At 35.4% G+C, this 144,179-nt stretch overlaps 4 protein-coding genes and 1 long non-coding RNA gene across 101 annotated transcripts; 3 read left to right on the plus strand and 2 right to left on the minus strand.

Annotated features, from left to right (window-relative positions):
• Nucleotides 1-2,312: 2,312 nt before the first annotated feature.
• Nucleotides 2,313-37,846, minus strand: LOC105421355 (putative leucine-rich repeat receptor-like protein kinase At2g19210). 50 transcript variants are annotated; one of them, XR_016055753.1, is made up of 16 exons: nucleotides 37,608-37,846; nucleotides 35,992-36,030; nucleotides 29,281-29,349; nucleotides 26,499-26,616; nucleotides 22,644-23,202; nucleotides 21,663-22,156; nucleotides 20,968-21,097; nucleotides 19,334-19,405; nucleotides 8,922-8,993; nucleotides 8,755-8,835; nucleotides 8,475-8,657; nucleotides 4,003-4,223; nucleotides 3,793-3,919; nucleotides 3,545-3,610; nucleotides 3,278-3,467; nucleotides 2,313-3,021 (listed from the first exon to the last, which is right to left on the minus strand). XR_016055753.1 is itself a non-coding variant. In XM_088867110.1 (16 exons), exons 4-16 carry the CDS (start codon nucleotides 26,584-26,586, stop codon nucleotides 2,586-2,588), a joined length of 2,718 nt encoding a protein of 905 aa, XP_088723236.1. In that variant the 5' UTR covers nucleotides 26,587-26,616; nucleotides 29,281-29,349; nucleotides 35,992-36,030; nucleotides 37,608-37,846; the 3' UTR covers nucleotides 2,313-2,585. The 50 variants fall into 50 exon arrangements, 41 of the variants coding, with proteins under 41 accessions (XP_088723236.1, XP_088723234.1, XP_088723230.1 ...); XR_016055751.1 differs by having other exon boundaries at nucleotides 4,003-4,229; XR_016055754.1 differs by having other exon boundaries at nucleotides 26,495-26,616; nucleotides 37,608-37,845.
• Nucleotides 22,284-23,103, plus strand: LOC148781906 (uncharacterized). Its single transcript, XR_016055772.1, has 2 exons — nucleotides 22,284-22,508; nucleotides 22,676-23,103. It is a non-coding gene; the product is annotated as an uncharacterized LOC148781906 (long non-coding RNA).
• A 10,471-nt stretch (nucleotides 37,847-48,317) lies between the features above and the next one.
• Nucleotides 48,318-82,625, minus strand: LOC105421949 (putative leucine-rich repeat receptor-like protein kinase At2g19210). Of its 42 annotated transcripts, none has more exons than XR_016055760.1 (11): nucleotides 82,085-82,381; nucleotides 80,510-80,548; nucleotides 71,135-71,252; nucleotides 67,186-67,744; nucleotides 66,219-66,712; nucleotides 64,694-64,823; nucleotides 63,168-63,239; nucleotides 52,745-52,816; nucleotides 52,578-52,658; nucleotides 52,298-52,480; nucleotides 48,318-48,618 (listed from the first exon to the last, which is right to left on the minus strand). XR_016055760.1 is itself a non-coding variant. In XM_088867181.1 (11 exons), exons 1-11 carry the CDS (start codon nucleotides 82,160-82,162, stop codon nucleotides 48,614-48,616), a joined length of 1,836 nt encoding a protein of 611 aa, XP_088723307.1. In that variant the 5' UTR covers nucleotides 82,163-82,381; the 3' UTR covers nucleotides 48,318-48,613. The 42 variants fall into 42 exon arrangements, 32 of the variants coding, with proteins under 32 accessions (XP_088723307.1, XP_088723320.1, XP_088723319.1 ...); XR_016055764.1 differs by having other exon boundaries at nucleotides 71,135-71,241; nucleotides 82,085-82,278; XM_088867181.1 differs by having other exon boundaries at nucleotides 52,298-52,485.
• Nucleotides 82,626-88,756: 6,131 nt separating this feature from the next.
• On the plus strand, nucleotides 88,757-115,954 carry LOC18443511 (putative leucine-rich repeat receptor-like protein kinase At2g19210). 7 transcript variants are annotated; one of them, XM_088867216.1, is made up of 14 exons: nucleotides 88,757-89,057; nucleotides 91,977-92,077; nucleotides 103,176-103,710; nucleotides 104,331-104,812; nucleotides 105,756-105,891; nucleotides 105,970-106,041; nucleotides 107,177-107,248; nucleotides 107,334-107,414; nucleotides 107,494-107,657; nucleotides 110,025-110,251; nucleotides 110,340-110,466; nucleotides 114,161-114,229; nucleotides 114,300-114,489; nucleotides 115,238-115,954. In XM_088867216.1, exons 2-14 carry the CDS (start codon nucleotides 91,999-92,001, stop codon nucleotides 115,656-115,658), a joined length of 2,655 nt encoding a protein of 884 aa, XP_088723342.1. In that variant the 5' UTR covers nucleotides 88,757-89,057; nucleotides 91,977-91,998; the 3' UTR covers nucleotides 115,659-115,954. The 7 variants fall into 7 exon arrangements, 5 of the variants coding, with proteins under 5 accessions (XP_088723342.1, XP_088723341.1, XP_088723343.1 ...); XM_088867215.1 differs by lacking the exon at nucleotides 88,757-89,057 and adding an exon at nucleotides 89,076-90,070; XM_088867218.1 differs by lacking the exons at nucleotides 88,757-89,057; nucleotides 91,977-92,077 and adding exons at nucleotides 96,010-96,240; nucleotides 96,479-98,787.
• Nucleotides 115,955-137,731: 21,777 nt separating this feature from the next.
• On the plus strand, nucleotides 137,732-143,941 carry LOC105421365 (receptor-like protein kinase At3g21340). The gene is made up of 5 exons (XM_011628513.3): nucleotides 137,732-138,260; nucleotides 138,349-138,475; nucleotides 142,142-142,210; nucleotides 142,281-142,470; nucleotides 143,211-143,941. Exons 1-5 carry the CDS (start codon nucleotides 137,997-137,999, stop codon nucleotides 143,629-143,631), a joined length of 1,071 nt encoding a protein of 356 aa, XP_011626815.1. The 5' UTR covers nucleotides 137,732-137,996; the 3' UTR covers nucleotides 143,632-143,941.
• The last annotated feature ends 238 nt before the right edge of the window (nucleotides 143,942-144,179 follow it).

Consider the following 144,179-nt stretch of genomic DNA (forward strand, 5'->3'; position numbering starts at 1 on the left):
TGTGAGCCTTTTAATAAATCTATTTTTGAGGTGAATTTTAGGACTTCATTTTTAAGAACAAATAATCTCTAACATGGAGATCATGAATATAAAAAAATAAATAATTTTTTATAATTAAAAATAATAGTTCTAGCCAGAAAACATTTGGACCGTTAATTTTCATTATTTTTAAGATGGAACACCGACTTGCATCTATCTTTAAGATGGATGCTTTAAACTTTTTGGACCACATATGTACAGACAGCATGAAATAATTTTCCAAAAAGTAATTACATAACAATTAAATGCATGGACGACGTGGTAGACTTTCTTAGAGGGTTTAAACTCACTTTATGAACTATGTTCAAATCCAGATCAGATCACTTTCATACTTTAAAGGGCAAACAAATCAAATTGATGTGTTTAAAGAAAAAAATAATCAAGTTATTGTGGCGACACAGTTTGTCTCACCACAAAACACTCCAATTAGGTTATCAAAATTCTCCTTTAAAGACAAAGGTTTTCTGAATAAGCCAAAATAGGAAACCCATATAATGATACTATTTACCCTTTGTATAAGGTGGTCACAATTATTCTTGACCTTTGGATGTGAAATTCAGTGGCTATATTTATTTCATTGACCAAACTCAAAGTTCAAAAGAATTTTTCTCGAACTTTGTGACACACCCAAGCTAGCAGATTTCACATGCGATGGTTGTAAGTAATTGAGACCTCCCTGTACCAAAAGTAAATGGTAGCATTGTATACAATCCCGCCAAAAGATCATTATATTACGTAATTTTTGTTTTTTAATAAAAACTTCCATCAATGTTTTGGCCCGAGGGTGGTTACTTGGGTGTGTCCTAATTGACTCATGCAGGTAGTATATATGGCCAAAAAGCCCTAAAAAAAAGAATCATTAAAATAAAAAAAATAAAAATAAATAAAAATGAACAAAAAAAAATAAAATTCCAAATGTGAAAAATATATATTACAAAGATTGATTTACAATTGGAGACATGTTAAAAGAATCCAAAAAAAAAAGAGAAAAATACAAAAATGGGGCATATGACGAGAAAAACTCACAAATCATCGACAAAAACACCCAACTTACATATTAAATACTTATATTTGATTCTACCTTTTGATATAATTTTATAAATTTTTGTTTTTGATTAACCCGAGTTTTACCTCAGTAGTCGGCTCCAAATGGACTTGCCCGAGTTTCGGAGCATGACTTTCATAAAAAGTTTTAAAGTTACCGTTATTATGTTATTTATGTCAATTTTGTGATTGAATATTTCTTCTTTTGAACAGAAACGAAAATAACAAGGTAATAATCTTTGTTTATTAGTTGATCACTAACATTGTGAACTGAAATTCTCCATTCTATATTGAAAATAAAAACAATTGATCATCCTTCCCTACATAATATAAAACCACGCAAAGACAGATGTTTATTTAGCCCTGTTTTTTAAATTCGAATCCGAACATATCATGTCTTTTCCAATGAATAATTTCATGGCACTCTATTTTATTTGACCTCTTCTTTTTTGGTTCCATTTGTTTTATTTAAATTAGAGATTGTATAGGAAAAAGTTTATATAAGGATGCAACCTTATAATGTAGAACTACGGATGCACCTCAAAAATCCATCGAAAACTGTAGTTTTAATGTTGAAAAGCCCTTTGATTGATCATCTTGACATTGAGATGAATGACCATGAAAAATAAAAAGATTTTAAGTCTCAAAAATAGTGTATTTTACAACATATTATCTACACCGTCCATTTTCAAGATTTTCATATGTTTATAGATGGACTTGATTTTAACCATTTTTTAAATTTAAAATTTTGTAATTAGATATAAAAATAGATTTTGAGATAATCTTAAAAATATTTTACATCAAAATTATATACCATGATAAAATTTGAAGGTGCACCTTACTTCTACAGCTATGGATGCATCCGAAACTGCACCCTTACTTTTAATACATGGAGGCTACAATTACTTGTAACTATCCCAAAATTCGAATTTTTTTTTTTTTAAGTTTGAATTGGGTTAATGGAATAAATGTAGCCATCCAATTTTACGTCCAATAGTCAAAATTAATTATGACTACCTTAAACCAAAGATAAATTATACTCACACCTCAAATTTACGCATAGATTGCTACACATGAATAGCTAAACAGGTTGTCACCTATCTTATTGTCACTAAGTTATTTTTTTAATTAGCTAACTCATGCGACATCTAGCCAAAGAGTTGGTTAAAAACCATTCACAAAGTGTTTATTCGATGGAAGAGACGTAATGATAATTGTGAGGAAACGAATTTAGACGAGCAATAATTATTAACAACAAATATAGAACTTGGTCCGCACGATAATCATAATCTTTCTGCATATTATTACATGTAAAAACTTTATAGAATCATGGTGATAGAACCTGAGTAAATGGGGTTGTGCTAAAATTGGAAGGCTATGAAAACTTCAAAATAGCTCATGGCAGACATACATACATAAACGTATAGCGATGCAGTAACATGTAAGAACAAGTAAAACTTGAAAAATGGTTTGTAAGGTTCACATCTCTGTTGGTTTGGTCCCTACCTTGGTGAAGGGTAGAACAGTGAGTCATCCTCAAATTCAATTGCATCACTTGAATTCATTGGCTGTGACCTTGATTGTCTTCTTGAATTTGTCTTGCCTAATCGGGCAAACTCTAGATCCCGGGATCCCTTCAATTCGTTCACAACCTCACTCATTGTAGGTCTCTTTATACCAATTTGTGGGGTGCATGCCATGGCTATCTCTGCAACTTTCCATACAGAATTCATATCATATCCCCCCTGCATCCTTGGGTCAACAACACTTTGGATGTCCCCCTTCACTAGATTGGGAGTTATCCATTGTACAATATGGATTCTTTCCCGAGTTTGCCCATCTATGATTATTGATGGTTGCCCTGATAAAATCTCTAGAAGAACTATCCCAAAGCTATAAACATCACTCTTCTCATTTAGCTTGTTGGTAATGTAGTACCTATCAGATGAGTGGATATTTTCAATCACAAAAGAAAAGAAAATAAATGGCAGGGAAAGTTATGAAAGGTAGTTGTCTTCAGTGGGTTGGTAAGAGAATGGGCTTGAGAAAAACATTACACAATGAGAGAGAATGGAGAAACTCAACATCACAAGGGACAAAATATAAAGAGAGGAAAAAGAAAAAAAGGGCTGCTGTAAATTAATGGATCAGCAACGTTTAGAAATTTGAAGTTTATGAGTGTTCAGTGACATACTCTGGGTCTACATATCCTGGTGTTCCAACAACTGCAGTTGATATGTGAGTATCTACCTCGTTTGGCCAAGCCTTTGATAGCCCAAAGTCTGCCAATTTGGCTTCCATTCTTTCACTTAAGAGGATGTTGGATGTCTTCACATCTCTATGAATTATTGGCGGTTTGCATCCGCAATGCAGATACTCCAATCCTATGATAGAAATCCGGTGATAAATTCATGGAACTAAAATAGATTGTTAAAAAAACTTGCAACCTTTCTATGCATACCTTGTGCAGCACCCAGAGCTATTTTAAGACGTTGCTCCCAGTTCATGATTCTTGAGCTATTCCCATCTGTAAAGAACAGAAAAACATTTTATATTGCCGGAAATTTTATTTCCCCTCAATATTGTTCACCCATTTTTTACTGAAACATTATTTTCAAACATCCATTAATTGGCTTTGCTTGGAATTCATCGTTGATTTTTCAACATCTTAATTGATATTGAAACTTTATGAAAGTTCAGGAACCATACTTGACAGAGTCTCTTGCAGATTTCCGTTGCTCATGTATTCATAGATGAGAATCATGTTGTTGCCATCCTCACAAAATCCTAAGAAGGTGGTTAGGTATTTATGGTGAACTCTCATCAACAATTCAATCTGCGAAACAATTTAAGGTTTCTCAATTTTCAGATTTCACAAACATCCAAACATTTGAAGACAATCATCTCTTCTATACTAACCTCTGCCATGAACTCCTTGAGTCCTTGGCGCGAACTGTCAGACCGTATTTTTACAGCGACTTGACGACCATCTTTGAGGCATCCATGAAAAACAGTCCCATATCCTCCTCTACCGATGGCATTCTGGAAGTTATTTGTTATACTTACGATCTCTGAGTATGTGAACGCTTGGGAACCGCTCATTGTAGATGAAGATCGTAGCTTTCCCTTGCCCACTGTTGCTGCTTCTGATAAGATGAGTACTAAGGAAGATGTAGTTTTGAGAACAGTCTACATATTGAGACAGGGCTATATAGATAAGTTCTCACAGTTTCGTGAGATACTTCATTTTAAAACTCCTTGTCAAGCTGAAAATTCTATTTGATATTTTGAAAAGATTATGATATGCATTTGACCTAAAGTCTTTCTCAAATTTGCAGTCAGTTATTTTCAAAAGCTTCATTTTGCTAAAAGAATATGCTTTGTTTTATGAAAAGACCAAAGTATTTGTCATTTCGGAAATAAGGTATGCCCTTTTGATGTTTCCATATTAGAAAGAACATGATGCCACTCCTTTCATTCCTCATGAATGAACCATTCAGAAAGACTAATTTAATGCTCTTATTCTGATAGGTAAGTACGCTTGTGTCAAGGATCCAAACCTATATGTAAGAGCCTCTAAAAGACTCAAACATTACGACATTAGCTCATTTGCTGGAGCTATTTACATTGTATATGGCAAGTTGAGCAAAGTTAGCCTAAACCTCTCTCTTGAAAACCTAGTTTCTCAAAATTATAATGCCACATAGCTAATTGATTTAGAGAAAGTTTACAATAGGGTACCTGGAAACTTAATTTGGTGGGTGCTGGACAAGAAAGGAGCTTCCAGAGGGTATATTGACATGGTGAGAGGTTTGTACGATGGGGCACTAACTTGTGTGAGGACTAGTGGATAGAGAAGTAAGTTCTCAGTACTAATAGGCCTACATCAGGGATCAGCAATGAACTCATATCTCTTTTGTCTTGGTTATATAAGTTACTAGACGTATACAAAATGAGGTACTATGGTGTATGCTGCTCACGAATGGCATAGTTTTGATTGATGAGACTAGAGGCGACATCAAAGCAAAGTTAGAACTTCTGAGGGAAGCTCTAGAATCTAAAGATTTTAAAGTTAGCCAATCTAAGAATGCAAGGAGTGCAAGTTGAGTAATAATAGGAGTAAAAATGACGAAGTAGTTATGATTAATGGCCAAGAAATAGCGAAAAGAGATTTTCCATATCTGAGGTCAATAATCTAGGAGAATGGAGAAATCGAGGAAGATGTCGCGCGTAGCATTAAAGTTAGGTGGGTGTAGTGGAGAGGTGCATCCGAAGTTTTTATATGATCGTTGTATGCCAGTGAAATTGAAGTGGAGGTTTTACCGGACAATGGTAAGACCAGCCATGCTCTATGGGACGAAATGTTGGGCAGTCTAGAAACAACATACCTACAAGATGAGTGTAGTTGAGATGAAGATGTTGAGATTGATGAGTGGCATGGCAAGAAAGGATAGAAATTCGGTATGAATACATTTGAGGGAATTTACGTGTGGCTTCAATAGGCTATAAGATGAGGGAAAGTATGTTTAGGTGGGTTAGGCATGTGATATGTAAGCTTAATACAGAACCTATTAGATGGTGCAAGTTGGTTCAACTAGAAGGCTCTAGAAGGGCAATGGGAAGGCCTAAAAAGGCATGAATGGAAGTAGTGAGAAAAGATATTGCGACTTATGGTATTCTTGAGAGTGTGACCCTTGATAGAGTAGAATGACAGAACAAGATTCGTGTAGCCGACCCCAAATAGTTGGGATAAGGCTCAAATGATGATACCACATAGCTAATTGATATGTAAAAAATGGTCTCTTATACTATTTTCAAACGCCTATTATGCAAAAGCGCCCCATATTCCTAACTTGAACACTGTGCCTCATTGGATTTCTAGGGCAAGTTCCTTAATGGTGGAATGCCTCTGCTTAACATGTGGGGTCTAGGTTTTAAGTTTGAACTTGATGTCTAGTTGGAGTCCCACAAGCTTGATATTTTCCTTTAATATGGGGAGCGAAGAAGATAGAAAGGAAAAATATAGTAAAGGTACCTCTGTTATTTTGCAAATAGGTATTGTATTAATTTATTTCCCGAAAAGAACTAATAATGTAGAGAATTTGGCTTGAGCCGATCAGCTAAATATTGTTAACATCCAATTGATTAGGTCCTAGCTACTTGATGTATTGACGTGCTCTATTTTCTTGGCGAAGCCTTTGACAAATCACACTCTAGCCACTAAACCAGGAGGCAACCCTGTATATGCCGATTCTGCCTTCTGTTAATGAGTATTTCATTTATATTAATTAAAATTCCAAGCACTTAAAAAAGGAATCAGGAATTGCAAATGCACTTTGTTGTAAGTTCGATGGGTGTAATGTACCTATTTTGTGGACGACCTAGGATTGAAAAAAAGTAATTTTGATTAATCAGCTTGAACTTTCATGGAGTTGATTACATAGGAAAACTAGTGTTAGCTTGGTTTTGAGGCTGCAATATTCGACCTGAAATTTTGGGATGAAAATAGAACCATGTGAGCTAATGCATTTGACACCAATGGACATTTGATATTGTGGTTCCAACTGCAATTTGTCAATTTCTTTAACTGGCCTTTCTTGACATAATGAAGACATTTTGTACATTTCAAAGCTATAAGTTGAGGTGCTCTTTTAGATGATTCGTCACACATTTCAGAGGCACTGAATGGATTAACTGTATGCATTATGTACAAATCCTCTGGAAACTAGGGGATATGGGAAATGATTCCACTTTAGTAAAAGGACTGAATAAAACCCTGGCAAGTGGTCACTGGTGCATCCAAATTTTGGTTCCGAAATATGCAACTGTGTGGATCATGATGCGGACCATAGTACCAAACTTATGATGCTGACCATAGCATTGAAGTGTTGGTTGCGACTATAATCTGATTATGGTTTCATTATTATACCTGTTAGACTCTATATATTTTCCTTGTGCCTCTTTTACATGGCACCATGCAAGTCATCTTTTCCTTTCCTCAATTTTAAGGTCAATTCTTTCCATGTAAAGTTGAAAACCGGATGTTGTTTTATTTATGTACCTCACATTAGGCTACAATGCATTATGAGGAAATACAACACAAATGTTGGTGCTTCCATTCTAGAAACATATCCTGTTCCCTTAACATGTAGTAGACCAGGCTTTTAGATTAATTTCAACCCTTGTCACTCGAGCCAAAATGGTCATACAACAAGGTGCTGTTCTTTCTAAGGTAGGCACGTCCCACCATCTCTAGAAAGTTCAGAAAATCTATTAAATCTCATGATAAAGTAGCAATTCCATTATTAAGGAGATCGAGTCTAAGTTGATGTAGTTAATGGTTTGCAAAGAAGTAGAAGAATCCAGAAGAATCGGTGTTAGTAAGGGTACAAATACTTGTCCTACTGCTGTAAGTCATCAAAACAGAAGAAATAGTCATGAACATTATTATTCAGGTGTATTTATTTTTATGCTATTTATTCAAAGGTAATTATGTAGTTTGTGTACCCCTGTCAGTTCTCTGTGTATGTGTAGTCCTTAAAACTTGTTGAGTCGGTTTTGCCAAGTCAACTCGAATCCGCAACTCAACAAGTCTCGTGCTTTATCATGAGACTCAATTGAATCTTCCATTATATATTGTTAAACAAAGAAAATCGGTCAAGTTGACTGACCATGAGTCGAATTATCTTGCGACTAGGTCAAGTCCTGAGCTGATTCTTATTTTCAACCTTTTTGTGTGTGTGTGTTCACGTGGAAGATTAATCCTTTATTTTAATTAATGAAACTTTTGCAAACCATCTCTGAATCTAACAAGATTGATCGGCCAAAAGCTTGAGGAAATATTTGACTAGCTTCAGGTAAGATTGCTTTTTGTCAAAAATCTTCCAGCTTTTTAGTCATTTGGGATGGTGTTTGGTATGCCTCTGTGAAGGCAATGGGTTCTTGTTTAACATACAAATGGAAGTTGTGGACTATCCCTATGGTGTGTTTGAAATATAATAGGTATGTAGGTAAGAATTTAAGTTATCTCAGAAAAACTATAAACAAAGAAAAAGTGAGAATGGTTCGAATTCATCAAACAGTACAGAGTTTGATAAGGAAACATAATGCGACACCATAAACAATATCCAAGATAAAAGCCATTTGTTAGAACAAATTCAATCACAAGTGATTTTTTCATTTCTTGGAAAACATAGGCTGCTTTTGAGAAACTTAGGTCATAAGAGAGAAAAAGCATCTGCAGTGACTCCCTAGGAATAAAGGAGGTCACATTAAGAGAATAGGTAAGAAAGGGCAGTCCTAGTACTAGTAGTCTGTCAATGCCTTCTTTGCAAATCCATAAGTTCAAATTAGATGGTCAGAACTAAGTGGGTCAATAAATATGAGCTTACCTCGAAGTTTCCTTCTCTTCAATAGCAGCACCATAACCAATAAAGAAACTATGACCAATACTCCTCCAAGAGATGATGCTATTATTACAACCAAAGAAACCTTTTGATGTCTTTTGTGTACGCTCAATTTGCTATCTCCACTCTGAACACATGAATTGGATAAACATAGCCTTGGATTGCCTTCTATACTACATATATAAAGTTTGCAAATCAATCAGTTGGCTAATACCATAAACATCTTGATGAGGGAAAGGAAAAATTTGTTGGATTCATAGCTAACCTCAAAAAAAGGGACCCGCTGTTATTCTTATCTAGTAAAGCCCTTGGAACTGGCCCACTTAAGTTGTTGTCCCTTAAATCGCTGCAAATAGAACTCGATGGGCTTAAAAAACTCTTATTTGTTGTTACATTTGATAATCTAGCTAGAGATATGGTATTCGTACTTACAGTGATACCAGGTTAGGTAGATCAGCTAAAAATTCAGGTATTGCACCGTTAAGGCTATTGTTTGCTAAATTCCTGAACAAGCAGAAACCATGAATAAATAAAAAATCTAAATATCTAGGTAAAGGAATTTAATTTCTTTGTATGTTGTACTTATTCTAGTGTAGTTATGTTGTAAATTTACTTTTAAGTGTCTGAAATGAAAGAACTGAAAGAATAATTGATTCTCCTTAATAAAATACGAAGGGTAAATCACCCTACATTCGAGTCTAGAAAGGACAAGAATATCCCTCCAGGTAGAATGCAACTAAGACTGATCGCCAACCAAATAATTAAAAATATGTTTACAATGCTTTTAACGAACTTCAAACTTGAGCAGCTAAAGAAGCAATGGCAGACGCACTCGCTAAAGAAGCAGCTCGGCAACACAACTAAATGGAAGTAGTGTGTAAATGGGCAAAATTATAAGCCCCTACCATGCAATCCTTTTTAGTCCGCCATTGTAATTGGGAATTTCCATAAGCCCTACTCACTTCCCTCTCCTACTAATCCTTCTTCTTATTTTCGTAGGGCAGGTTTCTTTGTGGTCCTCCTCTCAGGGACCACATTTTTACTGAGGTCCATACTCTATGGACCTCACGGTATTGATGTAACTCACTTGTTATTTAAGGTTAGTTAACTTCCCTACAAAAAAACACAAACTTCAAACTTGGGCGTCCACACATATGATCAACAATTTGTTCACTAAGTACTCATAGTTTTATGTGGTTGGACCACGGGGCCCCTCACGTGTGCGGCCCACTAGGTTTCATGTGGAGCCCACGTGGGCCACACGCCCCTCTTGGTGGGATTCCCAAATATTTCCTGTTTAGATGGGATTTATTTGTGGTATAATATTCTATAAAAAGATTTAGTTAGTTGAAAATATTTCGAAATAATTTTTGTGAAAGATTTAAGGGAATCTAGATTTTGATCATTATTTTATTTTTTAATTATCCATATGTGATAATAGGAAATCTAGAATAATCTAATTACTCTAGATTCTATAGAATGTTTCTAGAAGATAAAGATTACGATGAGACAAAACCTAGATTATTTAGAAGTGGGTATAGGTCAAATCTCAAGAGATAAAGTTCTTAAAGATTCACTCGCGATCATGATGGCTGATCTTGGAGATGAATGGCCTGGATTAAATCTTCTTTCACCTCACATATCTCCTAAAAATCCTAGATAATGTTGAACTCCTAATCTCACTGGAACTCCCTAAGCCCTAGAGGATAAATAAGGGGGATCTCCCTGTCATTCAACGCATCAAATCTCTCCCCTCTCTCTTTCCTCTCCATGTCATTCTCTGTCTCTCATGCTCTCTCTATCTCTCTCTCTCTCTCTCTCTCTCTCTCTTAAAAGGGGCACGCCATGCTCCCTAATTGCCTAGGGAGGTACACCAGCATAAAGAAGAGAGAACAAGAGGGGGCACACTTGCCCTTAGCTTTAGTTTTAGGTGAGGTGCTAATCATGGCATATGTCGCAAGGTTAAAAACGGGGTTTTTTGTGAAACCCTAATTATAACCTTGACTCTCTTGCCATATAAGTTTAAGAAAGGGAGTCCTTGAAGTGCTTCTCATTTCATATTAGTGGATTCAATAGGTTTCAGGATCAAAGTGCATCATTGGTCAGGTGATTGGATGTGGGATGTGCTATGCCTTAAGGGGGCCAACCCTTGGCAAATGTCAATTAGTCTTCCCATATTTATTTAATATTTTTTTACCGTTGTTCTTGTTTTATTTATTTCATAGAATTGCTAAGTTTGTATTCAGTTTAAATAAATTTCATTTTGGCAGTACGTTATTAAGATCCCAGACCATAGAAAGATCTATTCTATACCATTTGTGACACCTGTAAGCAGAATTTCCATCAATTAATAAAAAAATGATTTTTTTTATTTGAATTTAGAGCCTGAAATTCTACATTGCCAATTCTTCTAATGGGATGGATGAGTTGGATTTAATCATCTCTCATCTCATAGATTTTCTAAAATCCTATTGGTCATGATGAGTCATAATTAGATAGGCATTACCTAAAACGAGATTGAGGCCTCTATAAGGAGGGGGACCCCCTTCATTCTATACACAATTTCCAAGCCTCTCTTTCTCTCTTGATTTCTCTCCGTCACACCCCACTCTCACTCTTCTCATCTCTCTTTCTCTCTCTCTCTCTCTCTCTCTCTCTCTCTCTCGTTAGGCGGCACACCACCTGTCAAAAAAGTGTGGGGTGGCACGCCGAACGCTAGTTAGGGTTTTGAAAAGAGAGGGCCACGCCCAATTCTAAAAAAGGGAGGTGCCTTATGTCATGCCATAATTGTTCTAAAAGTTGTTCCAATAAACCTTAATTGTGTTTTATGCTCTCCATAACCCTTGTTTGAGAGATATTGCTTAAAGAAGCTTCTGAATTCAGAAAATTCAGCAAGACCAATACGATTAGAGTACGTCATCAGTCAGAAAACCAGGAGTGAGGTGTACTGAGTCATATGGGATTGACCCTAGGAACATTTGAGTATATCTTCCCAGTTATTAGCTTTTGTTTTTCAGTCATATTTGCATATTATGTTCAATTTTTAGGAATATTATTTGTATTTAATTTGTTAGCGAAAGCTTCGTATTCATTTCTAGCTTGTGTCTATTCAATTTGTCAGTAGGAGAAAAGGTCCTAAGTTGTATTTAGCGTTTTAATTTTCGTTTATAGCAATGTATTATTACACTTGTAAGTGAAATTCAGATTTATTTTCATTGCCTTGAATTCCACATAGCCACTTCTTTTATTGGTATCAGAGATTTCATATTTAGCATAGTTTGGAAGTTTTTCTTTTATTTTTAAGTCAAGAAATATGGCAGGCAAAAATTTTATGGCTAATCTTACTATGTCTAAAATATTTGAAAGGAGGAACTATGTTAGTGGGTAGAGAAAAATTGGCTATGTCCTCTTCGAGGAGGGACTTAGCCAAATGCTTACTAAAAACCCCCCACCTATACCAAGAGGGAATGTTTATGAAAGACAATCTATACTGGATTCTTATGCTCATTGGAGGCCAAAAACACCCTCGCAAAGGATCTCACCTCATGGCCATGAATGATTTGCATGCCCTCGAGCTCTTGCAGGCTGTAAAAGAAGTTCCTGAGAAACTCGAGGCTGATTATAACTCCTTTCCGCACAAGAAAGACACTTGCTATGAAGCAGTATCCGGATCTAAAAATGAATGGAGGAAAATTAGCCAAACACATCCAGCAGCTTAGATTCTAGTACGTGAACTTGAGGTTGCACATATAAAGCCAGATGAAATTATGCAAGTGTGCCGCTTGCTGAATTCTATGCCAAGCTCATGTGAAGCCTTTATTTCAGCCCTCACTGCACAATAGGGTTGGCCCTAGCCCTAACTTGCTCCCCTGAGAGCTGGCCTAGGTCTAGCCATGGCCCTATCATGGCCGGGCCTGGCCTAGACAAGTAAAATTAAATAAAATTAAAGAAGAAAGATTAAAAATAAGGGCCAGGATCGGCAGAACCTTGCCTTGGGGCCACTCGGCCCATTGCCACACCTACTGCACAAGAAAGCACACTAAAGCTGGATGATAAAATCACCAAGCTCAAAGCTAAAGAATAAACGAGGATGACTAGTGATACTCTTGCTGTGAATGAATCCGTGTACTTTTGGTAAATCTAAAACCCAACTCTAGTTCGTTCAAGAAAAAGAAGGGCAAGGGCAAGAATAAGAATAAGAATAATGAGAATCAAAAGGGGGATAACGTGCCTAAGAAAAAGAGGGACTTAAAGAATAGCCAGTGCTATAATGCAAAAAATTGGAGCACATAGCGAAATACTGCAAAGCAACCAAATATGCAAATCCCAAGGGCGATAGGGAGCATGCTTGTGTAGTCCATGAGACTTTGCTAGTGACCCTAAGGAAGAAGGGTCATGGTGTTTTGACTCAGGTCCACTTCAGAAACTTTTAAGCCTGTTGCTCAAGGGGATGAGCATATCTTTATGGGTGGGAACCAGAAAACTGAGATTTTGGGTATTGGAGATTGTCTTTAAATTGAAAACTTGAAAGAGCATGGTCCTAAAGCAAACACTTTATACTCTTGGTATGAGGAAAGGTTTGGTTTTGGTCGTGAGATTGGGTACAGTTGGATACTCGAACATTTTTACTGGCAATAAGGCAGAGTTGAAATTTGGGGATGAAATGGTTATGAATGGTCTTCTGGTAGACGGTTTCTTTTCAATTCCAATAAAGAATTCCATTTCTTATGTCTTGTGTTATAATGATGACGATGCATATTATGGGATATGAGATTGGGGCACATAAATCATAAGGGAATGGAGATATTAAAGAAATAAAGATTATTAAAAAATCTAAATGGAGACTTAATTAGAGTTTGTGAATTTTCTGCTAAAGGAAAGATGTAAAGAAATCATTTTGAAAGCTTAGAGAGCTACTGGAATTTTGAAGTTGTCCATGGTAAAAAGATGTACTTTATTACTTTCATTGATGACCACTCCCGTTTAGGCCATGTGTTCATGTTATGGGAAAAGTCAGAAGCCCTTGACTGTCTCAAAGAATACAAAGGCAGGGTAAAGACCCAAACAAGCTAGAAAATTAAAGTGCTTAGATACGATAAGGGTGGATAGTGTTCCTTGTAATTATTTAAAGAATTTTGTTTTGAGCGTAGTGTTATATACTAATATACTATGATTTACTCTACTTAGGAAAATGGGGTAGTCGAGAGATAGAATAGGACCTTGGTGGAAATGGTGAGGAGCATGATGGAACATGCTACTCTGTCCCTAGATATATCGGGAGAATAGTTTTGACCGCGGGTTACATTCTTAACCGGATTCCCACAAAGGCTTTCCCACTAACTCCTCATGAGATTTTCATTGGTTTTGCTCCGTCCCTTGACCACTTGAGAGTGTGTGGATGCTTTGCCCATGTCATAATACCCCATCAAAATAGGACAAAATTAGAACTCAAAATTGTTAAGTCCATCTTCATAGGATACTAGTTTTACCTATCACATTGTAAGGGGTACTAGTTTTACAATCATGACACAGGGGCTGTCCTAGAAAGTAAGGATGGCCATTTCCTTGAAGAGTTCCTTGAGAGTTATGACACTTGTAAACAAGCTGATTTTTAAGTGATAGTAAATGGCACGAGTCAGTCCTAGGATCTTGAACAACCTCGTCCTAAGAGAAGTAGTGAAATTAGGAGAAAACCTGAATTCTCCACCTAGCTAGGACAATATTAGGAAAGGATTGAAAAAGAATCCCTACATGAACCTTGTTCTTATCAAGAAGCCATAAACTATCATGAAAAGGCACAGTGGGAAGAAGTGATGGAATTAAACTCAATCAAACAAAATCATGTTTTAGTAGTGAACTTACCTCTTGATAGAAAATCCATCGGATGTACGTGGATCTATTAAAAGGAATTGAATTAAGTGGATCTATTAAAAGGAATTGAATTCGGAAGGGAAATTAGAAAAATACTAAGGTAGATCAGTAGCTAAGGGGTTTACCTTGAAAGAAGGAATAAATTATGATGAGACCTTCTCCCCTGTAGCTAAGTTCCCCTCCAGTAGGATCCTTTAGCAGTCCATTGCGACTTCGAACTCCACCAAATGGATGTTAAGGCTGCATTTCAAAATGGGGAGCTAGAAAAAGAAATTTACATGAAACAACTAGAGGGCTTAATAGAAAAGGGAAAAGAAAGCCTAATATGTAAACTTGAGAAATCCCTTTACGGCCTTAAAGAAGCATCAAGGAATTGATATGTTAATTTTTAAAAGACCTTATTGAAAGTTGGCTTTGTGCCTAACCAGGAGAATTATGTCAAGGTCAGTAGAAGTGATGTTGTATTTATCTACTTGTATGTGGATGGCATGTTATTTGCCAGTAATTCGATGAGTATCGTATTGGAAACAAAACCTTTATTCTCATAAGATTTCGATATGAAAGATATTCGAGAGGCATCATATATTTTGGGAATCAAGATCCCTAGAAATAGGAGAGAGAGAACATTTAGTTATCTCAAGAGACCACTATCAGAAAATACTGGAAATATTTGAAATGAATAATTGTCGGCCCATATTAACCCCCCATTGATGGCAAGACCAAGTTAAATCTATACTTGTGTCCCATAAGTTCATAAGAAAAAGAGGACATGCAAAGAATTCTGTACAGAAGTGTAGTTGGGTCATTAATGTAAGCTATCTTAGGGACAAGACCAGACTTATCAGTTGTAATGAGTGTGATTAGCAGGTTCCAGAGTATTTTGGGCATGGACCACTAGAAGGTAATTTAAAAGGTTCTGTGAAATTCAAAGGGAATGATTCTTCATATATTCAGACAAAGACTATCAGGGCGATCTAGATGAGATGAAGTCCACATCTGGGGTGTATCTTCATACATGCCAATGGAGCTGTTTGCTAGTAATCTAAGAAACAAGATGTTGTTGCACTCTTGACTATGGAATCAAAGTATGTAGCTTGTTGTATAGTAGAAAAAGAAGCAGTTTGGTTGAAGAAGTGATCTAATAAAGCGCCCATTTGTAAGAATCACCTTAGATTTGATCTAATAAAGCGCCCATGTGTAAGAATCATCAGTGACAACCAGGCGGCGGTTTGTGTGGCCAAAGATCCATAATTTCTTAAGAAATCAAGGCATATTAAGGCAGACTACTACGACATTCACTACGAGATCCTAGCAGGAGAGATCGAGGTTGTTTATCCCCTGACAGAGGCTTCGTTAAAGATCGTTTGACAAAAGGATTGGTGGCAAATGTATTTGCCAAGCATGTACATGGGATGGGCTTGAAAGAGATTCAGAGGGAGTGATTGCATAGCGTTTAAAGGCTAAGTCGGAGATGTTGGGGTTTTGTGGCCTTTAGACTGCGAAAGCTTGTAAAAAGTGGATTGTACACTTTTGTGAGAGTGTGTATTGGTTGAGTGACCAAGGGTTTGGTGGTGTATGCCCATGGTCATATCTAAAACCCTAGCCCTTTGTGCATGGGGCACTACCGAAAAGGGTTTACAGAGGGACATCCCTTGTTGAGGTTGGAGAGATACCCAAGGATGGATTGTAGGCCAGGAGAGCTGTGTGGTCTCCATTGTGTAGATGTAGGTTTGTGAGAGCGAGGGCTAAATCCTCAATAAACTTCCGCACGATATGTACACATGTCAGCCACTCTACCTCGAAGCAACCCTAAAAAGGGGATACATATACATGTTCATGAAGAGTCCTTTTTGCACTATAGTAATATATGCTTGATTTGCTCTTAAGGGGGGAACATGTAATCCATATTTCTGAACTATGGTTCTACTGTTTGTTGGGCAGCTTTGATGAGCCAATCATGAACCCCTATATGAGACTGTGGGTCATGGGTCTCGTTGGGTTGGTTTGAGAAGGCAGTCTTGGATCATAGTTCTTGGGTCAAGTGGAATGCCCTGATAGTCACTTATCTTGACCCACTAGTACCAACCCAGTTCTAGGTATTTTATTTTCAATGTTAAAAATATGTTCGTGAACTTTAGAAGTTTTTCGCAAGTTTTGAAATTAATTCCAGCAGTTAAATACTGAAAAGGGTGTTTCTAAAATTTTAATTATGTGGAGGGGAACATGGGGGGCCCTTGGATCTAGCCCCACATGTGTACAACAACCCATGGGTGGGGCATGGTGCCACACCTCACACATGAGGTGGCACGCCCCCCTCTGTATTTTTTTCATATTATTTTTTGTTTAAAAATATTGGGTAGTTAAATGAAATAACTTCTGAAAGGTTATTGTGTCCTTATTTTGTGGGAGGTGGTTTTTGATAACTTGTTTGACCAAAATATTTTATTGTTAGACTTCGTACAATTTGAAAAGAGATAAAAGGAGGTTCTAGAAGGTTATGGATTGTTCTTATCTAGACTGACTAGAAGTGGATATGGGTCACATATTCAAGGGATAAGGTTATTAATATTCCTCCCTAAATAATGATAGTTGATTTATGTGATGGATGAGTCAAATTTAATTCTTAGGGATAAGGTTCGTAATATTCCTCCTTAAATCATGATAGCTGATTTATGAGATGCATGAGTCAAACTTAATTCTCTCTCGCATCACAGATTTCCTAAAATCCTAGTGGTTCTGACGAGTCATAATTGGAGACGTAATACCGAAGGGGGGGGGGGGGGGGGGGGGTTGAGGCCTATGTAAGGAGGGGATCCCCTTCATTCTCTACACAATTCCCAAGCCTCTATCTCTCTTGATTTCTCTCTCCCCCAGATCCCACTCTCCTCTTTCATCTCATCTCTCTTGCTCTCTCTCTGCTCTGTCTCTAGGTGGCAAGCCACCCATAAGAACAAGGGGGCGGTACGCATGTCCAGTCCTAGAAAAGGGTGGTGTCTTGTGGCATATGCCTTAATTGTTTTAAAAGGGGTGCCATTAAACCCTAAATGTATTTTATGCTCTCTAAAACCTAGTTTGAGAGTTATTACCCAAGGAAGATTCCTAGCTCACTAAATTCAGCAAGACCGATAGGATTAGAGTGCGCCATCAGTAAGAAAATTGGGTGTGTGGTGTACTAAATTCTATGGGGGTGACCCTAGGCATATTCGATCAAGTCTTCCCAGCGGTTAGCTTTTATTTTTCATTCATATTTGCATATTTTCTTGAATTCTCAGGAACATTATTTGTACCAAATTTGTTAATGGAAATTTGGTATTCATTCCTAGATTGTGTCTATTCAATTTGGCAAAAAAGCAAAGGTCCTAGGTTGCATTTAGGGTTTTAATTGTCATTTAAAACAGTGTATTGTGGCACTTGTAAGTGGAATTCAAAGTTATTTTCATTGCCTTGAGTTTCACATTGCTACTTCTTTAGGAACCTCAAATATTGAGATTTGATCATGAATTTATACTTGACTAGCTAGGAACAAAAATAGTGAATACCAATCATAATTAGTGTCAGAAAAATAAAGTAGAAAGCCCAAAAACCTTAAGAAGACACAAGACACTTAGTTCAGCTCATAGCGACTGCGTCTGAAGGCATGAAAAATAAGATTGTGAGAGTTACATCACTAATCTTGGGGCATAAAAGTAACTTTCTACTCCTTCCCTGTCCAACATCCATTTTAAACAACTCTCCCAAGCAGCCACACCACCGATTACTCATCTCTTTCGTACTGCTAAACAGCTACCTTTGAGTACTAGACATCGAGGCATGGGCAATGAGAAATTAACTTTTTTTAAAAGGAGATACGGTCCAAAACCTCATTGGGAAATTCTTCTCTACAAGAAAGCAGTATGTCTCGCAACTAGAGTCACCATCACATTGTTTCTATCCATCTGAAGCTGCGCTTGTCTCTTTTTTGAATGCCCCACCTTTATGCAAGTAACCCCTACCTCTCTATTGGAAACCCCCCTTTCCCACTTGGTGATCTCAACTAGAGCACACATTTCTTCTCTCATCTCTTATTTGTATGGAAACAATCTGAAGGGATGCACGTTGAAACTAGAGAGGATACACGCCATCTCTAGGTTCCCAATGTGATGGGATCTAGCTTATTAAAAATAATCAAACCAAATCCCTTTCAATAAGGTAGTTCTTGGAAGCGGTGGTTTTGTCTATCACTGCCTCCAACAACCTCCACCTTGATCAAAATCACCATCTCCTTCCTATTGCTAAGCTATTGAGCACAAGTTGTTAGAGATGCGATAAGAATGAGAAGCTTACTCTCTCATAAAGGGTTACTGCCCCGAATATCTCTAAGTAGGAGGTACTAGCACACTGCTTTTCTCCATAGGAGACACTTCTTTTTCTCTACCGGCCCTGCCTCTATGTGTTGGATGCCCCTCTCTCTCCCTAGAATGCACGTTTATATATATATATATGTGTGTGAGAGAAAGAGAGAGAGAAAGAGAGGAAGAGAGAGATTTGGAGGAGCCACCCATGAAACTCCCCTTTCTCAGCAAATCTGTAGGACACTCGCCTTTGAAAAGACGGACCTCACCTCGCCTGAAAAATGGCAATCATTTCCCATTTGGCCTTTTCTAATCGAAAGAGGGGCAAATTGGTTATTGCCCCTCTAGAAAGCCCCAAGTGACGGGGAATAAAGGCATGCTATTGTGTAGTATGATGATAGCTTGAAATGTCTAAATTTAGTTAATTATAAAACATACTATATATAATTTAGTGAGCAATAGAAAGTTTTAATAATGATGAATTTTAATAGGAGTCAATTGTAGTGCTTCCTTAAAATAAATTTTGTAGTTCCTTTTGTAAGGAGATGGCTTGAAACAATTCAGTTCTTTGATCATAAAGATGAATTCAAACAATTTACTTATTTGATTCAGGAGATTTTATTATGTCAGAGTGCTACTCACAGTATTTGGATTTCTTGGAGGTTTCCTAGAGCTCTTAATATTTCCCCCATCAATTCATAGCCTTGAAGGTTCCTGCAAAATGATTAAATGGTTAAGACCCTGGTTGGTGTTTTGGCTTTGTTTGAGGGGCCTATATCCAAATTTGGGATTTTGGATTAGAATCCATGGAAACTTATCTATTTATACTAAAAAATATAAATTTACAAACTCAGATGATATGGACCTTACTTTATAGACAGAATTGAGTCAAATTTCATATTCAAATCTAGAGAGCATGCCCACACATATAAGCACATGGAGGGGACAGAGTAATACAGGAATCATGCTAACCATATGATCGATGTGACCATCTACCCATTCAGATCGACCAATGAGCCACTCTTATGGCATGTTCCTTTCTTTTCACTGGATTGTCAATTTTGTTAATCTCTTCCAAGTTTTTTTCTTTTTTTTTTGGATAGATCTTACATCTAAATAAAGATGATTTGAAACTTTTTGGTGAAAAAAAAAATCCAAAAAATGTTCTACTCCCTCGGGAGTAGACTTCCATTTATTCCGTCATGTAAAACCCCACCTAGGATTAATTTTAGGACCCTAATGTTTGGGGATATAACCTCTTTAAAACATAGATTAATCTAAACTGAAAAAAAAATCCTAATTGCACCCTCTAAGCACAAGAAAAGAGTAATGTTTCAAGATTGAATAGAAACTGGCTTACTTTTAGAGGGTGACATCTAAGTAAGTGATAGAAAAATCAATTTTTTTTTTTTTTTTTTTTTGAAAATAATCATGTAGTGATTCTAAGGAAGTTACCAAAATTTCAGATTGAAAAACTCCTCCCAAATAGGTCATCGGATCTAGAGAGTAGAAGTAAACTATGCTCTCAAGGGAGCAGTAGTATGATCAAAACAAAAAATTCCCCCTAATTAGTTGTTTATCCCTTGGCCTAATTTTTAGAGTTGTAGGCACTTAATATGCGCACACACACACGGAGAGAGAGAGAGAGAGAGAGAGAGAGAGAGAGAGAGAGAGAGAGAGAGAGAGAGAGAGAGAGAGAGAGAGGTTACTTATACTAAATATAGAGAGAGAGAGATTACTTATACTAAATACTGAGTGATGTAAGGAAATTTGAAGAACATCAAAAACAAGATTTTCATGCCAAACACAGGAGAAACGTGGCTTTTCTCCTCACGCCAAGCTAGGGTTCCGGATGTCCAAATTTTTATTTCTCTTTCAATTTCTGTAAATCCCGTAGAATAATCCCCTCTTATATATTATAATCTAATGTTCAAAGACATTAAATGTCTATACAGTAATTAAAATAGCTTAAAATGTCCATACAATAATTAAAATGATCCAAAAAAATCATAATTTAAACACATAGTTTGTAATAACAATTTTATCCTTGTGAATAGTAACCGGTGAATAGGATCCTATGAATAGTACCCCATGACTAGTAACCAACGAATATTATATAAAAATATAAAAGAAATATGAGAATCCCCGAAAGATTTAAAATCCCTACAAATAAATTTTAAAACTAAAATTAAAATATCCACCTTTGAAATTGAACAAAAATAAAAAATAAGAATAATTTTTTCCTGTATCACTGAGGTCAAAGAATGTACACTTACAAAGAAATGATTCTTGGAAATGGTGCATTGCTGCAAATTAACACATCCCAACTGTATCCTTTAGGAAGGCAGGGGTCTCCTAACCAACCCTTCAATGCATATTCTTTCTTGATATCCATTAGAGCATCAACTACATGGTGACAAAAAAATTTATCAACTAATTTTTTTCTCAATAAGAAAAACATGCAAAAATCATGTGGCCCTAGAGTATACACCATGATTTGAAGATGCAGTATATTGCAAGGGCCAGTTTGGAGCAACCATTTTTTTTTTCCTTTTAAATTTAAGGGATGCAGATATAACAGGTCCTTTTCATGAAAACAAGGCCGAAAAAGGGACTTCCTCAAAGTTAGCTAAGGCATCCCTTTGTATGCTTTCATGTAAATGAACAGGTTGCATGGTGCAAAGAAAGTGGGACCTGCCTTGTTGGGGCTGGCTACTGGACCGGTTCCGGACCAGGCCCATGGCCGGTTAGTGCAATCGAACATTGGTAATTGGTGTCGCCTACTGACTCATCATAGTTGGAGGTGGGGTCAAAACTCTTGGTGAAAAAATACCGGACCAGGACTCAAACTCACCATGGTTTCTTTTCGTCAGGATCCAGCTGACTTTGGTCAGCATGAGCCTGAGTCAATGGTTTCAAAGCACTAATGGGTACTACGACGGGGATGATATGTGTGAGACAGAGAGAGTACCATCTTGTTGGTAAGTTGCCAGCAGGGAGAGTGAAAAGACACTATACAGCTCGAACGCATTGAGAATTGGAGGATGGGTGGATCTTCTTGTCTTGTTGATGGATACGCTAAGGCCATTCCTCACTGTATGAATACGGGTTGTGTAAATGCTTATCGTTGTCAAGTACCCTGGATTCACAGGTTTGGCATTCCATGGGTCGTCCTTGCTCCAATATCCATCATCGATGAATATGTTGAATTCTCTCAACTCTGTCTTATTTAGTACTTCTAACTCTGAGAAATGGAAGGCGAAGTAAAAGGCCCCATTGTACAACTGTTCTGCTGTCCAACGGAAATATATGCTCGCATTCAGATCAGAGGGACGAACAGCAGTTTGCATTACTGAGGATGGCGGTTGGAAGTTATTGGGAGACACAGAATTAGAACTATAAATAGGAAACTGATCTTTTAGATGCAGGGTCTGCCAGCAGCGGTCGTACAGGTCCTTCTCATACCTGCATGTGTAGTTTATCTTTGTTAAAGCTGGGGGCATTTGATCGATAAAATGAGTATCTTTTCTTCTTCTCCATTTTTTATTTTTTTTCTTATCTTTTTATTTTTAATATTTAATTTATATTTCAGGTAGATGATCATGGAATTCAAACCTAGATTGTGCCAGAATCTTGGATGGAAAAAATGGTTCTCTTCATTTTGAATGAAACTCTTGCAACTGAAGGGAAAGTATGTTATGCCACATATAAACTGAGTACCCTACGCAATAGAAATGAATCCTTCTTCCGCTCAAGTCTGCCATTGTCAGCTTCAGCAAAATTACAATTCATCTCCTCCTTTCAATGAGAAAGGATGGTATGACATACTATCATTATGCTTCAAGTAAATTATACAATCGCGAAACAAGATTGTATGTTTCGTGATTGTGTAATCTGTTGCATGTACCTTATGGCTTTTTTCTTGTCTAATTTTTTTAGCATAATTCATTACCTGATTGTTGCCGTTTCATTGGGCACCCCCAGGTCCCACCGATAGAAAGTAGTCAAGTAAGTGGAACCACTATCAAAGGAATATGATGAGTACATACTGGTTTCCAGTGGCCGAAGCTCGAGAGCAGATATGAAAGGCGTGCCGGAGCCAATATTCACTAGGCATACTGCTATGGATTCCGTCCTCGCTGTGCTCAAAATCTCTACACTAAGTTGTTGCGTAGGGTCATTCACTCTTATTGTGGCCCAGGGGTTGATACCCAAGTAAAGATAGAACTGTGGATTTGTATTTATATGGTCATAGTTTCCATACATGAACCAGGCTCTGATTAAATACAAAGTGTCTTTAGAAACAGGGAATATATTGTAACAGTTCCTTTTTCCTTCTGGGAACGACCGTACCGTCTGAAACTGCCTTGGAAGAGATGTGTTGTTGAAATTGGGATCCACATTTTTACGCATTCCGGCTTCAACGTATTTTGTATCGTTAGTATAGTGGATGCCAGTAAGGTCATCTTCATAATCATCTTCTAAGCTCCCACAATCTATGCTTATGAACCCTGCAAAAGAAGATTCCCCCTCATGCTATAAAAAAACGGACACGTGTCTGGTGGTCTCACTATATGCCGACAATTGGTGGTCACGGACATGCATGTCGACACTTCTAGAAACGCATACGACTGTCTAATGGCATGTCCCATTTTTTGACCCCTTTTTGTTTTTGAAATTTGGTATTTCTTTGTTTAGAATGTCACTCCTCAATGAATAATCTTTTTTTTTTTAAAACAATAAAAAAGAATAATGTTTTTAAAACAAGTGTTTTAGAAAAATAATAGTAGTTAAGGCAAAAAGTAAAAAGTAGTTGAGGGTGTGAGTGGTGTGATTATATAAATTTATATTAATATATTAGAACCATGTTCAATAGCCATGCCGTAAGGGTGCTTCACTTTGAATTAATAATTAGTTAATAGTTCATAGATTTTTTACATGTTCCTACTAAATCTTATATGCATTGTTCCTATTGAATCCGTGGCGGTCAAAAAAATATATCGTCATTGGTGCCATCTCAGCCGTCCATTCTAAATGGACGGTTGGATAAAGAGAAATATATAAGTTTGATATAGTAAGGAATTATAGAAAGCTTACTCATAAAGGAAAAGCCCCTTATCGAATTATGTACACATAGGTCACCTAATACTTTTTTATTAACTCTATAAACTTCTTTTTTTTTTTTTTTGGGCATTGATACCCTTCTTAACCAAAAGATAAAAATAAAATTTAAGGCCGGTTCAATCCTTGGAGGGCTGGCCTAAACTCAGCCCCAAGAAATTTCCCCAAGGTCGAACGGGCCTTAAAATATTTATTTATTTTTTACTTGGGAGCACTTTTTTTATACAAAATGTCCCAAAAATTTCAACTGGATGTCAATGCAAAACAAAAAAAAAGTAAACAATGTTTATAGTGTGAATATAAAAATATCGAGGGGTACATGTGCAGAAAATTCAAGGCAAGGGGATTTATGTAATTTTCCAATAAATTTACTCCCCATTCTTCTTCTTACTTCTATTTGCTAAGTCTCGTATTGGTAATTCACAAATCTAATGGGAAATACGATAAGAGTTTGCACTGAAAAGCAAAGAAACCTTTTTGAGGTATCACTCTCCAAAATGTTATGTTATGGAGAATTTTCTGATGTTTATTTGTGAACCTTGTGTTTGATAATTAAAATCTTAATTTTCAACAAATAGACCATCCGGAGTTCTTGTTAGAGCACGAACTTATTTGAAGCATTTTTTTTATTTCTAAATAATTCTTTTTAGATTGAACTCAGGGAACTCAGGGATGAGCAAATATGTTGTAAGAGTCAGTAAAATCCTAATGAAAGGGGTTGGGTTGTGGTGCTAGCACCCTCATACCTAGTTACAATGTTGTGGTTTTCAATCCTGCTGATGCCGCCTATTGATACATTCAAAAAGTCAACTCTTTAATCTATTTTAAGAAAACGGGTCTACTGATACCACATACTAATAATATCTTTTAAAAACCAACCCCCTAATCTATCTGAAAAAAATTTGGTAGGGTCTGTTTTCCCCATTGAATTACCCAAAAAAAGAAAGAGAGAGATAGTAAAATCCTCCTGATCATGTTTGTTTGAGAGAGTGGTCAGTGTGTTCCTTAATTCTATATGTTAGTGTCCTCCACAGTCCTCTCTCTCTCTCAAATCGCTGTTTTCTTGTACTGTTTTTTTATATTTATGTTCTTTTCTCTCTCTCAACAAATTTCATAGATACATATTTGTGGAATGCACTTGCTTTTAAAGCTAATGCTAATCCTTTGACTCCGAGCTGACTAGGGCAACACCGAATCTGCTCGGACAATTCCGAATCGGCTTGCCCATTTTAAAACTTTGCACTAGCTTGTGCCAATGAAATTATAAATTTGTGATTATGTTACATACAAAATTAGTTTCATTGAGCTGTACACCAAATAAAAAAAAAACGAAAAATATCCCTGTATTCCCTATTTTTGGTTTTCATATCTCAATAGACCCAAAGATTCAAAATATATCTCCTAACCCCTGACTAACTTTATCCACTTTTAACTATTTTTTTAGCCCTAACAAATATAAAAAAGATATACTTATTTTAAACCCTTTATTTCTTTAGGTGATATATTCTCTTCAAATTTCTCTCTTTCTCTCTCTTCCTTGAGATTCTCCCAAATCCCTTCTCTCTCTCTCTCTCCATTTTCTCCCACTTTCTCTCTCCAGGTCTCTTGCTCTTTCTATCCTGTGTTTCCCCAAATCCCTCTATCTCACACCAACCCCTCTTTATCTCTCTCTGTGTTTCACAACCAACCTCTCTCTCTCCATGTTTTCCAAATAACCTCTCTCTCTCTTTCTCTCTCTCTCTCTCCGGGTTTCCCAACCCTTTTTTGTCCATGTGTTTCCCAACCAATCTCTATCTCTCTCTCTCTCTGTGTTTTCTAACCCCTCTCTATTTCTCCCTGTGTTTCCCAACCAACCTTTCTCTCTCTCTCTCCATGTTTCCCAAATAACCTTTCTCTCTCTCTCTCTCTGTGTGTTTCCTAACCCCTCTCTATCTCTCCCTGTGTTTCCCAACCAACCTCGCTCTCTCTCCATGTTTCCCAAATAACCTCTCTCTCTCTCTCTCCCCGTATTTCCCAACCCTTTTCTCTCCATGTGTTTGCCAACCAACCTCTATCTCTCTCTCTCTCTCTTTCCCAACCCCTCTCTCTCCTTGTGTTTCCCCAACCAACCTCTCTTTATGTGATTGTCCCAACCCTTCTCTCTACCAATTATTGATGCACATTGTTTAAGGTTGCAGCAATGTCCTCAAAAGGTTTGTCATAAGTTAAGCCTATCACCAAGGTATTGAGTAATGGATAGAGAGAGAGGTTGGGAAACACGAAGAGAGAGAGATGGGGTGGGGGCACAAGGAGAGCGCGAGAGGGATTTGGAGAAACATGGGGGAGAGAGATAGTGAGAGACACGAGGGAGAGAAAGAAAAAATGGGGAAATAGAGAGAGAGAAGGGGTTTGGGGAAAGTCATAAAGAGAGATTTAGAAGAAAATCATGTGAAAAGAGAGAAAATATAGAGTTTAGAAATGATGTTTTTTTATATTTGTTTGAGGTAAAGAAAAAGGGTTTAAAAGGGATAAAAGTTAGCTCAAGGGGATAGAAGATATAAAACTTAGAATTTCTGTGACCCAAGATATGTTTCGAAACCTTGAATTTATTAAGATATAAAACTTAAAAATACAAAGTATAGAGATATTTTCCCTAAAACGAACTTCCCCATATACAAATAGCCGTGTAGTTTGAATACATACATACCTCCTTGGCCTTGCCCATGAACTGTGACTATAAAACATAGTACTCCCATGATTTGTAAAGATAAAGTTGCTCCCCTGCTCACCACCATTTTTCTAAAGGTATCGTCCCTTTCAAGAACCTAGTTTTATCAATATATAATGAGCCAAGAATGGATTGCACATAAATAATGATATCTTACAAAATATGGACGTGGCTTTCAGGCATAAATGGTATTTAGTCATTTTTGCTAGTCATCACTAGATATTAAAATAGAATTGCTTACAAAGACACATTTTATCTTTTATATATAAAGGTCACCATCAGTCATACTTATTAAATATCAACTTGGATAGCTTAAGGTGAGTCACAAAGTCTGAGAAATTTTTTTGGAACTTTATGTTTATTTAATGACACTCTTGCAACTACCCACTTTGAAATTTAAGTGATAAGAATGATTGTGACCTCTATATACAACAGATAAATGGTCTTTTTATAGACAATCCCTGATAATATTCAGCTTTAAAAAATAATTAATTGATATTTATCATTTTAAAATTAAGGGAAAAAGATGTAATTGGTCTGGAATGGGCTTGAGGCAGAGGTGGTTTGTGCCAAAATGTGACGTTCTAAATTCCAATTCCCGCTAGGTCCCATGTTACTATCTAAGATCAATTTAAAGAAAAAATTAAACGAAAAAATTATTTTGGAGCTCAAAGAATGCTCCAATTCAATTTACCCTCCAAAAAGATCCATTGAATGTTCATCAAATCCAATATTTTAAGAGTTAAAACTGGTCTTCTTTTTATCTTTGTTTGAAATTGTTCATGAACCAAATGTGATACAAGGAGCACACAATCATTTTTAGCCAATAGATGAAAGTGCATCACAATATTCGATATATATTTTATTATTGACTTTGTGCCCAAACAGTAATAAATCCTCAACTACTTGATTTGAAATATAATGGTCAACGATGATTGTAACTTTCTTGTATAATAGATAAACGGTTTAATTGTAAACATTTCCTTAGAAATTTCGTATCAAAATTTACCAAACTATACCTAAACCATCAACTATTTAATATTTTAAATATTTACCAAAACAAACCTAAAATTTCAAATGTTCTAACTTGTGATTACGTATCTTTTGACAAGAATTGGAAATTCTATAAAAACAACAAAGCTCATTTTGAAATTGTATAAAAAAACACTTGAGATGTTAAAATTTTTTGTGTGCCTTAATAAATTTCCTCGTAAAGATCAACTTATCTAGGTAATCTCCATGGTAAAAACGAAGCACTGAGCTCCTTTGGTTAATTATGTGACTTTAGGCGTGTATTGATACTCCATTTAAAACACCATTTTTTCAAAAAATGTCCGAGTTTTTTAAATTTGTTAAGAATTCCTAGTTTTTCGAAAGATTTTTTAAAACTTACAGTTTTTTAATGGGACTGATATAAATCCGTATTTTATCTTTTTACAAACTTCTCCCTTATAACTTTATTTCTCCATTAACTTAATATTATTAAATTTTAGTTGAAAGATAAGTGTATTAACAATGGGACTAAATTAAAAAACTTAATTTAAAAAAAAAAAAATTGAAAATTTTTATTAATAAGTTTCCTTTAAAAAAGTGTACGAATAAATGCAAGCAATATATTTTCCAAAAAATAAGATATCAGAACTAGTACTCAAAACAACAGATTGGGTGGATTAGTTGGTCTTTGCCCGATCCGATTAGTCCGACCGATTCCGACTAGATCGGCTAATTAGTGCCCCAAATTTTTTGAAAAATACAATTTTGGTAAAAAATCCCAAAAAATTGTAAAAAATATTTAAAATTTACATGTATTGTTATTTTATATCACATAAAAAAAGGAAAAAAATAAATATTATAGGCATAATTGGGTTTCGGAGAACATGATTAGGAACCTGAAGCAATACTGTTTCAGTGATCAATATATAATTAAAATATATTAATATTGCATATTATATATAATATGTAATCAATATATATTATATAATATAAATTACATTAATAAAATAAATTACATTACTAAAATAAATATATAAGTTATATTAATAAAATAAATATAAAATATAAAATATAATATGATATAATATTATAAAATAGGATAATATTTCATCTGAAGTACATTTTTTTTTTTTTTTGGTATTTTGGAATTTAATAAAAAATGGGTGTGGTCTGTATAAGGTTGCAACCTTAAACAATCCAATCAAGGCGCACCTCCAAATTTTATCATAACTTGTAATTTTGGTGTAAAATATTCTTAGGATTATCTGAAAATCTAATTTCATTTCTAATTATAAAATTTTAAACTCCAAAAATGTAAGTAGATATATAAGCGCATGAAAATCTTGAAAATAGACAATCTAGAAGTGTGCTGCAAGATGCACCATTCTGGAACGTAAAATCTCTTTTTTTTTTTTTTTTTTTCATATTAATACCTCTCGATGTCGAGATGATCAATTAGAGGGTTTTTCAACATAAAAACAACATTTTTTGGTGGATTTTTGAGGTGCATATTTAATTCTACATTTTAAGGTTGCAACCTTATGTAAACATTTTCCTTTAAAAATATAGGTGAATTCGAAAATTGTTCGACTCTTTGTGACAATTTTAATAAATTTCCATATCTCTCTCTCTCTCTCTCTCTCTCATATCAGTGTCTATATGTATATCTATGTGCCTCTAGGGGGGTTGGTGATGTCGGTATTAGATTGAAGATCAAATCAGATGAACAGTGAATAAATTTTATATCCTCCAGAATTGAGGGACTTACGGGCTTGGCCCCTTGTTGTGCCTAACTAACTTTGGTGCGTATGAGTCGATTTGCCCAAAGCAGCAAACCCTGCAGTTAGCACATGAAAAAATTGTAATAATATATAAAATTTTAAGTAGAGAAATAGAAGGATAGGGAAAAAAAAAAAAGGAGAAATATATAAAAAATATAATAAGGACAGCTTTGTAGACTCTGCATTGTGGCAGTACACTTATCGGTCGATTTTTAGAACAAATCGCCGATTAGTGCCGATTCGTACCGATTAGTCTTAGTCGGCCGATTAGTGCACTGAAAAAATTTCTTGCATACATGACCGTTGGAATTGGGCCAGATTGGGATCGGCCAGTGACCGATCCCGAGTCAGTCGGCCGATTTTGCAAAAATAGGCTGATCATTTAAACACTGATCAAAACAATCATATATATCAAAATAATATGTAGAGTTAGAAGAAAAGTTTACCAACGAACAAAACAAAATAATTCTTTAAGCCTAGAGTATCCTTATAAGGAGCAAGATAGAAATTCGATGATACTAAAGATTTAGGCGGATGAAAATTCAGCATGAGATTTGAAGTTGCTTAAGCATTTTGTTGCTTTCTTTATGCATAGTAAAATGATTTTATATTTTTATTTTTTGTCTTTTCATTTCTTTGGTGTATACAATACAGTATTTTGGATGGACCACTATTTTACATATTAGGGTCTTTGTTTTTAGTTTTAGTTAACTGCAATCCTTTACTGAGGGTCTATTTTGTTTTTTTTATTTTTCAAACAATAATCTATACCATGGTTTACAATTCTTGTTATTTACTAATGTAGTTCTATATATTTAATATTATTCCTGTTTCATTTTATGCTTCTAATAAATATATGATGTGTTTTGTATTACAACAATAGAATAATTATTGTTGTTGGATTTATTGAAAGTTTAGATAATAAATTGTCAAGTATTATGCTAACAACACTAGGTAAGGCCATAAAATTATTGTTCAATGACTTAATGTATCTATAAAAGAACTGCAAATCATTATTCTATGTAATGCCATCTTTTCATATCCGATTATTTCACTCCATTTTTTTAAGCCAAATTCGAAATATTCACAATTCTATAAGTACTTTTGACTTGATTTTGTCCTCGGACTTTCTAAAATAAAACTGATTTATTACCGATGTTTTGGTTCGTCGATATATTGTTATTCCCTGACTTGCTAACTATGGTATTGACCATACATATGTTTTATGAATGGAAAATGGTTTGATAGGGCTGCAGCCCTATCAAAATAAGTAAAGCCTCACCACATAAAGCATCAAAAATTGCAATTCAAGCATCAAATTTTTTTTACAGCAAGCATCTCAGTTTGAACATTATGTTCGTGAAAATAAAAGTAAAAATTCAAGCTCTAAAAGTAGTGTATCTTGTAACTCTTGTAACAAATAATCTTAGACTATCTATTTCACTCAAAAAATAGGTGTCTAATGTCAACAAGATCTATATCATTTTTTTTAGTTTTAAATTTCATTTTGGTGTAGAAAATCAATTTTAGAGCCACCATGGAGATTTCTATTAACGAAAGTGTTTTTCAAACGAGATTTTAGCATGAGGATTTATTTTGTTTCATAAAGCCTAGGCCTCATAGAAACTTCATCCTTTATGAGAACTTGAGCATGTTATTGTAATATTCTAGACTAGATGACAAACCTGTGCCCACTGTTTTTTATTTTTTGGGTAATTCAGTGGGTAAGATAGGTCAAAAATTGCAATTCAAGCATCAAATTTTTTTTACTTCGATAATCTTAGCTTGAACATTATGTTTGTAAAAATAAAAATAAAAAGTGAAGCTCTAAAAATAGTGTATCTTGTAACAAATAATCTTAGACTATCTATTTCATTCAAAAAATAAGTGTTTAATGATCAACAAGATCTATATCATTTTTTTTTAGTTTCAAATTTTATTTTGGCGTTAAAAATCATTTTTAGAGCCATCATGGAGATTTCTATTGCCAAAAGTGTTTTTCAAACGAGATTTTAGCATGAGGATTTATTTTGTTTCATAAAGCCTAGGCCTCAAAGAAATTTCATCCTTTATGAGAACTTGAGCATGTTATTGTAATATTCTAGACAACGTGACAAACTTGTGCCCACTTTTTTTTATTTTTGGGGTAATTCAGTGGGTAAGATAAGCCCTTACTTGTTTTTTTAAATAGATTAGAAGTTAGATTTTTGAAAGTGTAAGTGGGGTACTGTTAGTGGTAGGAATGGAAACCACAATGTGGTGATTAGGTGTGGGGAAGCTATCACTACGACCCTAGCCCGTGTCCTAATTTTTTTTGGGTGAGTAAGTGGGGAGAGAGTCCTTCCTCTTCGTAGGAATTGAGCTTAGGACGTAGCATTAGAAATCGTCAGGCGCTAACCAATTAAGCCCGGGCTCTTTTCCTAAAGTAAGAATTAGAAATTCGAAAGTGGGAATTAAGGGTGGGACGGTAAGTTGAAGCATCAACCCCCAACACGTTTATGCATAATCAGATTTTCAATAGAAAAGGGACCTTATACTCTAAAGAACTCTATTTAATGGACAAGATTTATATGTGTCGGCCTACCCATCTATTTAAATACATCTTCTTTAAAAGAATCCAGGGGTCGCAATGGACACGGACCCGACCCGGGACCCATGGGGTAGACCTGATCCAGGTCTGGGTATGGGTTCATAAATTGGACTTGGAAGGTCGGGTCCGGGTCTAAATCTTCGACCTGAACACTATTCAGGTCTGGGCCTGATAATATTTTTTGGGTCTCAATATATAAAATTTATTTAAATATAGTTAACTTCATATGTATTCTAATTTTTGGGTCGGGATCCGTCCCGTTGCTACCCCTAAAAAAAGTCTATTTTAGAGATGGATCTTGTCTTCAAATTTTTCTTTTTTCTCTTTTTTTTTTTTGGCAATAATCTCTCTTCAAAATTTTTTCTTTTTTCTCTTTTTTTTTTGGCAATAATCTCTCTTCAAAATTTTAGTGAAAGTGGAAAATCTCAAGAAGCAAGAATCTGAGAAAAAAAAATATATTTTTATACAATTATAACACCAATAATTTTAAATTATGGTTGGGCTAACATTTTCTAACATCCATATTGTGATGGATGTTTAATAGAAGTGCATCCCCTAACGCAAGTTCAAAGCCATTTTAGCAAGACCATAAAAGAGAGCACTGTGTTGAAGCTGGACATATTTTAGACTCAACCAACGATTTAAAAAGCGGATCGATGACCCGGATCAGCCATCTCAAAAACCAATCCGGATCGATGAATTGGCGATCCGGATTGGGAATCGGCTGAATGGGTCGGATTAAAGCTTCAAAAAAATCCGAAAAATTTATTAAAATTTATTATAAATATTGTTTTTTAGGAATCCAATAAGAAATGAGGGTACCACATTATTAACTTTCATTTTTTTCATCAATTTGTGAATATTGAGATGCTCTTTCCCTGTATAAACTTAAGTATTAAATTTGCATCACATAAAAGAAAAATCATAGAATTATCATGGATAAAATATATAATTATACATGGACTATAATAAAGAGTAGACTAAATCAATGAAAGAATGACTATTAAAATCTCGTTTTGGAAAAAAACCCTAATATGCTAAAAAAAACCAAATTATTACAGCCTAACTAACTATAATCCAAAATTATTATAACTTAACTAATTATAGTATTATATACTGAAATTATAATTATTAATTTATATTTTATAATTATTTTATTAGATAAATAATAACAAATTAAAAATATTTTATAATATTATCTAATTTAAAATATATTATTGACAACTGTAAGAAAAATAATACATTACATGATTTATAATGTAAAAATTAATAAATAAAATAAAAGATTTGGTTATCAATGTAAAAATTAATAAAATACGTACAAATTTTAGAAATAACACTTTAATTTATTATATGCCCAAGGGGGAACAAAAATTTGCTCAAGAAGGGATAAACTATTATATGGCTCAAGGGGGGATTCGAACTTGAGATGTCAAAACAAATAACATTAATGATAACCATCATACCTCCTTAGTATATGTATTTAAAATTGCCTATTAAACACAAGTGTGAAAACACTAGGGCATATGTGCACATGCACGCGTGCATATGCGTGTCGCACATGTGGCACATGTGGGAGTGGTGTGTGCCACACGGGTGAAGCGTACACACGTGTGAAGGTGTTTTTGAGGCTAGAATCGCGATGCACACGTGCACGCGTGCGTGTACGTGTCACACGTATGACACTTGTAAAGGTGTTTTTGAGGCTAGAATCGGTGCACGCGTGCATGTGCGTGTGGCACGTGTGGGAGTTGTGTGGCACATTTGAGAGTTGTGTGGCACGTGTCACTACACATGTGTGGGAGTGGTGTGTGTGGCACGTGTCACTACACATGTGTGGGAGTGGTGTGTGTGGCACGTGTCACACGTACACACGTATGGGACTGGTGCGTGTCGCACGCGTGACGCGTACACACGTGTGAAGGCTCTTTTGAGGCTAGAATCGGGAAGGAACCGGCTAGAATGGGGAGGGAACTGCTAGAACTGGGAGGAAACCGGATAGAACACGTGCATGCGTGCATGTGCGTGTCGCACGTATGGCACGTGTGACGCGTACATACGTGTGATGTGTACATACGTGTGAAGGCTCTTTTGAGGCTAGAACTGGGATGGTCACACGTACACACGTGTGGGAGTAGTGTGTGTCGCACGCGTGACGCGTACACACGTATGAAGGCTCTTTTGAGGCTAGAACCGAGAGGGATCCGGCTAGAATGGGGAGGGAACTGTTAGAACAGGGAGGGAATCGGACAAAACCGGGTGGGAACCGATGGTTCTCCCCTAGAACCGGGCAGTTCCCGATTTTGTGCTGGAATCGGCACGGGCTGTGCCCAATGGTTTAAAAAGGCGGATCGGTGACCCCGATCGGGCACCTCAAAAACTGATCTGGATCGACGAATTGACGATCCGAATCGGGAATCAGTCAGATTAAAGCTTCAAAAAAATCCGAAAAAATTATTAAAATTCATTATAAATATTGTTTTTTAGGAATTCAATAAGAAATGAGGGCACTCCATTAAGAATTTTCATTTCTTTGCATGAATATGCAAATATTGATATGTTCTTTCCCTGCATGAACTACTATTTACCATTTAATTTACATCACACAAAAGGATAAACATAGAATTATCATGGAATAAGTATATCAACATACATGGACTACAATAAAGCATACAATTAGTAACATACAATCTAAAAATAAAATAACAGACGACGTCGTTTTTCTTCTTGGTCACGCTGATACTATTGATTGAATTCGTTTGACAAGATAATATAATTGTCATACATGCCACGATTTTTTTACAATGATATTCACTTTAATTCTTCACGATAATACAATTTAACAACATGTGTTTTTTGCGTTCAAAATTTTAAAAATTGAAAATACATTTTTAATGCAAAACTACATTAAAAATATAATACAGTTTTGCATTAGAAATATAATAACATGTATGTTTTTGCATAAATATTCTATCAACATGAAATTTTTTCAATAAAAATTTTAACAATAAAAATTAAAAATATGGTTTAATACCTCATGATCATCAAAACCTGGTCACCATTTTCACATCTTTTCGGAAAATCACGATTTTTCAAAAAAAATCGATCATGTACTAAAAAAAAAAAACAATTCTTCACAGAGCCACCTAACATCATTCATTCCAACTCAAAAATGCATTAACAACAAATTAAAAAAATACAGTTTTGCATTAAAAATATAGCAACATGCATTTTTTTGCATAAATAATCTATCAACATACAATTTTTTCAACAAAAACTTTAACAATAAAAATTAAAAATATGGTTTAATACCTCATGATAATCAAAACCTTGTCACGATTTTCACATCTTTTAGGAAAATCATCATATTTCAAAAAATTCGATCATAGATAAAAAAAAAAAAAAAAAAAGTACAGCAAACTTAAACAATAAAAATTAAAATTATGGTTTAATACCTCATGATAATCAAAACCTTGTCACAATTTTCACATCTTTTCAGAAAATCACAAATTTTCAAAAAATTCTATCATGGATTACAAAAAAAAAAAAATCTGTTTTTCACAGAGCCACCTTACATTGGCCATTTCAACTCAAAAATCCACCTCCAAACGAATAAATTACATCCAATTGAGTACATATTTTGATAAACAACACTATAAGGAATCAAAACCCTAAATTATGAATATATTATCATCAATAAATCAAATCAAATCGATTAAATTGAGCAAAAAAAAAGAAAAACTCAGTTCTTTACAGACAACAGTCATTGAATCTAAAAAATGAAGCTCAAATTGAATAAATCAGATCAAATTGAATACATTTGGTTATAAACAAGACTATAACGATTCAAAACCCTAGAAATCTATCGTGAACAATAGATCGAAAGGCGGAAAAAAAAGAAAAAACAACATAATTTTTTTTTTCACAGACATCATTGTGTTCTTCTAAACCTCAGGCTGTAATTGAGTAAATTAAATAAAATTGAATATGGTAAATGATAAAAGACACGATAAAGATTTAAAACCCTATAAATTTAACTGATTATTTTCAAAATATGGATTGAAATTGATCAAATGGCGGAAAAAAAAAAAAAACGCCGAGTTCTTACCTGGTTTCGTGAACCCATGGCTTCAATCTCCAAATTAATCTGTTTTTCTCAAAGATAATAAAAAATTCATATTAGAAATTTCTAGTGAACACATTTACAATCAATATGCCTCAAACTTTTATCAGATTCATGGCCTATTTGACATGAAACAAAATGAAAAGCAGAAACCCTAAGACCCGCAACTTTTATGATCCAAAAATTTGAAATTTTTCCACCATTTAATGCATGAAAAACCTGAAAAAAGCTGCATAATGCCTGAATATTCGATCACATGGCAAAAAAAGAAAAAAAATGATAAAAATAAGGCAAAATTTGAAGAAACCCGTGAAGAACACTGTACAGCCCGTGTTCTTCACGAGACTCGCCGATTCGGTATGATGAATTGGCGATTCACTATACAGAATCGCCCGGTTCTCTATGAAATCGGGCGATTCCGTGTAAAATACCAGAACCGGCATGGACTGTGCCGATTCCCAAGTCGAACTGGGTGAGTCCGTTTCGACTCGGTATTTTTTAAAACACTGGCTATGCCGATTCTCGAGTTGAACCGGGCGAGTCCGGTTCGACTCGCCGATTTTTAAATCATTGGACTCAACAATGAGGCGATCCAAACCCAACTCTTCTCAACGAGTCTTGCTTAAAGGGCATTAAAAAGTTATAAAAAAAAAGGAGAGGAAAAAGGCAAAAGAAGTCATGATGGAAGAAAAGAAGAATGATATAGGTATTAATTAGCAGACAACAACTTGATCTAGCTAAAGATAAGACCGAAATTGATGCTTAACTGGATTATTTTGATATAAAAAAAGTTGAAATTGAATATTTAGATTGAAAAAAATCAAATAGGAGCAACAAAAAGTCAAAATATGCAGAACTCCAACCATGTGAAAGGCAAATAATCATTAAGATCGACCCCAAAACTAAAAAAAAATGGAAAGCCCTAGAATTTTCTGGTCAGGCTTTAAAACATAGAGATCTGAAGAATGCCGAGAAGGTTTCGATTGAAAATTCAGTTGGACAGTCTCAAATAGGCTTATGAATCTTGAAGAGCCAGCATAATCACCTAGGACACAAACTGGGGCTTAAATACCTTCAAATGAGCTCCGAAAATGAAACATAATAGACTGTTTTTTTCGGCATATGAGAAGGAAACCGTCGGACTCAGCAAGTTCTTCAAGATTTGTGGTCAGCTGAATCCAACATTAAAACTGGCCGGTTCACATGACAATGAACCAGCCACTTGACAGTAAAGTCCCAAATCTATGGATTCTAGGTAACTCGGGCGAGTCCCGAACCAGATCCCTTGTCTTTTAAGCACCGACAAAGAGAAAAGAAAAAGAAAGAAGTGAAGGAAATGGGGAAGGGGATTAGGCAGTCAATATAGAAAAAACTTAATCAAAAAATAAAAAAAGCTACACTTTACATATACACACAAAGAGGGATGGATGGGGATGAAAATCAATATTTATGTACAAATAAGCGAGAAAAATGAAATAGAATAATCTATATAACATACATGATCATCATCCCAACTTTATACAATTATTTGAGATCGACTACAAAAACATCAACAATACAATAAATTTAATGCTGAGAGAAAAAGGTCTCTAGTGAAATACCAGGAGTATCTTAGAGCTCTGATTCACAAATTGGCCATTGAAGAATATATATTCAAAACCATTAACACATATGGTCATCAACTCTTAGCCATTCCATGAAGTTAGTTCTTCCCGAACCAAAGTATTTCATTCTTCAAACAAAACCCATTTTTCCACAAGAATCAATGAAGAGAGAGAGAGAAGTGATTGGGACAGAGAGATAAAGGATGGGTGGCCACAGCTAGCTTATATGTCGTCTAGGGTCTTTGCATAGAGAGAGACTTTAATGCATATTTGTGGAGAGAGAGAGTGTTCGGGTAGCTTTCACCTCCGTATGAGCCTATTAAATTAAATTTTGATAGAAGTTCACTTCGACAAGCTGGTTTTGGAGGGGTGTTTAGAAACTCGCATGGGGACCATGTGGAAGAGATTTGGCAAACTCGGCAGAGATTGAAGCGGCTCTCCAAAGTATGCGTAGAATACTTCAACATTTTAGGAATGTCCCATGTATTATTGAGGGTGATTCTTTGAATATAATCAATTGGTATAAGAGAGAGTCTAGATCACCTTGATGTTTAAGATGCAAATTGATTGACACTGCAGACATGTCCAACCAACTCACGGTAACTTTCCAGTATGCGTACCGAGAGGCATATTCGATGGTTGATGGTCTTGCAAACAGACGAATAGAGATGGATGAGATTCTGATTTCAATGAACTTATTTATCTGATTCTCTTCCTTTTATTCGTTTCTTTTTTTCTCTTTCCACATTGTATATGTATTTTTCGTTTTCATTAATAAAATAATTATACTCTTGTCAAAAAAAAAAAAAAAATCATATAGGTAGGGGTGAGAATTTTATGAATCGGGATTCGGATTTGAAAATATACATGGGATCCGAATTTGGATCCTGATCCAATTGGATCTAAAATATGTGGATCTAGATCCAAATCCAAAAATCATACATGGAATTTGGATATGATTCAAATAAGAAAACTATACATGAGATCTAGATCAGGTCTTCTAAAAGTTTAAAAAATTTATATATATTATATATAAATTAAAAAATATATACTTATATATAGATATATATATATTTTAAAAAGGAAAATTGTTTCATGCTGGCCGGACCGCATTTCTACAATATACGTTCAAGAGGTATAAATCATCCATTTTAAAGATAGATGCAAATAGGTGGTCCATCTAAAAATAAATACAACTAACGGTCCAAATAATTTCTTAATATAATTATCATTTTTAGTTTTGATTTTTTTTTTCTCTTCATATTCATGATCTCCTTGCTAAAGATTATATATTGTCTAAAAATTAGAATCACATTATATTTAAAAAATATAATTATTACCAAGCCCGTATTTCTATATTATACGGGCTGGCAGTATAGAAATTGTATCCTTTTAAAAATCGGACTAGATTGGATTGACCTGTACCCAGATCCAATCTGAATTATTATTTAGATATAAGTTTTGGATCCAAATCCAAATTTTGGATACAAATCTTGGATCCTCCGGAGAGGTACGCATCATGACTTCGAGTCATTGCCACGAGTCTTATAGAGCAAGAACTGCCCACCTGAAGAAAGAAAATCGCAATAATGACATTGCTCTCTCTCTCTCTCTCTTTCTTGCCTATAGGTTCTTGTCATTGTTGCCCCTCTTAGGTGGGAATTAGTCGGGTCTAAATTGGCTCAAACAGTAATTTATTTTAGTAGTATAAGGTTGACACCTTATACAATTTTTTTTTTTATCAAAAAAAAAAAAGTTTCCATAAGGCTGCAACTTTTTACTATAGAAGTAAGGTGCGCCTCAAAAATCTAGTAGAAAAGAGTGTTATGAAGTTGTAAAAGCTTATGATCCATCATTTGATATCTAGATGATTCAATACAAGGAAAAAAAAAAAGTAAATCCTAAAAATAGTGCATCTTGTAAGAAATTATATGTACAATTTCAAGATTACCAAGTATTTATAGACCTACTTAATTTGCACTTTCAAAATTTTAAATTTTATAATTAAGATTGAACATAAATTTTCAAATCATCATAAAGCTTCCAATACTAGGACTATTTCTTCCCATAAAAATTAATAGGGCCTTAGATAATATGAGGGTGGGCACCTTATAAAAAATTTCCTCTATATTCCCTCTATTTTAATAAAATAGCCTTCTTAGGAATGAAAAACAAAACATGCAAGATGCCAATATTGATTGACGTACATAATAAAACAAAAAAAAAACAAAAAAAAAAAGAAGCTTGACTTTGATCATATTGTTGACTTAGATGGGCAATATATGAACAGCTGGCGTGATTTTGATCCTATTATTCATTTGAGTCGTCACGAAATTCACTTTTGACTTGACTCCTGTTATTGACTTGGATTACAACCCTTGTATCAAGCCTCACCGTGTACATCGATTTATCGAATATTACGCCCAGGTCCATTCACCGGCCCGCAGTTTTGTTTATTTATATTTTGGGATAGAAACTATCTCAAAATTTTTAGATAGAAAACTTTTTAACCATATAAAATTTCAAATTTTTAGAGAGAGAAATTCTCTCAAATATTTAAAGAGGAACTATATCAAAGTTAAAAGTTTAAGACAATTTTTTCTCTAAAAATATTAAGTTTATCTCTCTAAAAAATTTTAAGTAGTTTTTTTCTTTAAAATTTGGAATAGTTTCTCTCTATAAAATTTTGATAAAAATTTTATAATGGCAAATGTTTTTATTTGTATTGTTGCATACTGAATATGTGTAACGTAATTTTCACATAAAAATATTTTGCAAGAAAATATATCATGCTTACCAAATATGTCCTAAATAGTGTAAACCCAAATTACGCAAATAGATGACCCAAATGGGAGATTTTGTATAATCGGGGTATTATCTACAAGCTATCAGAACGGTCATTTATCAATAACTAGGTTTTGGCATAATCAGGATTTACATAATCATGTTATTATCCAAAGCATGATTTTATTTACCTAGGATCCAAACGAGCCCACAAGTGGCTTTTAATATTTACTTATGCGTCGTGAATCCACTAATAGAACCAATGACCGTGGAGCATCAATAGATTGAGCTAGGTGCTGCTCCATCAACAAAGAATATGTTTAAGAGAAAAAAGGTCTTTAATGATGAATTTTATTGCTTTTGGCTTAATTCATATTGAACCACTACAACCAAGGCGTAAGATTCTGAAAAATATGGACTTATATTTAATGCCCAGTACTATTTCAACTATGTACATATGTTTCCTATATATTGAATTACATGTGCTTCGATACATATTGACTGCTTGATATATCTTCTCGGAGCTGCCCAAATGAACTAGTAAGTATCCCCATTACTAATAATGAAGTTCTAGAGTACGAGTCAGTATCCGAGCATGAGCTAAAGATCCAACATGATGATAACGACACCCTTAGAGAGCCCACACAGATCAATACACTCGCAAGTAGACTTACTTGTGGGACAAGATTTCGATACTATCAAAAAACTATGTGATTACTTAGTTGACTATGTTATATATCAAAATTTTGTTATGAAATATTTAAAAAATGATCAAGAACGAGTTATTGTGATGGAAAAAGCTGTAGCTGGCATGTGCAATGCTCAATGGTCAGATCCATGAAAACTTTAGGGTGAGAAAATCGATGAATAGGCACACTTGTGAAGAACTAATGGATAGGCTTATCAGCCAATGGCACAAACCCAATGGGTGGCAAAAAGGATTAGAGCTCAACTAAATGACTAGATAAGTCTCACACCTAAAGATTTTGCAAATTATGTTTAGCACAATTGCGGTGCTCCATTATCTTGCTTGATATTCTTTCTTTTATATATCCACACGTATATCTTCAAGAGTATGTGAACAATTATATGATTTACTATTTGTCAACACAACATATTTAGGTGGTTTTTGAGGTGCAACTTGCTTTTATGATAGAAAAAATATACAAAGAGACTTTTACTTTTAGTACAAGAATGTCACAATCCTTCATGTCTATCATATTTCAAATTTGATGGTTGTAAGAGTATCACTGACTAGACTCAAAGTTCAAATATAAATAAAATCTTGAACTCCTTGACAACTCCAATTCCAATTTGATATATAATGACTAATAATAATTGCGACCTCGCTGTAATAAAGACAAATAGTGTCATTGTATATGATGTCTTTGTACTATATGCCTTTATAGTAAGAAAAAGTTTATATAAGATGCTAGCCTTATACAATAAAATTAAGGTGCACCTCAAGAATCCACCCAAAAATGTTGATTGGATGTTGAAAAACCTCACAATTGATCATCTTGGCTACAAGAAGTCATAAAAATAGTGCAGCACGTAACATATTATCTAGATTGTCTATTTTCAAAAATTTTGAGCATTTATAGATTTTTTCTATTTAACCTTTCTTGGTGCTATAACTTCTATAATTGGATATTTTAATAGATTTTTAGGCCATTGTATGTACTTATTGCACCCGAACTGCATCTTTTAGCAAGATTTAGAGGTGCACCTTATTTTGATTAATTTATATTTCAGACCTTATATAAACCACACCCTTTTTTATAGCATAGGTTGATGTCTCATGTAAACTTTTGGGAAAGTATATAAAGAGACTGTTTATTTTTGGTACAAGATGGTCACAATTAAATTTTTTTTTAATTCATGATCTCTATTTTAGAGATTACATGAATTTAAAAATTAAGTCTTAAAATCCATCTCCAAAATAAATTTATAAAGATGCCCACATTTCTACATATGCCGGCTTGGCCGCATAGAAACCGGGTCCTATCTAAAAAGTGCCAAGATTATATACTATTGTGGGTCAATTTCGTCTATTTTACTCTCCCGGATAAATCTTTATCCTGTAGTTTTAAAACTCAAGAATCCAAAGAGGTAACCTCCTCAACCTAGTAGCAATCACACCAAAAAAATTTGACATTCACTTTGTGATGGGCCCTTATGCATGGAATGCAGCGAGAGAGAGAGAGAGAGAGAGAGAGAGAGAGAGAGAGATGGGCCTTATGCATGGAATGCAAAGAGACATCGGTCAACTTACGCGGTCCAGCAAGGAACACGAAAAACACCCAAAGTCTAGAAGTCTTAAAATGTAGGTTCCATATACTTACAAAGAAATTTGTGGAAATCATTGGCCTTGACTTACCACCTCACTATCTTACAAAGTCTAGCACAGAGTTGCTCTCCACAAATTACCTGATGAGTTCTTTATGAGAAACATGTCATATTTTTCAAGCTCGCAATAAAGTCACTACCAATAACAGTTTTTCAAAAAAGATGCCATTCATTATTAAAGATTTACAAGATTTTTGTTAATTTTGCCAGCTATAGGTTTTAAAAAGGACACGGTTTCTATGAGTCCACGGACACACGTGTAGAAATGCATACCCTTTAATATTTTTTTTTTGGAAATGGAATTATTTAATCCTAATTTTTAGGAAATATATAATCTTTAACATATAAATTATAAATCTGTAAAAATAATTAAATTTTTGAAAACTAAAAATGATATTTTTTGGATAAAATATTTGAACCTTTGATTTTACTTTTCTTTAGATGACTATCATTTATAGTGTAAATCTACACTTTCTTTGGTAGATGGTGTAGATCTCCAAGCCCGCATAGTAACAAGTGCGGGCTTGGATGCACCAAACAATTATCTTTTTTAAAATAGGAAAGTGTATATATAAGATGTCAAAATTATACTATAGAAGTGAGATGCACCTCAAAAACCCATTATAAAAGGTTTTCACCAATGTTATAGAACTCTTCAATTCATCATTCCAGCTCGAGATGTATAGATACGAAAGAAAAAAGAAAAAGAAAAATAAAAAAAAGATTTCAAAACTTTAAAGTAGTGCATCTTGTAACATATTAGATAAGACTATGTAATTTCAAAATTTTCAAGTGTTCATAGATCGGCACCACTTTTTGAGCTTTAAAAATAATAATTAGGGGTGCAAATAGATTTTCAAGCCTTCTAAAAGTTTCGGCCAGTAGGGTTTGGAGGTGAACTTTGTCTGTTTAAAGCGGGCGCCTCATGTAAACCATAGCCTTTAAAATATGACTCATCACTTTTGAGTTTTGAGAGAGGACAAGTATATCATACTCCAAGAAAGCATGATATGTGGTACTGTCAAGGCGAACTGACACTACATTTTGATGATGGGCAGTGGAGATTAGTTGCACTCGGGTGTATGAACCATTACCAACTAGGGCGGGAAATGCGCTGGCCATGGCCAGACACGGCTTAAAAAAATTAGGGCCTAGGCCACAAAATATGGACAAAAAGGTGGCTGAGGACCGGGCGGGATGGGGCCGTGCTTGGGCTAAGGTCAAGACAAAGCTGGCCTGCCCCAATGGGAACTAGGGCCCATCCTTGGACCGGACCATCGATAGCCCTAGGACCAACGTTTACTAACATCCATGCTCCTCCATAATCCCCATGGGCCATGGATAAACTCATTATTAAAGTATGACATACTCACACACTTCACCTTTAAGAAGTTTTCTTTAACACTAGGTAAAAAGTTTTAATGCTGTTTGTCATGTCACTTGACCATACAATCACAAAATAACTTTAAGAAAGCTATATAATACAATTATTTATTTTTTATATAAAAAGGTCATAATCACTCTAGACTATTAGATGGGAAATTAAGAAGTTATGTAAATTAGGAAGTTATGTACTTCACCAGGCTCAAAGTCTAAAAGCATTTATTGAGACCCCAAATTATTTGTTTTTTTTCGATGGTAGCGGTTAACTTGATTTTTTTGTATTAAAAGTAAATAGTCTTATATTAATACAATCCCACAGCTAAAACGCCACATTTCTTAATTTCTTGTGAGCTTGCAAATTCCCCCCACACCCCTTCCCTCCCTCTCTCACCTGTCTAATGTGCGTGTCTATATGCATTGGATAGTCCAGTATACACTCATTGAGTTGCAAAAGTGCAAGGGATTTGAGACCTATGCCATGTTTTGTAATTTTGTTTTTTATTTGGGGTAGATTTTGTCCATTCAGCTTTCTGCCTGTTATAAATAAGTAAAGTGCCATACCACATTTTATTGCTATCATCATTCATAGAAGAACTCTTAGCAAAAGAATAATTGTTTGCCTCAGTTACGAGGAATTTGGTATTAGATTTGTTGAACCAACCAGTTTTGGCCGGTTCTCTTATAGATTTAGCCCGTTTTATTAGATAACATGTCATAACTGGCACCATTTAATTTTTTTATTTTTGCTTTAATTTTTTCAAATTGCCGTTCCATTGAATCAAATCGAAAATCTAGATGGATGATCCAGGTCGCCGATCTAATTTTTGAAACCTTCGAAAATCTAGATGGGTGATCCAAGTCGCCGATCTTATTTTTGAAACCTTTGTTGAAATGAGTTAGTTGGGATATGAAGTGTTAGATACACGAGGCGGCATCTACTTATAAAAGCATATTGGGCTCCTTCCCATAATATAGGAATCGTTTTGATAAACAAATAGGCCAAAATGCTCCTTTTCTTTCAAGGACATTTAGGTCATTTTACTTTATTATAAATTATTCTTTTAGTTGCCCCTTTTAAGGAGTAGGTATGTAGTAAATTTCATGTCAAAATAACTTACACAAATAATAATAATAATATTGTGTTTGATATTTTCACTAAAGCTTTCAAGCTGTCCACTTAGATAGGATGATTGAGAATGGTAGTTTGCTTCATATGTGCGTGGTACCAGTTATATAGTGTTCCCAAACAAAATATGGGGTGATACATTTTTAAAATAATTAAATGTAAATAATTAATAATTATATATCATATAAACTTACAAAATATTTAGGAATATGCACGACTATGAAAATTTACTAAGAAAATAAAATTTAAAACTCCTTATTAAAGTTCTAAATTTCATAAGACTTGTTGGCACTCGGAATGGACATAATTGGACTTAGAACTTGTTTATACATGCTGTAAAATTGGATTTGAGTATTTTCTTTCTCACTAAGAAGAGAATGTATTTTATTTTTTTCTTTTAGAAGTTAGAAAGAAGAGTACATATTCTAATAATTGTGAAAGAGAGAAATATGATAGATTTTCCTCTTTTTATTTTTTTTTGACAAATGTTCAAAACTTTTATTGATGACTAAGTAAAAGAGATTACATCAGAGGAGATCTAAAGTGAAGGCAACGAAGGACCTCCCTTAGCCAAAGAGTCAGCTAGCGAGTTTGCTTCTCGATAAACATGAGAGAAGAAAAAAGAGAATGGTTCGACCAGATCCATGATTTTCAACCAAAGATTTTGCTCTATTTTTATTTATTTATTTAGCAATATGTTCGTAAACTTTTAGTTTATTCAACCTGAAGAATGAGGAGAACTTCAATTGCTCATCACTTTTCTTTTTTTAAAAAAGCATTGATAAATAAGCTAAAAAGTCAGGATCCGGTTTCTATCCGATCAAGCCCGCATACGAAAAAATGTGAGCCTTTTAATAAATCTATTTTTGAGGTGAATTTTAGGACTTAATTTTTAAGAACAAATAATCTCTAACATGGAGATCATGAATATGAAAAAATAAATAATTTTTTATAATTAAAAATAATAGTTCTAGCCAGAAAACATTTGGACCGTTAATTTTCATTATTTTTAAGATGGAACACCAACTTGCTCATCTATCTTTAAAGATAGATGCTTTAAACTTTTTGGACCACATATGTACAGCCTGCATGAAATAATTTTCCAAAAAGTAATTACATAACAATTAAATGCATGGATGACGTGGTAGACTTTCTTAGAGGGTTTAAACTCACTTTATGAACTATGTTCAAATCCAGATCAGATCACTTTCAAACTTTAAAGGGCAAACAAATCAAATTGATGTGTTTAAAGAAAAAAATAATCAAGTTATTGTGGCGACACAGTTTGTCTCACCACAAAACACTCCAATTAGGTTATCAAAATTCTCCTTTAAAGACAAAGGTTTTTTGAATAAGCCAAAATAGGGAACCCATATAATGATACTATTTACCCTTCGTATAAGGGTCACAATTATTTTTGACCTTTGGATGTGAAATTCAGTGGCTATATTTATTTCATTGACCAAACTCAAAGTTCAAAAGAAATTTTTTCGAACTTTGTGACACACCCAAACTAGCAGATTCCGCATGCGATGGTTGTAAGTAATTGAGACCTCCCTGTACCAAAAGTAAATGGTAGCATTGTATACAATCCCTCCAAAATATCATTATATTACGTAATTTTTGTTTTTTAATAAAAACTTCCATCAATGTTCTGGCCCGAGGCTGGTTACTTGGGTGTGTCCTAATTGACTCATGCAGGTAGTATATATGGCCAAAAAGCCCTAAAAAAAAGAATCATTAAAAATAAAATAAAAATAAAAAATAAAAATGAACAAAAAAAAATAAAATTCCAAATGTGAAATATATATATTACAAAGATTGATTTACAATTGGAGACATGTTAAAAGAATCCAAAAAAAAAAGAGAAAAATACAAAAATGGGGCATATGACCCGAAAAACTCACAAATCATCGACAAAAAAACCCAACTTACATATTAAATACTTATATTTGATTCTACCTTTTGATATAATTTTATAAATTTTTTGTTTTTGATTAACCCGAGTTTTACCTCAGTAGTTGGCTCCAAATGGAGTTGCCCGAGTTTCGGAGCATGACTTGCATAAAAAGTTTTAAAGTTACCGTTACTATGATATTTATGTCAATTTTGTGATTGAATATTTCTTCTTTTGAAGAGAAACGAAAAAAACAAGGTAATAATCTTGGTTTATTAGTTGATCACTAACATTGTGAACTGAAATTCTCCATTATATTGAAAATAAATACAATTGATCATCCTTCCCTACATAATATAAACCCACGCAAAGACAGATGTTTATTTAGCCCTGTTTTTTAAATTCGAATCCGAACATATCATGTCTTTTCCAATGAATAATTTTATGGCACTCTATTTTATTTGACCTCTTCTTTTTTGGTTCTATTTTTTGGGCAGTCTAGAAACAACATACCCACAAGATGAGTGTAGTTGAGATGAAGATGTTGAGATTGATGAGTGGCATGGCAAGAAAGGATAGAAATTCGGTATGAATACAATTGAGGGAATTTAGGTGCGGCTTCAATAGGCTATAAGATGAGGGAAAGTATGTTTAGGTGGGTTAGGCATGTGATATGTAAGCTTAATACAGAACCTATTAGATGGTGCAAGTTGGTTCAACTAGAAGGCTCTAGAAGGGCAATGGGAAGGCCTAAAAAGGCATGAATGGAAGTAGTGAGAAAAGATATGGCGAATTATGGTATTCTTGAGAGTGTGACCCTTGATAGAGTTGAATGACAGAACAAGATTCGTGTAGCCGACCCCAAATAATTGGAATAAGGCTCAGATGATGATACCACATAGCTAATTGATATGTAAAAAATGGTCTCTTATACTATTTTCAAACGCCTATTTTGCAAAAGCGCCCCATATTCCTAACTTGAACACTGTGCCTCATTGGATTTCTAGGGCAAGTTCCTTAATGGTGGAATGCCTCTGCTTAACATGTGGGGTCTAGGTTTTAAGTTTGAACTTGATGTCTAGTTGGAGTCCCACAAGCTTGATATTTTCCTTTAATATGGGGAGCGAAGAAGATAGAAAGGAAAAAGATAGTAAAGGTACCTCTGTTATTTTGCAAATAGGTATTGTATTAATTTATTTCCCGAAAAGAACTAATAATGTAGAGAATTTTGCTTGAGCCGATCGGCTAAATATTCTTAACATCCAATTGATTAGGTCCTATGTCACACCCCAAGAATTTACAATACTGATATTCCTGAGATGTGGCAGTCAAAACATATATATACATCTCTTTTTAGGACAAATTTACAATGACGAATTTTTAAAAAGTAACAAAAGAAAGTTTAAACACAACTTCAATATCTTCCCAAAGTTGATCCTGACGAGCACTCAAATGAAACCGCAGTTATCCTGAAAAATGTTTATCATAGTTTGATGAGTTTGGCTACTCAGTAAGTGATCATCATAATTCTAAAAATAATCATCATTGAAAGATATCAATATTTTCCAAAATGAGATCTATTAACAGAAATGCATCAACAGTTTCACTTTCAATAAATGCATAATTATATATAATCCAAGTAATTGAAATGCTTATAACACTTTTAACGGCAGTGCATAATTCAAAGGATTTCAAAAAATACCCTACTGGAGTCCCAAGTAGGTCACCTATATACCCCATCAGCGTCCTGATGGGTCCACTTAATCCCTATCGGCGTCCCAGATAGGTCCACTTAATCCCTGTAGGTCCACTTATACCTCACCGGCGTACCAGATGAGTCCACTTAATCTCTACCGGCGTCCCAGATAGGTCCACTTATACCTCACCGGCGAACCGGATGAGTCCACTTGCATACTTAAATTATTTCTAAATCTCTTTAAACATTCGAAAGCAGCAATATCATGTACTCAACATATCACTGAAATCATTAATATGAATTTCACTTAAACCATTAATAACAGTCACTCTCTATAACATTTCAACCAATCAAATATTTTGGGCTCAAATTTAGAAAGGTAGCAGTTTGTAACGGCATTCTAGCATAATTGCCAATTTAATATGTAGAGAAAAACTCTTATAGAAATTCAAGAATACATATCACAATTTATGGGATATCAATCCACAAATAAACATTTCACAACAATACTATAATCAATTGCAAAAATGTCAATTTTTAAATAATAAGGCAGTCATTTGCACATGAATTTTACAATGTCTAAATATTCAAAACAGTAGAAAGAAATATCACAATTTTACTAAAAGCAGAAATATCACATTTATTTCTAACAATAGACAAGAAAAATAAATAAATTTATTTTTCATAATTTACAGCATTCAAAATTTCTAACATAGATAAAATATCACAATTTTTATTAAACAGATTATTTTTCAGGAAGATGATGTCACTTACTCACAAATATTTGAGAGGGAGCTTCCGATAAAAATTCGGCTCGAGAGAGGAGTTCACTATGTTTCGACCAAAGAAAAAATCTCAAAAGTTTTCTAAGGTAGGAGTCTTCACCTCTTTGAATTTAAATTCTACTAACATACTATTTTACTTTTTTATTACGTTACAGGTGTGAGCATTAATTTACGCTTTAAACACCTCAAGCTTTTATTACGTTACAGGTGTGAGCGTTAGTTTACGCTTTAAACACCTAAAGCCCACGTCCTTTAGTGGACGTGGCAAGAGCAAGGAAACACAAAGCTTTTAAACGAAAAGCTTTGAAAAGTAGCGATGGTCCCTAAACACCATCATGTTCAAACGAATCAACATGTATTAAAAGTTTATTTATTTATTTTTTTTTGTTTTTTTTTTTTTTTTTGAAAGTTTAGGATTGTTACATCCTACCTACTTGATGTAGTGACGTGCACTATTTTCTTAGCGAAGCCTTTGACAAATCACACTCTAGCCACTAAACCAGGAGGCAACCCTGTATCTGCCGATTCTGCCTTCTGTTAATGAGTATTTCATTTTTATGAATTAAAATTCCAAGCACTTAAAAAAGGAATCAGGAATTGCAAATGCACTTTGTTGTAAGTTCGATGGGTGTGATGTACCCTTTTTGTGGACGACCTAGAATTGAAAAAAAGTAATTTTGATTAATCAGCTTGAACTTCCATGGAGTTGATTACATAGGAAAACTAGTGTTAGCTTGGTTTTGAGGCTGCAATATTCGACCTGAAATTTTGGGATGAAAATAGAACCATGTGAGCTTATGCATTTGACACCAATGGACATTTGATATTGTGGTTCCAACTGCAATTTGTCAATTTCTTTAACTGGCCTTTCTTGACATAATGAAGACAGTTTGTACATTTCAAAGCTATAAGTTGAGGTGCTCTTTTAGATGATTCGTCACACATTTCAGAGGTACTGAATGGATTAACTGTATGCATTATGTACAAATCCTCTGGAAACTAGGGGATATGGGAAATGATTCCACTTTAGTAAAAGGACTGAATAAAACCCTGGCAGGTGGTCACTGGTGCATCCAAATTTTGGTTCCGAAATATGCAACTGTGTGGATCATGATGCGGACCATAGTACCAAACTTATGATGCTGACCATATCATTGAAGTGTTGGTTGTGACTATAATCTGATTATGGTTTCATTATTATACCTGTTAGACTCTATATATTTTCCTTGTGCCTCTTTTACATGGCACCATGCAAGTCATCTTTTCCTTTCCTCAATTTTAAGGTCAATTCTTTCCATGTAAAGTTTAAAACCGGATGTTGTTTTATTTATGTACCTCACATTAGGCTACAATGCATTATGAGGAAATACAACACAAATGTTGGTGCTTCCATTCTAGAAACATATCCTGTTCCCTTAACATGTAGTAGACCAGGCTTTTAGATTAATTTCAACCCTTGTCACTCGAGCCAAAATGGTCATACAACAAGGTGCTGTTCTTTCTAAGGTAGGCACTTCCCACCATCTCTAGAAAGTTCAGAAAATCTATTAAATCTCATGATAAAGTAGCAATTCCATTATTAAGGAGATCGAGTCTAAGTTGATGTAGTTAATGGTTTGCAAAGAAGTAGAAGAATCCAGAAGAATCGGTGTTAGTAAGGGTACAAATACTTGTCCTAGTGCTGTAAGTCATCAAAACAGAAGAAATAGTCATGAACATTATTATTCAGGTGTATTTATTTTTATGCTATTTATTCAAAGGTAATTATGTAGTTTGTGTACCCCTGTCAGTTCTCTGTGTATGTGTAGTCCTTAAAACTTGTTGAGTCGGTTTTGCCAAGTCAACTCGAATCCGCAACTCAACAAGTCTCGTGCTTTATCATGAGACTCAATTGAATCTTCCATTATATATTGTTAAACAAAGAAAATCGGTCTAGTTGACTGACCATGAGTCGAATTATCTTGCGACTAGGTCAAGTCCTGAGCTGATTCTTATTTTCAACCTTTTTGTGTGTGTGTGTTCACGTGGAAGATTAATCCTTTATTTTAATTAATGAAACTTTTGCAAACCATCTCTGAATCTAACAAGATTGATCGGCCAAAAGCTTGAGGACATATTTGACTAGCTTCAGGTAAGATTGGTTTTTGTCAAAAATCTTCCAGCTTTTTAGTCATTTGGGATGGTGTTTGGTATGCCTCTGTGAAGGCAATGGGTTCTTGTTTAACATACAAATGGAAGTTGTGGACTATCCCTATGGTGTGTTTGAAATATAATAGCTATGTGTAGGTAAGAATTTAAGTTATCTCAGAAAAACTATAAACAAAGAAAAAGTGAGAATGGTTCGAATTCATCAAACAGTACAGAGTTTGATAAGGAAACATAATGCGACACCATAAACAATATCCAAGATAAAAGCCATTTGTTAGAACAAATTCAATCACAAGTGATTTTTTCATTTCTTGGAAAACATAGGCTGCTTTTGAGAAACTTAGGTCATAAGAGAGAAAAAGCATCTGCAGTGACTCCCTAGGAATAAAGGAGGTCACATTAAGAGAATAAGTAAGAAAGGGCAGTCCTAGTACTAGTAGTCTGTCAATGCCTTCTTTGCAAATCCATAAGTTCAAATTAGATGGTCAGAACTAAGTGGGTCAATAAATATGAGCTTACCTCGAAGTTTCCTTCTCTTCAATAGCAGCACCATAACCAATAAAGAAACTATGACCAATACTCCTCCAAGAGATGATGCTATTATTACAACCAAAGAAACCTTTTGATGTCTTTTGTGTACGCTCAATTTGCTATCTCCACTCTGATCACATGAATTGGATAAACATAGCCTTGGATTGCCTTCTATACTACATATATAAAGTTTGCAAATCAATCAGTTGGCTAATACCATAAACATATTGATGAGGGAAAGGAAAAATTTGTTGGATTCATAGCTAACCTCAAAAAAAGGGACCCGCTGTTATTCTTATCTAGTAAAGCCCTTGGAACTGGCCCACTTAAGTTGTTGTCCCTTAAATCGCTGCAAATAGAACTCGATGGGCTTAAAAAAATCTTATTTGTTGTTACATTTGATAATCTAGCTAGAGATATGGTATTCGTACTTACAGTGATACCAAGTTAGGTAGATCAGCTAAAAATTCAGGTATTGCACCGTTAAGGCTATTGTTTGCTAAATTCCTGAACAAGCAGAAACCATGAATAAATAAAAAATCTAAATATCTAGGTAAAGAAATTTAATTTCTTTGTATTTTGTACTTATTCTAGTGTAGTTATGTTGTAAATTTACTTTAAGTGTCTGAAATGAAAGAACTGAAAGAATAATTGATTCTCCTTAATAAAATACGAGGGGTAAATCACCCTACATTCGAGTCTAGAAAGGACAAGAATATCCCTCCAGGTAGAATGCAACTAAGACTGATCGCCAACCAAATAATTAAAAATATGTTTACAATGCTTTTAACGAACTTCAAACTTGAGCAGCTAAAGAAGCAATGGCAGACGCACTCGCTAAAGAAGCAGCTCGGCAACACAACTAAATGGAAGTAGTGTGTAAATGGGCAAAATTATAAGCCCCTACCATGCAATCCTTTTTAGTCCGCCATTGTAATTGGGCATTCCCATAAGCCCTACTCACTTCCATCTCCTACTAATCCTTCTTCTTATTTTCGTAGGGCAGGTTTCTTTGTGGTCCTCCTCTCAGGGACCACATTTTTACCGAGGTCCATACTCTATGGACCTCACGGTATTGATGTAACTCACTTGTTATTTAAGGTTAGTTAACTTCCCTACAAAAAAACACAAACTTCAAACTTGAGCGTCCACACATATGATCAACAATTTGTTCACTAAGTACTCATAGTTTTATGTGGTTGGACCACGTGCCCCTCACTTGTGCGGCCCACTAGGTTTCATGTGGAGCCCACGTGGGCCACACGCCCCTCTTGGTGGGATTCCCAAATATTTCCTATTTAAATGGGATTTATTTGTGATATAATATTCTATAAAAAGATTTTGTTAGTTGAAAATATTTCGAAATAATTTTCGTGAAAGATTTAAGGGGATCTAGATTTTGATCATTATTTTATTTTTTAATTATCCATATGTGATAATAGGAAATCTAGAATAATCTAATTACTCTAGATTCTATAGAATGTTTCTAGAAGATAAAGATTACGATGAGACAAAACCTAGATTATTTAGAAGTGGGTATAGGTCAAATCTCAAGAGATAAGGTTCTTAAAGATTCACTCGCGATCATGATGGCTGATCTTGGAGATGAATGGCATGGATTAAATCTTCTTTCACCTCACATATCTCCTAAAAATCCTAGATAATGTTGAACTCCTAGTCTCACTGGAACTCCCTAAGCCCTAGAGGATAAATAAGGGGGATCTCCCCGTCATTCAACGCAACAAATCTCTCCCCTCTCTCTTTCCTCTCCATGTCATTCTCTGTCTCTCATGCTCTCTCTATCTCTCTCTCTCTCTCTCTCTTAAAAGGGGCACGCCATGCTCCCTAATTGCCTAGGGAGGTACACCAGCATAAAGAAGAGAGAACAAGAGGGGGCACACTTGCTCTTAGCTTTAGTTTTAGGTGAGGTGCTAATCATGGCATATGTCGCAAGGTTAAAAACGAGGTTTTTTGTGAAACCCTAATTATAACCTTGACTCTCTTGCCATATAAGTTTAAGAAAGGGAGTCCTTGAAGTGCTTCTCATTTCATATCGGTGGATTCAGTAGGTTTCAGGATCAAAGTGCATCGTTGGAGGTGATTGGATGTGGGATGTGCTATGCCTTAAGGGGGCCAACCCTTGGCAAATGTCAATTAGTCTTCCCATATTTATTTAATATTTTTTTACCGTTGTTCTTGTTTTATTTATTTCATAGAATTGCTAAGTTTGTATTCAGTTTAAATAAATTTCATTTTGGCTGTACGTTATTAAGATCGTAGACCATAGAAAGATCTATTCTATACCATTTGTGACACCTGTAAGCAGAATTTCCATCAATTAATAAAAAACTGATTTTTTTTATTTGAATTTAGAGCCTGAAATTCTACATTGCCAATTCTTCTAATGGGATGGATGAGTTGGATTTAATCATCTCTCATCTCATAGATTTTCTAAAATCCTATTGGTCATGATGAGTCATAATTGGATAGGCATTACCTAAAACGGGATTGAGGCCTCTATAAGGAGGGGGACCCCCTTCATTCTATACACAATTTCCAATCCTCTCTTTCTCTCTTGATTTCTCTCCGTCACACCCCACTCTCACTCTTCTCATCTCTCTTTCTCTCTCTCTCTCTCTCTCTCTCTCTCTCTCTCTCTCTCTCTCTCTCTCTCTCTCTCTCTCTCTCTCTCTCGTTAGGCGGCACACCACCTGTCAAAAAAATGTGGGGTGGCACACCGAACGCTAGTTAGGGTTTTGAAAAGAGAGGGCCAGGCCCAATTCTAAAAAAGGGAGGTGCCTTATGTCATGCCATAATTGTTCTAAAAGTTGTTCCAATAAACCTTAATTGTGTTTTATGCTCTCCATAACCCTTGTTTGAGAGATATTGCTTAAAGAAGCTTCTGAATTCAAAAAATTCAGCAAGACCAATACGATTAGAGTACGTCATCAGTCAGAAAACCAAGAGTGAGGTGTACTGAGTCATATGGGATTGACCCTAGGAACATTTGAGTATATCTTCTCAGTTATTAGCTTTTGTTTTTCAGTCATATTTGCATATTATCTTCAATTTTTAGGATTATTATTTGTATTTAATTTGTTAGTGAAAGCTTCGTATTCATTTCTAGCTTGTGTCTATTCAATTTGTCAGTAGGAGCAAAGGTCCTAAGTTGTATTTAGCGTTTTAATTTTCGTTTATAGCAATGTATTATTACACTTGTAAGTGAAATTCAGATTTATTTTCATTGCCTTGAATTCCACATAGCCACTTCTTTTATTGGTATCAGAGATTTCATATTTAGCATAGTTTGGAAGTTTTTCTTTTATTTTTAAGTCAAGAAATATGGCAGGCAAAAATTTTATGGCTAATCTTACTATGTCTAAAATATTTGAAAGGAGGAACTATGTTAGTGGGTAGAGAAAAATTGGCTATGTCCTCTTCGAGGAGGGACTTAGCCAAATGCTTACTAAGAACCCCCCACCTATATCAAGAGGGAATGTTTATGAAAGACAATCTATACTGGATTCTTATGCTCATTGGAGGCCAAAAACACCCTCGCAAAGGATCTCACCTCATGGCCATGAATGATTTTCATGCCCTCGAGCTCTTGCAGGCTGTAAAAGAAGTTCCTGAGAAACTCAAGGCTGATTATTTAACTCCTTTCCGCACAAGAAAGACACTTGCTATGAAGCAGTATCTGGATGAGGTTGCACATATAAAGCCAGATGAAATTATGCAAGTGTGCCACTTGCTGAATTCTATGCCAAGCTCATGTGAAGCCTTTATTTCAGCCCTCACTGCACAATAGGGTTGGCCCTAGCCCTAACTTGCTCCCCTGAGAGCTGGCTTAGGTCTAGCCATGGCCCTATCATGGCCGGGCTTGGCCTAGACAAGTAAAATTAAATAAAATTAAAGAAGAAAGATTAAAAATAAAGGCCGGGATCGGCCGAACCTTGCCTTGGGGCCACTCGGCCCATTGCCACATCTACTGCACAAGAAAGCACACTAAAGCTGGATGATAAAATCACCAAGCTCAAAGCTAAAGAATAAAGGAGGATGACTCGTGATACTCTTGCTGTGAATGAATCCGTGTACTTTTGGTAAATCTAAAACCCAACTCTAGTTCGTTCAAGAAAAAGAAGGGCAAGGGCAAGAATAAGAATAAGAATAATGAGAATCAAAAGGGGGATAACGTGCCTAAGAAAAAGAGGGACTTAAAGAATAGCCAGTACTATAATGCAAAAAATTGGGGCACATAGCGAAATACTGCAAAGCAACCAAATATGCAAATCCCAAGGGCGATAGGGAGCATGCTTGTGTAGTCCATGAGACTTTGCTAGTGACCCTAAGGAAGAAAGGTCATGGTGTTTTGACTCAGGTCCACTTCAGAAACTTTTAAGCCTGTTGCTCAAGGGGATGAGCATATCTTTATGGGTGGGAACCAGAAAACTGAGATTTTGGGTATTGGAGATTATGTCTTTAAATTGAAAAGTTGAAAGAGCATGGTCCTAAAGCAAACACTTTATACTCTTGGTATGAGGAAAGGTTTGGTTTTGGTCGTGAGATTGGGTACAGTTGGATACTCGATCATTTTTACTGGCAACAAGGCGGAGTTGAAATTTGGGGATGAAATGGTTATGAATGGTCTTCTGGTAGACGGTTTCTTTTCAATTCCAATAAAGAATTCCATTTCTTATGTCTTGTGTTATAATGATGACGATGCATATTATGGGATATGAGATTGGGGCACATAAATCATAAGGGAATGGAGATATTAAAGAAATAAAGATTATTAAAAAATCTAAATGGAGACTTAATTAGAGTTTGTGAATTTTTTGCTAAAGGAAAGATGTAAAGAAATCATTTTGAAAGCTTAGAGAGCTACTGGAATTTTGAAGTTGTCCATGGTAAAAAGATGTACTTTATTACTTTCATTGATGATCACTCCCGTTTAGGCCATGTGTTCATGTTATGGGACAAGTCAGAAGCCCTAGACTGTCTCAAAGAATACAAAGGCAGGGTAAAGACCCAAACAAGCTAGAAAATTAAAGTGCTTAGATACGATAAAGGGTGGATAATGTTCCTTGTAATTATTTAAAGAATTTTGTTTTGAGCGTAGTGTTATATACTAATATACTATGATTTACTCTACTTAGGAAAATGGGGTAGTCGAGAGATAGAATAAGACGTTGGTGGAAATGGTAAGGAGCATGATGGAACATGCTACTTTGTCCCTAGATATATCAGGAGAAATAGTTTTAACCGCGGGTTACATTCTTAACCGGATTCCCACAAAGGCTGTCCCACTAACTCCTCATGAGATTTTCATTGGTTTTGCTCCGTCCCTTGACCACTTGAGAGTGTGTGGATGCTTTGCCCATGTCATAATACCCCACCAAAATAGGACAAAATTAGAACTCAAAATTGTTAAGTCCATCTTCATAGGATACTGGTTTTACCTATCTCATTGTAAGGGGTACTAGTTTTACAATCATGACACAGGGGCTGTCCTAGAAAGTAAGGATGCCCATTTCCTTGAAGAGTTCCTTGAGAGTTATGACACTTGTAAACAAGCTGATTTTTAAGTGATAGTAAATGGCACGAGTCAGTCCCAGGATCTCGAACAACCTCGTCCTAGGAGAAGTAGTGAAATTAGGAGAAAACCTGAATTCTTCACCTAGCTAGGACAATATTAGGAAAGGATTGAAAAAGAATCCCTACATGAACCTTGTTCCTATCAAGAAGCCATAAACTATCATGAAAAGGCACAGTGGGAAGAAGTGATGATTGATGAATTAAACTCAATCAAACAAAATCATGTTTTAGTAGTGAACTTACCTCTTGATAGAAAATCCATCGGATGTACGTGGATCTATTAAAAGGAATTGAATTAAGTGGATCTATTAAAAGGAATTGAATTCGGAAGGGAAATTAGAAAAATACTAAGGTAGATCGGTAGCTAAGGGGTTTACCTTGAAAGAAGGAATAAATTATGACGAGACCTTCTCCCCTGTAGCTAAGTTCCCCTCCAGTAGGATCCTTTAGCAGTCCATTGTGACTTCGAACTCCACCAAATGGATGTTAAGGCTGCATTTCAAAATGGGGAGCTAGAAGAAGAAATTTACATGAAGCAACTAGAGGGCTTCATAGAAAAGGGAAAAGAAAACCTAGTATGTAAACTTGAAAAATCCCTTTACGGCCTTAAAGAAGCATCAAGGAATTGATATGTTAATTTTTAAAAGACCTTATTGAAAGTTGGCTTTGTGCCTAACCAGGAGAATTATGTCAAGGTCAGTAGAAGTGATGTTGTATTTATCTACTTGTATGTGGATGGCATGTTATTTGCCAGTAATTCGATGAGTATCGTATTGGAAACAAAACCTTTATTCTCATAAGATTTCGATATGAAAGATATTCGAGAGGCATCATATATTTTGGGAATCAAGATCCCTAGAAATAGGAGAGAGAGAACATTTAGTTATCTCAAGAGAGCACTATAAGAAAATACTGGAAATATTTGAAATGAATAATTGTCGACCCATATTAACCCCCCATTGATGGCAAGACCAAGTTAAATCTATACTTGTGTCCCATAAGTTCAGAAGAAAAAGAGGACATGCAAAGAATCCTGTACAGAAGTGTAGTTGGGTCATTAATGTAAGCTATCTTAGGGACAAGACCAGACTTATCAGTTGCAATGAGTGTGATTAGCAGGTTCCAGAGTATTTTGGGCATGGACCACTAGAAGGCAATTTAAAAGGTTCTGTGAAATTCAAAGGGAATGGTTCTTCATATATTCACCTATGGAAGATGCTCAAACATACAAACACAAGGATATTCAGACATAGACTATCAGGGCGATCTAGATGAGATGAAGTCCACATCTGGGGTGTATCTTCATACATGTCAATGGAGTTGTTTGCTAGTAATCTAAGAAACAGGATGTTGTTGCACTCTTGACTATGGAATCAGAGTATGTAGCTTATTGTATAGTAGAAAAAGAAGTAGTTTGGTTGAAGAAGTGATCTAATAAAGCGCCCATTTGTAAGAATCACCGTAGATTTGATCTAATAAAGCGCCCATGTGTAAGAATCATCAGTGACAACCAAGCGGCGGTTTGTGTGGCCAAAGATCCATAATTTCATAAGAAATCAAGGCATATTAAGGCAGACTACTACGACATTCACTACGAGATCCTAGCAGGAGAGATCGAGGTTGTTTATCCCCTGACAGAGGCTTTGTTAACAGATCCTTTGACAAAAGGATTGGTGGCAAATGTATTTGCCAAGCATGTACATGGGATGGGCTTGAAAGAAATTCAGAGGGAGTGATTGCATAGCGTTTAAAGGCTAAGTCGGAGATTTTGGGGTTTTGTGGCCTTTAGACTGCGAAAGCTTTTAAAAAGTGGATTGTACACTTTTGTGAGAGTGTGTGTTGGTTGAGTGACCAAGGGTTTGATGGTGTATGCCCATGGTCATATCTAAAACCCTAGCCCCTTGTGCATGGGGCACTACCGAAAAGGGTTTACAGAGGGACATCCCTTGTTGAGGTTGGAGAGATACCCAGGGATGGATTGTAGGCCAGGAGAGCTGTGTGGTCTCCATTGTGTAGATGTAGGTTTGTGAGAGCGAGGGCTAAATCCTCAATAAACTTCCGCACGATATGTACACATGTCAGCCACTCTACCTCGAAGCAACCCTAAAAAGGGGATACATATACATGTTCATGAAGAGTCCTTTTTGCACTATAGTAATATATGCTTGACTTGCTCTTAAGGGGGGGACATGAATCCATATTTCTGAACTATGGTTCTACTGTTTGTTGGGCAGCTTTGATGAGCCAATCATGAATCCCTATATGAGACTGTGGGTCATGGGTCTCGTTGGGTTGGTTTGAGAAGGCAGTCTTGGATCATAGTTCTTGGGTCAAGTGGAATGCCCTGATAGTCACTTATCTTGACCCACTAGTACCAACCCAGTTCTAGGTATTTTATTTTCAATGTTAAAAATATGTTCGTGAACTTTAGAAGTTTTTCGCAATTTTTGAAATTAATTCCAGCAGTTAAATACTGAAAAGGGTGTTTCTAAAATTTTAATTATGTGGAGGGGAACATGTGGGGCCCTTGGATCTAGCCCCACATGTGTACAACAACCCATGGGTGGGGCATGGTGCCACACCTCACACATGAGGTGGCACGCCCCCCTCTGTATTTTTTTCATATTATTTTTTGTTTAAAAATATTGGGTAGTTAAATGAAATAACTTTTGAAAGGTTATTGTGTCCTTATTTTGTGGGAGGTGGTTTTTGATAACTTGTTTGACCAAAATATTTTATTGTTAGACTTCGTACAATTTGAAAAGAGATAAAAGGAGGTTCTAGAAGGTTATGGATTGTTCTTATCTAGACTGACTAGAAGTGGATATGGGTCACATATTCAAGGGATAAGGTTATTAATATTCCTCCTTAAATAATGATAGTTGATTTATGTGATGGATGAGTCAAATTTAATTCTCAGGGATAAGGTTCGTAATACTCCTCCTTAAATCATGATAGCTGATTTATGAGATGCATGAGTCAAACTTAATTCTCTCTCGCATCACAGATTTCCTAAAATCCTAGTGGTTCTGACGAGTCATAATTGGAGAAGTAATACCGAGGGGGGGGGGGGGTTGAGGCCTATGTAAGGAGGGGATGCCCTTCATTCTCTACACAATTCCCAAGCCTCTATCTCTCTTGATTTCTCTCTCCTCCATATCCCACTCTCCTCTTTCATCTCATCTCTCTAGCTCTCTCTCTTCTCTTTCTCTAGGTGGCAAGCCACCCATAAGAACAAGGGGGCGGTACGCATGCCCAGTCCTAGAAAAAGGTGGTGTCTTGTGGCATATGCCTTAATTGTTTTAAAAGGGGTGCCATTAAACCCTAAATGTATTTTATGCTCTCTAAAACCTAGTTTGAGAGTTATTGCCTAAGGAAGGTTCCTAGCTCAGAAAATTCAGCAAGACCGATAGGATTAGAGTGCGCCATCAGTAAGAAAATTGGGTGTGGTGTACTAAATTCTATGGGGGTGACCCTAGGCATATTCGAGCAAGTCTTCCCAGCTGTTAGCTTTTATTTTTCATTCATATTTGCATATTTTCTTGAATTCTCAGGAACATTATTTGTACCAAATTTGTTAATGGAAATTTGGTATTCATTCCTAGATTGTGTCTATTCAATTTGGCAAAAAAGCAAAGGTCCTAGGTTGCATTTAGGGTTTTAATTGTCATTTACAACAGTGTATTGTGGCACTTGTAAGTGGAATTCAAATTTATTTTCATTGCCTTGAGTTTCACATTGCTACTTCTTTAGGAACCTCAAATATTGAGATTTGATCATGAATTTATACTTGACTAGCTAGGAACAAAAATAGTGAATACCAATCATAATTAGTGTCAGAAAAATAAAGTAGAAAGCCCAAAAACCTTAAGAAGACACAAGACACTTAGTTCAGCTCATAGCGACTGCGTCTGAAGGCATGAAAAATAAGATTGTGAGAGTTACATCACTAATCTTGGGGCATAAAAGTAACTTTCTACTCCTTCCCTGTCCAACATCCATTTTAAACAACTCTCCCAAGCAGCCACACCACCGATTACTCATCTCTTTCGTACTGCTAAACAGCTACCTTTGAGTACTAGACATCGAGGCATGGGCAATGAGAAATTAACTTTTTTTAAAAGGAGATACGGTCCAAAACCTCATTGGGAAATTCTTCTCTACAAGAAAGCAGTATGTCTCGCAACTAGAGTCACCATCACATTGTTTCTATCCATCTGAAGCTGCGCTTGTCTCTTTTTTGAGTGCCCCACCTTTATGCAAGTAACCCCTACCTCTCTATTAGAAACCCCCTTTTCCCACTTGGTGATCTCAACTAGAGCACACATTTCTTCTCTCATCTCTTATTTGTATGGAAACAATCTGAAGGGATGCACGTTGAAACTAGAGAGGATACACGCCATCTCTAGGTTCCCAATGTGATGGGATCTAGCTTATTAAAAATAATCAAACCAAATCCCTTTCAATAAGGTAGTTCTTGGAAGCGGTGGTTTTGTCTATCACTGCCTCCAACAACCTCCACCTTGATCAAAATCACCATCTCCTTCCTATTGCTAAGCTATTGAGCACAAGTTGTTAGAGATGCGATAAGAATGAGAAGCTTACTCTCTCATAAAGGGTTACTGCCCCGAATATCTCTAAGTAGGAGGTACTAGTACACTGCTTTTCTCCATAGGAGACACTTCTTTTTCTCAACCGGCCCTGCCTCTATGTGTTGGATGCCCCTCTCTCTCCCTAGAATGCACGTTTATATATATATATATATATATGTGTGTGAGAGAAAGAGAGAGAGAGAAAGAGAGCAAGAGAGAGATTTGGAGGAGCCACCCATGAAACTCCCCTTTCTCAGCAAATCTGTAGGACACTCGCCTTTGACAAGACGGACCTCACCTCGCCTGAAAAATGGCAATCATTTCCCATTTGGCCTTTTCTAATAGAAAGAGGGGCAAATTGGTTATTGCCCCTCTAGAAAGCCCCAAGTGACGGGGAATAAAGGCATGCTATTGTGTAGTATGATGATAGCTTGAAATGTCTAAATTTAGTTAATTATAAAACATACTATATATAATTCAGTGAGCAATAGAAAGTTTTAATAATGATGAATTTTAATAGGAGTCAATAGTAGTGCTTTCTTAAAATAAATTTTGTAGTTCCTTTTGTAAGGAGATGGCTTGAAACAATTCAGTTCTTTGATCATAAAGATGAATTCAAACAATTTACTTATTTGATTCAGGAGATTTTATTATGTCAGAGTGCTACTCACAGTATTTGGATTTCTTGGAGGTTTCCTAGAGCTCTTAATATTTCCCCCATCAATTCATAGCCTTTAAGGTTCCTGCAAAATGATTAAATGGTTAAGACCCTGGTTGGTGTTTTGGCTTTGTTTGAGGGGCCCATATCCAAATTTGGGATTTTGGATTAGAATCCATGGAAACTTATCTATTTAAAATAAAAAATATAAATTTACAAACTCAGATGATATGGACATTACTTTATAGACAAAATTGAGTCAAATTTCATATTCAAATCTAGAGAGCATGCCCACACATATAAGCACATGGAGGGGACAGAGTCATACAGGAATCATGCTAACCATATGATCGATGTGACCATCTACCCATTCAGATCGACCAATGAGCCACTCTTATGGTATGTTCCTTTTCTTTTCACTGTATTGTCAATTTTGTTAATCTCTTCCAAGTTTTTTTCTTTTTTTTTTTGGATAGATCTTACATCTAAATAAAGATGATTTGAAACTTTTTGGTGAAAATAAAAATCCAAAAAATGTTCTACTCCCTAAGGAGTAGACTTCCATTTAAAACCCCACCTAGGATTAATTTTAGGACCCTAATGTTTGGGGATATAACCTCTTTAAAACATAGATTAATTTAAACTGAAACAGAATTCCTAATTGCACCCTCTAAGCACAAGAAAAAAGTAATTGAATAGAAACTGGCTTACTTTTGGAGGGTGAGATCTAAGTGTTAGAAAAGTCATTTTTTTTTTTTGAGAATAATCATGTAGTGATTCTAAGGAAGTTACTTTGATTGAAAACTCCTCCCAAATAGGTCATCGGGGAGAGTTGAAGTAAACTATGCTTTCAAGGGAGCAGTAGTATGATCAAAACAAAAAATTCCCCCTAATTAGTTGTTTATCCCTTGGCCTAATTTCTAGAGTTGTAGGCACTTAATATGCGCACACGCATGCGCAGAGAGAGAGAGAGAGAGAGAGAGAGAGAGAGAGAGAGATTACTTATACTAAATACTGAGTGATGTAAGGTAATTTGAAGAACATCAAAAACAAGATTATCATGCCAAACACAGGAGAAACGTGGCTTTTCTCCTCACGCCAAGCTAGGGTTCCGAATGTCCAAATTTTTATTTCTCTTTCAATTTCTGAAAATCCCGTAGAATAACCCCCTCTTATATATTATAATTTAATGTTCAAAGATATTAAATGTCCATACAATAATTATAATGACTTAAAATGTCCATACAATAATTAAAATGATCCAAAAAAATCAAAATTTAAACACATAGTTTGTAATAACAATTTTATCCTTGTGAATAGTAACCGGTGAATAGGATCCTATGAATAGTACCCCATGACTAGTAACCAATGAATATTATATAAAAATATAAAAAAAATCTGAGAATCCCCTAAAGATTTAAAAACCCTAAAAATAAACTCTAAAATTAAAATTAAAATATCCACCTTTGAAATTGAACAAATATAAAAAATAAGAATAATTTTTTCATGTATCACTGAGGTCAAAGAATGTACACTTACAAGGAAATGATTCTTGGAAATGGTGCATTGCTGCAACTTAACACATCCCAACTGTATCCTTTAGGAAGGCACGGGTCTCCTAACCAACCCTTCAATGCATATTCTCTCTTGATGTCCATTAGAGCATCAACTACATGGTGTCAAAAAATTTAATCAACTAATTTTTTTCTCAATAAGAAAAACATGCAAAAATCATGTGGCCCTAGAGTACACCATGATTTGAAGATGCAGTATATTGCAAGGGCCAGTTTGGAGCAACCATTTTTTTTTCCTTTTAAATTTAAGGGATGCAGATATAACAGGTCCTTTTCATGAAAACAAGGCCGAAAAAGGGACTTCCTCAAAGTTAGCTAGAGCATCCCTTTGTATGCTTTCATGTAAATGAACAGGTTGCATGGTGCAAAGAAAGTGGGACCTGCCAATGTGCGCAGCCATTTATCAATGGCTCCAAACAGCAGACTAAGTCGACACCATCCTGCCGATTGATCCAATGATGGGCAAGGTGCTTCAACTGAAGCAACGGTGGCTAGCCGCACCTGAACATTCCTCCTCATTATCATGAATATCATCGTTCAAGTGGATTTAAGTTTAGGACCGAGCACTATTAAGGGTCATGTATGACAATTGTAGATTAGAGAAATGGAGTTACTGGTGAGTAAGTGATAAAAGGGGGTATTGTTCATGAATGAGGGACAAAGGGACATTTTCCAAAGTAGAGGAGATATTTACTTTCCCTTTTAAGCAGAGACGAGAAATGGGGTTTATGCTGAATAGCTAGAGCAGACAAAACAACTATATATCAGGACAGAGAAATAAAATGACCCCTTTTTTAAGTAATTGGCACTGTTTTGCACACCGTTCCGGTCAGCCCAGACCTGGCCACTGGCCGTGGCCGGTTTTGGTGGTCAACCGGCTCAACCACCCTTATTTTAAATTAAATTAAAAAAAATTGAAAAAAATAAGAAATTTGTTTGTAATAGATTTGTTAATGTTTTCTATTGTTTCAAAAAAGATTGGGAAGTATTTTGGGCATGAATATTTATTTATACATTTTTCCATTTTTTTTGGATTATTTCTAAAATGCCCCAGGCTGCGAATTGATTTTTCAAAATCTATTGTTTTACTACTTTTTTAATCTCATTTGGATGTATTTCGTTTAATTATAATTTAAACATACTTTTCATAGTTTTTGGGATCTTTCGAGATTTTTTTTAGAATTTTTTCAACCCTTTTTAGCCCGGTTGGGGCCGACCTTTTTGGGGCTGGCTACTGGACCGGTTCCGGACCAGGCCCATGGCCGGGTAGTGCAATCGAACATTGGTAATTGGTGTCGCCTACTGACTCATCATAGTTGGAGGTGGGGTCAAAACTCTTGGTGAAAAAATACCGGACCAGGACTCAAACTCACCATGGTTTCTTTTCGTCAGGATCCAGCTGACTTTGGTCAGCATGAGCCTGAGTCAATGGTTTCAAAGCACTAATGGGTACTACGACGGGGATGATATGTGTGAGACAGAGAGAGTACCATCTTGTTGGTAAGTTGCCAGCAGGGAGAGTGAAAAGACACTATACAGCTCGAACGCATTGAGAATTGGAGGATGGGTGGATCTTCTTGTCTTGTTGATGGATACGCTAAGGCCATTCCTCACTGTATGAATACGGGTTGTGTAAATGCTTATCGTTGTCAAGTACCCTGGATTCACAGGTTTGGCATTCCATGGGTCGTCCTTGCTCCAATATCCATCATCGATGAATATGTTGAATTCTCTCAACTCTGTCTTATTTAGTACTTCTAACTCTGAGAAATGGAAGGCGAAGTAAAAGGCCCCATTGTACAACTGTTCTGCTGTCCAACGGAAATATATGCTCGCATTCAGATCAGAGGGACGAACAGCAGTTTGCATTACTGAGGATGGCGGTTGGAAGTTATTGGGAGACACAGAATTAGAACTATAAATAGGAAACTGATCTTTTAGATGCAGGGTCTGCCAGCAGCGGTCGTACAGGTCCTTCTCATACCTGCATGTGTAGTTTATCTTTGTTAAAGCTGGGGGCATTTGATCGATAAAATGAGTATCTTTTCTTCTTCTCCATTTTTTATTTTTTTTCTTATCTTTTTATTTTTAATATTTAATTTATATTTCAGGTAGATGATCATGGAATTCAAACCTAGATTGTGCCAGAATCTTGGATGGAAAAAATGGTTCTCTTCATTTTGAATGAAACTCTTGCAACTGAAGGGAAAGTATGTTATGCCACATATAAACTGAGTACCCTACGCAATAGAAATGAATCCTTCTTCCGCTCAAGTCTGCCATTGTCAGCTTCAGCAAAATTACAATTCATCTCCTCCTTTCATATGACATACTATCATTATGCTTCAAGTAAATTATACAATCGCGAAACAAGATTGTATGTTTCGTGATTGTGTAATCTGTTGCATGTACCTTATGGCCTTTCTCTTGTCTAACTTTTTTAGCATAATTCATTACCTGATTGTTGCCGTTTCATTGGGCGCCCCCAGGTCCCACCGATAGAAAGTCGTCAAGTAAGTGGAACCACTATCAAAGGAATATGATGAGTACATACTGGTTTCCAGTGGCCGAAGCTCAAGAGCCGATATGAAAGGCGTGCCGAAGCCAATATTCACTAGGCATACTGCTATGGATTCCGTCCTCGCTGTGCTCAAAATCTCTACACTAAGTTGTTGCCTAGGGTCATTCACTTTTATTGTGGCCCAGGGGTTGATACCCAAGTAAAGATAGAACTGTGGATTTGTATTTATATGGTCATAGTTCCCATACATGAACCAGGCTCTGATTAAATACAAACTGTTCTTAGAAACAGGGAATATATTGTAACAGTTCCTTTTTCCCACTGGGAACGACCGTACCGTCTGAAACTGCCTTGGAAGAGATGTGTTGTTGAAATTGGGATCCACATTTTTAGGCATTCCGGCGTCAACATAAATCGTATCGTTAGTATAGTGGATGCCAGTAAGGTCATCTTCATAATCATCCTCTGAGCTCCCACAATCTATGCTTATGAACCCTGCAAAAGAAGATTCCCCCTCATGCTATAAAAAAACGGACACGTGTCTGGTGGTCTCACTATATGCCGACAATTGGTGGTCACGGACATGCATGTCGACACTTCTTGAAACGCATACGACTGTCTAATGGTATTTCTTTGTTTAGAATGTCACTCCTCAATGAATAATCTTTTTTTTTAAAAAACAATAAAAAGGAAGAATGTTTTTAAAACAAGTGTCTTAGAAAAATAAAAGTAGTTAAGGCAAAAAGTAAAAGTAGTTGAGGGTGTGAGTGGTGTGATTATATAATTTTATATTAATATATTAGGACCATGTTCAATAGCCATGCCGTAAGGGTGCTTAATTTTGAATTAATAATTAATTAATAGTTCATAGATTTTTTGCGTGTTCCTACTAAGTCTTATATGCATTGTTCCTACTAAATCCGTGGCGGTCAAAAAAATATATGGCGTCTAATATTTTCCAATGGGAGTTTTTTTTATTTTTATTTTTATTTTTTATTTTTATTTTACAGGTACGAGTTTAAGAGAGGAGTGGTCACATGTCAAAATGTTTTGTATAACAAAAAAAAATAATTAAAAGTGTAGAGGCGTGATATCGTCATTGGTGCCATCTCAGCCTTTCATTCTAAATGGATGGTTGGATAAAGAGAAATATATAAGTTTGATATAGTAAGGAATTATAGAAAGCTTGCGCATAAAGGAAAAGCCCCTTATCAAATTATGTACACATAGGTCACCCAATACTTTTTTATTAACTCTATAAACTTTTTTTTTTTTTGTTGGGCATTGATACCCTTCTTAACCAAAAGATAAAAATAAAATTTAAGTCCGGTTCAATCCTTGGAGGGCTGGCCTAAACTCGACCGCAAGAAATTTCCCCAAGGTCGAACGGGCCTTAAAATATTTATTTATTTTTTACTTGGGGGCATTTTTTTATACAAAATGTCCTAAAAATTTCACCTGGATGTCAATGCAAAACAAAAAAAAAAGTAAACAATGTTTATAGTGTGAATAAAAAAAGTATCGAGGGGTATATGTGCAGAAATTCAAGGCAAGGGGATTTATGTAATTTTCCAATAAATTTACTCCCCATTCTTCTTCTTACTTCTATTTGCTAAGTCTCGTATTGGTAATTCACAAATCTAATGGGAAATACGATAAGAGTTTGCACTGAAAAGAAAAGAAAGCTTTTTGAGGTATCACTCTCCAAAATGTTATGTTATGGGGCATTTTCTGATGTTTATTTATTAACCTTGTGATTGATAATTAAAATCTTAATTTTCAACAGATAGACCATCCGGAGTTCTTGTTAGAGCACGAACTTATTTGAAACATTTTTTTTTATTTCTAAATAATTCATTTTAGATTGAACTCAGGGAACTAAGGGATGAGCAAATATGTTGTAAGAGTCAGTAAAATCCTAATGAAAGGGGTTGGGTTGTAGTGCTAGCACCCTCATACCTAGTTACAATGTTGTGGTTTTCAATCCTGCTGATGCCGCCTATTGATACCTTCAAAAAGTCAACTCTTTAATCTAGTTTAAAAAACGGGTCTACTGATACCACATACTAATAATACTTTTAAAAAACCAACCCCCTAATCTTTCTGAAAAAAAATTGGTAGGGGTCTGCTTTCCCCATTGAATTACCCAAAAAAAGAAAGAGAGAGAGTAAAATCCTCCTGACCTTGTCTGTTTGAGAGAGTGGTCAGTGTGTTCCTTAATTCTATATGTTAGTGTCCTCCACAGTCCTCTCTCTCTCAAATCGCCGTTTTCTTGTATTGTTTTTTCATATTTATGTTCTTGTCTCTCTCTCAACAAATTTCATAGATACATATTTGTGGAATGCACTTGCTTTTCGAGCTAATGCTAATCCTCTGGCTCCAAGCTGACTAGGGCAACTCCGAATCTGCTCGGATAATTCCGAATCGGCTCGCCCTTTTAAAACTTTGCACTAGCTTGTGCCAATGAAATTATAAATTTGTGATTATGTTACATACAAAATTAGTTTCATTGAGCTGTACACCAAAAAAAAAAAAAACGAAAGTATCCATGCATTCCTTATTTTTGGTTTTCATATCTCAATAGACCAAAAGATTCAAAATATATCTCCTAACCCTTATTAACTTTACCCACTTTTAACTATTTTTTTAGTCTTAACAAATATAAAAAAGATATACTTATTTTAAACCCTTCATTTCTTTAGGTGATATATTCCCTCCAAATTCCTCTCTTTCTCTCTCTTCCTTGAGATTCTCTCAAATCCCTTCTCTCTCTCTCCATTTTCTCCCACTTTCTCTCTCCAGGTCTCTTGCTCTCTCTATCCTGTGTTTCCCCAAATCTCTCTATCTCACACCAACCCCTCTTTATCACTCCTTGTGTTTCACAACCAACCTCTCTCTCTCTCCATGTTTTCCAAATAACCTCTCTCTCTCTTTCTCTCTCTCTCTCTGGGTTTCCCAACCCTTTTTTGTCCATGTGTTTCCCAACCAATCTCTATCTCTCTCTCTGTTTTCTAACCCCTCTCTATCTCTCCCTGTGTTTCCCAACCAACCTCTCTCTCTCTCTCCATGTTTCCCAAATAACCTTTCTCTCTCTCTCTGTGTATTTTTCCTAACCCCTCTCTATCTCTCCCTGTGTTTCCCAACCAACCTCGCTCTCTCTCCATGTTTCCCAAATAACCTCTCTCTCTCTCTCTCCCCGTATTTCCCAACCCTTTTCTCTCCATGTGTTTGCCAACCAACCTCTATCTCTCTCTCTCTCTCTCTCTCTTTCCCAACCCCTCTCTCTCCTTGTGTTTCCCCAACCAACCTCTTTTTCTGTGATTGTCCCAACCCTTCTCTCTACCAATTATTGACGCACATTGTTTAAGGTGTCAGCAATGTCCTCAAAAGGTTTGTCATAAGTTAAGCCTATCACCAAGGTATTGAGTAATGGATAGAGAGAGAGAGGTTGGAAAACACGAAGAGAGAGAGATGGGGTGGGGCACAAGGAGAGCGAGAGAGGGATTTGGAGAAACATGGGGGAGAGAGATAGTGAGAGACACGAGGGAGAGAAAGAGAAAATGGGGAAATAGAGAGAGAGAAGGGGTTTGGGGAAAGTCATAGAGAGAGATTTAGGAGAAAATCATGTGAAAAGAGAGAAAAGATAGAGTTTAGAAATGATGTCTTTTTATATTTGTTTGAAGTAAAAAAAAAGGGTTTAAAAGGGATAAAAGTTAGCTCAAAGGGATAGAAGATATAAAACTTAGAATTTCTATGACCCAAGATATGTTTTGAAACCTTGAGTTTATTAAGATATAAAACTTAAAAATAGAAAGTATGGAGATATTTTCCCTAAAACGAACTTCCCCATATACAAATAGCTGTGTAGTTTGAATAGATACATACCTCCTTGGCCTTGCCCATGAACTGTGACTATAAAACATAGTACTCCCATGATTTGTAAAGATAAAGTTGCTCCCCTGCTCACCACCATTTTTCTAAAGGTATCGTCCCTTTCAAGAAACTAGTTTTATCAATATATAATGAGCCAAGAATGGATTGCTCAGGAATAATGATATCTTACAAAATATGGACGTGGCTTTCAGGCATAAATGGTATTTAGTCATTTTTGCTAATCATCACTAAATAACAAACTAGAATTGCTTACAAAGACACATTTTATCTTTTATACATAAAGGTCACAATCAGTCATACTTATTAAATTTCAACTTGGATAGCTTAGGGTGAGTCACAAAGTCTGTGAATTTTTTTTAGAACTTTATGTTTATTCAATGACACTCTTGCAACTACCCACTTTGAAATTTAAGTGACAAGAATGATTGTGACCTCTATATACAACAGATAAATGATCTTTTTATAGACAATCCCTGATAAAATTCAGCTTTAAAAAATGATTAATTGATATTTATCATTTTAAAATTAAGGGAAAAAGATGTAATTGGTCTGGAATGGGCTTGAGGCAGAGGTGGTTTGTGCCAAAATGTGACGTTCTAAATTCCAATTCCCGCTAGGTCCCATGTTACTATCTAAGATCAATTTAAAGAAAAAATTAAATGAAAAAATTATTTTGGAGCTCAAAGAATGCTCCAATTCAATTTACCCTCCAAAAAGATCCATTGAATGTTCATCAAATCCAATATTTTAAGTTAAAACTGGTCTTCTTTTTATCTTTGTTTGAAATTGTTCATGAACCAAATGTGATACAAGGAGCACAAAATCACTTTTAGCCAATAGATGAAAGTGCATCACAATATTCGATATATAATTTATTATTGACTTTGTGCCCAAACAGTAATAAATCCTCAACTACTTGATTTGAAATATAACGGTCACCGATGATTGTAACTTTCTTGTATAATAGATAAATGGTTTCATTGTAAACATTTCCTTAGAAATTTCGTATCAAAATTTACCAAACTATACCTAAACCATCAACTATTTAATATTTTAAATATTTACCAAAACAAACCTAAAATTTCAACTGTTCTAACTTGTGATTACGTATCTTTTGACAAGGAATTGGAAATTCTATAAAAACAACAAAGCTCATTTTGAAATTGTATAAAAAAACACCTGAGATGTTAAAATTTTTTGTGTGCCTTAATAAAATTTCCTCGTAAAGATCGACTTATCTAGGTAATCTCCACAGTAAAAACGAAGCACTGAGCTCCTTTGGTTAATTATGTGACTTTAGGCGTGTATTGATACTCCATTTAAAACACCATTTTTTCAAAAAATGTCCGAGTTTTTTAAATTTGTTAAGAATTCCTAGTTTTTCAAAAGATTTGTGAAAAATTACAGTTTTTTAGTGGGACTGATATAAATCCGTATTTTATCTTTTTACAAACTTCTCCCTTATAACTTTATTTCTCCATTAACTTAATATTATTAAATTTTAGTTGAAAGATAAGTGTATTAACAATGGGACTAAATTAAAAAACTTAATTTTAAAAAAAAAAATTGAAAATTTTTATTAATAAGTTTCCTTTAAAAAAGTGTACGAATAAATACAAGCAATATATTTTCCAGAAAATAAGATATCAGAACTAGTACTCAAAACAACTGATTGGGTGGATTAGTTGGTCTTTGCCCGATCCGATTAGTTCGACCGATTCCGACTAGATCGGTTGATTAGTGCCCCAAATTTTTTGAAAAATACAATATTGGTAAAAAATCCCAAAAAATTGTAAAAAATATTTAAAATTTACATGTATTGTTATTTTATATCACATAAAAAAAGGAAAAAAATAAATATTATAAGCATAATTGGGTTTCGGAGAACATGATTAGGAACCTGAAGCAATACTTTTTCAGTGATCAATATATAATTAAAATATATTAATATTGTATATTATTTATAATATGTAATCAATATATATTATATAATATAAATTACATTAATAAAATAAATTACATTACTAAAATAAATATATAAATTATATTAATAAAATAAATATAAAATAGAATATGATATAATATTGTAAAATAGTATCGTATTTCATCTGAAGACCATTTTTTTTTTTTTTTTGGTATTTTGGAATTTAATAAAAAATGGGTGTGGTCTGTATAAGGTTGCAACCTTAAACAATCCAATCAAGGCGCACCTCCAAATTTTATCATAACATGTAATTTTGGTGTAAAATATTCTTAAGATTATCTGAAAATCTAATTTCATTTCTAATTATAAAATTTTGAACTCCAAAAATGTAAGTAGATATATAAGCACATGAAAATCTTGAAAATAGACAATCTAGAAATGTGTTGCAAGATGCACTCTGGAACGTAAAATCTCTTCTTTTTTTTTTCATATTCATACCTCTCGATGTCGAGATGATCAATTAGAGGGTTTTCAACATTAAAACAACATTTTTTGGCGGATTTTTGAGGTGCATATTTAATTCTACATTTTAAGGTTGCAACCTTATGTAAACATTTTCCCTTAAAAATATAGGTGAAATAGAAATGTGTTCAACTTTAATAAATTTCCATATCTCTCTCTCTTTCTCTCTCTCTCTCTCTCTCTCTCTCTCTCTCATATATGTGTCTATATGTATATCTATGTGCCTCTAGGGGGGTTGGTGATGTCGGTATTAGATTGAAGATCAAATCAGATAAACAGTGAATAAATTTTATTTCCTCCCGAATTGAGGGACTTACGGGCTTGGCCCCTTGTCGTGCCTAACTAACTTTGGTGCGTATGAGTCGATTTGCCCAAAGCAGCAAACCCTCCAGTTAGCACATGAAAAAATTGTAATAATACATAAATTTTAAGTAGAGAAATAGAAGGATAGGGGGAAAAAAAAGGAGAAATATATAAAAAATATAACAAGGACAGCTTTGTAGACTCTGCATTGTGGCACTACACTTATCGGTCGATTTTTAGAACAAATCGCCGATTAGTGTCGATTCGTACCGATTAGTCTAATTAGCCGGCCGATTAGTGCACTGAAAAAATTTCTTGCATACATGACCGTTGGAATTGGGCCAGATTGGGTTCGGCCAGTGACCGATCCCGAGTCAGTCGGCCGATTTTGCAAAAATAGGCTGATCATTTAAACACTGATCAAAACAATCATATATATCAAAATAATATGTAGAGTTAGAAGAAAAGTATAGCAACGAACAAAAAAAAAAATTTCTTTAAGCCTAGAGTATCCTTATAAGGAGCAAGATAGAAATTCGATGATACTAAAGATTTAGGCGGATGAAAATTCAGCATGAGATTTGCAGTTGCTTGAGCATTTTGTTGCTTTCTTCATGCATAGTGAAGTGATTTTATATTTTTATTTTTTGTCTTTTCATTTCATTGGTGTATACAATACAGTATTTTGGATGGACCACTATTTTACATATTAGGGTCTTTGTTTTTAGTTTTAGTTAACTGCAATCCTTTACTGAAGGTCTATTTTGTTTTTTTATATTTTTCAAACAATAATCTATACCTTGGTTTACAATTCTTGTTATTTACTAATGTAGTTCTATATATTTAATATTATTCCTGTTTCATTTTATGCTTCTAATAAATATATGATGTGTTTTGTATTACAACAATAGAATAATTATTGTTGTTGGATTTATTGAAAGTTTAGAAAATAAATTGTCAAGTATTATGGTAACAACACTAGGTAAGGCCATAAAATTATAGTTCAATGACTTAATGTATCTATAAAAGAACTGCAAATCATTATTCTATGTAATGTCATCTTTTCATATCTGATTATTTCACTCCATTTTTTTAAGTCAAATTCGAAATATTCACAATTCTATAAGTACTTTTGACTTGATTTTTTCCTCGGACTTTCTAAAATAAAACTGATTTATTACCGATGTTTTGGTTCGTCGATATATTGTTATTCCCTGACTTGCTAACTATGGTATTGACTATACATATGTTTTATGAATGGAAAATGGTTTGATAGGGCTGCAGCCCTATCAAAATAAGTAAAGACTCACCACATAAAGCATCAAAAATTGCAATTCAAGCATCAAATTTTTTTTACATCAATCATCTCAGTTTGAACATTATGTTGGTGAAAATAAAAGTAAAAATTCAAGCTCTAAAAGTAGTGTATCTTGTAACTCTTGTAACAAATAATCTTAGACTATCTATTTCACTCAAAAAATAGGTGTCTAATGATCAACAAGATCTATATCAGTTTTTTTAGTTTTAAATTTTATTTTGGTGGAGAAAATCAATTTTAGAGCCACCATGGAGATTTCTATTGACGAAAGTGTTTTTCAAATGAGATTTTAGCATGAGGATTTATTTTGTTTCATAAAGCCTAGGCCTCATAGAAACTTCATCCTTTATGAGAACTTGAGCATGTTATTGTAATATTCTAGACTAGGTGACAAACCTGTGCCCACTGTTTTTTATTTTTTGGGTAATTTAGTGGGTAAGATAGGTCAAAAATTGCAATTCAAGTATCAAATTTTTTTTACTTCGATAATCTTAGCTTGAACATTATGTTTGTAAAAATAAAAATAAAAATTGAAGCTATAAAAATAGTGTATCTTGTAACAAATAATCTTAGACTATCTATTTCATTCAAAAAATAAGTATTTAATGATCAACAAGATCTATATCATTTTTTTTTAGTTTCAAATTTTATTTTGGCGTTGAAAGTCATTTTTAGAGCCATCATGGAGATTTCTATTGCCGAAAGTGTTTTTCAAACGAGATTTTAGCATGAGGATTTATTTTGTTTCATAAAGCCTAGGCCTCAAAGAAATTTCATCCTTTATGAGAACTTGAGCATGTTATTGTAATATTCTAGACAACGTGTCAAACCTGTGCCCACTTTTTTTTATTTTTGGGGTAATTCAGTGGGTAAGATAAGCCCTTACCTGTTTTTTTAAATAGATTAGGAGTTAGATTTTTGAAAGTGTAAGTGGGGTAGTGTTAGTGGTAGGAATGGAAAACACAATGTGGTGATTAGGTGTGAGGAAGCTGTCACTACGACCCTAGCCCGTGTCCTAATTTTTTTTGGTTGAGTAAGTGGGGAGAGAGTCCTTCCTCTTCGTAGGAATTGAGCTTAGGACGTAGCATTAGAAATCGTCAGGCGCTAACCGATTAAGCCCGAGCTCTTTTCCTAAAGTAAGAATTAGAAATTCGAAAGTGGGAATTAAGGGTGGGACGTTATGTTGAAGCATCAACCCCCAACACGTTTATGCATAATCAGATTTTCAATAGAAAAGGGACCTTATACTCTAAAGAACTCCTCTATTTAATGGACAAGATTTATATGTGTCGGCTACCCATCTATTTAAATACATCTTCTTTAAAAAAATCCAGGGGTCGCAATGGACCCGGACCCGACCTGGGACCCATGGGGTAGACCTGATCCAGGTTTGGGTATGGGTTCATAAATTGGACTTGACAGGTCGGGTCCGGGTCTAAATCTTCGACCTGAACACTATTCAGGTCTGGGTTTGATAATATTTTTTGGGTCTCAATATATAAAATTTATTTAAATATAGTTAACTTCATATGTATTCTAATTTTTGGGTCGGGATCCGACCTGTTGCTACCCCTAAAAAAAGTCTATTTTAGAGATGGATCTTGTCTTCAAATTTTTCTTTTTTCTCTTTTTTTTTTTGGAAATAATCTCTCTTCAAAATTTTAGTGAAAGTGGAAAATCTCAAGAAGCAATAATCTGAGAAAAAAAAAAATATTTTTATACAATTATAACACCAATAATTTTAAATTATGGTGGGGCTAACATTTTCTAACATCCATATTGTAATGGATGTTTAATAGAAGTGCATCCCCTAACGCAAGTTCAAAGCCATTTTAGCAAGACCATAAAAGAGAGCCGTGGGTTGAAGCTGGATTTATTTTAGACTCAACCAATGATTTAAAAAGCGGATCAATGACTCGGATCGGGCATCTCAAAAACCAATCCGGATCGGTGAATTGACGATTCGGATTGGAAATCGGCTGAATGGGTCGGATTAAAGCTTCAAAAAAATCCAAAAAATTTATTAAAATTCATTATAAATATTGTTTTTTAGGAATTCAATAAGAAATGAGGGTACTACATTATTAACTTTCATTTTTTTCATCAATTTGTGAATATTGAGTTGCTCTTTCCTTGTATAAACTTAAGGATTAAATTTGCATCACATAAAAGAAAAATCATAGAATTATCATGGATAAAATATATAATTATACATGGACTATAATAAAGAGTAGACTAAATCAATGAAAGAATGACTATTAAAATCTCGTTTTGACAAAAAACCCTAATATGCTAAAAAAAACCAAATTATTATAGTCTAACTAACTATAATTCAAAATTATTATAACTTAACTAATTATAGTATTATATACTGAAATTATAATTATTAGTTTATATTTTATAATTATTTTATTAGATAAATAATAACAAATTAAAAATATTTTATAATATTATCTAATTTAAAATATATTATTGACAACTGTAAGAAAAATAATACATTACATGATTTATAATGTAAAAATTAATAAATAAAATAAAAGATTTGGTTATCAATGTAAAAATTAATAAAATACGTACAAATTTTAAAAATAACACTTTAATCTATTATATGCCCAAGGGGGAACAAAAATTTGCTCAATAAGGGATAAACTATTATATGGCTCAAAGGGGGATTCGAACTTGAGATGTCAAAACAAATGACTTTAATGATAAGCATCATACTTCCTTAGTATATGTATTTAAAATTGCCTATTAAACACAAGTGTGAAAACACTTGGGCATATGTGCACATGCACGCGTGCATATGCGTGTCGCACATGTAGCACATGTGGGAGTGGTGTGTGTCACATGGGTGACGCGTACACACGTGTGAAGGTGTTTTTGAGGCTAGAATCGCGGTGCACACGTGCATGCGTGCATGTACGTGTCACACGTATGACACTTGTAAAGGTGTTTTTGAGGCTAGAATCGGTGCACGCGTGCATGTGCGTGTGGCACGTGTGGGAGTTGTGTGGCACATTTGAGAGTTGTGTGGCACGTGTCACTACACATGTGTGGGAGTGGTGTGTGTGGCACGTGTCACATGTACACAAGTATGGGAGTGGTGCGTGTCGCACGCGTGAGGCGTACACACGTGTGAAGGCTCTTTTGAGGCTAGACTCGAAAAGGAACCGGCTAGAATGGGGAGGGAACTGCTAGAACTGGGAGGAAACCGGATAGAGCACGTACACTTGTGCATGTGCGTGTCGCACGTATGGCACGTGTGACGCGTACATACGTGTGAAGGCTCTTTTGAGGCTAGAATTGGGATGGTCGCACGTACACACGTGTGGGAGTAGTGTGTGTCGCACGCGTGACGCGTACACACGTATGAAGGCTCTTTTGAGGCTAGAACCGAGAGGAAACCGGCTAGAATGGGGAGGGAACTGCTAGAACCGGGAGGGAATCGGACAAAACCAGGTGGGATCCGATGGTTCTCCCCTAAAACCGGGTAGTTCCTGGTTTTGTGCTGGAATCGGCAAGGGCTGTGCCCAATGGTTTAAAAAGCGGATCGGTGACCCGGATCGGGCACCTCAAAAACTGATATGGATAGACGAATTGGCGATTCGAATCGGGAATCGGTCAGATTAAGGCTTCAAAAAAATCCGAAAAAATTATTAAAATTCATTATAAATATTGTTTTTTAAGAATTCAATAAGAAATGAGGGCACTCCATTAAGAACTTTCATTTCTTTGCATGAATATGCAAATATTGATATGTTCTTTCCCTGCATGAACTACTATTTACCATTTAATTTACATCACACAAAAGGATAAACATAGAATTATCATGGAATAAGTATATCAACATACATGGACTACAATAAAGCATACAATTAGTAACATACAATCTAAAAATAAAATAACAGACGACGTCGTTCTTCTTCTTGGTCACACTGGTACCATTGATTGAATTCGTTTGACAAGATAATATAATTGTCATACATGCCACAATTTTTTTACAATGATATTCACTTTAATTCCTCACGATAATACAATTTAACAACATGTATTTTTTGCGTTCAAAATTTTAAAAATTGAAAATACATTTTTAATGCAAAACTACATTAAAAATATAATACAGTTTTGCATTAGAAATATAATAACATGTATGTTTTTGCATAAATATTCTATCAACATGAAATTTTTTCAAAAAAAACTTTAACAATAAAAATTAAAAATATGGTTTAATACCTCATGATAATCAAAACCTGGTCACCATTTTCACATCTTTACGGAAAATCATGATTTTTCAAAAAAAATTGATCAAGTACTAAAAAAAAAAACAACTCTTCACAGAGTTACCTAACATCAGTCATTCCAACTCAAAAAAGCATTAACAACAAATTAAAAAAATACAGTTTTGCATTAAAAATATAACAACATGCATTTTTTTGCACAAATAATCTATCAACATACAATTTTTTCAACAAAAAATTTAACAATAAAAATTAAAAATATGGTTTAATACCTCATGATAATCAAAACCTGGTCACGATTTTCACATCTTTTAGGAAAATCATCATTTTTCAAAAAATTCGATCATAGATAAAAAAAAAAAAAGTATAGCAAACTCAAACAATAAAAATTAAAATTATGGTTTAATACCTCATGATAATCAAAACCTTGTCACAATTTTCACATCTTTTTAGAAAATCACAAATTTTCAAAAAATTCTATCATGGATTACAAAAAAAAAAAAAATCTGTTTTTCACAGAGCCACCTTACATTGGCCATTTCAACTAAAAAATCCACCTCCAAACGAATAAATTACATCCAATTGAGTACATATTTTGATAAACAACACTATAAGGAATCAAAACCCTAAATTATGAATATATTATCATCAATAAATCAAATCAAATCGATTAAATTGAGCAAAAAAAAAGAAAAACTCAGTTCTTTACAGACAACAGTGATTGAATCTAAAAAATGAAGCTCAAATTGAATAAATCAGATCAAATTGAATACATTTGGTTATAAACAAGACTATAACGATTCAAAACCCTAGAAATCTATCGTGAACAATAGATCGAAAGGCGGAAAAAAAAGAAAAAACAACATAATTTTTTTTTTCACAAACATCATTGTGTTCTTCTAAACCTCAGGCTGTAATTGAGTAAATTAAATAAAATTGAATATGGTTAATGATAAAAGACACAATAAAGATTTAAAACCCTATAAATTTAACTGATTATTTTCAAAATATGGATTGAAATTGATCAAATGGCGAAAAAAAAAAAAACGCAGAGTTCTTACCTGGTTTCGTGAACCCATGGCTTCAATCTCCAAATTAATCTGTTTTTCTCAAAGATAATCACAAATTCATAACAGAAATTTCTAGTGAACACATTTACAATCAATATGCCTCAAACTTTTATCAGATTCATGGCCTATTTGACATGAAACAAAATGAAAAGCGGAAACCCTAAAACCCGCAACTTTTATGATCCCAAAATTTGAAATTTTTCCACCATTTAATGCATGAAAAACCTGAAAAAAGCTGCATAATGCTTGAATATTCGATCACATGGCAAAAAAAAGAAGAAAAATGATAAAAATAAGGCAAAATTTGAAGAAACTCGTGAAGAACACTGTACAACCCGTGTTCTTCACGAGACTCGCCGATTCGGTACGATGAATTGGCGATTCACTATACAGAATCGTCCGGTTCTCTATGAAATCGGGCGATTCCGTGTAAAATACCAGAACCGGCATGGACTGTGCCGATTCCCAAGTCGAACCGGGTGAATCCGTTTCGACTCGGCGTTTTTTAAAACACTGGCTATGCCGATTCTCGAGTTGAACAATGAGGCGATCCAAACCCGACTCTTCTCAACGAGTCTTGCTTAAAGGCATTAAAAAGTTATAAAAAAAAAGGAGAGGAAAAAGGCAAAAGAAGTCATGATGGAAGAAAAGAAGAATGATATAGGTATTAATTAGCAGACAACAACTTGATCTAGCTAAAGATAAGACCGAAATTGATGCTTAACTGGATTATTTTGATATAAAAAAAGTTGAAATTGAATATTTAGATTGAAAAAAATCAAATAGGAGCAACAAAAAGTCAAAATATGCAGAACTCCAACCATGTGAAAGGCAAATAATCATTAAGATCGACCCCAAAACTAAAAAAAAATAGAAAGCCCTAGAATTTTCTGGTCAGGCTTTAAAACATAGAGATCTGAAGAATGCCGAGAAGGTTTCGACTGAAAATTCAGTTGGACAGTCTCAAATAGGCTTATGAATCTTGAAGAGCCAGCATAATCACCTAGGACACAAACTGGGCCTTAAATACCTTCATATGAGCTCCGAAAATGAAAGACAATAGACTGTTTTTTTCGGCATATGAGAAGGAAACCGACGGACTCAGCAAGTTCTTCAAGATTTGTGGTCAGCTGAATCCAACATTAAAATTGGCCGGTTCACATGACAATGAACCAGCCACTTGACAGTAAAGTCCCAAATCTATGGATTCTAGGTAACTCGGGCGAGTCCCGAACCAGGTCCCTTGTTTTTTAAGCACCGACAAAGAGAAAAGAAAAAGAAAGAAGTGAAAGAAATGGGGAAGGGGGAAGGGGGCTAGGCAGGCAATATAGAAAAAACTTAATCAAAAAATAAAAAAAACTACACTTTACATATACACACAAAGAGGGATGGATGGGGATGAAAATCAATATTTATGTACAAATAAGCGAGAAAAATGAAATAGAATAATCTATATAACATACATGATCATCATCCCAGCTTTATACAATTATTTGAGATCGATTACAAAAACATCAACAATACAATAAATTTAATGCTGAGAGAAAAAGGTCTCTAGTGAAATACCAGGAGTATCTTAGAGCTCTGATTCACAAATTGGCCATTGAAGAATATATATTCAAAACCATTAACACATATGGTCATCAACTCTTAGCCATTCCATGAAGTTAGTTCTTCCCGAACCAAAGTATTTCATTCTTCAAACAAAACCCTTTTTTCCACAAGAGTCAATGAAGAGAGAGAGAGAAGTGATTGGGACAGAGAGATAAAGGATGGGTGGCCACAGCTAGCTTATATGTCGTCTAGGGTCTTTGCATAGAGAGAGACTTTAATGCATATTTGTGGAGAGAGAGAGTGTTCGGGTAGCTTTCACCTCCGTATGAGCCTATTAAATTAAATTTTGATAGAAGTTCACTTCGACAAGCTGGTTTTGGAGGGGTGTTTAGAAACTCGCATGGGGACCATGTGGAAGAGATTTGGCAAACTCGGCAGAGATTGAAGCGGCTCTCCAAAGTATGGCTCTCCAAAGTATGCGTAGAATACTTCAACATTTTAGGAATGTTTCATGTATTATTGAGGGTGATTCTTTGAATATAATCAATTGGTATAAGAGAGAGTCTAGATCACCTTGATGTTTAAGATGCAAAATGATTGACATTGCAGACATGTCCAACCAGCTCACGGTAACTTTCCAGCATGCGTACCGAGAGGCAAATTCGATGGTTGATGGTCTTGCAAACAGACAAATAGAGATGGATGAGATTCTGATTTCAATGAACTTATTTATCTGACTCTCTTCCTTTTATTCGTTTCTTTTTTTCTCTTTCCACATTGTATATGTATTTTTTCGTTTTCATTAATAAAATAATTATACCCTTGTCAAAAAAAAAAAAAAAATCATATAGGTAGGGGTGAGAATTTTATGAATCGGGATTCGGATTTGAAAATATACATGGGATCTGAATTTGGATCCTGATCCAATTGGATCTAAAATATTTGGATCTAGATCCAAATCCAAAAATCATACATGGAATTTGGATATGATTCAAATAAGAAAACTATACATGAGATCTAGATCAGGTCTTCTAAAAGTTTAAAAAATTTATATATATCATATATAAATTAAAAAATATATACTTATATATAGATATATATATATATTTTAAAAAGGAAAATTGTTTCATGAGGGCCGGACCGCATTTCTACAATACGTTCAAGAGGTATAAAGCATCCATTTTAAAGATAGATGCAAATAGGTGGTCCATCTAAAAATAAGTACAACTAACGGTCCAAATAATTTCTTAATATAATTATCATTTCTAGTTTTGATTTTTTTTTTCTCTTCATATTCATGATCTCCTTGCTAAAGATTATATATTCTCTAAAAATTAGAATCACATTATATTTAAAAAATATAATTATTACCAAGCCCGTATTTCTATATTATGCGGGCTGGTAGTATAGAAACCGTATCCTTTTAAAAATCGGACTAGATTGGATTGACGTGTACCAGGATCCAATCTGAATTATTATTTAGATATAAGTTTTGGATCCAAATCTTGGATCCTTTGAGAGGTACGCATCATGACTTGGAGTCATTGCCACGAGTCTTATAGAGCAAGAACTGCCCACCTGAAGAAAGAAAATCGCAATAATGACATTGCTCTCTCTCTCTCTCTCTCTTTCTTGCCTATAGGATCTTGTCATTGTTGCCCCTCTTAGGTGGGAATTAGTCGGGTCTAAATTGGCTCAAACGGCAATTTATTTTAGTAGTATAAGGTTGACACCTTATATAATTTTTTTTTTTATCAAAAAAAAAAAAGTTTACATAAGGCTACAACTTTTTACTATAGAAGTAAGGTGCGCCTCAAAAATCTAGTAGAAAAGAGTGTTATGAAGTTGTAAAAGCTTATGATCCATCATTTGATATCTAGCTGATTCAATACAAGGAAAAAAAAAAAAGTAAATCCTAAAAATAGTGCATCTTGTAAGAAATTATATGTACAATTTCAAGATTACCAAGTATTTATAGGCCTACTTAATTTGCACTTTCAAAATTTTAAATTTTATAATTAAGATTGACCATAAATTTTCAAATCATCATAAAGCTTCCAATACTAGGACTATTTCTTCCCATAAAAATTAATAGGGCCTTAGATAATATGAGGGTGGGCACCTTATAAAAAATTTCCTCTATATTCCCTCTATTTTAATAAAATAGCCTTCTTAGGAATGAAAAACAAAACATGCAAGATGCCAATATTGATTGACGTACATAATAAAAAACAAAAAAAACAAAAAAAAAAAGAAGCTTGACTTTGACCATATTGTTGATTTAGATGGGCAATATATGAACAGCTGGCGTGATTTTGATCCTATTATTCACTTGAGTCGTCACGAAATTCACTTTTGACTTGACTCCTGTTATTGACTTGGATGACAACCCTTGTATCAAGCCTCACCGTGTACATCGATTTATCGAATATTACGCCCAGGTCCATTCACCGGCCCGCAGTTTTGTTTATTTATATTTTGGGATAGAAACTATCTTAAAATTTTTAGATAAAAAACTTTTTAACCATATAAAATTTCAAATTTTTAGAGAGAGAAATTCTCTCAAATATTTAAAGAGGAACTATATCAAAGTTAAAAGTTTAAGACAATTTTCTCTTTAAAAATATTAAGTTTATCTCTCTAAAAAATTTTAAGTAGTTTTTTTCTTTAAAATTTGGAATAGTTTCTCTCTATAAAATTTTGATAAAAATTTTATAATGGCAAATGTTTTTATTTGTATTGTTGCATACTGAATATGTGTAACGTAATTTTCACATAAAAATATTTTGCAAGAAAATATATCATGCTTACCAAATATGTCCTAAATAGTGTAAACCCAAGTTACGCAAATAAATGACCCAAATGGGAGATTTTGTATAACCGGGGTATTATCTACAAGCTATCAAAACGGTCATTTATCAATAACTAGGTTTTGGCATAATCAGGATTTACATAACCATGTTATTATCCAAAGCATGATTTTATTTACCTAGGATCCAAACGAGCCCACAAGTGGCTTTTAATATTTACTTATGCGTCGTGAATCCACTAATAGAACCGCATCAATAGATTGAGCTAGGTGCTGCTCCATCAACAAAGAATATGTTTAAGAGAAAAAAGGTCTTTAATGATGAATTTTATTGCTTTTGGCTTAATTCATATAGAACCACTACAACCAAGGCGTTAGATTCTGAAAAATATGGACTTATATTTAATGCGATTCTGAAAAATATGGACTTATATTTAACGCCCAATACTATTTCAACTATGTACATATGTTCAGAGATGCCCAAATGAACTAGTGAGTATCCCCATTATTAATAATGAAGTTCTAGAGTACGAGTCAGATCCACGAAAACTTTAGGGTGAGAAAATCGATGAATAGGCACACTTGTGAAGAACTAATGGATAGGCTTATCAGCCAATGGCACAAACCCAATGGGTGGCAAAAAGGATTAGAGCTCAACTAAATGACTAGATAAGTCTCACACCTAAAGATTTTGCAAATTATGTTTAGCACAATTGCGGTGCTCCATTATCTTACTTGATATTCTTTCTTTTATATATCCACACGTATATCTTCAAGAGTATGTGAACAATTATATGATTTACTATTGTCAAAACAACATATTTAGGTGGTTTTTGAGGTGCAACTTGCTTTTATGATAGAAAAAATATACAAAGAGACTTTTACTTTTAGTACAAGAATGTCACAATCCTTCATGTCTATCATATTTCAAATTTGATGGCGGTAAGAGTATCACTGACTAGACTCAAAGTTCAAATATAAATAAAATCTTGAACTTCTTGACAACTCCAATTCCAATTTGATATATAATGACTAATAATAATTGTGACCTCGTTGTAACAAAGACAAATAGTCTCATAGTATATAATGTCTTTGTACTATATGCCTTTATAGTAAGAAAAAGTTTATATAAGATGCTAGCCTCATACAATAAAATTAAGGTGCACCTCAAGAATCCACCCAAAAATGTTGATTGGATGTTGAAAAACCTCACAATTGATCATCTTGGCTACAAGAAGTCATAAAAATAGTGCAGCACATAACATATTATCTAGATTGTCTATTTTCAAAAATTTTGAGCATTTATAGATTTTTTCTATTTAACCTTTCTTGGTGCTATAACTTCTATAATTGGATATTTTAATAGATTTTTAGGCCATTGTATGTACTTATTGCACCCGAATTGCATCTTTTAGCAAGATTTAGAGGTGCACCTTATTTTGATTAATTTATATTTCAGACCTTATATAAACCACACCCTTTTTTATAGCATAGGTTGATGTCTCATGTAAACTTTTGGGAAAGTATATAAAGAGACTGTTTACTTTTGGTACAAGATGGTCATAATTAATTTTTTTTTTAATTCATGATCTCTATTTTAGAGATTACATGTCCTTAAAAATTAAGTTTTAAAATCCATCTCCAAAATAAATTTATAAAGACGCCCACATTTCTACATATGCGGGCTTGGCCTCATAGAAACCGGGTCCTATCTAAAAAGTGCCAAGATTATATACTATTGTGGGTCAATTTCGTCTATTTTACTCTCCCGGATAAATCTTTATCCTGTAGTTTTAAAACTCAAGAATCCAAAGAGGTAACCTCCTCAACCTAGTAGCAATCACACCAAAAAAAATTGACATCCACCTTGTGATGGGCCTTATGCATGGAATGGAGAGAGAGAGAGAGAGAGAGAGAGAGAGAGAGAGAGAGAGAGGTGGGCCTTATGCATGGAATGCAAAGAGACATCGGTCAACTTACGCGGTCCAGCAAGGAACACGAAAAACACCCAAAGTCTAAAAGTCTTAAAATGTAGGTAGAGATGGGCCTTATGCATGGAATGCAAAGAGACATCGGTCAACTTACGCGGTCCAGCAAGGAACACGAAAAACACCCAAAGTCTAAAAGTCTTAAAATGTAGGTTCCATATACTTACAAAGAAATTTGTGGAAATCATTGGCCTTGACGTACCACCTCACTATCTTACAAAGTCTAGCACAGAGTTGCTCTCCACAAATTTCCTGATGAGTTCTTTTTGAGAAACATGTCATATTTTTCAAGCTCGCAATAAAGTCACTACCAATAACAGTTTTTCAAAAAAGATGCCATTCATTATTAAAGATTTACAAGATTTTTGTTAATTTTGCCAGGTTTTAAAAAGGACACGGTTTCTATGAGTCTACGGACACACGTGTAGAAATGCAGACCCTTTAATATATTTTTTTTGGAAATGGAATTATTTAATCCTAATTTTTAGGAAATATATAATCTTTAACATATAAATTATAAATCTGTAAAAATAATTAAATTTTTGAAAACTAAAAATGATATTTTTTGGATAAAATATTTGAACCTTTGATTTTACTTTTCTTTAGATGACTATTATTTATAGTGTAAATCTACACTTTCTTTGGTAGATGGTGTAGATCTCCAAGCCTGCATAGTAACAAGTGCGGGCTTGGATGCACCAAACAATTATCTTTTTTAAAATAGGAAAGTGTATATATAAGATGTCAAAATTATACTATAGAAGTGAGATGCACCTCAAAAACCCATTATAAAAGGTTTTCACCAATGTTATAAAACTCTTCAATTCATCATTCCAGCTCGAGATGTATAGATACGAAAGAAAAAAGAAAAAAAAAAAGAAGAAAAAGATTTCAAAACTTTAAAGTAGTGCATCTTGTAACATATTAGATAAGACCATCTAATTTCAAAATTTTAAAGTGTTCATAGATCGGCACCACTTTTCGAGCTTTAAAAATAGTAATTAGGGGTGCAAATAGATTTTCAAGCCTTCTAAAAGTTTCGCCCCGTAGGGTTTGGAGGTGAACTTGGTCTGTTTAAAGCGGGCGCCTCATGTAAACCATAGCCTTTAAAATATGACTCATCACTTTTGAGTTTTGAGAGAGGACAAGTATATCATACTACAAGAAAGCATGATATGTGGTCCTGTCAAGGCGAACTGACACTACATTTTGATGATGGGCAGTGGAGATTAGTTGCACTCGGGTGCATGAACCATTACCAACTAGGGCCGGAAATGGGCTGGCCATGGCCAGACACGGCTTAAAAAAATTAGGGCCTAGGCCACAAAATATGGACAAAAAGGTGGCCGAGGACCGGGCGGGATGGGGCCGTGCTTGGGCTAAGGTCAAGACAAAGCTGGCCTGCCCCAATGGGAACTAGGGCCCATCCTTGGACCAGACCATCGATAGCCCTAGGACCAACGTTTACTAACATCCATGCTCCTCCATAATCCCCATGGGCCATGGATAAACTCATTATTAAAGTATGACATACTCACACACTTCACCTTTAAGAAGTTTTCTTTAACACTAGGTAAAAAGTTTTAATGCTGTTTGTCATGTCACTTGACCATACAATCACAAAATAACTTTAAAAAAGCTATATAATACTATTATTTATTTTTTATATAAAAAGGTCATAATCACTCTAGCCTATTAGATGGGAAATTAGGAAGTTATGTAAATTAGGAAGTTATGTACTTCACCAGGCTCAAAGTCTAAAAGCATTTATTGAGATCCCAAATTATTTGTTTTTCTTCGATGGTAGCGGTTAATTTGATTTTTTTGTATTAAAAAGTAAATAGTCTTATATTAATACAATCCCACAGCTAAAGCGCCACATTTCTTAATTTCTTGTGAGCTTGCAAATTCCCCCCACACCCCTTCCCTCCCTCTCTCACCTGTCTAATGTGCGTGTCTATATGCATTGGATAGTCCAGTATACACTCATTGAGTTGCCAAAGTGCAAGGGATTTGAGACCTATGCCATGTTTTGTAATTTTGTTTTTTATTTGGGGTAGATTTTGTCCATTCAGCTTTCTGCCTGTTATAAATAAGTAAAGTGCGATACCACATTTTATTGCTATCATCATTCATAGAAGAACTCTTAACAAAAGAATAATTGTTTGCCTCAGTTACGAGGAATTTGGTATGTACCTTTTAATTTATGTTTCTCAGATCATTTCTCAGTTTTATTAAATATTTCTTGTTAAACTTCTCTCTCTCTCTTAACTCCGAGAAAAAAAGGACCTGTTTACTTCTATGTCGAGGCGCCTGATATGTACTTTTTAATTTATGTTTCTTATAACATTTCCCAATTTCATTGTATATTTCTTCTTTGAGTCCTCTCTCTCTCATGTTTCAGTGAGGTGGAATTTGTGCGCAGTAATGTGGTTTGTATACTAACGTCCACTTTTAAATAGGGTTGAAATATGTTATTTTAGTATTAAAATTTTTTGTGATCTTTTGAAAATTTATTTTCATATCTAATCATAAAATTTAAAGGGTTAAAAATAGTATAGATCCAGCAGATCTATAAAAACTTGATAATCTTGAAAATTGATAGTCTACAAAAATGCATTACAAGATGTACTATTTCCAATACTTGAAATCAATTTTTTCCTATGTCCATATATCTTGAAATCGAGATGATCGATTTCAGGATTTTTGCATATCAAAACAACGTTTTTAAAAAATTTTGAGGTGCGCCTTAATTTGATTGTTTAGGGCCTCACCCAGATATAAATTTTTTCCTTACTTATTTTGTTTCTTTTAAATGACAAGAATGGTTTCTAATAATGTACGGGGAAATACCCAAGGCGTCTTTCTAGCCCTATATTATATGGGTATGTTAAAAGGGTTATTTTGGTTTTTTATATTTGGAAAAAAAAAATTCTCAAAAATTTCAAGAGTCGATTGAGTACTCACCGGAAATAGAGAGAGAGAGAGAGAGAAATATGTAGGAAAGATAAATAATTAGGGTGAAGAGGATTTATTTATGGATAAATAAATTCTTCATCTTTTCAATTGGAAGATCTCTTTCACTAAAATGAGGTGAAAACGGAGACGACCGATTTCTCTTCAATTTGGACATGATCCATGGAAAATGATAATAGATGGAAGAATCTCCAGGAAATTATTTTTCAAGGAACAAAACAGTCCGTAAGTATTTTAGTTACATTATCGAACGATAAGAATTACATTACTTTTACTTTATGACCAACCGATTCTAATCTTCTTGTAAAACAAAACTTACATTCATATGTAGCAATTGGGACATTCTTGATTGTTTAAAAGAAAAATATCACTTTTACTATTGACAAGTCGCAACTCTCAATAGATCCAACAAATCAAATAAAGTTATTAGCACGTTTAATCCACGTGAAAATGTTTTTTAGAAAATCTTTTCACATGAAAAATTCTCTCATGCAGTTTAGTGTGGGAATATTTTCATATCAATTGATTTTGCTGCATCTTTTCACACCAATTAAAAACTAATTGATATTAAAATATTCTTGCATTTAACCACATAAGAGAATTTTTTCATATAAATTTTTTTTCTAAAAAATATTTTCACACCAACCAAATGTGTGTTGTTTTATTTTTCTCTATTGGTCAAGTCAACTTGCCTTGCAAGAAAAAGTATGAAAAGAGAATCTCTTGTAGCAAATTGGACGTCTCAGTGTTGATCCATAGGGGTGGTTGACTTATATCCTTGTAATTCTTTTGAAAAATCAATGCCACTACCTAAAGAGAGCATGTATTGCATCATGTTTGCAGCTGAAAAGTTAGATATAGAATAGTTTTTCAATATTGATTTAAATAAAAACTAAATGTATTTTTTATTTTTTCTTAAAATGTAAAGTCATGCAGTATTATCTCTACAACTGCTTAATTTTATTTAATTAGTTATTTCAAGGGGGTATGAACCCAGATCCACACTCTCATAACCAGTTCGGTCCCTCTAATTAGAATCTGGATCGGTAATCCCGGCTGAAAATCACTGGGTTTTACAACACTGAGAAAATTATTCGATGTGTAAGAGGAGTGAACTGTTGAACTACACCCCTGAATGCATCAAACATTTGCTTGAGTCTCATTTACCAGAAAAAAAAAAAACTCTTTATAAAAAGGCAAAATGAATGGTGCAAAATATATCAAATTTTATATTTTATTTTTTCATATTTATGTATCGAGATTATCCACTCGTAATTGGATCCAAAGGCTCTCTGGCTCACTTGACAAAACTGGATCCTTCAGTAAAATCCTACATAGCATTTTTAATTATTCTGTGAATTGTATTGCTTATGTAATAGCATGGCTAATCCTCACCCACATTGGAGGGAGGAGAGATCTTAGAGGATTTCTTCAAATGATTGGATAATCTACAAAAATTACCCTTATATTTTGTTTGAAAAGAATGATCACATGTAAAAGTATTTGTGTTAGTCCCACTTTTGCTATTATGTTATTGTTTGATAAATAAGTAAAGAGCGCGAAGCTTTGCTCCTGCAAGAGCATACTATGCATCTACTCCAGACCTACTTGGGAGGATTTGTCCAGTCCGAAATTTTGGAAACCATCTAAGAATTGCTAGATGATTATTTTCAAAAAAAAAAAAAATGAATTTCAGGTTTTTTGTGTCTTAGATTTTGCCCTTGAAAAATTAGATGGTCTCTATTCAATCATGTGAGTTCAATTGGGATTTGTTTTTTATTCCGTTAGTATAAGGGTTGAAGATGTTACATTCACAAAATTTGGGGTACTACAATTACTCCTATATTGGATTTTACTAGAGGGAGAAAAAAAAGAGTATACTCCTGCAATAAAAGTAAAATTGAAGTATTATCTATTTTATCTTAGAGTAGATTTGATATTATTTTAAACGATCCACTATTTTTTGACATTGTTTTAAAAGATCAATCAAATTTACATTGTCCAACTAAAATTGACCGTATAAAAAATGATAATCTTGCTTCTACAAAAAAGTCGCCACCTTATAGAAACTGCACATTGACTTCTCTCTATGCACATTGACTCATTTTGGTAAATTGTACAAACTACGCAGGTCCACTATCATTGGATATCGGATGGCACATCGGGAAGTAATTTTATTTGGACAATTCTTGGGCTTGCTAAGATTAGCCATCTTGGTTTATGGGCAACAAGGTATACTGAACGATTCTTTAATTACATATTATACTTCGGATTGAGATATGGTGAAATCCTATGGTTAAAAGATTAATGATCTGGATTGGAACCTCCAATCCAGATCCTATAAAATATCGAGAATCGAGCCGTTCCCTCGTGAACTCGCCGGTTTATGCTAGTTCTCGAACAGAACCAGCCAATATCGAAAATCAGCCCATGAATTGGCTCGTTCATACTAGTTCTCTGACAGAACCACCCGCCGGTCCTGTCAATGCACTGGCTCACATTTGTTTTTTAATTTGTTGAACCAACCGGTTTTGGGTGGTTCTCTTATAGATTTAGCCGGTTTTATTAGATAACATGACATAACCGGCCCCATTTTATTTTTGTTTTAATTTTTTCAAATTGCCGTTTCATGGAACCAAATCGAAAATCTAGATGGGTGATCCATGTCGCCGATCTAATTTTTGAAACCTTCGAAAATCTAGATGGGTGATCCAAGTCGCCGATCTAATTTTTGAAACCTTGTTGAAATGAGTTGGTTGGCATATGAAGTGTTAGATACACGAGGCGGCATCTACATATAAAAGCATATTGGGCTCCTTCCCATAATATAGGAATGGTTTTGATAAACAAATAGGCCAAAATGCTCCTTATCTTTCAAGGACATTTAGGTCATTTTACTTTATTATAAATTATTCTTTTAGTTGCCCCCTTTTAAGGAGTAGGTATGTAGTAAATTTCATGTCAAAATAACTTACACAAATAATAATAATAATATTGTGTTTGATATTTTCACTAAAGCTTTCAAGCTGTCCACTTAGATAGGATGATTGAGAATGGTAGTTAGCTTCATATGTGCGTGGTACCAGTTATAAAGTGTTCCCAAACAAAATATGGGGTGATACATTTTTAAAATAATTAAATGTAAATAATTAATAATTATATATCATATAAAATTACAAAATATTTAGGAATATGCACGACTGTGAAAATTTACTAAGAAAATAAAATTTAAAACTCCTTATTAAAGTTCTAAATTTCATAAGACTTGTTGGCACTCGGAATGGACATAATTGGATTTAGAACTTGTTTATGTATGCTGTAAAATTGGATTTGAGCATTTTCTTTCTCACTAGGAAGAGTATGTATTTTATTTTTTTATTTTAGAAGTTAGAAAGAAGAGTACATATTCTAATCATTGTGAAAGAGAGAAATATGATAGATTTTGCTCTTTTTATTTTGTTTGGACAAATGTTCCAAACTTTTATTGATGACTAATTAAAAGAGATTACATCAGAGGAGATCTAAAGTGACGGCAACGAAGCACCTCCTTTAGCCAAAGAGTTAGCTAGCGAGTTTGCTTCTCGATAAACATGAGAGAAGAAAAAAGAAAATGGTTCGACCAGATCCATGATTTTCAACCAAAGATTTTACTCTATTTTTATTTATTTATTTAGCAATATGTTCGTAAACTTTTAGTTTATTCAACCTGGAGAATGAGGAGAACTTCAATTGCTCATCAATTTTCTTTTTTTGAAAAAGCATTGATAAATAAGCTAAAAATTCAAGATCCGGTTTCTATCCGATCAACCCTACATATGAAGAAATGTGGGCCTTTTAATAAATCTATTTTTGAGGTGAATTTTAAGACTTAATTTTTAAGAACAAATAATCTCTAACATGGAGATCATGAATATGAAAAAATAAATAATTTTTAAAAATTAAAAATAATAGTTCTAGCTAGAAAACAATTGGACTGTTAATTTCCATTATTTTTAAGATGGAACACCCACTTGCATCTATCTTTAAGATGGATGCTTTACAGTTTTTGGACCGCATATGTACAGACTGCATGAAATAATTTTCCAAAAGGTAATTACATAAGAATTAAATGCATGGATGACGTGGTAGACTTTCTTAAAGGGTTTAAACTCACTTTATGAACTATGTTAAAATCCAGATCAGATCACTTTCAAACTGTAAAGGGTAAACAAATCAAATTGATGTGTTTAACGAATAAAATAATCAAGTTAATGTGGCGACACAGGTTGTCTTATCAAAAAACACTCTAATTAGGTTATCAAAATTCTCCTTTAAAGACAAAGGTTTTTTGAATAAGCCAAAATAGAGAACGTATATAATGATACTATTTACCCTTCGTATAAAGTGGTCACAATTATTCTTGACCATTGGATATGAAATTCAGTGGCTACATTTATTTTATTGACCAAGCTCAAAGTTCAAAAGAAATTTTTTCGAACTTTGTGACACACCCAAGCTAGCAGATTTCACATGCGACGGTTGTAAGTAATTGAGACCTCCCTGTACTAAAGGTAAATGGTATCATTGTATATAATCCCGCTAAAATATCATTATATTACGTAATTTTTGTTTTTTTAAAAAAAACTTCCATCAATGTTCTGGCCTGAGGCTATTTACTTGGATGAGTCCTAATTGACTCATGAGGGGTAGTATACATGGCCAAAAAACCCTAAAAAAAAAGAATCATTAAAAATAAAATAAAAAAATAAAAATGAACAAAAACAACATAAAATTTCAAATGTGAAAAATATATATTACAAAGATTGATTTACAATTGGAGACATGTTAAAAGAATCCAAAAAAAAAGGAGAAAAATACAAAAATGGGGCATATGACCAGAAAAACTCACAAATCATCGACAAAAACACCCAACTTACATATAAAATACTTATATTTGATTCTACCATTTGATATAATTTTATAAATTTTTTGTTTTTGATTAACCCGAGTTTTACCTCAGTAGTCGGCTCCAAATGGACTTGCCCGAGTTTTGAAGCATGACTTTCATAAAAAGTTTTAAAGTTACCGTTACTATGTTATTTATGTCAATTTTGTGATTGAATATTTCTTCTTTTGAACAGAAACGAAAAAAACAAGGTAATAATCTTTGTTTACTAGTTGATCACTAACATTGTGAAGTGAAATTCTCCATTCTATATTGAAAATAAATACAATTGATCATCCTTCCCAACATAATATAAACCCACGCAAAGACAGATGTTTATTTAGCCCTGTTTTTTAAATTCGAATCCGAACATATCATGTCTTTTCGAATGAATAATTTTATGGCACTCTATTTTATTTGACCTTTTCCTTTTTGGCTCCATTTATTTTATTTAAATTAGAGATTGTCTAGGAAAAAGTTTATATAAGGATGCAATCTTATAATGTAGAACTATGGATGCACTTCAAAATTCCATGGGAAACTATGGTTTTAATGTTGAAAAGCCGTTTGATTGATCATCTCGACATTGAGATGCATGACCATGAAAAATAAAAAGATTTTAAGTCTAAAAAATAGTGTATTTTACAACATATTATCTACACCATCCATTTTCAAGATTTTAATATATTTATAGATCTACTTGATTTTAATTATTTTTTAAATTTAAAATTTTATATAAAAATAGATTTTTAGATAATCCTAAGAACATTTTACATCAAAATTATATACCATGATAAAATTTGAAGGTGCACCTTACTTCTACAGCTATGGATGCATCCGTATGCCAACTGCACCCTTACTTTTAATATAAGGAGGTTACAATTACTTGTAACAATCCCAAAATTCGAAATTTTTTTTTTTAAAGTTTGAATTTGGTTCATATAATAAAATGTAGCCATCCACTTTTACGTCCAATGGTCAAAATTAATTATGACTATCTTAAACCAAAGATAAATTATACTCACGCCTCAAATTTACTCATAGATTGCTACACATGAATAGCTAAACAGGTTGTCACCTATCTTATTGTCATTAAATTATTTTTTTAATTAGTTAACTCATGCGACATCAAGCCAAAAATAAAAAATGGGATAAGGCCCACACATTTGATTAAATTTTTAAAGGACTTGCCGATCCTTAGGAATTTGTTTGATAGATAAGGAGGGTTTAGCGTGTCCGTAACCACATGTGTACCACTAAGAAAGAGGTATCAGTTACTTTAATTTTGATATCATCAGTAGATGGCAGTCCTACATCGAAGTCCTCGTAAGGCCTCAGATTGGGGGTTTTAGTAAACCTACCATCGTTTTTTAGGCAGTAGTTTTCGCAGTAGTATTGGTGGATGGTAATGAAGAATGGAGTCGAGTGATGGTTTCCGGAAAATTCTTTTTATATGTATTTTTATCATAAGGTAATTTCTACATACCACGAAAATTGATAGTAAATAATTTCCTTGCTGGTTGGTCGTAGCCCGATTTTGGGTGCACCACGTATATTGTGCATTGATAGTGCTTTAATTTTTGTTTGTGGAGTATGATTGTGCTACGAGAGTTTCTATTTTACTTTCTCTTGATTTCATTGTATTCAAATTTACTACCCCATATATTTGATTCTTGGGTGTACGGATTTTCATGGAATCGATATGTTAGGTGAAAGGTGAGCTGGTTTCGAGGTGTTAGATTTGTTGTAGTGAGGTATTCACTACAACAAGGGTTGATCAACATAGTCTCGGTTACCAAGAAATAATATCAGAGCTCAAGGGAAGTGTTTAGTGATTTAAAAAAATTCGAGAGAAGTTTGGTGGAAGAAATGATTCCGAACTATGGAAAATAAAAGTTCATGATATATTGGTAAAACAAGGTTTTTATAAGGCACTACAGGGAATATCTAGGAAACAAAAAAAAAATAAGGATGATGATTGGGAAGAATTGGATAGGAAAGCCCTTGCCACAATTCACGTTTGTTTAGTGAATGAGATACTATTTTTTATAGTAGGTGAAAAGGCGGCTGCCGATTTATGGGCAAAGCTAGAAAGCTTGTACCAAACTAAATCCCTCACAAAGAAAATTGTATTTTTTGAGGATGAGAGATGTATGAAAGTATCGAAACACTTGAGTGACAACATTATTTTTCAACTCAAGAGTATCAAGGTCAGGATGGATGAGAAAGATAAGTTGGTAACATTGCTATGTTCATTACCAGAATCTTCTGATAATAAACAATTTAGAATCCCTCAAATTAGATTTTGTTTGTAGTGCTCTACTTGCCAATGAACTTCGAAAGAAGGTATCGATGGATGATTCAATGGGCTCAAGAATGGATGTACTTCTAGTAAGAGGCCGGTTGGATGAACGGGTTGGTTCATAAAGAGATTCCTCAAGCACTCGATCAAATTCAAGGCGGTCTTGTGACAAAGGTTGTTGGTTTTATAGCAAGCCCGGGTACATGAATAAAAATTTTTGGCAAAGAAAAATGACGAATTCCTCAAAGGGTTCATGTTTGGGAATGGAATGGCAAGGTGGGAATGGAACGGCAAGGTGAAGCCAAGAATGAGGCTCATCAATATCCGGTTTTGTTGAAGAAGAGGTGTTGATGGTGGAATGTAATCCCATGTGCTATCAAAGCTGAATACTTGATAGTGGAGCCACACATTATATGTGCACGCATAGATCGTGGTTTGATGCATACGAGCCATGTGAGAGTGGTTTGGCGTTAATGGGAAATAATTCAATGAGTAAAACAATCGCAATGGGTTTGATTCGCATAAAGATGTATGATGGAATGGTTCGAACTCTTGAAAATGTGGGACCTGTGCCGGATTTAAAGAAGAGTTTGATTTCACTTTCTTATTGAGATATAGAATGCTTCAAATTTACTAGGCAAGGTGGAGTGCTCAAAGTTTCAAAAGGGGCTCTGGTTATTATGGAGTCCAGGAAAGAAACTTGCATAAATTATTGGGGAATACAATTGTAAGTGAAAAGATAAATTTGATTGTAGAAGAAGAAGAAGCTTGGCAAGAGGTTCGTAGTTTGGCAATGAAAGATCTTGGTGGCGTAAAGTAAGGTCTTAATGAGATAATCGGCAAGGTAGAAAAATTGAAGATTTGAGGCTTTCACAAGAGGGTGTGAAGTTAGAAGTACCTCATGAATTTCCTTTGGGCCAATGTTCAAAATTTAGTGAAGTACCGATGTGACTAGTGTTGTATATTACTTTAGTGTTAATTTTGATCATTTCCATGGTTTGTATAAGATTTGTTATTTCACTTGTTTGTGATTTTCTTGATTGGCTTGTGTTTTAGCCTAGGAAGAAAATTTTGGAATAAAGTGAAATGGATACTTTACAATTTGAGAAGTACGGACAAGTATTGCCAAGGTTCTGAACACAAACAAGGCCCTGTGGGAGAGACTTATGTAAGGGATCTCGAAAACATGAGATCACACTCCTGTTGTGCTTGTAGGTGTGTAGGAAATGATTCACCTAGAGTATGTGTGAAGGTGAGATGGCCTCAAGAACTTAAGAATGGAAGTGTTGAAGGTGGAGTTTGAATGAGAAGCACAAGCATGAAAGAAGATGAGCAATGCATGCTCATAGAGGTTGTTGGGCTAGAGAGCTTGCAGCATTGGCTAAGTTTTCTAAGTTCTTCAAGAAAGAAATAACTGGATACTGTTGGCAAGGTAAGGATGTGATTTTGCATCAAGGTTTGACCTATGGCATTTCTCTCAATGACAAAGGCTATTTTCGTCACATAACATATGACTTTTATAGAAGTTTCATTGTATAGTGAGAGAAAGGTGAGGTTTTTGAGTGGGAGGCTGTTGTTGAGAGAAAGAAGATCAGTTTTGGGGAAGAATAGATATTTGAGGTCTAGGCAAACCCTAGTTTCATAGTGGCCTTGTAGTGGACCGGATTTCATCGGCGTTTCTTCGTAGGGATGGTGTTGGCCGACGGTAATGAAGAAGTGAGTCGATTGATGGTTTTTTTGTGGTATGAAAATTTCATTTTGTGCTTTTTCTCTTCCATTGTAAGGCAATCTCTACATACCCCAAAACTTGTAATTCTTCCATTGATAGTGACTAATTTTCTTGCTGGTTGCTTGTGGCTATAGCCCGATTTTGGGTGAACCACGTATATTGTATATTGATGGTGCTTTGATTTTGCTTTTTGTGTATGGTTGTGCCATTAGAGCTTCTATTTTACTTTCTCTTGATTTGATAATATTCAAATATACTACAACATATATTTGATTCTTGAGAGTATGGATTTTATTGTAATCAATTTACCAGTGAAAGGTGAGTTGGTTTTGAGGTGTTAGATCTGTTGTAGTGGGGGGTTCAGCACAACAAGGGGTGATCAAGGTAGTCTCAGTTCCCAATAGTGGTGCACACTTTATTAGATTGGTTACCATTGCCATGTTTGAAACTGGTTGTGTCGCTAGGTCCACTCTAGCCACCATGATCCATGTCACCACATGCAGTGCTCAAGAGGATGGCTAAATCCAGCCTTACCGCATAAATGTGGTACTTGTGGTGCTCATGCCAATTACTGAACTTCCTCTTCCTTGCCCCACTTGGACTAACTAGATGTTCCATTGCATCACCACTCATCATTGGTCATGAGAGTCTTTATTTAATTCCACTGAATTGCTGGTAAGGTTCCTTCTACTATCGGTCTCTACAACCCTCACCTCTATGATTCTTAGCTTAGGCTCCTCCCAAACCCCAATGCTAGTTTCTACCGATTGTAGTGTATTTATTAGTTGCATTGAGCAATCTTATACAGAGGTCTCATCCTCCTCAACTAGTTGAACTTGAGGGGCTGCTTTTGTGGGTAGCTCCTCAAGGGTTATTCCTCACAAAGGAAACAGCTTGAGAAGGCCTTCCAAGGTACCTCTCCTTCTTTGTATACCCCTTCTCAGGTCTAGCCCATGCATTGCAGCTCTCTTACTGTTGGACCTTTAAGGCTCACCCCACCCCATGGATCATTTCCATATCACCACGAGAAATATAGTCTACCATTCTCTTAGCGACCACCATATTAGTGGTCAAGTCTCACATAGCTTGCACCCTCAACAAGATCAGCACAACCTTGAAACCCAGAAACAAACTTGAACAATCAATCCTCCTCATCATGGCATGAATGTCCAACATGAGAGATGAAAACTTCTTCATGTCCCTCCTCATTGATCCATTTGTCAAAGCTTTTTTGGTGGTTGCATTGCTTGGCAAAAAAAAAAACAATCCTCGAACTCTTATTTCAAGGCCTCCCAAATGCTTACCTTGTGCCTTGAAGTTTGCATGACCTGCATCCTAAACTAGAGTTTAGCATCTCCATTGAGCAGTGTATCAAAAAGCGCTAGGCGGCACCTAGACGGTCGGGGGGTCCGAGCTGCTCAGCGCCTAGGCGAGTGCCCAAATCTTGGGCGGCCCAGTAGAATTTTTTTTTTTTGGATTTTCTCTCCCTAAAATAGCCTCTAATGGGTTCTAAGTTTCAAATGAACCTAAAACCCACAATTTTACCGCTTTAGTATTAAAAAAATGACCAAAAAATACCCTCAAGGAGCTGCATTTCTGCCTTGGGTAGGGCGCAAGCCTTGGGTGGCCGCCTAGGTGGGTTTAGGTGGGCGTCTAAGGATATCCACTTAGGTGGACGCCCAAGCATTGGGCGGTCTGCTTTTTAAAACAGTGCCATTGAGGTATGTGGTATATTTGCTCACACAATATCCATTATGGGCACGAGCAATCTCAAAATGCGGCTCCATGTCCCATAAGAAGTTCTCCAATATTTTGGAGTTTATCACCCCTTCAAACACCCCAGGATCATGCACCCTCATGCTTTGAGCTTCTTGACAAGATCCATGCATCCTTGCAAGGCCGAAAGACACGCTTGAAAGGAGTCTATGAAAGTTTGAGGTCATTTACGTACCCTCACATATGAGCATCACAAGCTCCACATCTTTCCTCAAGGTTAGCCTCCAAGATGCCATTATGAGCAATCACGGTGGTGCATTTCTACCTAACCTAGCATCTTGGACTCCTTGGGTTGTCTTGTTCCAACTACTCCTCAAGGTGACTTAAGGCATTGCTGAATTTCGGATAAGACACCATCAGTCATGGTTTCCACACCACTCTTATACCAATTTACAAAAGGCTAACTTTTCACTTATCCAACCTGTGCAATGCCAAGCGAAAGCCAAAACTCGACTAAGGCCAACCATCCACAAATACACATAAAGAGGAACAAAGTCAGACAAGCACACAAGGTATTTAACAAGTATGGAAAAGGGTTGTAGTTTGCTCTTATAGCCCCATACCTTGCTCATATACAGTGAATAGATACCGGCAAGGTCTACACAAGGGGTTTATATAACCCTACAAATTCATCCACACACTCGTCCATCACTTACATGACAATTATAGCTCACGCCACTATAACTACCTACCACCATGTATGTAACATTAGCCCAAATCACACCATCAATGGCCTATGGATCATGACTTGTTAAGGGGGAGGGTGTTGCTGGTCTAGTCAACTGACTCAACAATTCCACTGCCATCTGTACATGCCAATTCAATATGCATGATCATTACATGGCTATTAATAGCCAAACACACCCACTACATCTGCACTTACACTTTCATGGCTAATAGCCATCACACGGGCCCATGTCCCGGGTAGTTATATAATTTGAATTCAAATCACAAACTTGACCACTATTGGTCAAAAGACTTGTCTATCCTGGGTGCATGGTCAGTCACGCCTCTTGCACATGGGTCACGCTCATGTCCCATCAAGTCATGCTGGGTTGGCACTCGAAGCCTCAAGCTCTTGGTCTTGGTGGTCGAAGAAGTCCCACCAACTTAGCCACCTATTCATGCCATCTTGCCCAAGGTCTCGTACAAGGGTCTTTTCCGCTTGCCCATATGTATGCATGCGACTATGCCCCGCTATGCATCAGCCTCACCTCCCATCAAAGGTTGATCAAGGCTGAAGGTACTCTTCTCATATAGATCTTTCACTTAGCCAATATGAATGATGCTAAGAAAGTGTTCTGACACTAAACATTTAGTTGGTAATTGACATTAAAATATGCATAATGACAAGCTAAAAATAGTGGCTGGTGGAACTAGCCTCCGACATTAAAGGGCCAGTTTGAATGGTCCTTTTTTCACTCATAGGCCCTGTTCTGGTCATATGTTAGTCATGCTAGATTTTTTTTTTGGGTAAGTAGTCATGCCAGATGTTGTTTCCTGAATAGAATAAAAACAGAATGTTGTGGAATACAGTCTGGTCCTATCCATGGCGGGCTCCTATTCCAAAGAAAATTGTTTGTCTAGAAAAAGTCACACAGCACCAAAAAATGTTGGTAAGGTGCAAAAAAAAATGTTTTTCCTCTCTTCATGATTAATACTAAGAATGGATACCACTTACTAATAACTTTGTGGTACATCAATCGAGTTCTTAACGAGTTGATTATTTTGAAATGAAGAAAGATTTCGCGTTCATGTGAAATCATTGTCAACACATGTTACCCTGACCAAGGACACGGTTAGGACTCGCAACAGGTTAAGGCCTAGGCCAGGCCAGCCTTGGCCTGGTTGGGAGGCATGAGGCCTTGACCCGGCTTGGGCCTATGATAGGTTAACTGCTTACACCCTTTTGGCAGGCTTGGACCAGTTGAGACCAGGCCAGTTCTATTATTTATGGCTGGGCAAGGCTGAGCTAGGAGGCCTAGACATGAACTGCCTGGTCCAGACCTTGGGCTAGAAACATCTAGCCTGAGCCTGGCTCTCGAGCCACATGGGCTAATCCAGGCGTGGGACGAGCCAAATTTGATAATCAAGACTTCGGTGAATTCTTCATCTAAAATTGTTGGGCATATTTGCCGATGCCTCTGATCAGTTTAAAGGCAAAAAAGGAATGATTTGGAATAAAAAATTGCTCCATATCATTTCCTTTGAAATATTGACTCTGAACCGTCTATGTGAGAGATGATCATATGTAAGGTTTTAGGAGCTCAAATCGATGTTTTCTTTTAAATTATATGTTTTATGGCAAGGTGAGTCAAAGATGATATGAAAATTTTGAAATAACAAAATTCCCAATATGTCTTGGCCGAGAGACTGCCTGTATGTGGTGGATCCCACTGGAGACCCAACAATCCTAAAACTTAATGTTCAATGAAAAAGGTTTATACGCTCTGCATGAGTCTTTCAATCATTAAGTCTGTACATAAACTTATGACTAAATGTTTTCTGGGCAATATCTAAATCAAAATGAGCTCCTTCAAAATCTTTATCACAAATTAGTTTAAGTAATTCTAACAGTTTCTATCTAATTCTTTCACAGGATTCATAAGCATAGATTGTGGCTATGTGGAACAGGATTACATGGATCCAAACACCATGATCACTTACACATCTGATGCCAAATACATTGATACCGGGGAATCCGTGAGAAACTTAAATTCTGCCCTGTCATCGCAATATCAATCACTACGAAGATTTACACAGGGAAAAAGGAATTGTTACAATGTGACTAGCCTCGCATCTAATCGCAAATATCTGATAAGAGCATCCTTCGTGCATGGAAACTACGATTCCAGTTTCCAGATACCCAAATTTGACCTTTACTTAGGGGTGGACCTCTGGTACAGTGTGAGCTTCCAGAGTTTCTCTGATCAAGTTTGGGCAGAGATTATCAGCTTGATTAAGTCAGATCACGTGGTGGTATGTTTGGTGAATACCGGCCATGGAACACCTTTCATAAATGTGTTAGAGCTTCGGCCATTGCCTAGCTTCATGTATACTATTGTTAATGGCTCATGGTCTCTCACAACTTTACATCGGATCGATGCAGGAAGCCTCTCAACTGTTACTCTAAGGTTAGCAATGGCTTCTTTGAAACCAAGCATTCCAAAATGTGGCCCTCAAAGGAGACCCAAGAGTGGACCGAATCTGGATCCATGTCTGGGCCTCTCTTCTAAACCCAATGGGTCAGGTCTAGGTCTAGATCGACCCAACCTGACCCCATACATAGTGTGTGTAGTGTGTGTGAGAGAGAGATACTATATTATTATAATAATAATTATTACAATAATTATTAGATGATCATCATCATCCAAGCCTTATCACAATTATTTGAGGTGGGCTAGATGATCTTGTTCTTCCATTCTTCTCTACCAAAGGCCGTACCCTCAATAAGACCAAAAATCACCATATCTCAATTATTTATGGTAGTATATATGCAAATACATAATCGTATATCATCATTTGATATACATAAATATTAAACTACATAAGGTTATAACTATTATAATGATTATTTCATTAACATAATGTAACTCGAACTTGGTCAGGTTTGGGTTCTTTGGAACTCACACCTTGCTGAACTCGGATAGGGGGATTGGACCTGGCCTCGTCAGGGTTCGTGCCCAGGTTTCCAATGTATATTCGGGTTGGGACAAGACACAGGGAGGACTTATGCTGACTTTGTTTGGAATAGGTACGGATCAGACCCCTACGATCGATTTTGGGTTCCCTACACCTTCAAAGACTGGATTGCCCTTAACACTTCCTCGACCATCATTATCAACCAAAATAATCAGTTCCAACCGCCGCTTGCGGTCATGCAAACAGCAGCACAATCCTCAAACAGAAGCACCGGCATAAATATCAGTTGGGAGCCACCCACATGGGCCCCTGATGCTCTCTTCTACTTTAACTTCTATTTCGCTTTAACACAGGTCGTTGCCAACTCTACTCGAGTGTTGACCATTTTCCTCAATGGAGAACGGTGGGGCGAGCCACTTAACCTCCTGTCTCCCACCATGCACTGGTCGGGTACATTGAATCCTGAAAGACGTTCTCAAAAGTATGAGGTTGACATCAGAGCATACACATTTTCTGATCTCCCACCCATCATCAATGCGTTCGAAATCTACATGGCGAATGCACCCTCTTCATCGGCAACCGAAGCTCAAGACGGTATGTATTCGTGCACATGATGTGGATGGATGCGCAAATGGAGAGAGAGAGAGAGAGAGAGAGAGAGAGAGAGAGAGATTCTTACCTTTTTCTGGGATGGGTTAACTCAAACACTTTCTTAAATATGGGTTAACTCAACACTTTCCTAAGGAAAAGCATTACATATGTTCACCATAATAGCATGGTCAGAGGATTTACCACTGTCCAATCTATAGGTAGAAAGAAAAAAGAAGATACAACTGAATTAGTGACATGTTTGATAGTACTAACTCTCCCAGATGAGTTAAGTGGATGGTCATAAACAATATGAGAGCTTAGTAGTGTACACAGTTATTAGATTGATCTGGGATTTGGAGGGAGCATGAAAGAATACACTAAAAGAGGAAGCGTAAGTTGTATGCTGTAAGATACACAGGCAGGCCTCTGCTATTCATTCTCAAACCAGATGGTGGAGGTGAACTATATATCAGAAAGATATGAAATAACTAGTTTGGTGGATGCCTGTATTATGGTTTAACTCCACCATACATTTTAAGAAATAGTTATGAATCTGTGAGAGGACACATTGTGCATGTTATATTTTCCCTAGACTAAATTGCATACCTCTGAACTCCGACTTATCCAGGGATGATAATGCGAACTATGGGCAGTTAAAAGACATGGTTTAAAAGGTCCCACATTGTCTGTGCTCATTGTTCAAAATCCCTTCATGGCTATGTGCCAAGTGAAGAAACTTACTCAGAAAAACATGAAGGTAAAAGATAAATATTAAAATGCATAACTTGAATAACTCTTTCCAAGATACAGGTAAAGAAAGAAGGTAAACAGTCTTATCTCATTGTGTACAAACCCATAAATTCACAATAAAAGAGATTAACATGAGCCAAGCTATGGCCTGGAACCATTCCCTTCACTGAACTGACTTAATTGTGGAACCTTTCAGTTGCAGCACTTTTGGATATTAAAGATAAACTCGGATTGAAGAACAAGAGTTGGGTTGGAGATCCTTGTCTTCCACAAGAGTACCAGTGGGATTCTTTGACTTGCAACCAAGAACAAAACCCAAGAGTTATATCACTGTATGCAAGCCTTTGTATAACTAATGTTTTGGTGCTCATATAAACAATAAATGACAAGCTAAGGAGCTTTCTCTGCAGGGATCTTTCAGCAAGCAGACTAGAAGGAGAAATACCGGCTTCCATCGCGGACCTCTCTGTACTTGAATCTTTGTAGGTTCTTACTTTTTCAGTCCGTTTAGATGCACCTGCATTCATGTGTATGAGAAACTTATGATATTATGGCCCTCCTAAAGTAATTTTAAACCACAATAGTCCTTAGATAAATTTGCTTATAAACCGAGAAAAAGAAGTGGTATTACCACATGGTCCAAATTTTGGTCATATTATATTGAGTTCCTACTTTTGACATTTTCTAATTCTATTTTACCACCAGTTGTATCAAATTTCGAACAGCCCAAGACACACACATACACACACAGACAACCAAAAAAAAAGAACAAGAAGCTGTATTTCTGCAGTTCGAAAATCCTACTCTCGAACACCTAAAACACAAAAAATCTGACGTGTTTGGGAGGTTTGAAAGTCAAACTTTCAAACTGCTTAAAAAAAAAAAAAAAAAAGCAAAAAAACTGGTGTTGGGAATTAGAAAGTCCAACTTTTGAGTTCGAAAGTCAAACTGATGGGTATTAAGTAGAGATACTTCCCATGCAGACTCCACAAACCAATTTTGACTTGACTCACATAGTTGTCTACTTTAGGAAAACATTTAAGATCCAACTGAATCAAATAAATAACGACCAACCAGTAAAAGGTCACACTTCAAATTCTTGTGTGTTTATCTAAATACCCAACTAACTTGAATAACTAAATACAGCATAATTCACCAGTTATTTATTTATTTTTATCTATTATTTATTGATATATATATATATATATATATATATATATATATATATATTTATGTAATTTTGGGGGATAAATCAGTGGGGATTACAAGCCCCTACCCATTTTGGAAAGAATCAACTTTTTAAAAGTCTTAGTGAGAATGGAGGCCAAGACGTTAACTGGGCCTCAGGTGGTACAACGACCACGACCTCAGCCCCATTCTCATAATTCACCATTTTTGGTCCAGATAAAACTTTAATTATAGACTGGCATCATACGTCAATAGCAGTCAAGCCGTGGATCTTCTCATTTCAGAAAGTATGATGGCACCTTTGGCCAGCTTCATAAATTGGGGCAGTTAGAGGCATTCCCTTAAAGACGGTCACTTAAGAAATATGGTTCAGTGCTTCATTTTTTTTGAACATGTAGTTTCTTAAGTTTTGGGTTGTTATTGATCCAGGAACTTTTCAAACAATAAGCTGACAGGCACCATTCCAGAAAGTTTAGCTGATCTGACAGAACTAAAGTCCCTGTAAGTATAAATCCAGTCTAGCATGCGTATAAGAAATGGGGAAGAAAAGCGAATTTCATTGGCATGTACATGGTTTCATTGACAGGGATTTGTCACAAAACAATCTTAGTGGGCAGGTGCCAATGGCATTGATAGAAAAGAATACCAGTGGAGCACTTGTATTAAGGTTAGCACTGATATTCTCTATATTGTTTTTCTCTTGGTAATTCTCTTCAACTAATTGTTTTGGTTTTTGATGCATTTAGAATTCATGAGAATTCCAACCTTTCAATAACCAACTCATATCAGCCTCCTAGACAAACGAAAAGTAAGAAGACCGTGGCTATTTTGGTAATATCTGTTGCTTCAGCAGTCAGCTTGCTCTTCGCCTTGGTTGTCGGGTTAATAGTGAAGAAAATAAAAGTACTCGGTGAGCTTCAGTTCAATCCAAGATGTAATCTAATATGATACAACTAGCATCAAAATGCCAAAGGACAAAAAAAAAAAAAAAAGAAAAAAAAAAAGAAAGCAGGAATAACACCTCAAAATTTTGCAGCTTGATTTCAGTTCTCTAAAAATCTAGGCATTTAGCCCATTTGTTTAAATTCCTAGCATTTTTCTAAAATCAGAACTACATACTCTTTCTATGAATTATGCCATTTATTTTAGGTTTTTTCTCTAAAAATGACCGGCACAAACCAAACGTAATCCTCTTAACCACCAAATCACAAAGAATATATATTAAGATATGTATACTGTCATTTCAACTTCTCTGCCAAACTATCTTCGAATTGATCCATGACAGATGTAAAAGCACAATTGCCTTTGTTCACAAGAGTTCATCTGTACTGTATCTAAGAGTCGAAAGATGCCATCCACAATCACTTGACAGCATAGTTCAGTGGTCAATGCTGTTCCATTTCTCTTCTGAAGAGCCACTGTAGATCTACATCTTACGAGATAGATTTAGCTACTTGACTGAAACAAAGAAGCACATGGAGACTTCATTTTCAACAATAATAATAATTAGTGCATCAAATTGTCATGCCATGCCAATTCAACTTTTAGCCAAACAGACCTATCACTGATAAAGCGAGTGGTGACTGTACGCTTTTATCCCTAAAATAGGCCACAACCGTCCAGAAACTTGAAAATGAAAAAGCAACTGACTACTAAGTTGTCTAGAGCAACTCAATTGGCAAGTAAGTTGCCTGGGCTTGGATGGCACCTAATAAATCAACACCCCATACATCATTTGTCTTGAGTATCAAACGGTTAGGGAACCCCAACTTTTGCTTTCAGCCTCAGATATCAGACTTGGTTTGTAGGGCATAAGGCTGACATGGGTGTTTCAATCATTTAAGATTTATCTAATACAAGTTGAATAATTCTGAAAGCCTAAAGACTTTTCTGTATATTGTAAAATATACAGAAAAGTTTGGTAGTTTTTTCTAGATGGAGGATGACTCTTATGGCTAGTTTCATGACCTGCAGCTAGCAGGCTTCCAAATAAATGGTTTTTTTTTTTTTTTTTCTGAATGTTCCAAATAAATGGATTTATTTTTCACTAAGCTTCCAATAAATGTTCCTTAATATTTTTTACCATAACTTAGTTCCTCCTACAGCCAACCCCAAATAATTACAAAATCGCTCTGACGATGATGAACTTATTTCCTCCTACAGGCTCCAAAGATTTATGCATGTAGGATTCCTCTTCCTGTATCTTAAAACCTATAATTAAAGATTTCCATCTGCAATATAAAATCCAAAAATCGACTTTAGAGTTGATACAGTTTTGGACATAAGTGCACCACAGCTCCAGTACTTGATACCGCCATTTAGAAGCAAAAGTGTTTGCTGGATAAAACATGAAGGGGAATAGATCACACCCATATTGGGATTGAGTTTTGCCAAAATTGAAAGTTGGACGTTGCATCCCTAACAAAAATTCAACAGTACGTGATTAAAAGTGAACTCCCATTTTAATTAGTAAATTGTGAACAAGTCCAAGCTCTTTAATTTTCTCCTAGAAGTCTTTAATTGTTTTTCAACATTCCAATTTCTTCAGAAACCCTTTCTGAGTTCTAAGTTCCAGGTTGAAATGTCTCATGCAAATTTCTTGAACTATTGTTGGGTCCTTTTTCCAAATAGGAAGCATCTATGCAGCCCAAGCTACCTCAAACCAGGCCTGAAATTTCAATGACACAACCCCGAAACCATACCACTACTAAGCCAACTGTGTATTAGGTAGAGGATAGTCCAAGATTAAGTGTACTTGATTATATTTTAAAAAGAGAAACAGATGTGAAGTCTTAAAGTAAGCAATGGGAATTCATTTTTCCAGAAACCATTATAGAAACCTACTCAGACCTCTTTTCTAGATGAACCAAAAATAGACATTTCGACTTTTGGATCTTTTGGGCCTGTGTGGCCCCAGGTTTTGTTTCCTGTACAACCTACATCTTCCCATTTAGATAATAATTCCATTCTCCGTTTCATATTTTGTGTAAGGTGAAAACATTTTTAATTTTGAAACTCTCGGGTGTATAATTTTTCTCAAAATTAGTTGTTATTTAATCTCCAGAAAAGGCAATTTTGTGATCATTTCTAAATATAGTAAAATTGTAAAAACATGCATCAGGGAAACTGGTTTTGACTGCATCTTCGAAAGCACTTTAAATGAGACCTGCCTGAAAGTTTAATGTGGAAATTTTTCCAACGATGGTAGGGTAAATGTCTGATCAGATCCATATATAGTTTATGGTATACATATTTTTTTCCTACACCATTGAATCAGGAGAAGAGAAGTTGTGTAACAAAGAAAGGGATGACACACCAAAACCAGATGCCACCAGAGCATTTACACATGCAGAAATTGTAAAAATCACCAATGACTTTGAAAAGGTCATTGGCAAAGGAGGCTACGGGCCTGTTTTCTATGGATGCCTAGAAAATGGCCATGAAGTTGCTGTGAAGTTACTGTCCCAGGAATCACAGCAAGGATATAAGGAATTCCTTGCAGAGGTTCGTATAGACAAAACAAACTAAATACCATTTGTATACTTGTGTATAAATTTACTAAGGATATATGCATTTGGACTTGGTCAAGCAGGTTAAACTGTTGATAAGAATTCATCACAAGTACTTAGTCTCTTTCATAGGATTCTGTGACGAAGGCCCAGAAAAGATTCTGGTCTATGAGTACATGTCAAAAGGGAATCTGAAAGAGATTTTGTCAGGTACAATTCCCAAGCCATCAGAATATTTTTCATTTTCATCTACAATGTTAGTTTTCCCCTTTGAATAATTTGTGACATTTCCACCAATGATTAAAATGTTAAGTTTTATTATAAGCAGTGTTCTAAAACTCAGGCGAGTCAACTTAGACTCAGCCGCTTGAGTTACTCAGACTGGTCAAGGTGCCATGTCCGAATAGGAGCTGTCACACACATTCAATTCGTACATGTTGATACTATAACTTGTACAAACTCATCCAAGTCTCTAACAGACGAGCAACACTGTACAGATGACTCGGACTTGTGGTCCTCCCGAGTCCTAAGTCTGAGCCTTGTTTTGAACATTGATTATAAGTCCCTCTTCCAAGTGCATGAGTAGGATAAAAAAAACATTCTAGTCATTTTTATTACGCCTATTGTACATGTAGAAACAGATAGATGAAAGCAACCGAACCGCTGGATGTCCTTACATAAATGGAACAGTTTGTTAGTTGTTATGCCTCTAGTACTCCATACAATAATACCCTAAATAAATAAACTGAAAATAAAAACGAGTGCAAGACATTAATCTTTAGCAAAATCTACTTATGACGCTTTAAAAGCAACCATATAATGAGTATGGCTCTCTGTGGATAGTCCTATTTTGAGATCATCCTCATATTGAACTTAATTGATAAATAGTGACATTTGATTTCTTGTAACTAGACCTCTCTGGAGTACCATGGAACTCTGGATTTGAGGATCGGTATAACAGACTTTTATTTTCAGAAGAATATAGCTAACTACTGAGAAACCACTATTTTTTGTCACCCCGATAAATTTATTTCTCTCCAAGGAAATATAATGTGACATTTTGGATGGCCCTTCATTTGGGTTTCATGCTAAATATCCCAATCTGCATTTGTAAAGCAAGTAAGAGATGGTACAGTTGACATGGGAAACCAGAATCCACTTTTCAGAGTGATGCGTGATTGCTTAAGATGAGAAATCACAAGATCATGAGTAAATAAAAGTCACTAGATCATGAGTAAATCAGTATCTATGAGGTAGGGAATGTAACTCATAGAAAATGTCAACCCCCCCCCCCCACACTTAGGAACTCCAGCGTGAATCTAGTTATGGATGTTATTTCAGCAGGACAAGAGACAGGGTTGAGATCCCGTGACCCATGCTTATTAAGTAAATCTAGCACACTCTGGAAATACATACAATTACCAAGGAGTCCAATATATATGAAGAAAACAAAAGGACAAAAGGATTCCTGGAAGTACGTACAATACCAAAGAGACCACTTGATGCAAATGAAACAAGAATGGAGAAATGGATAATCTTGAAGTGCACAATGAATGTTTTTCTTAACAAATCAAGGACACTCTGTCACGAGCAAATACTTGAGAGGCAGATTCATATTGAAGATATCTATAGGAGGGCAGCAGGATCATGTCAATGATATCTAAGAGCACCACCTTAACTTGAAATATCCTTGCAATAATATGAATGCACATGTCTCCACGTAGCCTTACAACATTGTCAATGTTGGACCATTCTACATCATTAAACTCACCTTGTCAAGAGTAATTTGAAGAGAGAATGCTAGATAAATGAAGCATAGAGAACAATGTTTCAAAAGCGCTAGGTAGGTCCTAGGCGGCCGGCCTGGGGGGTCCAGTCTTCCCAGCTTCTAGGCGGGCACCCAAGTCGAATCGAATCAAAAAAGGATGCCCATTTGAATGAAAAAAGGATATATAATATAAAAAATAAAAATTAGGTATTTAGGTCACTTTGAGTTTGATTAATCAATCTTCAAACTTCCACCTCAAAGATGCTTCTAATTACTCAAAATTTTCTAAAAAACCCCCAATAGATTTATAAAACATAAAAAAATTAAATCTAATATCAATGGGTGATGTTTTGATCAATTTTTGTCAACTTTGAGAAACCCTTCGATCCTAAAGAAATCAGTTTATCTCTCTAAAATGGGCTCCAATAAGTTTTAGGCTTCAAATGAACTTAAAACCGTCCTTCTAACCCTTTATATTTAAAAAAAAAAAACAATACAAAAAAAAAATTTCCGCCTTTGGGCGGGATGCTGGCTTAGGCGGGTTCCGTACCGCCTAGGCAGGGCGCAGGCCCCGGCCACAATGGGCTTGGCGCTGGGTGCCTGCCTAGGTGGATTTTGTACCGCCTAAGCGGACGTCCAGGGACTACCTCTCATATTAGCCTCCTAGGCCTGGGCGCATCGCCCAGGCCTTCTGGACCTCCTAGGCGCTGGCCGGTCCGCTTTTTGAATCACTGAATTAGATAATAATAAAGTAAATATGTTACAAATGGCAGAGCATGCCATGGCACAGACATACAAGAAAAGGATTTAAATACAGAATAAAATGCATACAATACATAGAAATAACAAATTGAAGGAATATGCTATATAAAGAGGAAGTAATTCAAATAAGATATATAAAACAAAAAGTATGGAAAAAGCAATATAAGGACCATACATATTTCAACTAAGAATTATCTGATTTTGCCAATAGTTCTGTCAAGAGGTTCCCAAACTCCATCTACTTCCATAATGGTCATGACCAGTGTTCGCAAAACCGAATCAGAACGGTTTATTGAACATGGGGCTAGAAGCAATTTAACCGGCCTAACTGATAAACCGGCCGATTCAACCGTTCTAACCAGGCAAGTTACGGGTGGCCAAAAATTGTTGAAAAAAGTAAAAAAGATGCAAAAAAAATCTACTAAAATATGAATAGCATATAAAGAATGATTAGAACAATGAAGTAGAAAATTAATGAAAAAATGGATTTTAAAAGAGAGTTAACATAACGTAAAATATTACAAAATGTATTACAAATCAAAGTCCTTATTTTTTGGATTTTATAGACATTTTTTTGAATTTTTATTTTTAAAATAGCGGCTGATCTAACTAGGCGGTTACCGGTTTGATCGGGTGGTTTTTCAAACAATGGTCATGAAACATATATTAAAGAAAATAAATTGTTCAAGCCATGAATATGAGAAACTTCACACAAAAATCTAATGAAGAATCTAGAAGAAGTTAAGGGCAACATTTTCTGGAACTTTGGTCAATTCTCTACAAGACTAAGAATCATTCAAGCAACACTTGAAGAGTTATTGATAATATGGGAGGCGCTTTTGTCCCTTTTAGATGAGATTGGAAAGGACCGAAAGCAGAAGGGAAAGTAATTAACATCACTAAAATAGGATGTAGATTAATCAAGGATATGGAGAACTTAGTTATTCCTGAAAACTACCAAAGACCACCAGCTGAAAAGAACTGTAGTATTTGGTGTCCAAATAAATAGAATTATTAAAAGAATTTCATGTGCACAAGTGGTAAGAATATCCTAGAACATATATTAGATTTCATCAAGCAACTCACAATTGGAACATAAACTTGTGAAAATTACCTTGCATTGATCACATGGTTGGAAAGACTAACTCACAGACACAAACATTGTGCTACTATACTGTTACAGTATTCAACAAATATATTATTGTAACTCAAGAAGCTACATAAAAAATTTGACACAAAAACAACCTTGAAGAAGTGAAATTCTATCCGATCTGTGTGTATTCTTTTCATAAGTAGCCTCAATGTGCTTGAGCATTACAAGATTCATTTAGAGTAGGAATGAAAGGAACTTGAAGTGTTTGCCATGTCATGCAGATAAAAACAGAAATTCAGTATCCTTAAATTGGGAACAGCGTCTTCGAATAGCTCTGAGTGTTGCACAAGGTAATGCATATCAAATATTTCCTTTTTCTGATATTGATTTCAATTTCTCAACAAGTATTTTGTGTTGTAGGATTGGAGTATCTTCATTGTGGATGCAAACCACCAATCATTCATAGAGATGTCAAGACCGTCAACATCCTCTTAAATGAAAACCTAGAAGCCAAAGTAGCAGATTTTGGGCTGTCAAGATTAGGGCCAACTGAGGATGACACTCACATATGGACTATTGCCGCGGGCACCCCTGGATATGTGGATCCTGAGTATGTTACTGATCACCGTATAGCAGAAAAGCAAAAAAACATTATACACAACCATCATCCACAGAAGTCTTTCTATGTTTTCGATTTCTTGCTCTTTTCGTTCCTACTTTTCTTTACTTCCACCCAGAAATGAAGGGCCAGACCTCTATTTCCTTTCCAGCTTACTGTTTGCCATTTGAAGGATGCATTTTTCACCCATTTTTGTCCAACCGAATTATTTATCTAATTTGGGGAAGATATATGGCCATGAATTCTCTGTGGAAGTTCTTTTAAATAAATGTCATGCTTCTTTGATTCTCTTCAAATAGTCAACAGAACTAAAAGGAAAGATGAAATTTTCCAGTGTATGGGTTGGGCCTCTACACACATTCCTACATGGAAGTAACCAACTAGTTGAAGGAACCTATCTTTTTTATGCTGTTCATTTAAACCAGAAGCCACAAGAGATTTTTTTCCACAAATAACTTGTACTTTTATGTGTGCGTATGGCGAGAAGGTTGAGAGGGACTACAGATAGTTTGATTGTCCTTTGCTTCCCTTCCAATATCTTGCCAATGCAGGTATAGATAGTTTCTAAGAAGACTGATCTACATAGTAAACTAATATCTTTTCTTCTCTTAATACAATGTTGACAGTTTCAAAAATAATAATGATAATATTAATCTCTTTTATTGAGAATATATTGTTTTCATGACAAAGTATTTCCATGGGTCATTATTTAAGTATGTATTAACTCCATTAACTGCAGGTACAACATCACGAACAAGCTCACTGAGAAGAGCGATGTCTATAGCTTTGGGATAGTTCTTTTGGAGCTTATATCAGGCCAGCCTGCAATAATTTTGGATGAAGAGAGACTACATATAGTACACTGGGTAACTCCCAAGATTAAAACAGGTGACATTGTTAGTGTGGTTGATCCGAGGTTGCAGGGGGAATATGACATTAATTCAATGTGGAAAGCCGTTGAGATAGCATTGGCATGTACACCAGAGACAGCCGTTAGGCGGCCAACGATAAGTGATGTTATCGGTGAACTGAGAGGATGTGTAGAGCTTGAGTCATCGTGTCGCAGGAGAACTTCAAGAACAGAATACCACACATCAAGCCCCATAACTGCTTCAATAAATATGGAGAAGGAACCAGGATTTGATCCTTCACCAAGGTAGTCAGCTTCAACAGTTTTCGCATGCATGTCGGAAGCCATTATAGGACAGTCAACATCTGCCAAGGTTCTCAAAGCAATTAGATACGTTGAGCAAGCCTTTTATTTCATTCTTAAATTTTATGTACTTCTGCTCACTCAACATTGAATGTGGCCCGTGATTCTCTTATGCCTTCAGTCTACTCTTCTTTGGTTTTACGAGGTAGACTAGCCTGTAATTCTCCATTATTGGGTGTAATTCTCGACTATTGAGTGTAATTCTGCAACTTGATGATATTTATTTTCCTGTTTTCTTTTAAACCAGTTTGATAAAATGCTCCATCTAGATAACTACTATAAGGGAAGGCATTGTTGTTGTGCATATAGTTGTGGCTGTAGTTTTGAGGGATGAGGACAGCCTTTTATTGACAATCAAACAGCCCATAGAATTTGAATATTTCCCAATTATAATTCAAACAAATCAATCAAACACCCCCATACAGCAAACGTCAATTCCTGAAATTATAATTAGGAAAAATCAAATAAAAATTTCCAATTTTTTCTATCAAACAAACCCTTAATTTTGCTCTCAAATCCACATGAAAGGGTGAGGAATTAAATACAATTTATTAAATAAAATTTTTTTAAGACCCTTTTATTGAGAAATTTTTTAAAGTCTAATTGTTTAGATTATCCACTATATTTTTGGATATTACCTACTAACAAAATTTGGGTTTTTTTTTTTTTGTTCTTATGGATAATATTTACTCTCTCTTTCTAGAAATTGATGCAAACTTTTGGAAAATGGCGCCAAAATTCTATAAATAATTACCCCATCAATAACCAAGATAAATATGCAATTTTAACACTAACGAACCTATAGTCCTATATCAAATGGGACTTGCAATTTGGTTTGAACCCCTTACTCATATGTAAGTTAGGCTCTCTCTGGTTTTCTTTCTCATCTGAACTTTTGAGGGGAGATTGCTAGAGGTCCCCTGGTTTCTTAATATATATTCCTTCTTAATTCATTCAAGAGATGGCTTTTCAATCATTCACTGCTATTCTTAACATTCAAAATAAAAAAATTTGGTTGCTTAATTGAGTTTGCGATCTTTTAAAAGCACCCAGGGGAAAAACATCATTTATCAACTTTTGCTTATTAGTTTTTTGGTTTTCTTTCTTTCATTTAGGCCATTTTGATCGTTCACCTTGTTTTAGTGATTCTTAATTATTTAGAGTTTTTTATTTAATTTATACCATGCTTTAAAGTCTCTTGCCACAACTCTTTCTTGTCTCTTTCGGGTCATGTATTAAGAAGGGTAGATTCCTATTTCCTTGTGTTGTTTAGTTTGATTATTTGTTTTTCCTCTTTTTACACATATTTACTCAGAAAAAGGAATACATTAGTCATGTTCATTGGTTTCCTAATCCTTAGTTCTTATGTTTTCTCCTCTTTGCTTTTTTTATTTTTTTTTATTTTTTATTTTTTTTGTGATTATTTAGTTTTCATGTAAGTTTTTTCCTTTTTGACTGCTCTCACTATTCTCTAAGAGCTTCACTAGAATGACCATCCATCCTCAAAGAAGGACGGTGGAGATGAACCATAGCTTCAATTGAACTTCATCTAATCACTAATGCAATGGTTGATCTACACCTTTTTTTTTTTGACCAATGTTAATACTTTTATTAATACTATGAAAATAAAATTACATCATCAGAGATAAAAAGAGAAGATAAAAAGGCACCCCCCTTAGCCAAGTTGTCGGCCACCGAGTTCCTTTGCGATAAACATGAGTGAAGAAGACCGTAATAGTTGAAGACAAATCCATAATCCTTAGCCAGAGTGGTCGTAACTTCTAAGGAATGAGTTGTTCCGTATTATACGACTTCATCACGTTATGATAATCCCCTTCTATCCAACATGTATGGCTATAATTTCTCTCTCTAAAAATTTTCAATCCTTGATAAAGCGCACTTAATTTAGCAAAAAAATTTCGTTGCATACCCTATTGGCCCAGTATAGAAAAGAAGAGTATACAGTCTCTCAGAATACCACCAATCCCAACAATTCCGGGATTACCAAGAGAACTTCCATCAAAGTTGAGTTTTACCATATCAGCATGAGGCGCCATCCATAAACTTTTTGGTATACTCCTAATGGCACCCATATGAAAAAGGTTGTTGAGGTTAGTAAATACATCAATCTTCGTCACACCCCACCCTACTTTTGACACCGAGAGCCACGACCATATAGATAACTTAATAGAATGAATCAGACCATCCAGAGATAGAGAAACTCCTTTAAAGGTCATCATGTTTCTTTCATTCCAAACTTCCCAGAGGATAACTCCTTTTACAATCTTCCACAAAGTTTTGCCTACCTCCGGCAGATGTGGTAATAAAAGTTGAGTAACAACACCCTCAACTGTCATTGGTAGGGCCAACCTAATATATTCACCACACCAAACAACCAATACCAAATTTGGGTTGTGAAAGGGCAATGTAATAAAAGATGCGCACCATACTCCCCATCAGCTTTATCTAACAAATAGACATTTGGTAAAATCTTACCCCTTTTAATCAGATTATCAATTGTTAAAATCTTATTCATAGATACTAACCAGATAAAAATTTACACTTAATGAGGAATAGGTCTTTTCCAAATTTACACAATCTAAGGGCAAGACCATCTCCAATGATCATGAAAGAGAAGATTGTAGCAAGATTTAACCGTAAAGATGCCATCACTCTCCACCTCCCATACCATCTGATCCACTGCATCTGGCGAAATGTCGACCGTTTCCAGTAAATCCATCAATGCAACTACATTTGGTGACATATAAACTATTTTCAGTAAATCCATCAATGCACACCATTGAGCAAAGAGTGTGGTATTTAGCCTCACATACGGTAAAGGAATATGCCAAGATAAAGAATCACCTCTTCTCTCCACCAACTCACAGACCTTACTATTGGGTCTCAAAATCATCCTGAATAGATCTAGGAAGAGAGACTTAAGGGGATAATCTCCCAACCACTTATGATGTCAAAAGGAGATTTGGTCACCACACCCTATAGACCATCTAAAATAACCAGCAATCATGGACTTGTAAGAAACAATATTTCTCCACATTTGAGTATTATCTCTCCTCCTACCTCCCCCAAGCCATACTTCCGATCTAACCCATATTTAGCAAAGATGACTTGGAACCATAACTGATCTTTTAAGTGAAGACTCCTCCACCACCATTTACACAAAAGAGCTTGATTAACCATTCTAAAGCTTCTAATATCAAGGCCCCCTTCCTTCCTAGGCGTACACACCCTATCCCATCTCAAAAGATTGAACTTCCGCTGATTATTATTAGAGCCACACAGGAAGTCTGTCATCATTTTCTCAATCTTTTTGGCAACCGAGGCAAGCATATTAATAAGCGACATCTGAAACACCAGAAGGTTTGCCAAGCAAGATCTTAGAAGCGTCACCCTTCTCCCAAGAATTAAATACTTGGGTTTCCACATATCCAATTTACATTGAATTCTCTCAATCACCCTATGCCAAACAGCTATAGAAAATCTTGAATAAGAAATTGGTAATCCAATGTACAGAATGGGGAAAGAGCCCACTTTACAACCCACCACACTTGCTAAAGTCGCAAGCAATGCCTGAGGGCAATTAATACCAACAAAGGAGGATTTATGGAAGTTCACTTTAATCCTAATTGTAACTTCACAGATTTCAAAAAATAAAGCAATATTCTTAATGTGTAGGGGATCCACATCACAAAAAATAATAGTGTCATAAGTATATTGTAAATGAGAGACAACCATACTTGATTTGCAATAGAAAACCTTGAAAAATATCCCATCCTTTCCACTCTGTTCAACATCAAACTGAAACATTCAACATAAATGGTAAAGAGGAAAGGCGAGAGGGCATCCTCTTGGCGCAAGCCTCTAGAAGCCTGAAAGAAGCCAATTGTGCTACCCTTGAAAAGCACTGAGAAATGGCTAGACGAAAGGCAACCAAACATCCACTTTAAGAAAAAATACCAGCCTTTTTACTAAGGACCCTCGAGTGAATACACTCTTGTGCAATGAGAACACTATCCGTAATTTGACGATCCTTAATAAAGGTAGATTGGGTGTTCGAGATTAGAGCAGATAGTACACTCTTCAAACGTTGTGCCAACATTTTTGTAATAATTTTGTTAAAGCTGGTTAAAATAGACTGATAGGGCGAATATCTGACGAATTAGAAATCAAATATTTCTTTGGAATTAGGGCTAGAAAGGTCGAGCGTAACCCTTTGAAAATCTCACCTCGAATCAAGAAAGCCCTAACAACATCCAGCAACTTACCATTTACCAAATCCCAAAATTTATGAAAGAAACCAAGAGGGAAACCATCCGGACCTGGAGCTTTATCCCTTGGCATAGCGAAAATCGTCTTTTACAATTCTTCCATAGAAATATCTCTTTCCAAGAAATTTTTTGCTTCATCCGAGAGAACTTTGAAAGGGACTCTATTAAAGGATGGTGAAAGAGTGGCCTCTTTGAAGAAAGCCTTCTTAAAATGGTCAATAACGACCCCTTGCATAGCAACCATATCATCAGAAGCAACACCAGGAATAGACAGACCCGAAATATCATTTTGTCTTTTTCTAACACTGGCAAAGCATGGAAAAATTTGGTGTTAAGATCTCCCTCCTTAAGCCACTTCGATCTAGACCTTTGTCTTCAATATATTTCCTCTGATCTCCTTAGATCCTCCAAATCTTTAATCTTCACTCCCTTCTCCAATACCAATTGCTCTGATAAAACATCATTAGTTTGAACATTAGAATCTAGCAATTTAATCTTAGAAAGTACACCATCTATTTTGGCCTTAATATCGAACTTATGTACTCTCTTTCAATCAATCAACTTATGTTTAACATTCGAAAGTTTTTTGTGTAACTAAAAATCCATGGTACCCTCCACTATAGTATTGGTCCACATTCCTTTAATCAACTCGACAACATCTTTCTCCATCAGCTACCTAACATCCAACCTAAAAGGTATTGGTCCACCATTTAATCAACCAGTAGTCAATAATAAAGGGCAATGGTCCGAGGATACCCTGGGAAGAGCTTTGGCCCAAGCTAGGGGTACACTTCCAACCATTTCGACGCAACAAAAAATCTATCTAATTTAGACATAGCTAAATTAGTTATGTTATTATTGAATCAAGTAAATTTGGAGCCAATGATAGGGACATCAACCAAAGAATTATATTCAATAAAGCTATTGAACATCCGCATCGAAGAATTGATAGGAGTACTAGAAAGACATTCATCTGGCCATCGGATCCAATTGAAGTCCCCACCAACATAATTGAATTACCGAATGTAAATTATTTAGGAAAAGTTCTTTTAAGGCCGGCATGCAAAGCCCATGCACATTCAAAAGACCCCAAGAAAAACCACTGTTTGGGCCAGTAAAACCCAAAATGAAAAAGTTGTTTTTGACAACAACTTCGAAATTAACAAGAACCAAAGATCCCATAGGACCCATAAGTCCCCTGAACTACCAACAGTATCAATACCAAAAAAGCAATTGCACCATAACCCCACACCTCATGAGCCCCAGAGACAGTGGGGCTTGGAAGCTTAGTTTCTTGCAACAATAAAACAAAATTTAGAAACCAAAAACCTGACATCTCTTTTTCTATTCGGATGTCCCAACCCCCTAACATTCCAAGAACTAAAATTCATTTAAAGACAAAATTAAGGTTAGAAGAGGAATCTGGTCCATCATGCCCATTATGAAGCATCACATCATCATTAAAAACCTCCTCGTCAGACAAGGATGAAGAAGAATCCATCATCTTATCATTCTGCTCACCAAACACCATAGCGTGTCCTTGTGAACCTAGCACTGTTACTTTTCCCCATGCCTGAAGCCTAGCAGAGGATTGCACCCCTTTCCTCGTCTCACTAACTTTTTTCACACAGTCACCTACTTCGTCTCTAATAGGCGTGTCAAAAACATTGGGAACATCCCAAAAATCTTTAGGAAGCCTTCCACTGATCATATCTCTCATAACCACTCTTCGCGATTTTCGGCGCTCCTTAATCTCTTTCATTACCTCACAAAGAGGCACATTTTCCATTCCCATATCCTTTACTAGCTCACAAACCATAGAGGCCTCAGCCTCAGCCTCTCTTCTACCTTGGTGCCATCTACCGACTTGCAAGGAATAGTTGACAGTGGGGGTTGGCAACCAACCCTTCCACCTTCTTGAACTTCAGAGGAGACGAACTTCATCATCCCCTTAGAACTTTCAGCATAAGCATATTCCGACAGCCAAATAGAAAAACCATCCAGAGGGCAGAGAACATCTGGCACTACCATAGCAAGTGGCATAGGAGTCTCTACTTCTTCATCAGTAGCTAGCCCAAGTGTTGTCAACATGGGAACCTGTGGAGCTTCATTGGTAGGAGAAACTGCTGGTTCTTCAACATAATCAAGAATCATGATCTCGTCAGGGTCAATCATCAACAAATCAAACCTGGACCTAGAAGCACTAGACTCTTTCAATGATGCCCTGCGAGCCGGAATAGAATACATACTTCTTCTCAGCCAAAACAGTAGCAGACCACACCAAAAGCGTTGGATTTGAGAATCAACAGCAACCGTTTGTAATAGACGAAGGTACTAAAAAACCACAAGGTAGCACCATGATGTAGAATCCCTCCTATTTTGAATCAAGAAAGAAGAGATGGACATGGAAGGTTTCCTCACGGTCTGGTCAATCAAATGTAGGGATGCCATGTTTACTGAGAGATCATTCTGGAAGATTCGGGTACTCTGCGGGTCTTCTTTGGGACACGGAGCAGCCATCTCTCCCATTTTAACATCTTCCTTGGAAAACGACAACACCATCTCACCCATATTTACACTGTACCTGGGGGTATTGGGTGCACCCGCTAGACTACTAACTCTACCGATAACGTAGGGAGAAGTTTTATCCGCGTGGGGGGAGATAAGTTCATCCATGACAATTGTCGAAGAAGATGGCACTCGTGCGAGGAATTTGCTGAAAAAACCTACCGTCGAATCAGGGAAACGGCCAATCGAGATCCACTGCTTGGTGATCTTGGGAAGTTTAGAATTTTTTAAATTCCTAGCATTACGCTAACTTTTCTCTGTTGATCTACACCATTAGTCATTAAAGATCAATGGAGGAGAACCCACCCATACGAGTAATACCATACGCACCCCATGTAGATAGAGAGGGGGAAAAAAACTCGAAGAGAATAATATTTCATAAATTATGTAGGGCAAATATGCAAATACTTTTTTCTGTTACAAGAAAGATGAAAAAAAGAAGAATTAGTAAAATGTTTATATATACTAGTTCATTGGCATTACGCCTAACTTTTCTCTGTTGATCTATACCATTAGTCATTAAAGATCAATGGAGGCGAACCCACCCGTACGAGTAATACCATACACACCCCATGTTGATGGAGAGGGGAAAAAAAACTCAAAGAGAATAATATTTCATAAATTATATACGGAAAATATGCAAATAGTTTTTTGTGTTATCAAGAAAGAAGAACTTACCAAAAAAAAAACCACAAAAAAGAAGAATTAGTAAAACCTTTATAAAGAAAAGAGATATTAAGGGGATGTTCCAAGTTTTGAAGCTTTCATATTTTTTTGGATTAGGGTAGAGCTAAGACTAAGATTCAAATTTCACTATACAAAGGGTATCAAGAGACAATGATAAACAAAAAAACAGAAGTGTATCAACTATCAAGAATATGATCCATATATTTATAATCGTTGGATTAGAAATAAGAAACAATCCGGTGTAGGAAAAAACGAACTGGAACATTGAACTGGATATGGGGCTGGAAGCGGTTCAACCAGCCTAACCGGACAAGTCCCAGACAGTTTATGCAAAATCAAACAGGAACGGTTAACTAGACATGGGCCCGAAAGCGGTTTAACAGCCTAACCAGTAAACCGGCCGATTCAACCATTCTAACCGGTCAAGTGCCGAGTGGTCAAAAAATTGTTGAATAAATAAAAAAGTCTAATAAAATAGAGAAGCATATAAAGAACAATTAAAACAACACAAATTCAAATGAAGTAAAAAATTAACAAAAAAATGGATTTTAACAAATTGATTTGTACCTAGGGGTATTTTTAAATTTTTTTGAAAAAGATAGGAAACTATAAAAGTGATTATTAATGACAAAATTTTTTTTTAATCCTTACCATAATGTAAAGAATATTAAAAAATGTATTACAAACCAAAATTTTTATTTTTTGGGAATTTGTATATATTTTTATTTTTTATTTTTAAATACCGGTTGATCACCAAAATTGCCCAAAACTCGAACCGGCCAATGGCCGGTTCCGATCTAGCCGGTTCCGATCTAACAGGTGGTTAGCGATTAGATAAACCAGTTTTTCCAATAGTGATCCCAAGCGGTCAAAAAAGTATTAAGAAAATAAAAACAGTACAAAAAAACTAATAAAATATGAAAAATATATTTAGAGCAGGACTAAACAAAATACATCCAAATGAAGTTGAAAATTAATGGGAAAAAATAGATTTAAATAACTTATTTGTGCCCAGGGGTATTTTTGAAAATTTTAAAAATATGGGAAAATGTTAAAAATAAGTGTCCAATATGATTTCCAATCTTAGCCAAAATAATGAAAAATATTAAAAAATATATTACAAATAAAATTTCTTATTTTTAGGACTTTATATAATTTTTTAAAATTAATTTACGAACAAAATTTCTTATTTTTAGGATTTTATATAATTTTTTTAAATTTTTTTTAAGTACCTGGCCGGTTTACCAAAACCGATCGAAACCAAAACCGACCGTGCGATCTAACCAGGCGGTTACAATTTGAACGGCTTGATTTTTCCTACTCTAAAATAATCTGAATAGGACGAGAAAAGCAGTATGTATAACGAAGTTTTCATTTTAATTCATTGCCTATTCTTAGTTAGGGATCCTATTTCTTTTTCATTGTGCTGGATTTGAATGATTTTATACTTTCTTTCTCTAAGGCTAGAGAGTAACATTAAGGTGTTCACATTCACTCTCATCTCAGCCCAACTGCTTCAACTTCAACCATCAGAACTTTCTTTAGGATTGATATTTCCTCTCTAATTATCTGAAGCTGTTTGAATTGGCACTCATCTCAGCCCTAGGAATGTGTTTGAATTGGCCCTCATCTCAGCCCTAGGGGAGTAAGATGAAGGTGTTTGAATTGACACTCATCTCAGCCCTAGGAAAGTGTTTGAATTGACCTTCATCTCAGCCTTAGGGAGTGAGATGAAGGTGTTTGAACTTTCTTTAGGATTTATACTTTCTCTGAGGGAAGAACATCATTGGTTGAACTTTCTTTATGATTTATGCTTTGTGTTTGAATTGACCCTCATCATGCTCAGCTGCTTCAAATTCAACCATCAGAGCTGCATTGGTTGAACTTAGGATTTATACTTTCTCTATTTATACTTTGAACTTTCTTTAGGATTTATACTTTCTCAAGGGAATAACATGAAGGTGTTTGAATTATGTTGGGCTCACCTAATAGAGCTATCTCCCATGAATGCGTATGCGCGCAACGGAATGCTGATATATAGGACACAATAATATGCCAAAATTGATGTGTATGTGTATGAGTGGAAAAAACATGCAAATAAAACAAATAAATTATTGGCACCAAGATTTTCTATGGTTCACCTTTTCAAACCACGTTCATGGGAGAAAGAGACGAATTCATTATTAATTCAACAGTTACAATAGTCTTTAAAGAAATAAATTTATTGGGCTCACTACTTTCTTCTAGAGACTTTTCTCTCTAAGTTTTCTTCTCTGATGTTCTTTTCTCTCTCAATGTTTTTTTTCTTTCTAGAAACTTTCTTTCTCTTTAAAAGAAAACGTTCTATCTTTTTCTCTTTTTCTTCTCCTCTCTCTTTTCTCTCTCAACAGAGAAATGTTTAAGAAGATGATCACTGGTCCTCTTCATTTTCTTCCTCAAAGGTAACTCCCTCTTTTTTTCTTCTCTCTCTCTGAGAATGATAATTTTCTCTCTCTTCTTCTTCTCTAAGAAAATGATAACTCTCTCTTCGAGAATGATAATTTTCTCTCTTCTTCTTCTTCTTCTCTGTAAAAGAAAGTTTCATATATCTCTGAAACACCAAGAAGAGTTTGCTCAAAGAAATGACCCAAGAAAGGTGCGCCCCAAATAAATGGCCCAAGAGAAGTGGCTTTGGTAAAAATCCCAAGAGCAAACACAACCCACCCACGTGAAGGCATTTTATGGGGGCATTTTATGGTATATCATCTCTTTTTAAGATAGATAAAGATAGAATCTTCAACCACCTTATTTATCATTATCTTATCTCATGTAGCGATCGCATGAGGATATCACTTTAGAGACAAGCCTTCAACCTCTTGTTGGGTGTACTTTAGTCTTATACAAAGACTAAATATATCCCAATGAACACATGATAAAGATTTGAATACGAATGATTACTAGATAAATTATCAATATACTTTTCTTTGAAAGTATATTGCTTAGTACCCATATAAAACTAAGTACGTTCTAAACAAACGTTTGATTAAAGACATATCATGAAGACGGTAAAGAACAGATGGTTATAAATAAGCAAGACTCTTAATGGCGTCCCCCAAACGTACCCTCGACAATATTTATGATGGCTTAAGCCATCACCATATCAATCGGCAGTCTCAAGCTGCCCAAGGACGGCTTAACCCATCACCATCAATCGGCAATATCAAACTGCCAAGGGATGGCTTAATCCATCACCATATCAATCGGCAGTCTCAAGCTGCCAAGGATGGCTGAACCCATCACCATCAATCGGTAGTATCAAACTGTCAAGGGATGGCTTAACCCATCACCATATCAATCGGCAGTCTCAGGTTGCCTGAGGATAGCTTAACACATCACCATATCAATCGGCAATCTCAAGTTACCCGAGGATAGCTTAACAGATTACCATATCAATCGGCAGTCTCAAGTTGCTCGGGAATGGCTTAACCCGTCACCATATCAATCTGCAGTCTCAAGCTTCCTAGGGATTGTATACCCATCATTATATCAATCGACAGGCTCAAGCTTCCTAGGGATAGGGATGGCTTAACTCAACACCATATCAATCAGTAGTCTTAAGCTGCCCAGGGATGACTTAACCCATCACCATATCAATTGGCAGTCTAAAGCGGTCAGGATATGACTTAACCGATTATCCTCATCGCTCGACAATTAAGGCCTTAAAAGCCTTACACATTGTGCAACATTTGGTTACTGAAGGGAAATTGCTTCCTCACTACAAGGAGTTCTCTCATCAAATCAACACTATTGGATTCATGACTCATTGATTCATCACCTTTAAAAGGTGCAATATGGAGTAAGTTGAACAACAGAAGGGGTTGCAACCTACTGACAACATTGACGAATCCCTAATTTCACTCCCGCGAGATCATGAGATTCGTATGTTTGAAATTCAAGACTAGCACCAGCGATTACATTTGCGCGAACAACCCAACAATGAGATTAACATCATGAAAAGATAAGCAAGAGAGGTAAACATCATTATGAAGATGAGGATTATACCCTGGAGACTCTGTGATTCAAGTGAAAGGATAGATCCAAGATGGAGATGGAGGGTGAAGAGTCAAAGATGGGAAATGCGTGGTTGTCCATTGAAAAACCATAACTTAACATTATAAAAGGGGGATCTCTCGATTAAAGAGGGGTCGCATATTTTGGATAGCCACAGTTCAATAGAGATAAGTGTTGTTGCGGGTTTTACCTCAGGAAGAATTAAGAGTGGAAAAGAGAGTGAGATATTCAGGACACAAAGGGAAAGATAATCGTCTCCCACGGTTCACTTGAGACCCATTCTCTTAAGAAGACCGGACCCCGAAGGATAATATCACTGTGTACATCCATATGTATATGGGCCAATATGCCCTTGAAGTTATCTTTTCTATTTTGATATGTGCTCTTGAATGTTATCTTTTCTATTTTGATGTCTGCGTATTTTCTTTCTTAGATATGTATAGGTTTTAAGGCCATAAGTAAAAGTTTTAGTCTTATTTTTTCTTTTCTTCAGTCGATATAAATTGTAACAGGGGATTAAACTACTGGAATTGTTCAGTGTCCAATATATTATAAAGTCTTTGTTTCTGATATGAAGTGCACTGGTGAATTTGGCCTCGAATGTGATATTCTTTGGTTTTTTATTTGGAGCATGTTTGTTCAAAACATTCCCATTTAAGAAGCTTCCACCTCCTCACGGCCAATGGGATAAGACCATTATGGAAAGAATATCTCATAACCTCCTAAAACACGGCTCATCTCTATCCTATTTTTAAGTTGGAAATAAGAGGAATACTGCTCATATCAATTATGTTAGACTTCCAATATTTCATAGGATTATGACTTAGTCAACAAGTCATATTTTACTCTTTCCAAAATTGCCTATTTATCAAAGATAATTTCCATTGGTCTCCCTCCCTCATGGGATGGGATGCTCAAAAATCTGCCCTCCAATCTCAAGAGGGAGGCTTCTATTCGCAAATCAACCAGATGCTCAAATGGTACACATGCCAGTTAAGCTTCTACACGACTCTTGCTTATCTTTGACTAAGGTATCCGTCATCATATCTGACATACTCTTGTCGGTATGGATTTTCCTTAGTTGCAACAGTTTCTCACTTTTCTGTAACTTGAACTGTCATACAATAACTCCCCTTGTAAAAGTAATCAAGTATCTCGAGATTGACTTCCTAGACTCTAGTTCTCCAGCTATGTCTTCATCTGTGTACTTATGTAATATAGATTTTCTTCCCCCAAAGCACAAATGCACTTTGGATGTTCCTTTGATATACCTAAATATCCAATTGATTGTTGTTTTGTGTTTCTTGCCAAGATTAGCGATGAATATTCTCACCATGCTTCTGTTGTGTGTGCTTCCTACGACTAACCCATAGGGATCTTTCTGTATGTCTTCCTTCTTCCTCTTGGTTGAAGGGACCTACCTGGCACTTAACTCTAGCAACTTCTTGCCTTTCAAAAACTTTGCCAAGTCATAGGTGTGCTTCTTATGCAAGGATTTGTCTCGTCTTGCATAGCTTCAACCCACACCCCTTTGTGTTTGTCAGCCTGAACTTTCTGGTAGATTTTTGGTCTATCCCTTTCAATATATAAGACATACTCTAGTGCAGGGTAATTGGTAGAGGGTTTATGTTCCCTAGATGACTTTCTCAGTTCAACTGTAGGTGACATTTATTGAACAGGTTGCTTCCTCTGCTCCTTATCACCAGGAACTGGCAAGTCAACCCTTTGGACTTATCCTCTTATTTCACTTCTCCTCCGTCTTTATTTACCACAGTGGGAGGAACTATGACCGGTTATGAACCATTGAAGATTCGTGGCTTTGTTGCCTTCTTCACATCTTCAATAGTAACATGTTCGTGAAAGACCACATCCATGCCCTTGATCGCCTTTCTGTACTCAGGATCCCACAACGTACAACTGAACCCTTCATCTGGTTACCCTAAAATGATGCATGGTTTCGCATTCAACTTGGATCTTTGTTCCTTAGGTACGTGCACCAATACCTTTAACACCATCAAGTGTGAATAAGAGATATTCTTTCCGATCCAAAAACTCTATAGGATCTGACCATCTAGAGAAACAACGATGATCGCTTTATTAGGTAGCATGTTGTGAGAACTACTTCACCTCAATACGGCTTGGTGGTAGATAACAAGTTCCTCACCCTGAGATATTTTAACAGCTTGGTGTCTCCATTTCCACCTTAGTTTGGAAATCTTGAAAGATCTCAAATATTTGATCTTTCGAGTTTACCCATACTTTTTATGAAGTATCAGCGATGAAGGTGATGAGGTATGACGCGCCACCAAATGACTTGACATCCATGGGACTACACACATCTGAATCTACAAGATCCATGATTTCCTTAAGAGCCCTTATTGTAGAAAGAGACTCTATGTTGTTTGTTTAGTAAACAGTGGTCACATGGGGTTAGAGATGCATGCATCTCCCTTACCCACAATATTTGAGGAACCGTTGTTCTCTATCTTTACAGAGCTAAAATCTTCTGCTTTATAAGAAGCAAAATGATGTCTTTGTGGAGTAACATGAAACAATGATCTAGTATCCACAACCCAGTCCGAGATGTATGATGCAATATTAATGCACCCTTCACCACGATTTTTGACCATAGCAACATCTGTAGTCATTGCAGTGGTTCCCTGCCATCATTCCTGGTATTGTCCTCATTTTACTCATTTTTAAGCTTCCGACAATCTTTCTTGATGTGCCTTCCTTGCCACAATGAAAGCATGTTATCCTTTTTTCGTCTTCGAACGGTTTTGGTCCACATTCATGGACCTTCATTGATTTGTGACAAGCGCTTGCGAGTTTGTCGAAACATAGTGGAGCACATTTTCTTCCAACCATTGTCGGATAGTTCCGAGAGCCTTTCGGTCCAGTCTCTTCCATTCATTGTTTGTCATACCTTCAAGCTTGTGTTCTACCCCTTCAATGGATGTGTACAAGTTCCTACATTATAGTAGATTTTCTATCTTTGGTTTCCAAATGATCCAGTTATTCCCGTTGAGCGATACCATTCTACTCTCGGTACTGAAATCCATCTTAAGTTCACATACACTATCTTTCGCACCCCAAGCTATCCATCGTCGCTATCTCTAGTCATTTAAGTTATCCCCCATCAATTAAGCTATCCCCCGTTGGTTTAGCTATCTTATTAAAGAAGTTTTTCGATAATGTTTTACTCAAAAATAGTAGTTTGACATAACCCACCTCTTTCGATATTTTAACAGTTTCAATTTGGACACGATCTCATACAAATCAGACTTTTAGTCCGCTCTGAATCACAATCGCATGTAAACACTTATCAAATGTGATCTTCTCTTAGCATAAATATTGGATGTAAATGAAAAAGTTGCTTACGAGCACTTGGAGTTTTTCCTTAACCTATATTTTAATAAAAAGTTATTGATTTGTATCCGATTTTGAGTGTGTTTGTTGCCTCATAGGGTGCTCTCTAGTTTTGCTTGATTGGAGTTATATCTTTCTTTCAAAATTTTCTAAATAGTTATTTATCTAAAATATGTGCATGTATACTATTCCATGCATGACAGAGCATCAACCACCGGGCAGTGTTTCATGGATCCGACACAAGTCTTGGTATCTATAAATATCAAAGGTGTTTAAGACTTTGTTTTTGGAAATTAATACTACTAGACACATATGTATAATTATTGTATAAATAAATTACTTTTTTACCTATATATATGATATTCCTTTTTATGTTACAAATGCATGGTGAGGTGGTAGAGCAAAGGGCTAAGATGACTTGCGTTTGAACCTTGCAATGACCAAAGGGTAGGGGCTCATGGTGAGGTTTCTGACTCGATTCTCACGGAAGGGTAGGGACCCAAATCCCCATTGACTTTACCACTTTTGACTTCGTTCGAACCTTGCAATGACCCCTTTCACATATTTTAATAGTTTTCTATAAAATCATGTGTTTTCAAATATCAACATATGATGACATGCGGTACCAACATAAAACAATGTCTTTGATAACCCTACAATAGGCTTTTTTTTGCAATGTGATTGTATGTCTTTGGGGTTTGTCAGTTTAATGCTAAAAACTTTATGGTTTTCATGAAGGAAATCGAATCGGAAGGTATCCTATAAGCATGAAAATGAATGCTAAATTGATGGCTAACTTTTTTTTTTTTCGTACACAAAGCATCCTCATTGGCTAGATTTCATACTTACTCCCAAGGCAAAATCCCTTGTGAGAGGAATTTTTTAGAAGGATGCGGTTTCCATGAGTCCATGTAGAAAATAGTCACCTCTTAAATATCTATTTTTGAAATGGTATTTTGGACTTAATTTTTAAAGACATGCAATCTCTAACATGGAGTTAATGAATATGAAAAAATAAATAAATTTTGAAAATTAAAAATAATAATTCTATTAAAAAAACATTTAAACCCATTAGTTTCAATTGTTTTTAGATGGACCACCTATTTGCATCCATCTTTAAGATGGATGCTTTATACCTTGGGAACCGCAAATGTAGAAATACAGTCCCCTCCATGTGAAACAATTTTCCATTTTAAAAGTAAGATATTCTTGAAAAAAAAGAAAAAAAGAGAGAGTTTTGAGTTCCAAAAAAATCTATGTGATGGACTTCCTATTCTGTAGGGACCCAGTTTTTTCTGAATAATTTTTTGGTGCAAATTCAACTTCATCTTTTTTTCATTAAAGAAAAGTATCTCATACACATCATGTAAACTACTATTTGAGATCTCGTATGGCTGAAAATTAGTCTCATATTTTATTTTTCAAATTTTATTTAAATAAGATACTTATCTAAGCACGCTTCAATCTATACCACTGACTTAGGCGTCCACATCATGTGGACGTATACCAACCCTTCATTAATAGCTAGAAGGAGTAGATAGCTTCTTCATAATTACGGGTCCAAAAATTGTTTGCATACATGAGCAAATTATACATTTTGCTATCGGACCACATGCCACAAGTGGAGATAGGAAAAAGACTTAGTTTAGCTCTCAACTTCTAGAGAAACTAGGTGCGATTGATAAATAATATAAAGGAAAAACTTCATATAAGGCGTCCACCTTATACTATAAAAGTGAGGCATACCTCAAGAAAATACTAAAAAAGATTGTTCTAATGCTGGAAAGGCGTCAAATTGATCATCTCTACCTCAAGATTTATGGACAAAAAACAATAAAAAAATAATGCATCTTGGATCATATTATATTTGTCAGATCGGTGTTCCGAAATTACCCCCAATAGCTTTTTCTCATCGTTACGAGTATTTTTTAGTCATTGTGAAAGACACATTAAAATGGGGCATTATAAGCTATTTTGGAGAGTGCGTGTGTAGGATAGCTTTTGATGAGGTTGAGATTGGGGGTTTTGTACCCTATTTTGGGTGGTTTCATTGTGATTTTCTATTATAGATAAAGCCCTAAAGTTAAGGGAAGTTTTGATGGTTCTTTTGTGGTAGTCAAAAGAAATATTTATGGTGTTTTACTAATTGCAAGGCTACCATTGTATTTACCCCATTTTTGTAATTCTTTTATAATAATAAAATCATTTTATTCCCAGTTGTCCATACATGTAGCCCAAATAGGCTAAATCACGTATATTTGTATATTGATAGTGTTTAGATTATGATTTGTAATTTGTTGTGGTTTTTAGTTTTTTCGATTTCGCATCTTTTGGTTTCATATTATTTTTTTTGAAAATTTATTGTAACAAATACATTCTGCGGTTTTTTGGAGTATTAAAATTGATTTACAAGTGCTAGGTGAGTGAGTTGGACGTGGAGATTAGTTGTCGTGAGGGATTCACGCAAACAGGGGAAATCGAGAAAGTCAACTTCCAATATCAAAGCTCAAGGGAAGTATGTAACCATTTGAAAAAATAAATAGGAACTAATTTGAAGTAGAAAAGTTTGATGAAATAATTTTAAATTTTAGAAAATAAAAATTTAAAATATATTGGTGCAACATGGTCAATATAAAGCGTTACAAGGAAAATAAAAAAAAGTGAATAATATAAAGGAAGATGATTGTGAAGAATTTGATAGGAAGACGCTCGCCAATATTTTCTTACGTTTATCAAATAAAATGCTATTTAATATAGTGGGAGAATGACGGCAGAGGACTTATGAGCAATGTTAGGAAGCTTGTTCTAAACCATATCCCTCACAAGTAGAATTTTTTTTTTAAAAAAAAAATTGTATTCCATTACGATGAGAAACAAGATGAAAGGGTCGAAGTGCTAAAATGAAAGGGTCGAAGTGCTAAACGGATAGTTTGATGGTTCAAGAAGGGATGTACTTATAGCAAGAGGTCTGTCAAATAAAAAGGGTGGTTTGCCAAGAAGTTCCTCAAGTGGTATGGCTCATTTCCGATCAAAGTCAAGATCTTATGACAAAAGTGATTGTTGATTTTGTGGCAAGCCCAGAAATATTGTTGGGAGAAAAGGGTAAATTCCTTGAAGGGTTTAGGTTTGGGAATGAAATGGCAAGGTGAAGCCAAGAAAATGGTTCATTTGGTTAAAGAATGAACATTCAGCTATTAAAGATGAGGTGTTGATGGTAGGATGCAATCTTACGTACTAGCAAAGTTGGATTCGTAATACTGGAGTCTGCCCAAATAGATAAAGGTTTGATGCATATAAGCCGTGTGAGGGTAAGTTAGAATTAATGGAAAACAACTTAATGAGTAACAAAATTGGAATAGGTTCGATCTCCATAAGGATGCATGCTGGAGTGGTTTAAACTTTTGAAAATGTGAAGCATATGTAAAGATTAAAAAATACCTTCGTTTCGCTTGCTTCTCTAAATATGGAAGGTTACAAATTTATTAGAAAAGCAGCAACACTCAATGTTTGAAAAGAGGTTCTAGTTATGATGAAGTGTGTTTGGGAAGGAAATGTGTAAATTGTTAAGAAATACAATTTGTGAGTTGAAGAGAAAGATAAAACTCAAAATAGGGAATGTGATTTGACAATGAAATATCTTAACGGTGAAAGCAAGGTCTTGGCAAGGATGTCGTTGAAGAGGTTGCATCCCCAAAATTTAAAACCCTAAAGTTAATCTTAGATGGGATTTTACCCTAAGAAATAAATAGGCAGTATACTCCTGCAGGAGTACAATATCTTCAAGCTTTGTTTTGTTTTGGGATGAGATGAGGATTTTTTTGACAAACCATGGTGGGCTTTTGAGAGGAATGGCAACATCGTAATTTCTCTTCATCTTTGGGTAGTTTTTAGACATCTTTACCAGGAAAAAACATTTTACTTTACCGAAAGGGTATGTAATCTTATTGAGCACAAAAATATCTATCCATAGAACCTGTATGATGCTTCATAGAGAACTTCTATAAAAGTTTACTTAACTTTTTTATTCCTACAAAAACTATTTTGACCTTAATAAGCCTACCCATGCTATCGGAGTGTTTGGCCAAATGGTTGTTCTTTTGATGGAATATGATGTCACTTATTTTCCCCAATGTGCTATCAAAGGATAGGTTCTAGCCGATTTCTTGGTTGCAAGTTCGATTCTGTAAAGGTTTCCATCAGATGAAAAATTACTAAGTGCAGTTGTAAATCCCGAGTAAGGACTCCTCCCTTACTCCTTTTATTTGAAGAGGAAATGCTAAGGATATCAAGCCAAGTATGAAGCTCTTATCACTGGGTTATGAATGGCCCATGCACTCAGGATTGACATGCTTTTGATATTTGGGGACTCACAATTAGTAAGCTGCCAAATTGACGGAAGTTACCAAGTGAAGAAAAAGGAGTTGCTCCCTTATCACCAACAAACTATGAGTCTGATACAAAATTTGAAGACTCTACCCCTCACCTTTTACCATGAAGCCCGAATAGGCATGCCAAGGCATTGGGTAAACTGGGAGCATCAATAACTCTCACTTCTTCCAAAATGCTGCAAGTTTGGGTCCAAGAAAAGAAGATGCTCGTTCCATCAGTGGAAGCATATCAATTGCCGGAGCTCACAATACCAAATATCCCATCAATGATCAATCCTAAGATGCATCAGCCACCATTGTACGACATGTCTCTTGCTCTCAAGCACATTTACCTGACTGGAGACACCCTTATATAGACTTTATACAATATAGGATCCTCCCACATGAGAAAAATGAAAGAGACTCCATTTGGACGAAAGCAACAAGATTCACCCTTTTGGACAGGGTTCTCTAACAAAGAAAGTTTGAAGTTTGAACTAAGAAAATAATCTCGACACTATATTACCATCTTAATTCACATATTTAAAAAACTCCAACTATATGCCTACACTAATCCTTAGCAGTCCAAAGCCATGCAATGCATTAATTTTTCAAATAAAGGCATGGATTGTTGTAATATAAAACGCATGGACCCTTTTGATGTTTTTGTGAATAGGGAGCATTATGGCATTCCACAAAAAGAGGGATATTTAACTGATTTTGAAAGAAATTCTGGCTATATTCATGATATTTGAAACTACAGTATTTTACATAATAATAAAGGAAACTATAATCTCAAATTTTTTATTATTATTATTGATACAGGAACCTATCAAACAATCAACTGACAGGTCCCATACCAGAAAGTTTTGCTCATCTGACCAAACTAAAGTCATTGTAAGTATAAATCCAATCTTTCAAGAGTGCAATAAAGGGGAAATGAAAAGAAATATGATTTTCATGGACATGCATATGGTTTGTTTATAGGGATTTGTCAAGAAACAATCTAACTGGGCTGGTTCCAAGCACATTAATAGATAAAAACGACAGTGGTGTACTTCTATTAAGGTTAGCATTGATATACTGACATTTTTATTTTACTCTTCGAGAGAATCACTTATAACTGACTTCTTGTTCGTTTGTTAACTTAACGTGCGCAGCATTTTGCAAAATCCCAGCCTTCTGAGACCCAACTCCTCTAAACCAACTCCAAAGAAGAGCAAGAAGAACGTGTTTATTGTGGTGATATCTGTTAGTGCAACAATAGTCTTGCTCTTTGCCTTTGCATTTGTCCTGATAATGAAGACAAGGAAAATAAATGGTAAGCTTCAGTTTACTCACCAACATCTCTATATCTAATATACTTACGCATCTAGTATATACTCTTTCTTTCAATTATGCCACTCCGAAGTCCCAAATAACCCAAGAACACCAAAACAATTTTTACACAAAACAATTTTTACACAAAATAACCTATGCTCAATTTTTACACAAAACAATAACTCGTATTCCCAAAGCATGCTTCAAATTGGCCAACACACGTAAATATGAGCTCTTAAGAGTAACGGTTTCTTATTTTTTGTTATTTACTAGTACCTAAAACAGGCATCAAATATCATAGTTGGGTCTATTTCCGATAGTAAGAATTTAAGCAGTAAGCCCAGGGCCAAAAACCAGGGCTAAAATTTCAAAGAAACAATCCCCATCTATGGGGCAACAAACCTACCACAATTGCTTATGAAGTCAAATCAATGAAATTTGGTATAACACAAGACAGAATTCAATTGATTATCTTAGAAGAAATCAGCCAGTAAAAGCCTAAAGACTTTTCTATATATTGTAAAATACACAGCAAAGTTTGGTAGTTTTTTCTAGATGGAGGATGACTCTTATGGCTAGTTTCATGACCTGCAGCTAGCAGGCTTCCAAATAAATGGTTTTTTTTTTTTTTCTGAATGTTCCAAATAAATGGTTTTGTTTTCCACTAAGCTTCCAATAAATGTTCTTTAATATTTTTTACCATAACTTAGTTCCTCCTACAGCCAACCCCAAATAGTTACAAAACCGCTCTGACGATGATGATGAACTTAGTTCCTCCTACAGGCTCTAAAAATTGAACAGTACGTTGCATCCCTAACAAAAATTCAACAGTACGTAATTAAAAGTGAACTCCCATTTTAATTAGTAAATTGTGAACAAGTTCAAGCTCTTTATTTGTCTCCTAGAAATCTTTAATTGTTTTTCAACATTCCAATTTCTTCAGAAACCCCTTCTGAGTTCTAAGTTCCAGGTTAATATGTCTCATGCAAATTTCTTGAACTATTGTTGGGGTCCTTTTTCCAAATAGGAAGCATCTATGCAGCCCAAGCTACCTCAAACCAGGCCTGAAATTTCAATGACACAACCCCGAAACCATACCACTACTAAGCCAACTGTGTATTAGGTAGAGGATAGTCCAAGATTAAGTGTACTTGATTATATTTTAAAAAGAGAAACAGATGTGAAGTCTTAAAGTAAGCAATGGGAATTCATTTTTCCAGAAACCATTATAGAAACCTACTCAGACCTCTTTTCTAGATGAACCAAAAATAGACATTTCACTTTTGGATCTTTTGGGCCTGTGTGGCCCCAGGTTTTGTTTCCTGTACAACCTACATCTTCCCATTTAGATAATAATTCCATTCTCCGTTTCATATTTTGTGTAAGGTGAAAACATTTTTAATTTTGAAACTCTCGGGTGTATAATTTTTCTCAAAATTAGTTGTTATTTAATCTCCAGAAAAGGCAATTTTGTGATCATTTCTAAATATAGTAAAATTGTAAAAACATGCATCAGGGAAACTGGTTTTGACTGCATCTTCGAAAGCACTTTAAATGAGACCTGCCTGAAAGTTTAATGTGGAAATTTTTCCAACGATGGTAGGGTAAATGTCTGATCAGATCCATATATAGTTTATGGTATACATATTTTTTTCCTACACCATTGAATCAGGAGAAGAGAAGTTGTGTAACAAAGAAAGGGATGACACACCAAAACCAGATGCCACCAGAGCATTTACACATGCAGAAATTGTAAAAATCACCAATGACTTTGAAAAGGTCATTGGCAAAGGAGGCTACGGGCCTGTTTTCTATGGATGCCTAGAAAATGGCCATGAAGTTGCTGTGAAGTTACTGTCCCAGGAATCACAGCAAGGATATAAGGAATTCCTTGCAGAGGTTCGTATAGACAAAACAAACTAAATACCATTTGTATACTTGTGTATAAATTTACTAAGGATATATGCATTTGGACTTGGTCAAGCAGGTTAAACTGTTGATAAGAATTCATCACAAGTACTTAGTCTCTTTCATAGGATTCTGTGACGAAGGCCCAGAAAAGATTCTGGTCTATGAGTACATGTCAAAAGGGAATCTGAAAGAGATTTTGTCAGGTACAATTCCCAAGCCATCAGAATATTTTTCATTTTCATCTACAATGTTAGTTTTCCCCTTTGAATAATTTGTGACATTTCCACCAATGATTAAAATGTTTAGTTTTATTATAAGCAGTGTTCTAAAACTCAGGCGAGTCTACTTAGACTCAGCCGCTTGAGTTACTCAGACTGGTCAAGGTGCCATGTCCGAATAGGAGCTGTCACACACATTCAATTCGTACATGTTGATACTATAACTTGTACAAACTCATCCAAGTCTCTAACAGACGAGCAACACTGTACAGATGACTCGGACTTGTGGTCCTCCCGAGTCCTAAGTCTGAGCCTTGTTTTGAACATTGATTATAAGTCCCTCTTCCAAGTGCATGAGTAGGATAAAAAAAACATTCTAGTCATTTTTATTACGCCTATTGTACATGTAGAAACAGATAGATGAAAGCAACCGAACCGCTGGATGTCCTTACATAAATGGAACAGTTTGTTAGTTGTTATGCCTCTAGTACTCCATACAATAATACCCTAAATAAATAAACTGAAAATAAAAACGAGGGCAAGACATTAATCTTTAGCAAAATCTACTTATGACGCTTTAAAAGCAACCATATAATGAGTATGGCTCTCTGTGGATAGTCCTATTTTGAGATCATCCTCATATTGAACTTAATTGATAAATAGTGACATTTGATTTCTTGTAACTAGACCTCTCTGGAGTACCATGGAACTCTGGATTTGAGGATCGGTATAACAGACTTTTATTTTCAGAAGAATATAGCTAACTACTGAGAAACCACTATTTTTTGTCACCCCGATAAATTTATTTCTCTCCAAGGAAATATAATGTGACATTTTGGATGGCCCTTCATTTGGGTTTCATGCTAAATATCCCAATCTGCATTTGTAAAGCAAGTAAGAGATGGTACAGTTGACATGGGAAACCAGAATCCACTTTTCAGAGTGATGCGTGATTGCTTAAGATGAGAAATCACAAGATCATGAGTAAATAAAAGTCACTAGATCATGAGTAAATCAGTATCTATGAGGTAGGGAATGTAACTCATAGAAAATGTCAACCCCCCCCCCCCACACTTAGGAACTCCAGCGTGAATCTAGTTATGGATGTTATTTCAGCAGGACAAGAGACAGGGTTGAGATCCCGTGACCCATGCTTATTAAGTAAATCTAGCACACTCTGGAAATACATACAATTACCAAGGAGTCCAATATATATGAAGAAAACAAAAGGACAAAAGGATTCCTGGAAGTACGTACAATACCAAAGAGACCACTTGATGCAAATGAAACAAGAATGGAGAAATGGATAATCTTGAAGTGCACAATGAATGTTTTTCTTAACAAATCAAGGACACTCTGTCACGAGCAAATACTTGAGAGGCAGATTCATATTGAAGATATCTATAGGAGGGCAGCAGGATCATGTCAATGATATCTAAGAGCACCACCTTAACTTGAAATATCCTTGCAATAATATGAATGCACATGTCTCCACGTAGCCTTACAACATTGTCAATGTTGGACCATTCTACATCATTAAACTCACCTTGTCAAGAGTAATTTGAAGAGAGAATGCTAGATAAATGAAGCATAGAGAACAATGTTTCAAAAGCGCTAGGTAGGTCCTAGGCGGCCGGCCTGGGGGGTCCAGTCTTCCCAGCTTCTAGGCGGGCACCCAAGTCGAATCGAATCAAAAAAGGATGCCCATTTGAATGAAAAAAGGATATATAATATAAAAAATAAAAATTAGGTATTTAGGTCACTTTGAGTTTGATTAATCAATCTTCAAACTTCCACCTCAAAGATGCTTCTAATTACTCAAAATTTTCTAAAAAACCCCCAATAGATTTATAAAACATAAAAAAATTAAATCTAATATCAATGGGTGATGTTTTGATCAATTTTTGTCAACTTTGAGAAACCCTTCGATCCTAAAGAAATCAGTTTATCTCTCTAAAATGGGCTCCAATAAGTTTTAGGCTTCAAATGAACTTAAAACCGTCCTTCTAACCCTTTATATTTAAAAAAAAAAAACAATACAAAAAAAAAATTTCCGCCTTTGGGCGGGATGCTGGCTTAGGCGGGTTCCGTACCGCCTAGGCAGGGCGCAGGCCCCGGCCACAATGGGCTTGGCGCTGGGTGCCTGCCTAGGTGGATTTTGTACCGCCTAAGCGGACGTCCAGGGACTACCTCTCATATTAGCCTCCTAGGCCTGGGCGCATCGCCCAGGCCTTCTGGACCTCCTAGGCGCTGGCCGGTCCGCTTTTTGAATCACTGAATTAGATAATAATAAAGTAAATATGTTACAAATGGCAGAGCATGCCATGGCACAGACATACAAGAAAAGGATTTAAATACAGAATAAAATGCATACAATACATAGAAATAACAAATTGAAGGAATATGCTATATAAAGAGGAAGTAATTCAAATAAGATATATAAAACAAAAAGTATGGAAAAAGCAATATAAGGACCATACATATTTCAACTAAGAATTATCTGATTTTGCCAATAGTTCTGTCAAGAGGTTCCCAAACTCCATCTACTTCCATAATGGTCATGACCAGTGTTCGCAAAACCGAATCAGAACGGTTTATTGAACATGGGGCTAGAAGCAATTTAACCGGCCTAACTGATAAACCGGCCGATTCAACCGTTCTAACCAGGCAAGTTACGGGTGGCCAAAAATTGTTGAAAAAAATAAAAAAGATGCAAAAAAAATCTACTAAAATATGAATAGCATATAAAGAATGATTAGAACAATGAAGTAGAAAATTAATGAAAAAATGGATTTTAAAAGAGAGTTAACATAACGTAAAATATTACAAAATGTATTACAAATCAAAGTCCTTATTTTTTGGATTTTATAGACATTTTTTTGATTTTTTATTTTTAAAATAGCGGCTGATCTAACTAGGCGGTTACCGGTCATGAAACATATATTAAAGAAAATAAATTGTTCAAGCCATGAATATGAGAAACTTCACACAAAAATCTAATGAAGAATCTAGAAGAAGTTAAGGGCAACATTTTCTGGAACTTTGGTCAATTCTCTACAAGACTAAGAATCATTCAAGCAACACTTGAAGAGTTATTGATAATATGGGAGGCGCTTTTGTCCCTTTTAGATGAGATTGGAAAGGACCGAAAGCAGAAGGGAAAGTAATTAACATCACTAAAATAGGATGTAGATTAATCAAGGATATGGAGAACTTAGTTATTCCTGAAAACTACCAAAGACCACCAGCTGAAAAGAACTGTAGTATTTGGTGTCCAAATAAATAGAATTATTAAAAGAATTTCATGTACACTAGTGGTAAGAATATCCTAGAACATATATTAGATATCATCAAACAACTCACAATTGGATCATAAACTTGTGAAAATTGCCCTGCATTGATCACATGGTTGGAAAGATTAACTCACAGACACAAACATAGTACTACTATACTGTTACAGTATTCAACAAATATATTATTGTAACTTAGGAAGCTACATAAAAAATTTGACACAAAAACAACCTCGAAGAAGTGAAATTCTATCAGATCTGTGCGTATACTTTTCATAAGTAGCCTCATTGTGCTTGAGCATTACATGATTCATATAGCGTTGGAATGAAAGGACCTTGAAGTGTTTGCCATATCATGCAGATAAAAACAGAAATTCAGTATCCTTAAATTGGGAGCAGCGTCTTCGAGTAGCTCTAAGTGTTGCACAAGGTAATGCATATCAAATATTACCTTTTTCTGATCTTGATTTCAATTTCTCAACAAGTATTTTGTGTTGTAGGATTGGAGTATCTCCATTGTGGATGCGAACCACCAATCATTCATAGAGATATCAAGACCGTCAACATCCTCTTAAATGAAAAACTGGAAGCCAAAGTAGCAGATTTTGGGCTGTCAAGATTAGGGCCAACTGAGGATGACACTCACATATGGACTATTGCCGCGGGCACCCCTGGATATGTGGATCCTGAGTATGTTACTGATCACCGAATAGCAGAAAACCACAAAAACATTGTACACAACCATCATTCACAGAAGTCTTTCTATGTTTTTGATTTCTTGCTCTTTTCTTTCCTACTTTTCTTTACTTCCACCCAGAAATGTAAGTGCCAGACCTTTATTTCCTTTCCAGCTTACTGTTAGCCATTTGAAGCATGCATTTTTCACCCATTTTTGTCCAACCAAAGTATTTATCTAATTTAGGGAAGATATATGGCCATGAATTCTCTGTGGAAGTTCTTTTAAATAAATGTCATGCTTCTTTGATTCTCATCATATAGTCAACAGAACTAAAAGGAAAGATGAAATTTTCTAGTGTATGGGTTGGGCCTCTACACACAATCCTACAGGGAAGTAAGCAACTAGCTGAAGGAACCTATCTTTTTTATGCTGTTCATTTAAACCAGAAGCCACAAAACTTGTTTTTCCACAAATAACTTATACTTTTATGTGTCCGTATGGCGAGAAGGTTGAGACGGACCACAGATAGTTTGATTGTCCTTTGCTTCCCTTCCAATATCTTGCCAATGCAGGTATAGATAGTTTCTAAGAAGACTGATCTACATAGTAAACTAATCTCTTTTCTTCTCTTAATACAATGTTGACAGTTTCAAAAATAATAATAATCTCTTTTATTGAGAATATATTGTTTTCATGACAAAGTATTTCCATGGGTCATTATTTAAGTATGTATTAACTCCATTAACTGCAGGTACTACATCACGAACATGCTCACTGACAAAAGCGACGTCTATAGCTTTGGGATAGTTCTTTTGGAGCTTATATCAGGCCAGCCTGCAATAATTTTGGATGAAGAAAAACTACATATAGTACACTGGGTAACTCCCAAGATTAAAACAGGTGACATTGTTAGTGTGGTTGATCCGAGGTTGCAGGGGGAATATGACATTAATTCAATGTGGAAAGCCGTTAAGATAGCATTGGCATGTACACCAGAGACAGCCGTTAGGCGGCCAACGATAAGTGATGTTATCGGTGAACTGAGAGGATGTGTAGAGCTTGAGTCATCGTGTCGCAGGAGAACTTCAAGAACAGAATACCACTTATCAAGCCCCATAACTGCTTCAATAAATATGGAGAAGGAACCAGGATTTGATCTATCACCAAGGTAGTCAGCTTCAACAGTTTTCGCATGCATGTCGGAAGCCATTATAGGTCAGTCAACATCTGCCAAGGTTCTCAAAGCAATTAGATACGTTGAGCAAGCCTTTTATTTCATTCTTAAATTTTATGTACTTCTGCTCACTCAACATTGAATGTGGCCCGTGATTCTCTTATGCCTTCAGTCTACTGTTCTTTGGTTTTATGAGGTAGACTAGCCTTTAATTCTCTATTATTGGGTGTAATTCTTGATTATTGGGTGTAATTCTGCAACTTGATGCTATTTATTTTCCTGTTTTCTTTTAAACCAGTTTGATAAAATGCTCCATCTAGATAACTACTATAAGGGAAGGCATTGTTGTTGTGCATATAGTTGTGGCTGTAGTTTTGAGGGATGAGGACAGCCTTTTATTGACAATCAAACTGCCCATAGAATTTGAATATTTCCCAATTATAGTTCAAACAAATCAATCAAACACCCCCATACAGCAAACGTCAATTCCTGAAATTACAATTAGGAAAAATCAATTAAAAAATTTCCAATGTTTTCTATCAAACA

The sequence above is a fragment of the Amborella trichopoda genome, chromosome 5 (genome assembly GCF_054954075.1).
Source record: "Amborella trichopoda isolate Santa Cruz 75 chromosome 5, AtrichopodaSantaCruz75HAP2 v2.0, whole genome shotgun sequence".
NCBI lineage: Eukaryota > Viridiplantae > Streptophyta > Magnoliopsida > Amborellales > Amborellaceae > Amborella > Amborella trichopoda.

What these genes read in the sequence shown, in the direction of transcription:
- LOC105421355 (XM_088867088.1), bottom strand. Translation starts at nt 37,685, where the DNA reads ATGACCATATGTGTTAATGGTTTTGAATATATATTCTTCAATGGCCAA. An exon ending in TCAAGGAGTTCATGGCAGAG is followed by an intron (nt 3,920 to 4,002) that starts GTTAGTATAGAA and finishes ATTGTTTCGCAG; the next exon opens with ATTGAATTGTTGATGAGAGT. An exon ending in AGCTCTGGGTGCTGCACAAG is followed by an intron (nt 3,468 to 3,544) that starts GTATGCATAGAA and finishes TTTCTATCATAG; the next exon opens with GATTGGAGTATCTGCATTGC.
- LOC105421949 (XM_088867179.1), bottom strand. Translation starts at nt 82,162, where the DNA reads ATGACCATATGTGTTAATGGTTTTGAATATATATTCTTCAATGGCCAA. An exon ending in CCATGGGTTCACGAAACCAG is followed by an intron (nt 71,253 to 80,509) that starts GTAAGAACTCTG and finishes TGATAAAACTAG; the next exon opens with TTTCTTGAAAGGGACGATAC. An exon ending in CTCCAAGAAATCCAAATACT is followed by an intron (nt 52,817 to 63,167) that starts GTGAGTAGCACT and finishes CTGCTTGTTCAG; the next exon opens with GAATTTAGCAAACAATAGCC.
- LOC18443511 (XM_088867215.1), top strand. Translation starts at nt 90,015, where the DNA reads ATGATAATAGATGGAAGAATCTCCAGGAAATTATTTTTCAAGGAACAA. An exon ending in GAAGAAAATAAAAGTACTCG is followed by an intron (nt 107,658 to 110,024) that starts GTGAGCTTCAGT and finishes CCATTGAATCAG; the next exon opens with GAGAAGAGAAGTTGTGTAAC. An exon ending in AGCTCTGAGTGTTGCACAAG is followed by an intron (nt 114,230 to 114,299) that starts GTAATGCATATC and finishes TTTGTGTTGTAG; the next exon opens with GATTGGAGTATCTTCATTGT.
- LOC105421365 (XM_011628513.3), top strand. Translation starts at nt 137,997, where the DNA reads ATGGTATACATATTTTTTTCCTACACCATTGAATCAGGAGAAGAGAAG. An exon ending in ATAAGGAATTCCTTGCAGAG is followed by an intron (nt 138,261 to 138,348) that starts GTTCGTATAGAC and finishes TTGGTCAAGCAG; the next exon opens with GTTAAACTGTTGATAAGAAT. An exon ending in TCTGAAAGAGATTTTGTCAG is followed by an intron (nt 138,476 to 142,141) that starts GTACAATTCCCA and finishes CATATCATGCAG; the next exon opens with ATAAAAACAGAAATTCAGTA.